A 137904-nucleotide genomic window follows, 5' to 3' on the forward strand; every position below is an offset into this window, starting at 1 on the left:
CCAATATGGGAGTAGAGGATGATAAAGATGGCATTTCTCTTTTGAATTAGGTCCAAGGTGACTACAGCAGTCTTAGCTGCCTCAAGCCCTTTCTAAGCCAAAAACTCTTAAGGCAACTACAAACTTAAAGAATCCCTTAGCTTCATCATTACCATTAACAGGTTAACATAAATATTGCTATACATAGTCACAATTCTCTCAATCTTATAACACAAAGCAAACTCTTAACAGAACCATTTGAATTAGCATATATGGTGCTAAATATAGTTAACAATTTTCTCCGCCTTACAACTTTAACTCAATCATTTGAATTTTCTTGCTAACAGAACATAGGAAAAACTTCGATGTATTCACATCAAACTTAAATATTTCCTTAACTCCACAAAACCAGGGTGCATTAATATCAATAAGTTTCTGCAAACATAATTCAATCTCATAACTCCTCCTTTTCTTTATAATTTTTTAAACAAAATCTCAAACCTAGTTAGAGGAACCCAAACATATATAATTCCTACAAACCCATATTGAAAAGCAATCTTCTCAATCTAACCATTAACACTTTGAAAACTTAGCAAAACATCCAAAAGCAGTTTCTTAATAAAACTCTTTACACTTTAAAAGTAGTCTCTTAATATACCCCATTTGCATTTCTTACTAACAACAACATGACATTAATCCACTCAAACAACTTTTGAAATTAGACTAAGGAATATTAACTCTCCCCCTTTTCTTTATAATAGAAAACCCAAACTTCTGTTTAAACAGTTCCGTTTGTAACACAAACCAGTTGCATAAGTAATTCCATTTTACATAAACAGTTCCACAAAACAATTCATGAATCACCAGTTAATAAAGCATATATGCATACACAAAACTGCATCTTGATTCTAGGTAGAAATAAATTTCTTCATTTAAACAGTTCCATTTTTAACCCAATTCCAGAAAACAGTTCCTAGGTCATTACTATAAGTAAACTCAATTGTCCCATTGCAATGAAATCTCTATTCATTTTATTTCTTAAGTCCCAAAATTCAAATGATAAATTCTGGTACTAGCCTTCCAAATATGAAGAAATCCATAACCAAAATCTTTCTGTAGTTTTATCTCATTTTAAGTTCAAAAAGTTCAAACAAGAAATAAATTCTGGTATCAGGCTTTCACTTCCAAATATGAAGAGACTTTTTCAACCAAAACTTTTTGCAGTTAACAATTTTTGTTCAAACAAGCGTCTCTGAACTTATTCTTTTTTAGGTACAGTAGTATTCTAAACCGCACCGTTTTTGATGTTAGCTCAGGTTTTTCTGTGTTGCGTTGATTTTCCATGAATCTCAGCTGCGGATGCTTTGCGCTAGTTCTGGCGTCCGCCATTCTTAGCGGCTTCTGGAGCTTTTGAAAAACTGCTCAGACTGCCTGCTTTGCAGTCTGCTAGGACACTAACTTCTGTATGTCTCAGGTTCTTTCACCATATACATTAAGAATAGACTCACACTTAACATTTACACTTTACAAACTCACATATAACCTTTTGCCTTGCAAAGCATTTAGACTCACATTCAACATCTACATTTTACAAACTCACATATAACGTATTAACATCTACTTATTTATACTCCTTAAGGAAACTATAGAACTACTTTAGCAAATATTTCTTATTACTTATATATTTCTTATATTCATTCCATCTTATTCTTATTTAAACTTACATTTACAGCTAACATCTTTACTTCTTACAAGCTTATCACTACATGTCTTAAGACTACCTTAGATACTTCTTGCAAGCTTATATTCTTAAAGGATCTATAGATCTATTTTACAAACTTATATAGGGCTACCATTAGCATATATTTAACTTAGCAAACACCTAAAGATTTTTTAACACAGATCTAACAAGAGAATTTTCATAAACTTACATATCTTACTTTCATCTTTTTCTATTTCTTACTCTTAATTATTATCACTATCTCTATTAGAAAGATTCTTAACTAGACAGGAAGTACGTACATCATTGCTAACGTTTAGAGTTTATAGTCAGCTTTGTTATAAAACACTGGGATTTAGTGAGTGTTGTTATAGAATTGTGATAGTTGTTGCTAGGGGACTGTAACCTTCCCAGGATGATGCCACACTCCAAAGTTGCCAGTTCTCTCAGCCGTTCCGGACCAGCAGAGATGCACTGTCAGCGGTAGACGGTTTTTAACTAGAGGCTGTCCCTTCACCCAAATTCATAATAGTTCCCCTAAGTGCTTCAATTCTAAGACAACGTTCAGTGTATAAACTGCTTTCCCTTGTTTTAAGGATTTTAAAGTGGCTTGTTTGCTCTTATAGGTAGCTTTCTGTCATCCAGCTACCGTAAAAACTTTGCACAGCTATTAGGGTAAATAAGGCATTTTACCAACCGAGCCCCAAACTGCGAAGCACCTAGTTCCGTATCCTTTCAATTTTTCATTGGAACTGACACTTAGACAATTTTCCTCCTTATTCTTTTAAAAGCTGTATTTTAAGTTTACCATGAACGTATTTTCGAGCTGACAAAAGTGTTTCAGGGCAATGTCGCCATCTTTAGCGAAAAACTACCTTTCCCAGAATGCATTTCCCTTATATCAGTCCATAATAGTATCAGTCCCTTAAATCAGTCCTTTATATCATTTCCCTTATATCAGTCATTTCCCATAGTTCTTTTTGGGTCTGAGAGTCAACTTTTAAGTTCTTTTTTACCAGACTTGCTTACAAATTCTTGCCCGGGAGGTTTGAACAAAGTTTTTTGCTTTTGCAACGGGAGATTTGAACAGGCATTTTACATTTTTAATTATGGGACATTGGGAGGTTTCTGGTCTCTCCTCAGCTGGCTTTAACAGGTGTCTCTCCTTTAATTGACACTGGCCCCCAAATCAGAACTGCACCTGCCTCGTTAGCGCGCATTGAGGTGGGCAATTTCTGATAGCAACTTTCCTCGGGGCTTGTGTTTGTCTTAGCCAGTCAGTGAAAAACATTCACAACAGAGTTTTTTCATAGCTCTTTCAGAGAGATTTTCTCCCACTGATCTATCTCATTTTGCTTGTTCCTTCCTTCCCCAGATGCAGAGCTTCAAGTATCTGCGGCTCTGTACCTCTGCTAGCTGCCCTTGGAAGTAGGGGCTTTTTTTTCTCTCCCCCCCCCCCCCCCCCCCCCGAATCTGCCTCAAATTCTAGCAGCTTTTTCAGGTCATATTTTTCTGGGGAGGAATCGGTCCCTTCTGTTTCTTTAGAGTCTTTCTCCCAGACAGTTCCCAGTTTGGTCTCAGTTTATCCCCTCTACCCCAGAAACAGTTTCCGACACTACAGTGGCGGCTTTCCCCGCTACTGAAGGTAGGGGCTTTTTGTCCGTTTGTTTTCTGGGTCTGTGTGGTTTGCGTACAGACTGAAAATCTAACAAGGGAGGTTTTTGCCATTTCTAAACTCCCATTAGGACAGGTGTTTTGCCTCATCAGGCCTTCACCTGGCCCAGTCCCCCAGTGGGTTGCATTTGCTTGTCTGGGTGCTCAAGGACAGAGCTTATTCCAGAGGCAATCACCCCTCAGGGCTGCACTCCCTCATCTCATGGGAGTCAGTTGAAACAAAGCTTTTCTCAAAGAGGTGTTTTCTCTGACAGAAAAGAAAGCTTTACTCCTGGATAGTTCTGTTCTGCCCTGGCTGGGCTCTTTCCCCAGACAGCATTCTGACTCAGCAGCACGACTGCTTCAGACACAGTTCAGCTTTACTGTTTTCCCAGAAAGGTCCTTTCTCTGATAGGAAAGCTTTTTTTCAGATGTCTTTTTGCAGCAGTGGACCTACCAACCCGGGACTTGTAGGAAAGCAGACAACTGTGCCGTTCTCACTGGCTTTAGTTTTGGTTGTTCATTAGCAACCTTCCCCTGGGTCCTGCACCTTCCTGCCTCAGCTCTGTGCTCCAGGAAGTTTGCAACTGCAGGAACCCTAGTATCCCTGAAATGCACTCCAACTCAGAGACGCTGGCCAGTTGCCTCCGGGTTTTTGCTCAGAAGCGAGGATACAATGCTTCAGGGGATCTTTGAGTTAGGACAATTAGGAGCACCTTTTCAAAGACGCTCACTCAGAAACAAAACCCTTGATGCCTCAGCTCGGTTGTAACTGAAAAGCTTGGCTTTTTTGCTTTTCTCAGTTAAAGTTTCTGGCCCTTTTGGGCTCTATGTAGCTCTTTACCCACACTCTCCCAAGCGTTTCCCTCAGGGTACTCTGACCCACTGTCTTTTACTAGCTTGAAGAGACAGAGCTTAGAAGAGGTTTTTAGGAACTTGTCCCTGCCTCCTGCATTGCAGGGACAATTTTTAAGGCTTGAAAAACAGAACTTAGAGGTTTTGCTGTCTTAAGAGGTTTGTTGTTTTTCCCTTAGAGCTAATCACAGGTGGTCCCCATACTAATATCTTCAGGTGATTCTAATTTTTGTCCTTCTGAGAGAAAGTTAAAGGCTTTAGTTTTTAAGTTTGAGAGCTTTTGAGAAAGATGAAGGCTTTTTAGAGTTTTTTCCCCCAAATTTTCCAAGAAAAGCTTTAAGAGAAAGGTTTTTTCCCCCCCAAGAGAAAGAGCAACTTTTCCCAAAACTTCCCAACTTTAAACTTTTTGGCTTTTTACACCCCCATTTTTGCCTCAGGGAGAAATCATTTTCTCCTGCCGCTTGGACTTAGCATTTCAGCTGTCCCCAGGTCAAAAGCTTCCATGGGAAACTTTTTCTTCCCCATAAGCTCAAAGAAGAGCTTTTTTACTACCCAAATAGCCCAAAGAAAGATTTTTTTTCCCAGTTTGCGTTCATAGCCCCCAAAGTTAGAAAATTGTAGAGTTTTTCCTATCTAGTTGTCTTATTTTTTTCTACACAATCTTACACTTCTAAGTTTTTCCTAAACTATATTACTACCCTATGCCTTATACTTATTTTTCACAGATAGAAATTAAGGGATAGAAGATAGAAAATTTTGACAGAAGAGAATTTTGCTGCAGCATCGGACATCCTTCCAGTCCGCTTTCCTTTTCTCTCGAGGATAAAACCCCTGCCTCTCAATATATATAAAAAATATATATTTTCCATAACACCGGCATGCCTCATCCACTGGCAGGGCTGAACTCAGCACTTTCGCCAAAAACTCTGTAATAAAACTATTATTTTCCTTTATCTTTAGTCCCTGTTACTTTGTTTTTAGTCCCTGTTCATTTGTCTTTAGTCCCCCCTTCTTTTTTAGTCCTCCTTTTTTTCTTTAGTCCCTTTTTTCTTTTTTCTTTAGTCCCTGTTCGGGCGCCATTCTGTGGGGCGTTTACCCAACCACCCCCACAGTTCCCCAGAGTTTTCTTGAGTGCGAGCAGCAGGAAATATTAGATAGAAGGATTTATTGCGGAGAATATCGCGGAGAGAAACAGATAGAAAATAAAGGATAGCCTCGAGAGGGCCTGGAACCTATTCCAACGGGCCCCGACTGTCTCTGCGCCAGGGTTTTTATAGAGACGCCAAGGGGTGGAGCAAAAGACCTCCTCCCCCAGCACAGCCAAGTGCAGACCATCCCAGACACCTGCACTCAGGCCCGTGGTCTAATCATCCTCTATGAGGACCTGCTGGGTAAAGCCACGAGGAACCCGAGAACGGGCTCCCACAAGAATCATGCTAAGATTAAAAGTATTTTGGTTTTGACTCTGTGTCTATTTTCATATGACATGTCTTAAAAAAAGAACAAAGAGCCGGGTGGTGGTGGCGCACGCCTTTAATCCCAGCACTCTGGAGGCAGAGCTAGGCGGATCTCTGTGAGTTCGAGGCCAGCCTGGGCTACCAAGTGAGTTCCAGGAAAGGCGCAAAGCTACACAGAGGAACTCTGTCTCGAAAAACCAAAAAAAAAAAAAAAAAATGGAATATCACTAGAGAGTATGCTAGGGAAGACTAGTTGATCACCTAACAGATGATTATGTAGGCAAAAGTAGGTGAAGGAAGTTAACTACTACTAAGAATATATTAAATGGAGGGTGTGGGAAGCCCTATGCTCAGAGAAAACAGAGGCTCAAGCAATGTTGAGAGCCTAGCTCTCAACAAAAGTTGGTGAGGGCGTTAACTGGTAAAAAGGAGAAATGGTGGACTCAATACAGCAAGGACTTATTGAGACTTCTTGTACACATGGCTCTATCTTAGACCAAGGCAGAGAGGGGTAAAAGTCTGTTCCTGGGCCCAGGGGCTTACCACTCAGGCATTGGAGGAGGACACTTCCCAACCAGAAGGCTGCAATTCAGGCAGACTGAGGGATACCATGAATGCTGGGGTGAATCCTGGTTTATTACTGAGGTTCCGTCAAAGAGATGATTTCTTTATTGGGAAGTTGGTGACAGAGGTAGAGACTGGCATTCTCCATGGCACCAGTTGGCAAGTCCACATTGCCCATCTTCATTTGCCCTGTCTAAAAAGGGAATATAATAATAACCTCCCTGCTCACATCACAGGGCTATTATAAGGATCAAATGAATTCAAGGGATGAGACAAAATGCTATTCAGGTGTCAAGGACTATTATTAAGACCAATTTAATCACATAAAAGTCTGGCAGGGCCAAGGAGGAACTGAACATAGGGCCGTGATGTCCGGAGGACAGAGCAAGATTATCTTATCCAGAGTGAAGTCTGTATGTGAGTTTTGGTACAAGATCATTCAGAACAATGGAACACATTGAAAAGAGAGGTTTTCTGTTCCTTGCAAGTCAAATTTGTAGCAAACAGAGAAAGCAAACCCCGTGTTACAGACAAGACTGCACATCACGATACAAACAGGGAGTATCCAGACCACAAGAAAGGCCCGCATTGCACTTTGTACGGGGAGTTGGTGACCTAGCGAGAGTGTGAGTGCCCGCGGTCCAAACTCAACACCAGGAAAGACTTTTGCCGTTGCTTCAAATCTGGCCTTTGGGGAGAGCTTGAACGTCTTGTCTAAATGGCCTTTTCTCTAGGGAGAGCTTGGCCCTGAGGGGAGCCTTGTTTTCAGAAACAAGAATGTGCTCTTGGCAGTGGTTCACATTTCCGATTACTTTCGATTTCCTGGAAATGATGCTCCAGCGGGGAGGGAGCCTGTTTGAAGGAGGAGTTCAAGTTCATCTAGGTTTACTGGGGACTTTGGAATTCTTTGTGCTAATGTGGTGTGTGTGTTATGAGCCAAGATGTCTCTTAAGAAAGTGGGAAGAGTTAATTAAATGCAATATAAGTTATAGTTGGCCTATTTTCAGACCAGGAATTTCCGTTAATGCACCTTAAACGTCAGGATTCATGATAACGTTGAAAACACATCTAGAGCCTTTACTTAGAAAGAAGCCCGCATTTTAGATGGTTTGCTCCTAAATTTTGATACCCGGAGAAGTCACAGAGGGAGGGTACTGATGTTAGCCAGATGGCATCATAGAATGCCCTTGTGTTGATGATCTGGCAAAAACATCAGTTTGGACAAAAGTCTGCCCTTGAAAAGACCTCCACAAAAGCTAAGGAAACCTAGTGTGCGTTTGCAGTAGCTGGACATAGCAAGATTGAAGAGAGGTACTGGAAAGAACAGGGCAATGTTTCCATATTATCTGTCTCCATTTCTCCAATACTGTGCTTTCAATGTGGGGAGAGACCTTCCTATTAGGGGAAGAAGGAAGTGAATAGTAGCGTTTTCCCTGAACCGCATACTGGATCCAGTCCAGTATCTCCATTTCAAGAACGCTTCTACAGCCCTGAACTCCAGGCTGTAACTTGTGGGTTAAACTTCCTGGCACAGTCAAAAACCAAGGGGGAGCCTAAAGTACCAGGTTGCATCATAGTACTTGGCCAGTCCCTGGAGACTAAGGTTGAAGGCTACACACTCACGCTCTCTCATCCTCTGTGGACTCAAGCTTTAGGCTGGCCCCTGTGGAAATAGGACCCAGGCCCACACTCACAGGTTCAGGCTTCAAGATTACCACTCCTGATCAAATCAGCACCTCTATCTATGCCATGGACTTGGGTGCCCAGCCCACGCACTTACTGGCCAAGGTATCAAGCTAGCTGATTCAAAGACATCGGCAGCAAGCTCACTCACAGTAAATGCTAGGCAGCTTGCCCCAAATCTCTTGATGAACTGCATTTAACATCACATTAAAAAATCATTTAGTATAGCATGAACTCGGGCCCTTATGCCTGCACAAGCCTGCTTTCCCACTGAGCTAGCTCCCCAACTCCATCCAATAGCACTCATTAAGGCAGACACATCTTTTTCTGAAAGAGTCATACAGAGCTTAGGAGCAAATATCAAGCTTTTGGCATTAAGACAGGTTAATGCATATGTGGTCTTTATTACTATATATGAGCTGGGCGATGGTGGCATATGCCTTTAATCCCAGCACTTGGGAAGCAGAGGCAGGTGAATCTCTGCGAGGCCAGGCTGGTCTACAGAGTGAGTTCTAGGACAGCCAGGGCTACACAAAGAAACACTGTCTTGAACACACACACACACACACACACACACACAGACACAAACACACACACATACACACACATACACACACACACACGCACACGCACACGCACACATGTGTATATTTTTTTTCACCAGACTTCAGGGAATTGTGCGACTGTAACAAAAACCTTTTCCTAGTTTTCTTTCCAGCCCTGACAGACTTTTGAGGGCAGTTCTGTGTTAAACATTAGGCAATCACAGGAGTGAATAAAATGAAATGACTTTGATTCAGTTCAGTTCTTGGCTCAGGACACAAGGCAACACTTGAGAAAAACAATCACATCAATTAACCCAGGAGTCAAATGTAAAATATATATGAATACAAAGTGCAGCATCTGTCTTTTTAAAGTGGATAGTAACCATTATTTCAAGGCTATACAAGAATTAGAAGAGCTAAAGTCTCCTAAAACCATTTCCGGTAGTTTCATTTCTCAGCTGAGAAGAACGCCTAGTGAGTCAGCAGTCATCTGGGTCGCTGGACAGCCCAAGCAGTCTCACCAGCAGCCTCTTGGGGACTGCTGTTTTCCTGAGTGGCAGGCCTGTTTTATATTAGTAACCTATGCCAAGGACTAATTTAAAGGGCATTTGTCTTACGAACACCATGGAAGAAGGTATACAAAGATGTTGGGGAGGAGACCTGTGTACATCCTCTGGACATGACATGCCTGTGGCACGCATGAACTCTCAGCAGCTGTGATTACCTGCATAGGACCTGCATAAGCTCAAGCTAGTTAAAAAGTCCAGAATGGAGTTGGGTGGCCTTCCTGAGGCCCTGTTCCCAGCTGAAGAGCAATTTGAAGTTGGTGGCTGTTTATGGGTGAGGGGGTCTCTTTTTGTTTGGTAGGGTGGTCACCAACAGGTTGCCCATGACCCTGTGGATGATCCTATAGCCTTGTGCATATAGGCAGTACTAAGTGTACTCAGTGGGTTATAAAAAAAAATGGGGGGAGGGAAGGCTTGAAGCCAGAAGGGAGATACATTAGAGATGGGGCCAGGGGGAGATATGATTAGGATGCACTGTACACACACACACACACACACACACACACACACACACACACACACACACACATTTATTGACAGGGTTTCTCTGTGTTAACAGTCCTGGCTGTCTTGGAACTTGCTTTGTAGACCAGGCTGGCCTCGAACTCACAGAGATCCACCTGCCTCTGCCTCCCGAGTGCTAGAATTAAAGGTGTGTGCCACCACTGAAAAACATTAGAAAGTAAATAAGGGAAACATCTTTGTATGAAAACCAAAGAAACTGAAACTATAAATATTTAAATGCTTCTGTTTTTTATTTATGTATATGTGTGTGTCTATGTCTGAGTATATGTCTGTCTGTGTGTGTGTGTAAGTGCTCACAGAGGCCAGAAAAAGTGTCGGATACCCTGGAGCTGGAGTTATAGGTGGTTGTGTGCTGCCCATTGTGGGGACTGGGAAGTGAACTGTTCTCTGGAAAAGCAGCCAGTGCTCTTAACCTCTGAGCTGTTTCCAGTTGCAGATTGCTTAAAAACAAAATCACACATAATCACAAGGCATCCAAATAGGCAAAGGAATATTGAAGAAACCCAACAATAGTAGGAAAAACAAAAGTTCATAAAGCTGCAGGCACCATACGACTTGACTTCAGAATATATTGTTTTACTGTGCTAATCAGACTGTCCATGCATGGAAAAAAAACCAACAAAACCCCAAAATCCAAACTGCCTAGCCCTATGGAACAGAGTGAAGCCCATGAAGGTATAGAAAATTCATTTTGGAGGGGGAGATTCTGAGATTCTGAGACTATGCAACAAGGAAATGGCAGGGTTTAAAATAAATGGTGTTGGAGAAACTGGATATCCACATTTAAATGAAATGATACCTCTATATCCCATCATATAAAAAAAATCAACTGAAAATGCATGCATGTCTAAAATGCAAGACAACAAAAACTATAAACCATTTCCACGTGACACAGAGTGAACTGTGATACTCTCATCAACATTGGCTTTTTATGTGAGTTCACAAGCACAGGCAGCATAAGCTAAAACAGAAAACTAAGACTGCAGGATACTAAAAAGCCACTGTAGGAGAGGGGAAACAGTGGATGCTTGGGAGGCTCCTATGGGAAACGACATAAGTGAGGCACATTTCTTCTGATACTTAGCACTGGGTCTCGCTTCTGTGTGGGAGACGAACAATTGATCTTATAGATGTAGAGAGCAGAATCATTACTTGAGGCTCAGAAGGGAGAGATAGAAGAGATGTTGGTAAAAGAACATACATATATAATTTTTTTTAAGTTGTGGAGGGGAGGAACGCATTCAGGAGATCTACAGAACCAAACAGTGGCTGTATTTAATAACAGTGCATTGCGTTTTGAAAATCATCAGAGGATGTGTTCAAACCATAAAAATGTTAGCAATGGGTTATTGCATAACTAGCTTAAGTGATCTGTTGTTACACAATACACCCCTATTTTGAAACATTATATATATGTGTGTGTGTGTGTGTGTGTGTGTGTATATACACACACACACACACACACACACAACTTCATCAATTAAAGAAATTCAAAGTCACAGAGAAAGTGGTTACTAATATTTTGCCAAATATGAATTAATCACAATTTTATTAATTAAAGAAATTCAAAGTCACAGAGAAAGTGGTTACTAATATTTTGCCAAATATGAATTAATCACAATTTTGTTAATTAAAGAAATTCAAAGTCACAGAGCAAGTGGTTGCAAATATTTCGCCAAATATGAATTAATCACATTAGTCAAAGTATTTGCCAAATGTTGGTATTGGAGCTTTCAATTAGTAATTATGGAAATAAAATCCCTGAATGACAACATAAATCCATAGTTAAAATGTACTTCCTTTTCACCCTCAGTACTCCACAGGTATAGAGTGGAGTTTTGCTTCCAGCTCAGAGAAGGAAGGGGTCTGTGTTGAACATCTACCATAAACAATGTATTTAAGTTATGTCTTATTTAACTTTCTTTTAAGGTAATTATTTCTTGAAAATAGCTTACAGCATAGCAAGTTTGATATGTACTTTGTTTTGATCGATTCTCCCACTCTGCTCCTCCTCCTCCTCCTCCTCCTCCTCCTCCTCCTCCTCCTCCCTTCTTGTCCCCAAAGTTCCCTTTCACCCCAAGTACCTTCCTTTTTACTTCAATAGCTCTTTTGTTCTATTATCTTTCCCGTGAGTGAGTTTCCTTCTGTCCCATAGTACTTTGTGTGGGCCTTGTGGTGCTTTGAATGAGAATGGCCCCAGAAGCTCATATGTTTGAATGCTTGTCCCCTAGTTAGTGGGACTGTTTGGGAAGAAATAGGAGATATGGCCTTGTTGGAGGAAGTGTGCTAGGCCCAGTCTCTCTCCTCGACTTCATTTACCCCCTCCCCCACTCTCTGCCTACCTTCTGGGGATTAGGATGTAAACTCTCAGCTACTGCTTCAGTGCCATGCCTGCCTGCCTAGCACCACGCTCCTTGCCAAGATGGTCACGGACTAACCCTCTGAAACAGTAAGGAAGCCCCTGATTAAATGCTTTCTTTTGTAAGTTGCCTTGGTCACAGTTTCATCGCAGCAACAGGCCAGTGACTTAGACACCACCTTTGCTCCTGCCTGGATACACATATTTAGTAACTAGAAGCTTAGCTCTGAATATGGGGGGAGGTGCATGGTATTTGTCTTTCTGAGCCCAGGTTTGCTGTGGAATATTATTTTAAGATGTGTTACATTTGTTTATGCTGTGGAACATTTGTTTTAATGATGCAAAGATATGTTGCCTTCTTTTATGTTGCATTTGTTTAACTCTGTGAAGCTGTGTTACTTTGTCTGCCTAAAACACCTGATGGTCTAATAAAGAGCTCGATGGCCAATAGCGAGGCAGGAGAAAGGATAGGTGGGGCTGGTAGGCAGAGAGGATAAATAGAAGGAGAAATCTGAGAGAAGGATCAAGAACAAGGAGAGGAGGATGCTAGGGGCCAGCCACCCAGCCACCCAGCCACCCAGCCACACATGCACACAGCCAGCCACAGAGTAAATGTGAAAGTAAGATTTGCAGAAGCAAGAAAATGAAAAAGCCCAGAGACAAAAGGTAGATGAGATAATTTAAGTTAAGGAAAGCTGGCTAGCAACAAGCCAAGTTAAGGCTGGGCATTTATAAGAAAGAATAAGACTCTGTGTGTGGTTTATTTGGGAGCTGAGTGGTGCCCTCCCAAAAACTCAAAAGAGTAAAGAGTAAGAGTAAAAACCCCCAACATTTTGATGTTCCAATTGTGAGGCTAGAGTAAAAGAATATCCAACAACACAGGTTACCTAGCAATATTTTTTTCCAGTTCCATCCATTTTCTTGAAATTTTCACATTTTAATTTTTCTTTATGGCTGAATAAAATTCAACTGTGTCTATGTACCATATTTTTCAACTTGTTTATCTATTGATGGATATCTAGGCCAATTCCCTGCTATTGTGAAAAGAGATGCAATAAACAGATGTACAAGTGTCTCTATGGTAGAATATAGAATCATTTGGGGGAATTGCTCAAGAATGAGATAGCTGGGTGGTATGGTAGATCTATTTTTAGTTTTTGGAGAAGTTTCCACACTGATTTTCATGGTTGGCTATGCCAGTTTACACCCACCAACAGTGGATAAGAATTCTCTTCCCATATTCTCCCCAGCTTTTGCTGTAATATGCTAATGACTGGAATTCCATGTCATTTTATTTTATTCAAAAACTTAAGGGCCACTGAAATGGTACAGGTACTTGCCGTCAAGTCTAATAACATGAGTTCTCTCCTCTTGACCAATATAGTAGAAGGAGAGAATTAACTCCTGCAAGTTGTCTTCTGACCTCTACATGTGCACTGGGGCAGGGGAACATACACACATACACACACACACACACACACACACACACACACACACACACACACACAAAACCACAGACTGTGTATAAAATATAAAATATGTGTGGTGCATTTGGGTGTGTGTTTTGTGCAGGTGTATATATATATATATATATATGTGTGTGTGTGTGTGTGTGTGTGTGTGTGCGTGTGTGTGTGTGTGTGTGTGTGTGTGTGTGTATGTGTGTGTATGTCAGAGGTTGACACTAGATGTCTTTCTTTATTGTCCTCTATCTTCTTTTCAAAATAGTTTCAATTTGCATTTTCTTGATGGCTGAGGATGTCGTACACTTGAAACAAATATTTATTGGCAATTTGTGTTTCTTCTTTTGAGAACTCTTCAGTTCATTGGCCCATTTGTTTATTTGCAGCTTTTGTGTTTACTTTTTTTCAGTTCTTTGTATATTCTAGCTATTAACCCCCTTTCTGAAGTATAGTTGACAAAGATTTTCTAAAATTCTGTGGATGGTTTACTCTACTGATAGTTTCATTGGCTGTGCAGAAGCTTTACAATTTTATATAATCCTATTTACCAATTCTTGGGGCTGTTTCTTGTACTATTGTGTTTACTGTGCTATTGTGAAACTCTGTTCAGAGACCTCTTGCCTACGCCTACATCCTGAAATGTTCTCCCTTGTTAATTTCAGCATTACTAGTTTCAAATGAAGATCTTTGATCCAGTTTGAGTTGTTTTTTGTGCAAGGTGAGAGATGTGGCTCTAATTTCTTTTGCAAGTAGAAAACTAGTTTTGCCAGCTTCATTTACTGAAAAGGCTATTGTTTTTCCAATGCATGCCTTTTTACACCTTTGTCAAAATTTAGGTGTTAACAGCTGAGTGAGTTTACCTGTGGGTCTTCCATCACATTCCATTGATCTACACGTATGCTTGGAGACAGTACCCCGTTGTCTTTGACACTACGGCTCTGTTGTATCGTTTGAAGTCAAGCGACTTGATAATTTGGGCTGTATTATTTCTGCTTAGAGTTGTGATGGCCATCATGTTCTTTGTGTTTCCATATACATTTTGGGACTGTTCTTTTCTAGTTCTGTCAAGAATGTCATTGAAATTTTGATGAGGGTGGCATGGAATCTGTAGATAGCTTAGGTAGTAAAGCCATCTTCACAATATTAATTCTGCTCATCTAGAGACATGGAAGTTCTTTCAGTTTCTTTCTTTTTTTTTTGTGGTGTTGTTGGGGATTTTTGCATCTGTGTTCATCAGGGAGAGTCTTCTGTGGTTTTCTATTTTTGTTTTGGTTTTATCTGGTTTTTGGTATTGGGGTTACACTGGCTTTGTAGAGTGTGTTCAGTAGTGTTCATTCCATTTTCATTTTATAGAACAGTTTGAGAAGGGTTGGTACTAGATCTTCCTTGAAAGTTTGATAGAATTCAGTGATAAATGGATCTAGACCTGGGACTTTCTTTGTGGGGAGACTTTTAATTTTTGCTGTAGTCTCCTTGTTTGTCATGGGTCTGTTCAGGTTATTTATATCTTCTGGCTTTAATTTTGGGAGGCCATATGAGCTTAGACATTTATCCATTTTTTTTCAGAATATAAATTTTCAAAATAGTCCTTGATGATGTGCTCTCATTAGTCTGTTTTAACAATACTCTTTTCATCTCTAATTTTATTAATCTGTGTCTCTCTTTGGTTAGTCTTTCTAGAAGTTGGTCAATTTTGTACTTTAATACTTTCAAAGAAGCATTTCTTTGACTAATTCTATATATCGTATTCTTAGTCGCAAAGTCATGAATCTGTGCCCTGGTCTTTATTACAACTTTCTGTCTGCTGTATTTGGAATAGGCTTCTTTTTGCTTTTTAGGAGTCCTGAAGTGTCTCATTGGGTTATTTGATTGATATTTCTCTGATTTTTTAATGTGAGTGCTTAAGCTCTTAGGACAGACTTGCCTGTATCCCAGGGATTCTGTTCATTAATGTTCTCATTTTTATTTGTTTCTAGGAATTTTTTGTTGTTATTTTTTTGAGACAGGGTTTCTCTGTGTAGCTTTGGAGCCTTTCCTCAAACTCACTCTGTAGCTTAGGCTGGCCTGAACTCACAGAGATCCACCTGCCTCTGTCTCCTGAGTGCTGGGGTTAAAGGCATGCGTCACCACCACCCGGCTTATTTCTAGAAATTTTTAAGTTCCCTCCTGGTTCTCTCAATGATGCATTTTCTATTCAAAAACATATTGTTCAGTCTCCAAATATTTGTATATTTTCTGAGGTTAGTCTTGATATTAGTTTCTTGTTTTAGTCCACTGTGATCTGATACAATGTGAGAGATAATTTTGTATTTATTAAGGCTTGTGTTGTGACCTATGATGTAGTTAATCTTAGAGATGGCTCCAAGTGTGTCTGAGAAGAATGTTCATTTCTGTCAGGTGGGTGGAATATTCTATAGACTTATTAGGTCCATTTGATCTATGATGTAGTTTAGCTCTGAGGTCCCTTTGCTGATAATTAGTTTGGAAGGCCTATCTAGATATTACCAGTGGGGTACCAAATCCTCCATTATTACTGAATCTGGACTCACATGGTCTTCTATGCCTTTTAGTGTTTTATGAAATTGGGGGCCTCAAGAGTCAGTGCATAAATATCTCTTGTGGTCATACTCCCTGGATGAATAGTTCCTTTTGTAAATGCTCAGTGGACCACTTCATTTCTTCTGACTGGTTTTCGTTTGAGATCTGCGTAATCAGATCAGGGAAGCTCTACCAGCTCATTCGTGGCTTCTATTTGCTTGGCAGTTTGCTATCCAACCTTTGACTCTTAGTTTCTCCCGAGCCGTGTGAGTTTCCTGGAGATCGCAGATAATTGGATCATGTTTTTCAATCCAGTCCATTCGTCTGTGTCCTTCCATTACTGTCTTAAGGCCATTTGCGTTCAAGGCTATAATTGAGAAGGGTTTGCTATTGTTTATGCTTTTGCTGTTTGCTCTGGTCGGTTGGCCGATTGACAGCTCTTTTCTTCCTTTCCTGGTAGTGTTGGACGTTTGCTGTGTTGGATGTGATTGATTCCTTCTCAGGTCTCCTTTGTTTATCTGTTGCTTCCATAGAAAATACTCTTTCCCGTGTTCTTATGTGTGAAACTGCCTTTCTTCTTCTTCTGTGAATAATAATCCTTGAAGATTTTTCTTAGTGCTGGCTTAGTGATTATGAATTATCTTAATTAATGTATTTAGTGTTATATATGTGCCTGTGTTCTTTTGAGATGTTCTTATTTCTCCATCTGCTTATAATAAATATTTGTTTCCAGAGTATAGCAACGTTGGTTGACAATAATTTCTTTTCAGGATTGATATGTATCATTCCATGCTTTTATGGCTTTTATGGTTGCTGACATCGGCTCTGATGTTATTGTGATGTTTGTGCCTCTGTAAGTAGGCATTTTCCTCTTATGGTTTCTTGGCTTTGTATATTTGATATTTTGACTAAGATATATCTTGGAGAGATTCTTTTTGGAAGACCTCCTCTATTTTCTAGATTCTAGCAATTCTTGGTTAACATTTCATTGACTAGGTTGTCTAAGACATTTGAATTTCTACCATCTCTTTCTTCTATACCGTGTAGGCTTGGGTTTATTCTTTTGAGTGTACATACATGCATTTGAGGTCCAGTGAGGCAGTGTTTTGCAATCAAACTCAGAACTCACCAGTAAGGCCGTTCAACTCTTTATTAGACCAATCAGGTGCCTCAGGTAGGCAAGATGAAACAGCAACACATCTTTACAAAATTAAACAAATGCAACACAAACAAATGTAACACACCTTTACACAGTTAGAGTAATATTCTGTTGCATCAACAAATGTAGCACATCTTTTTCTGGTTAAAATAATATTCCACAACAGACAAGTATGATGATTCAGCATAAGTCCTCATGTTGGCTGCTGGAGATACTATGTTGTTGACTTGTGTTTCCTAGAAAGTTTGCAGATGGGAGTACTAGGGTTCTTATTGGGGGGAAATGCCACATATTTTAGTAGTAAAGTGAAGGGGTGAGGGGGATGGAATAAGAGGGGACAGAGTAAGAATTAGATCAAGCATATGGGTTAGATATATGAAGAGCAGTAGAGAAACCATTATATTAGGTTTAGGAAAAAGGATAGACATAAGAGCTTCCCCCAGCAAGATACAAGCTACATCACATCACCTAAACCCAAAATACAAAATCAAATAAAATGCAAAAATATACATACTAAGAGAAGAAATTTAAAGAATTAAAAAAGTAAATAAGATATATAGAAAACAGAAAATAAAATAACAAATACATCAACACACAGGAGCAATAAACTGAAATAAATATGACCTCAGTCAGTGTTTCTTCCTGGTTAAGGAGAAAGCCCCAACCCTGTATCTACCAGTTCAACAGGGCATTGCACCAAGTCCCACCACAAGCTTCCTGTCATCCACGTAGCTTCTCTCTGCTGTGGCCAGGGTGGGGAGTGTTGAGAACCTCTCAGCTTCCGGTTTCCTCACCACATGGCAGCTATCTCCACAGTCCGTGTGTCTTGGGGTCTACTGCTCCCATCTAGATACCACAACCCATTCGCCACTCTGCCTGTTTACTTCTTGTGGTTCCCAGGGGTCTCTTAAGCAGCCATGGGGTTGGGGGTGGTTGGTGGTGTGAACTTCTCAACTTCAGAGTCCATTTTCCTTTCTCTGGAGCTGTGTCTGTGGGCAGCTGCCTCTTTCCCTTTGTGGAAGTTCCCAGGGGTGGAGGTTAGCTACAGTTGACCTGCCATCTCCCCTTTCGGTTTGCTCTGTTCTTGCAGTACCCTAATCAGGCTACTTTCTCCTTCTAACTATGGCAGGGGAGGGGGAGTGTAGGCATTAGGCACCTCCCCCCCCCCATTTCACATTCCTGAACCCCTCATACAGCACTTGCCCAACGTCTCCTGGGGACAGTTTGCCTTCTTTATTTAATTTTCAGCAGAATTGCTTTTGTAGGTATGGCAAGCCATCCATGTCTGTAAACGAGGGCATGGAATCCAAGGCAGTGAATTTTGGAAAGGTGATGGAGCCAATCCCAAATCCAGCCTACATAACTTTCCTTGGGACTGTGCAGGACAGCCCAGGCAGAAGGGCAGAGCTCATGAAGATGTAAGGACGGGTGAGTCAGTGAATAGAAGAGCCAGTCAGTCCTAGGAATATGAAGAACAGGGAGAGTTAGAAACACACGCCCTAGGTTCAGCCTTAATCCCTCTCCCCACCCTTCTCCTTTCAGATCAGGATTTCTCTGTCTCTTCTTGATTGACATTTTGGGCTGGACAAGTCTTTGTTGTGAAGGATTGTCATGGGCTTGGAATGTTTAGTCCCATTTCCTGGTCTCAGGAGCAGCAGCAGCAGCAGCAGCAGCAACAACAACCATCCAACCAATCATGTCACTAATGTGTCCCAGACAGCCACATGACCCACTTTGTAAGACTTCCACTCCAGCTAACAGCCACTGTTTTAGGGCCATCAGCATCCCCATTTGTCCTGGACTGAGAAACTTACAGGGATTTGGTGCACAAGACCCACCCAGAATAATCTGGGGGCACACTGGGATATCGATCAACTGAGAAATAAATTCATTTCTTGGTCCTGTCCCGACTGTGCTGGCTGAGGGGCGTTGTGTTGATGCTGTGGCTGTCGCAGTGATACTGTTTCTCAAGATGTTGCTGTGCCAGGCATATCTGACTCACGCTCTTTTCTCCCTTTTCTGTGGTCTTCCGGGAGCACTAGCGGTGTCCTCTTATAGGCTGGCTGAGTAGCTGCAGGGCTGGGGAAGGACAGAGTGGCTGCTGATGTGGAGGGGGGGTGGAATGGAGCAATGGGAGGGGTGGAGCCTATTGGTGTTGCTTGCAGGGGTGTAGACCTTTACACCAGGAGTTAGTGATGCTAGATGGGAGGAGGGGCTCAGCTCTATTACTAGACTGTGATTATATTGTATAAGCATTTTTATTTATTTAGTGTTTGTAATATTTTATTTGTTTGTTTATTTTTGTGAGTTCCTCTGATAATTTGACAACTTCTGTGAAAGTCTCAAGCATGTTTTGTTTCAGGATTGTTCCTACGATGAGGATACTTTTGCAACAGTGACAAATATTTTTTTTTTTTTTCTAAGTTTCTAAGGCACATCCAAGAGACACATTTGTCTCTCAGCTTTCTGATTTGGGCATCATTTTTATGTCCCTTTTCCGGGATGAAACAGCTGAGTTCTGCAGGCGGTCAATGACAGTCTCTATGTAGTCAAAGGTCAGGGTTTGAGTCTGGACACTAAGTTCCGTGTCTGGGACCTGCACAGTTCACCAGGCCACCAGAGCATGAGTTAAGTATGCCAGTGCTGAGTCTGTGTTTGTCGAAGCTGGACTGGTAACATAACAAGTGTAGACGGGAAGAGAGTGAATCAGCCCCCTTGGCGGCAGCTGACAAACGGCTCCTTCCCCTTCTCTTCCTGGTATGGCAAGTGGGAGGAGGATGAAGCAGGTTTCACAAGGGCAGGTGCCCAGAATTCACAGTCATCTGGTGCCAAGATGCAGTCCTCACTAATACATTCACACACTTTCCTCTGTGTACATGGACGTACGAGTAGAGAGTGTGTGACTCGCTGTGTGTTGGTTTGGTCCTTCCTGGATTATGTAAACCTGTGACTATTGCCAAGAGCTATCCATGCCTGGAGCTGGTTCTTTCCCATTGGCCGAACTTTGTTTCATTTTCCTGGGAGGCGTATCTTTCAAGTTGCGGGGCAGTGATAGCTACAAGTACCTCCTAGGAGTTCAGTGACTCCACCAGCCGAGATGACAGCAGACGAGCTGGTTTTCTTTGTGAATGGCAAAAAGGTAAGCAGGAGTTGCCTTTTGGTTTGGAGTTCCTGCTGTCTGGGAAGGGACGTGTGTCATCTCTCTTACCTGGTCCCTCTGATTTAATCTGGTTTCGTTTTATCCCTTAAAAGGCATTGCTGTAGTTTGGTAACTTTAGAGCAAGAAGAACACAGGCAAGACTCTCAGAGGGCAAAGGAGGCAGGGAGAGGGAGGAGAGAAGGGTGTCCACTCTGTGGTAGTGGTCACCCTGACTCAGAGGCAGGAAAGGAACAGAGTCTAGGTAAGGTGGGGAGTCATCAACACCCGTCCATTTCCGTGTTTAAGTAAATGCAGCCTAGTACTTTGATGGCTCTCTTTACCGAGAACAGCAGCAGGAATGTGTTTCCACGCTCATGCCGGGATATAAAACACATAGAGCTGTCAATTCTGATGTATCCTGTATTATAGCTTTAACAACTAGAACTGATTTACTGTGTGGGGACATATACTGACACCTTGTGGCAAGCCATTATTATTATTATTATTATTACTTTCCTAAAGGAATCCTCCCTCTGCCATCTCTCAGTTCTTTAAATAAATATTGCAAACCCCTTAAACGTCGCTGATGCATGAAGATGTAGGAAAAGTGGCATGGGGACCATAAATCCCTGGTAGCCTGAGAATCTTTGCTACTTCCGTGCAGTGCTGGCAGAGAAGGGGGCGATGAGTGTATTTTCTCCCGTTCTATTTACCTCCCTGCAAGATACTCACAGCACTCCAGCCCCTCCCCACTTGAGAATAAACAAGATCGGAAAAGAGGATCCCTCATGCTCCAATGTAACCGGACAGTTATAAATATGAGTGGGCCAAAGGGTCCCCAAAGAAGAACGACCTTACTTGTTTTGTTGATACCTTTGTGTTGATTGGGGGAAACTGAGGCACTGCTGAGGGAATTTTCAAGAATGAACATGTGCTTCTTGCTAGGGACTTAAACTGCCAGGAGTTCCAGGAGACATTTCAATACGAGTACTGTCAAGCCTCCTGGATTCAGATTGAGTGATCCCACCTCTGGGTCCCCGGGTCCAGGATCCTCTATCTGAAATGATTCTTTTTTTTTTTTTTTTTTTTTTTTTTGAGTTGAGCTGCTGGTACCAAAACAAAAGCTAAGAGCTAGGTCAAAATGTCTAAGCTGTTGGTAGTAAGGTCCTTGCATCCGATATTTTCTCTTGTACTCAGCAGTAACATCATGCAGGTGTAAGAAACAGCTGTTAAATTGGCTTTCTAGAAACACTGTGTACACAAAGACGTCTCCTTTGGGGCATTAATGTGTGTGTATGTATGTATGTATGTATGTATGTATGTATGTTTTCCAGTGAGTTAGTAGCAGGATCCAAGGACTCTTAAGGTCATGTCTTACTCTAAAGTTTTATTATATATTAAGCTGTTGATTTGCGTGTGACCCACCGCTTTTCTGAAGGGACAACTTGCAGTCAGGCTCTGTGTCTGTAAAGGAGTGTTTTTGAGGTGAACTGGCTTGGCTGAAATGACTTCTCTTTGTATTTTCTTTGCACTGTAGTGGAGTGATTTTTAGATTTTTTTTTTTAGAGAGTCGTATCCTACCAGTCCCTTCTATCTCTGGAAGGTTCTGATCCTGTCAGGTTCTCACGATGAACAGCCAACCATGTTCATCCTTTAAAAAGATGTGGGCTCTTGGGAAACTGCCAGAAGGATGAAGAGGCCATGCAGAGGGTAAAGACTGCTTTTGCAGTAGTAATAAGCAGAACAGAGGCAGATTGGGTAAGTCTGGATTAATTTCCTTTTTCAAGATGCTCTAGGCATTGGGCCATAGACATTGTGCAAAGACGTTACCAAAGAAGCTGAGGAAAGATGGTGGCTTGTGTTCATCTGGGAGCAGGCAGGTGACAGAGGACAACATGTAGGAGCCAGTTTCTTCTTCCCCTGTGTGGGTCCCAGTGATTAAACTCAAGTTGTCAAGCTTGGTGGCAAGTGCCTTTACCTCCGAGCCATCTTGCCTGCCCCTCTCTGTCTCTTCCTTCCAGGATAAATGTACTGAATCACGTGTGTGTGTGTGTGTGTGTGTGTGTGTGTGTGTGTGTGTGTGTGTGTATGTAAGCATACAAACAACTTTATATATTTAGCAAATATGTATAGCTATATGAAACATATACTCCTTCTGGATAATTGAGAGTGACAGACATCACATCTCTTCATTTTTATCCTAGGAATAAAGATGTTTTTAGAGATGGACAGTCCATTTATGGAACTCAGAAAATACAGCACTATGATATGAAAGCACTATGTGTCTCATGCACATTTATTATAATTTCCCCACTGATGTCATGTATCATCAACCAGCAGAGTCAGACCATGGATGCCATGGCTTTGTCATCTCATCTCATTGAACTTGCAACAGCTCCCATGTTTCCTTAGTCTCTAGTGACATTCTCATTTCTGAAGAGAACAGGCCAGATATTCCTTAGGGTGACACTAATTCTGAGTTTTTCTCACGCTGTCTTATAACTCGGTTCCCAGTCGGCTGTTTGGGCAGGACTACCCCCGGGAAGTAATGTGTCTATTTCTGCAGCATGTCCTATCAGGGGATATATCATATCAGCTTTGCCAAAAGTGACTTGAACTTTCAACTCTAGGCTAAGGCAGTGTCCATTAATTCTCTTCCCCAAAAAGCAACTCTTTTTTTCTTATTTATTTATTTATTTGTTTTTTTGAGACAAGGTTTCTCTGTGTAGCTTTGGTGCCTGTCCTAGATCTCGCTCTGTAGACCAGGCTGGCCTCGAACTCACAGAGATCCTCCTGGCTCTGCCACCCAAGTGCTGGGATTAAAGGCGTGCGCCGCCGCCGCCGCCGCCGCCGCCGCCGCCGCCGCCGCCGCCACCTGACCTTTAGTTTTTTATTACTACATTTTTATGCATTTATTCTGTGTGTGCACGTGCGTGTGTGTGTGTGTGTGTGTGTGTGTGTGTGTGTGTGTGTGTGTATGTGAGAGAGTGAGTGTGTGTGAGAGAGAGAAGATATGAATGGAACTCAGCTCACGTCATTAAGCCTGGTGGCAGGCACCTTTACCACCTGAACCATGCTGCTGGCCTATCAACCCAAATTTTTACAAACCTGCTTCCCCACAGTGTAAGTTACTTTAGTATCACTGTCATTACAATGCCTGGCTGGATCAATTCAAGGAAGGAAGGATGGATTTGTTTCGATTCATGATTTCAGAGGACTTAGTCCACAAATACACTTGAACAGACAGACCGTCCTGGTCATGAAAGAGTGTGGAGGACAGTTATCTACAACATGAGACGGAGAAAGAAGAGCCAAGGCTGGGTGTAGCCTTCAAAGCCTACCCGCCATGACCTACTTTCACCAGTTCCCCCAGCTCCCTCCCATCAGCTGGGTAACAAGTATTCTAAACAGGACCCTGTAGGGAACCTTTCAGATTCAATCTGAGTGATACCTGCCAAGTATTTTCCCCTCGGGCTTCTGTTGAGAGAGTATTCCATGCCACTCCTCAAAAATAGCATGACTGTTCCTTGCAGATATTCAAGGGAGGGTGGGCCTAAAGATGTGATGATGTATAGAAAGCCTTGAATAGGGGAGCAGATGACGTCTTCCGACAAGTCAAGATGTGTGCTCAAGGCGCGGGGCTGGGAGAGATGAATGGATTTTCCATCCAATCAGATCAGGTTGCCAGGGAAGTGGGAGGCAGGACAGCTAGAATTGAAGACTGATCGGATTTAAAAGGCTCTTGAGAGATACTAAGGAACTTACCTTGAATTTATATGGTCACAGCAGGTGTGTGTGTGTGTGTGTGTGTGTGTGTGTGTGTGTGTGTGTGTGTGTCTGTGTCTGTGTCTGTGTTGGGGCTAGTGTGACACTATGAAAGAGGAAGGAGCAACATGAGAAGTAGCATGCTTACGGTCACTGATGCCCACCAGAAGGGCGATAAAGGTCAATTTTATTTGCATTCATGATTTTTTTTCCTCCAAGAAAAGAAGCTTCAATAACCAGAATATTGAGCAAGCTGGACTCCTGGGGTGTTATCATAAAACAAAGCTAATTTTTTAAAAAAAATTAATTTTAAATTAAAATTTAAAAATTATACAAGTATGTATTGTATGCTGATCACATTACACATATAACCCTCCCTCCACTTCCTCCCCTCCTCCCTCCTGTTAGTTCTCCTTTTCCCTTACATAGTTTCACTTCTTTTGTCATATATATACACTTTATGTATAGACAAAATCTATGGATCCCAAATGAGAGACAACAGAATATTTGTCTAAGAATTCTAACTTGTATCTCCCACTTTCCTTTAAACTTCGTTGAAGGGGGGACATTCTGCAAGTTTCAGAAATGTACTATCTGGAGTCAGTCCAAAAATACTGTTATTGGGGCTGGGGTGATGGCTCGGGAGATAAGAACACTGGCTCTGTAAGCATGAGAACCTGAGTCTGAATCCCCAGCATCCATAAAGAAAGCCAGGGATGGCCACACGTGCCAGTGTTGGGGGTTGGAGACAGGCAGATCCCAAGAGGTCGTGGGCCAGTCAGTCTAGTCTCTATGGTGAGTTTCTCTCTCTCTCTCTCTCTCTCTCTCTCTCTCTCTCTCTCTCTCTCTCTCTCTCTCTCTCTCTCTCTCTCTGTATGTACATGCATCCACACACTCACCTGCATGAACTGCATACATACATATCACACACAACACAACACACATATATATATACACACAATTTTATTTTCTAGTAAAGTTCCCCCAGTCTAAACTTAGAATGAAGTCATGAGATAGTAAGAAAGATGTCACTTATAATTGGCTCTGTTTTAAGGTGGCCTTTCAACTGTTCAGAGCGAACTCTTTTGATGTCTTCAAGGGTTCTTCAGGGACCACTGCATGGAGCATTTGCTCACAGATCCCATGACCCAAGTGACATGCATTTCTTAGGCCCTGTGCTTTCTTTCAGCCTCCAACATGAAGGGTCTATTGTATAAAGAAGCAGTCTAGTAGAGGTCCCATCACTTCCTTTAGGCAATCCTCCTGAGAGTGACTTAAACACACTCAAACCAACCCTGTGTACATTATAGATGGTCTGTAGTATGTTCACTGCTAACAAAATTCTTGGACCTACTAAATTCTGGCAATTATGAACCAATACTTCCACTTCTTTCTTTTAAGTTTAAGTAGGAGTTTAAACACATCAGTTTTAGTTAGCAGCGTTATGTTAGGTCAAGCTTTAGCTGTGGTGTGGCAGATCACTATATGTCTGTTCTATGCTGAACCTGCAAGAATAAGGGTCCTGAATGGTGATGTGTCAAGTGGGAGGACCGGGGATAAGAAATAAAACAAGAAATAAAGAAGCCAAAAGCAATAGTTGGGACCAGGCGGTCTTGCATAAGCTGATGACTCACACCAAGCAAATTTATTAAGAAGTACAGCCTCATATATTTGATTTGCAGAGGGGAAAAAATGGCCAAGGTCAGCAGAGAGCTAAGTCAGGCAAGGCTGGCAAAGGGAACCTGGAATTCCCCCAGACACAGCTGTCTTAGGACTGATAACCCCAGCTCAGGGGATTAATTCAGGTCCCCAGAAGCCACAACCTTGACTCTTCTGAGAAGACACTGGCTCCAGCCCTAGACTGGCTTTGCCAAGTCCACACCTGGACAAGAACAGAACTAAAGTTCCCTTTGTTCTTCCATCAGGGCCTCTGAGAAAGTCCTGGTTGGTCTGGCTCCTGACACTACACTTGCAAAGGAAGAGTGGTGGATTGATGTATGGTGTGAAGGGTGTTCCTTCTCTTAGTTTGAGGTGTGAGGCAGATATTTCCTCCCCTTCAACTTGAAGAAACACTAGGACCCATAGCACAGTTCTCTTAAAGAATCTCTTACCATAATTTCTGTGCCTTTAAGTATGAGGAGTAGTGAAATGGGGTCTCAGATCTCTTTTGAAGGTTTACATCTGGGGAGAGCATCTCACATCATAGATGACTTTTCTACCTTACTGAACATGTGGATGGGTTTTTGGCTTGAGATTGCTCTTACATGCTGGCATATTCTTGTTGCTGCTGGGGTAGCTTGTTCACTGTGAGCATGGACTATACAACCAGCTTTCTATCATCACATACAGCATCTGAGCAGACACACTCAAGGAAACAAAGTTAGGGTCTGCGTGCTGACAGCTCCAGATACCCCTGGAATTTGTAGCTGGGATGAGGCAGGAGAAATGAGATGATATGCTTCAGTTAGAGGAGATTTTGCCATGCTCTTGCTGGCATAGAATCTTAACATTCTGTGGTGTGTCCAGGTGGAGTTCTAGGACTTGAAGGCATGATCATATCTCATAGTGCATGTGTTTGTTTTTTGGAATTATCGAGAAAAATACCTTGACTGCCATGGTCTGTTCAGAATGTGCCCATTAGCTCTACAAATTTTGGGGTGAGATGTGGAAGTAGGGAAAGCAATGGAAAAAGAATGGATAGGCAAATCTTTGATGCGCTTTCTTTTCTTTTCTTGGCAGGTGGTGGAGAAGAATGCAGACCCCGAAACAACTCTTCTGGTCTACCTGAGAAGAAAGTGTATCCTGACCCTGCAATGGGAGTGAGGATGAGGGGACAATGGGACTCTTCTCTGAAGCTTACATCGTTTCCCAGTGACCAGGGCGGGGCCTTGAAGGAGTCTGGACAGCTGCAGTAATCAATAGTTGGGAGACCTTGAACACTCCTTGGCTGTCTAGATCGTAGCTCTCGGGTCTCAGATGAGAGGACTGTTATGGTGTTCTTTCAGATTTTCTTCAGTGAAGAGTTTAGTAATTCAAGGATTTGATTCTGTGCCCAAGAAGACCCTTCCTCATCAGCCCCTGTGAGCTTCACGGTCATTCCCCTTGGGAGCAGTGGGCCCTTCTTTAATTGACATTTGCTTATATAGAAGACTACCCAGGAGCCTCTCTGGCTCCATAGAGGCCCAGAGAGACCAGGGAAGGGTTTCTATTCTTTTCCTTGCATTATTGGGCACTGAACCTAGGGCCTTCCATATACTAGGTAAGCTCTATTTTGCTGGGTATTCCCAGACAATGGTTGTGTACTGGAAAAGGATGATCACAGTGGGAACTGTATAAGGCACCAACTGCTTAATGGCCAGCTTTAGAGACATCAAGGGCAGGAGTCTCCTTAGGGCAGTGGTTCTTAACCTTCCTAACGCCGAGACCCTTTAATGCAGTTCCTCATTTTGTGGTTACCCCCAACCATGAAATTATTTTTATCACCACCTCATAACTGTAATTTTGCTACTGTTATGACTTGTAATGTAAATATCTAATGTGCAGGATATCTGATTTGCAATCGCTGTGAAAGGGTCATTTGGCGCCTTCCCCCCACAAAGTGGTCACGATGCCTTAGAGAGTCCTGGGTTGCTGCTCTTCATCCATTGTGGAGAGGGCTTCTGTAGGATCCCCTATACATTTTGTTCTTTCAGGTTATTGAAGTATTCTGGGACCCTGGATCAAAAACAACAGAAAATATTGATGCTGATATTTAATGAACACTTACTATGGACAGGCAATGTTCAAAGTTGTTTGTGTAGCTGATCTCACATAACCTTCACAGAAATTCCATGAAAGTGTAACATTGTTCCCTTTTGAGAGGCAGTAAGGTTGACTGATTAAGTAACCTGCTTTTCACTAAGTATATTCTGGGCAAGTTCTGGCAGACCCTGGATAGAAGCCTAGAGCCACGTGCTTTACTTCCCACCTGGGCTGGAAACACTCCAGGGGCCTGATGTCAGGACTATGCTCATTTTGACGTCTGTCTGTGGTGTACTCCTCCCCCTCTGAGAGGTATGCCTGTGGCTCCTTTGAGTGAACCATTTGCTCAGTACTCACAGAAGTGAGCCCAGAATCACAGCTTTACCGTTAGTTCACTCCCTTCCTATCAGGGAGTGATATGGCGGATGACTTGGTGTGACCCTGGTGGCCCTTCTGTGGCAGAGGGTTCAGTGGGTAGGCAAAGGGGGACACTATTTCCAGTCCAACTCCACCAGGAGGTTGCTGAGATGAATTTCAATGTTCTGAAAACAAAGCTAATTTTAGTTTCCTGCTAGTTTTTGTTTTTGTTCTGCAAGCCTAAGAACCCCAGAAACGCCTAATTGCATGCAGTGGACTGATTTGAAGATCAAAGCTCAAATGAAGTTTAAAATGGAAAGTTGCCATGCAAAGTCTAAAGTCCTTTTCATTATTGCAGTCTGAGAGCAGGAAAAACGTTCCTAGCCTTGCTTCAACTCTGGGGTTTCTACAAAGATGCCAAGATAAAGCCTACACGGCCACCATCTCTGTGCACATACTTTCTAGCTGTATCAACAGCAAATAACGTCACATACCTTGGTTAATGAGACCAAAGAAGCAAACCAAAGAACTTTAGGTCTTAGGAGGCCTCTTTGGCTTAAAGAAAAAATGTAGCAAGAAGAGGAGGGAATTACACAACTCTGAGAGTCAGGAGGCTTCTGAGTCAGAGGATTATAACATACAAGATGACACTCTGCATCTCATATGACCGCTGAGGCCTCAGCTTGTTTTTGCTTTGCATTTTAATCTGCAAAGAAACAGCAGCTCTTGTCTGCTACACAAATTGCTGTGGAAAAGCAAGAGCTTTTAAGTGTAAGATGCGATGTTGTTGTTCCTTGTTAATTTTATCTGGAAAATGGAGGACATGGCCAGCTGCTAATAGCTATCTGTGTCTCCCATCCTCAGAAGAGATATGAGTTCTTAGGGGACTGACAGAAACTCAGCAGTTTCTGATTCGAGGAAGGTGGCCACGTGGCTGCTGTGGGTTTGGAACAGCCTACTAGTTAGCAAGGTAGTTTTCTTTCCACAATATATGTAAGAGCTGGGTCCATTATTGGCTCCCAGTCTTTAAAGCTCTTTATTTTTAACTTGTATATATTTTGTGAGAGATTCAAAAGCCTACGCCCAGCTTTGGTTTTGGTTTCCAGCTTGAAAATTTCAGGGTAAAAATCCAGGACTTGGTAAGTCCCAGAACATATCATTGCCTGGCTGACACACCATATGCTCAGTCTTTGAGGTTCATGATTCTCTTGCTTAGACCCTGGGGGAACCTTGACCCTGGAACTCGTGTCCTGGATGGTGCTTCGTGGGTGCTGACTCATCTGTTCAGTGGAGGTGATCTGTTCTCACATCTGTAGGGCACAGCCCTGCCTCATGGAGTGAGGAGGTCATGGCTCTGCTGCCTCCTGGGTCAAGGGCTTGAGCCGTGTGTAAGCTCTGTCTGTGAGGCTCTGCCCAGCATTCCCATCCATGTGTAGAGTCCTTTCTCTGGATCTGTGTCCTTAACAAGTGGCTGCTCAGTGGGGCTGAGCGGGACCAAGCTTGGCTGTGGAGAAGGTGGCTGCGGGGCATGTACGGTGATGATCTCCAAGTATGACCGTCTTCAGAACAAGATCGTGTATCCTTTGCCTGCTGGTGGTGGTCCATAGGAGGGTAGGATGTGGGGTTACCTTTGTGAGTGAGTGTGTGAGTATGTGTGTTTCTGAGAAGACTCCAATCATGAACAAGGAGTGCAGAATGATGTCTTGTGGGGTATCTTTTCTGGCTGATGAATGGGGGCCGAACTCTGAACTATTGATAAAACAACCATTCTACAGTCCAGGCTAACATGCCATACCATAAAATCCCTCTCCAACTCCCCATAGTAAGTCCCTGATTTCCTCCCCAGTTTCCTTCACCACCAAGGAAGGGCCTGATACTCCTCAAATTGAACAATATGTAGAACTCATGAACTAGGCCTACTTGTTTCTTGATCTTGCTATAAACTTCTTCCTGTCCTGCATGTCCTCTCATCCAGCGCTTTCTGCCTGGAAATACTGGACCCAAATAGCATCTCCTCTAAGACGTGCTCCTTGATTCTCCCAAGGCTGAGTTAGGTCCTCCATGTCTACACAAGTTCCTTAGTGTCCTCTGGACAGTCCCCCTGAATCATTTACTGTCAGATTTTTACATTACATCTTCATACCCACTTCTGTTCTCCCATGCTGAGTGTAGCTATTGCAGGGTAGGGATTTCATCTTATTTACCCTTACTCCCTCTGGTATATTGATGGCATTAGAAACCGACGCTGCCTCAGTCTCAGATGGCATGGAGCCCCCTTTGTTCCTGTCTCAGGGTCTTAGCTAGAGAGGCAATGACACCAATAGCAGACACAAGAACATAGTGTTGAGCAAAGAGATGCGGAAAGGCTCCAGGCCTTATCAGGTCCTGCACTGCTCTGATGACCTCAGTAGCAAGGAAATGACCTTAATCTGTGCTTCTAGTCACTTTTCCGTCAATGCCTGCCTGGCCCCTATCTGCTCCTTGCATCATGTTGCTGTGACAACTGTGGAAGGCATAGGAAACACTCAGAAGCTGCATCCCGTACAGGTGAGTGGGGTGGTGAGTGGGGAGCCGGGACATTTCACGGGTTGGCCTCGGTTGGCCAAGTCTGCAGCTTTGCTCTGGGTTGTTGGAAGAAGCTTCACTGCTTGAGCAAAGGAGGTTGTTCCAGGGCTCTCTCCAAATCTCTTCTAGATACTACAAGGTAGAAAGAGTGGGCATCAAAACCCAAAGCTCCCTCATCCCTAGGGTCAGGATGGTATAACACTGAATGACCCCAAGGGAACAACAAAATCAGCTGAATCTAATGTCTAGGGGTATCCTTGCTCCAGACCTGGGAAGGCAGGGAAGGACACCTTATTCTTGAGTATGCTTTGACAACCCACCGTCTCCCAGATTCCAGATTTCCATGGCTCCCGATGATAAGCCCATGTGCTCCCTATCATGTGGAATGCTTATTCCTGTTGCACCACTCACCTCCCACTCTTGGACAATACAAATGTTGAATTAGTTACTTTATACATTGCTGGTGCAACATGCCCAATAGAAGTAAGTCGAGGAAGGAAGAACTTACTGGGGGTACTCATTAACGTGGTAGGGAAGTAGTGGTGGTAGGGGCTTGGGGCCACTGGACACATGGCATCATAGATAGGAAGCAGTGAGCAATGGAATGTGCATGTCCAGCTAGTTTTTCCCCTTCTATTTAGTCTTAGATTCAGCCATTTCCTTCCCTCAGCCTAATCTCGATAAGTCCCCGTAGCCTTGACCAGAGGCAAACCTAATCTAGATAATTCATCACAGGATTTACCCAAAGGCTTGTTTCCTAGTTGGTTATAGGTCCTATCAAGCTATAAATCAATATTAACCACCACAAATATGGACTACCAGACCTTCACTCTCTTGAGAAAGAAGGATAAGATAATAGAAAGGGCTGGGTATGTGACTCAGTTGGCAGAGTACTTGCCTACCATGCATGGAGCTCTGGATTGGATCCTCAGCACCATATAAGATAGATATGGCACATGGCCCACTTGTAATCCTAGCACTGGGAAGGTAGCAGGAAAATCAGAAGTTCAAGACTGTCCACAACTTTGCTATCCATAGCAATTTTATGGCCAGACACAGACTTAAAAATGCCTGACTTGGGTTTCCTCCCTTGTGGAGCTGGACCACTTGGAACAGTGAGGGATCTATGCACAAATCTAGGGGTTTGAAGAGAGAATCTGAGTGTTCTTAGGCCAAGTAGACACTGGTGGGAGCAGAGAACAGTGGGCAGTTTTTTCACTGGGGTAACTGAGGCAAGGGTTCTTAGGAAAATTGCATCCAGAAATGCCTCTGGTGTTAAAACTGGCCCATAGTCCTCTCTTGACAACTTGAGGAAACATCTTTCAGGAGGTCACACCTTCCTCGGTCTCCTTCCCTGACACCAGGCACTGGGGCCCCCAGATGAACAAACAGGTTCTATTCCACAGGAGGAGCATCCAATCCAGTCTGTGAGATCAGAGTAGGGTGAGGCTGTTTCTTAGACAGGAAAAGGGGACACCCCTAAACCTGCCCAACCTGTAGGAAGTGTGAGCTTAATTTGGGCCTGTCTTAGTCTACGTAGCTAAATAAAGAATGAGTAGTATGAATACAGAGATTTGTACCCTCCCCTCCAACAGTACAAACCCTTATTCTTGGTGTTATTTTATCTCTATATAAACAACAGGGCCAGAGTCTGCTCCTTGCCCATTTGTTTTTCTTGGTTTCTGGCTTTCCCATGTTTCCTCCTGTCTCCCATTGGTATCACGTGACTCAACGGCTCAGCCATAGACTGCTACAGAGTCTAGGCTGAGGCCGCAGCCCTACCCTTCTCTGTTCTCACACCCTCCCTAGGTAAGTTAGATACCCACTGCCTGCAAATGGTGCCCACATTTGTACTTTCAATTTGACCCCTCTTCAGAAGTCAGACTCATTTACAATTGCCTACTTGACACCACTGTTTAAATGTCTAATCTCAATCTTATTAAAAACCTATTTTCCCATAACGTCTTCCTTCTTGGGTATTGTTCTACCTGAGTCAATGGCAAAACGATCCACTCTATTTTCTCATGATAAGAATCTAGGAGTAACTTTGATTCTCTCATATACTACCCCCTATCCATCCAGAAGTGTGGTCCACTCTCCAACCCAAACCATCTATGACACTTCCCCTATCTGTTTTTACTCTTGCTATTTGGTCCATGCCATCACCTCTATTTGACTGGCTATACCATATCCCCGTGCCCCATTTCTGTGTGGCCCAGAATGGCTGTTTTTTTCCAAACCATGAATCACATCACTGCTGGCTGAAATCTCCCAAGGCTTCCCATCACACAGAGAAAGTTCTGTATCCTGTCCTGGCCTGTGAGGAGCTGCTTTTCCAGCCAAGGTGTTTAGCACCAGCAGGTTCCACCCATGTTCTCTCAGCCGCTCTGGCACACCAAGCTCATTCTGAGTCTTCTTGCTGACTGTTCTCATTCCCTGATCCAAACTGTGATATTGAAGCCAGACGCAAGATCCTTTCTGGAGTGGCCTTTTCTGACCAGGCTCAGGAGACACCAGTCTTTGTGGATCATGTCACCCTGTGCAAATTCTCTACACAGCACTGGGCACCACATGGAATTTTTCTTATTCCATTTTTTAAAATCAGTATTACCCTATTACAATGTGGACCTCCTGTAATCTCTCCCCTTTCTTGTCTCTGTTTATAGGACATTTCCATGCCTAGTGTGTACTGGGTTTATAGTCTGGGTACAAAATTAATGAATAGACTGTAGATAGAGAGGTTACAACAGCCTGTGAGTTTTACTTAAGTACCAAGAGAGATTCCCAAGAGGAAAAAGAAAAGAAAAGAAAAAGAAAGAAAGTCACGTGGATGAGGAAAGGGGCCTTGTGGTCAAAACCTACCAGTTTGGGGTGGGATTTTTTTGTGACATCCCATACATAGAGTAAACTCAGTTTAGCTTGGGCTCCAGTCTGCATGTCCTTCCTGTTCTCAGAGGGTGCCTTCACTCAACAATCCAGAATGCGGTACCAGGTTGGGATAAGACACACGCTGGTCCTTCAGAAGTGGTGCTTGAATTGCACTGTAGGTTTCTGTAGCCAGAGGAATACAGCAGAGTGCTTCTATTTAGGATTCATGAGCCTGGGCCAATTCCTGAGTCTCCTGAGTGAGAATAGTCACTGTTCCCCCAAGAGACTTGTCCACTAATAGCTAACACTGACGGATGCCTACAGAATGCCAAGTACAGTGCCAGGAGTTTAAGGTAGTCCCGGCACCTGCAATCCAGCTATTCAGGGGGCTAGGGAAGCAAAATCTCAAGTTCAAGGCCTACCTACACTACACAGTGAGACACCATCACAAACTAACAGTAGAAAAAGGGCTGTGGACATTGTTCAGGGATAGGACCTAGGGTCAATCATCAGTAAACAAACAGAAAGAAAGGGAGAATAAAGAAAAGGATGAAAAGAGTATTTCTTTAAATGAATTACATCTTTAAATCCTTGGCTGTAAGTAGGAGGATGGTTCTCATCATAAAGATGAGGAACCTGTGTCTCAGAGGAGCTTGGTAACCTAATGGTGACCCCCACAGCTTTAAGTGAACTGTAATGGAGCTGTGGTGAGCAGTTCCTGACAACATAAGCATGGGCTATCTGTCTTTTTATCTGTCTTTTTAAGGAAAGAATTGCCAGAAGCCATGGTTCCCAATGTGGTTTCTGTACCCCTGGTATTGTCATGAGCATGTACACGCTGCTCCGAAACCAACCAGAGCCCACCATCGAGGAGATTGAGAATGCCTTCCAAGGTGTGGACCTTCGGGCACAGCCCTGAGTGTGGGGTGGCACATGGGTCTTGAACAGGTCAACATGGTGGCAGTCAAGAACGGACTGGAAATGCCAGGTGTTGGTCTTTGGAAAGCTCTGGCCACCAAAACACGGTGGCCAAGATCTACTGGGAAGTTAGTCTTCTCCTAGTTGTTCATGTTAGACCTTGCTTCCTGGGATGTCTACATCCTGTCCTTCATGGCAGCCGTGTCCCAGGACAGCTAGTATGTAGGATCATTGATATTTGGGAAACTACCTAGATCAGTGGTTCTCAACCTCCCTAATGATGCAACCCTTTAGTATAGTTCCTCATGTTGTGGTGACCCCAAACCATACTTATTTTCATTGCTAATTCATAAGTGTAATTTTGCTACTGCTATGAATCATAATGTAAATATTTTTGGAGATAAAGGTTTACCAGAGGGGTCATGACCCACAGGTTGAGAACCACTGGTCTGGAGTTTCATAGAACGTGGTTTTGTTCACTTGACCTTCGTCAGAACAGCTTCATCAGGGTGATTGCCACTCAGGAGGAAGACAGACTAGATGCTGAGTTACAGCAGTTGTTGGCTTCCTGTCCAGTTTCCTGTGAGTGGATTGGATCTCTCTAGAGAATTTAATCCAGAAGGTTTCTCCATCCATTCAGCACTCCAGTCAATCGTCCATTCAACTCCATCTGAGTCCTGTGTTACACACTATCTGAAGTGTAAGGGACACAGGACAAAAGATGGGAGTCCTTCCTCCAGAGATTCCCACTCTAAAGAGAGGAAGCATATTGGTGATATAGTTTGAGAAGCTCACTGAGAAGGTTGATCAGATGCCCTGGGAAGGCCAGTATGTGCTTGGTCTGGGCATTCTGGGAGAGCATCAGGGTAGGTGTTTAGGCAGCAGACATAGAATGTCAAAGGTCAAGTGCATGCAGCAAAGCCCTCACCACTTGGGGAGAGCGATGACGTTGCAACTTTCCCCTTGGCCTACAGGAAACCTCTGCCGCTGTACAGGCTACAGACCCATCCTCCAGGGATTCCGGACCTTCGCCAGGGTAAGTGGGGCCCAGGAACAGAAGTGGCCTGCCCCTAAAGCAGGAACCTGCAGAGAGCACACTTGGGAAGGATGCCAAGGACGTCAGGTCTACAGGGAAGAAGGATGAGGCAAGCCAGGGAGTGAGTCCTCCCGCTGGGGACATGTGCTAAGGCAAGCAGATGCTGCCATCTTATTCAGAGTGTGGGATGTCCTGCTGGGAAAGCCTGCAGCTCAGATTCTTGGGAAGATGTGTACTGCCCAAATGCTACCTTCCCACAATGCCTCAAGGCTTGGCCGCTTTCCCTGGAGACTGGCAGGCTCCTCCGGCACAGGTGCTGAATGTGGCATTTAACAGCATCCCTGCCTGGCTCAGCCTCGCACCCCTCCTCCTTCCCTCTCTTAGCTGCTGTCACAGTTGGCACTCCGCTGGCCTCGTGAAGCTGATAATTAGATCTCCAGACAGTTTGTGAACCCCTGCCGAGTTCATAAACCTCTAGTCATGAAACCATGGCTCAGTGTGTGGCCACTGGTTGTGTAAACACAGACACATACCTGCCATATGGTAAGGACAGAATGTTGGCATCTCTGCTCTTGGCTTACCCGTCTCAGTTTTTACCTGACTCTGGGGTAAGAGAATCCTGACTTCTGTCAAACTTTCTCACTATGGTTTGATCAGGGGTCCAGGGGAAGTTAGACACTCAGAGCCTCTCACTCACTTTTAGGGCAGGCACATTGGGAGAAGGTGTTGGGTTCACATAACTCAGGAAAGTTGAGTGGCATTGGAGATGGAGCCTCATAAAGATAGGGAATGACATACTACACCCAGGACCCCGATCATGAAGTAGGAGCTCTGTAGTCAAGTAGAAATGATGGGAATGACAGATACGGAGTCCGAATTAAAGTGCCTGCTGCGCAGTGCTTATAAAAATTAAGTACTTCTTGCTGTTGCTGATGCTCTGGGTGAAAAATGGAAGGGTTATGCAGTTGGAATCAGTGGTGGCAATTACAAAGCTTTCCTATGAAGCAATGAGTCTTGATTCATGCCAGAGTACATTTTCTGTTGAGGAAGGGGAATTCTTGCTACAGACCAAGAAGAACTGGAGGGAGGAAGTGCAAGTCAGTTCAGGGATGCACTGTGGATGCCAACCTGTGTGGTCTCAACTTGGTTATTGAAGAAAAAAAAAGGAGAGAAGGATATTCCTGAACTGACAGATACTACTGTGACTTGGTAGTTGGGGCCCAAAAGAGTTAGCAGAGTCTTAAAGCTTTATAGTCTCTCTAAAGAAGATGCTATCCACCGGTATGTTGCTAGAAAGCCCTTAAACAAAGAAGGCAAGCCCAGAACTATAGTACCCAAGATTCAGCATCTTGCTATTTCACGCGTCCTGCAACACAAACACTGAGATATTGTATTGAAGAGATAATGCAGTAGACAAAATAAGGAGGCTGCAGAACGTGCTAAACTTTTGGTCAAGAGAATGAAGGAAGCCAAAGAAAAGCTCCAGGAACAGATTGCTGAACAACGGGGGCTGTCCTTGCTGAGAGTTTCCACTCTGTCTGAGTCCAGCCAAAAACAGGTCTTTCAGAGGAGCAAATAAGTGATCAGAGTTTGAAAAAAAAAATCAAGTGCTTCTTGCAGAGCTCTTAGGACAATACCTAGTACCTAGTACAACTTAGGCCTTCAACAAGTGGTGTTTTAAGTGACATTGCTAACACATGTCTTCCCTCATCTGCCATATGGTCTTCATTAACTGCCCTGGCTCCTCTGAGAAACAAGGATTGTTCATCTTGTCTCTGCACGCCCATCTTAGGAGCCTGCTCAGAGATGTGCAATCTAACTATCCCTGAGAGAGCTTCTAAAGAAAAGGATGTCAACAACTACACTCTTCCCCAGGGCTCGTTGAGTTGAGGTAGTGCACAACTCCACCGTGGAGTAGTACTCTACCCCTCCTAACCCAGTTTTTCCTGGGTTTAGCTGAGAGCTCTAAGCAGCCCCAAAGCCTGGCACTAAGCAAGCATGCAGAAGTACCTTCAAGTTCCTCCCTAGAGCCCCCACGCTCCAGGATTTTTACTCAGAGCCTGTTTACTTTTGTGCATGGCTGCATCAAGCTTGGATTTCCTATTTTCCCCCACACAGCACACCGCTGCTGAAGCATGAGCAGAGTCTGGCAGAGCTGGGCACGTGGTTGACAGCAAGAATGATTGCATCCATCTAGCAGAGAGGAAGGGAATGGACGAGCCATTAGAACAGGCAGAAGTGGGATTTGTGTTTCACAATCTGATGTGCTAGGAGTTTTGAATGTTTCACTCTGTGCTAAGCACAAAGGCAAAGCCAGACAATGGAAAGGTCATAGCTCTTCTCTGATCCTTTGGGGAAGGTAATTTAAAGTACCAGCTGTTGCTCCTCAAGTTGAAGACAGATAGGATGGTGCTGGCAATCACAAGCACAAGAAGAAACTTATGAAAGGGAAGAGGATATGTTGTAATTATATTACAATCTCAAAAAATTATTGAAAAAGAAGAAACATATAAAACTATTGTACCAGAGCCTCTCCTTCTCAGGCCTTGTTATACTGGAGCCTACCCTAGTGGGAAGAAGATAAATTCTCAACTTCAGACCACTCCAGCCACCTCCACCCACCTAAGGGAGGAACAGACTCCGGAAAGGTTCTTGTGAAATTCACAGTGTAGCGGCAGACTCATTAATCCTAGGGCTATAAAGTATTTCTCCTTGGCACTGATAGCTCATTAAAGGCATATTGACAGAGGTACTTTTTATTCAGTACAACTATCTGCTTTCCAGTTTTTAAAAAAAATCACAAGACATACACAAAGGCAAACACAATTGGAAGAGACTAAACATACAGCATAATTGGAATTGATACAACCGAGGTGTTAGAATGACCAAATCATGAGTTTAAAAAAATAATATAATTACTATGTGGAAGGTTTTAATGAGGAAAATAGATAAACAATAACGGATGAATAATGTAGACAGAGTGATAGGAATACCATAAAGGAATTATAAGGAAATGCTAGAGTCAAAGCCACTATAATGGAATGAAGAATATGCTTGGTGGGCTCATTTGTGAATGGAATGTGGCTCAGGAAAGCATTTCTGAGACTGAGGATATGAAAATGCAGACTTCCAGAGCCAATGAGCAAAGAGAAGAAATGAGGGAAATGAAAACCCAGAAGACCACGCACTATGGAACCATGGGAGTGTGGCATGCATGTAAGGGAGATTCCAGAAAGAGAAAGCAAGGGACAGGAATGATAGTTCAACAATCGTGCGTGAGAATTTCCCCAAATGAATGTTAGACTCCAAACCACACAACCAGGAATCTCAGAGAACACTGTGATCCATGTCAAACAACAACAGAAATAACAAAAAAAAAAAAAAAAAAACAAAACAAAAAACCCCACCAAAACACAGAACAAAATAAATCAAGAACCAAAACAAACCCCAAACCAGCTCGCTTCCCACATTATTCACTCTAAGATACATCAAAGTCAAGCTTCACAAAATGAGTTAAAGAAACAATCCTTCAAAGAATCCTCAGCTACACCTGATTTATAGAGACACACAGCTAAGGACCACGTTCACTTTGTAAGGAACCATGCAAGCAAGGAGGGAATGGAAGGATATACTAAAAGCACAGAGGGAAAAACAATCCCACTGATTAAAATTCTGTCCTTTGTGAAACTATTCTTCAAAACAAAGGCAGAAGAGGAAGGCACAGATGCTCACCTCTGTAATCACAGTGCTCAGGAGACAGAGGCAGGAGGATCACTTCAAGTTTGAAGCCAGTGACTTCAGGCTACATAGTGATTCCAGGCCACTCATTAGTAGATCAAAGGACTGATGCTTTAGAAGACATACAAATTATTTTTTAAAGCATGGGTGAGGGTTTATTAGGCAAATACCTCTTACCAGAGGCTACACCACTAAGAACTACTATGGCCCCCCTTCTCCCAGCAACCGTTAGCTGTCTACAGTTCCTCCAGGGAGGATGGGTCTTTGTGAGCCCCCTCTCACCAGGATGGATGTTGATGAGTCTAGTCTAGTGCAGGTCATGTCCAGGTCTCGAGCCACATTACAAAGACACAGAAATCCTTAACATGTATGCACCTAAGAGCAGAACACCGTAAGAAGAAATGCCAAGATAAATTTTAAAATTCTTTAAGCTGAATAAAATGGAAATTTATAGAACTGAAAAGACAGAGTATTCTAATGTTTTAAATGGGCGTTTCATCATTACTCTATCAGAAACGGCCATATCCTGCAGATAGAAAAAAATTAGAAAGGGCATAGGTGAATTTAACAGTACTATCAGTGAACTGCCTGTAACCAGAGTTTCTGTGTCACCACAACCAGAAATGACAGAAAAGACTTTTTCATGCTCTCATGGAAACTTCACCAAGTCATAGATCACATTCTGGACTACAAAACAAATTAAAAATTACGCAATTATGCAATGTCTGTTTGGGGATGAGAGTGAGATTAAACTAGAAACCACCAGCAGGAAGATAGCAGAGAAATTCCAAAAATACTTTCTATGAGACTAAGCAATAAGCTTCCAAATAACACACGAGGCAAAGAAAAAATCCCCAAATAAATTTTAAAAGGTTTTGAACGAAATGAAATTGAAAAGATACCTTGTCAAATTGCTTAGAGGGAAATTTAGAGCAGGGAATGGAAATTCGGTAGAGAAAAAAAGATCTACAAATCAATAATGTAGGCTTCCACCTTAGGAAAATAAAAAAGAGAAAATTAAATCCAAAAGAAGCAGAAGAAAAGAAACAATATTTAGAGCAGAAAATTGATGAAATTGAAATCAGAGATTCCATAGAGAGAAATCAACAAAACAAAATCTAGTTCTAAAAAAAAAAAAAAATCAATGAAAGCAGTACGCTCTGAGTCAGCCTAAGGAATAAAATGATACAGATTGCTAAAATCAAAATGAAAGAAAGGCGATGACTATGGAATAATAAACATTACATGGATAATAAAGGGGACTTAGGAAAATATTTAGATCATTTCCATCATGGCTGCTTCCTGGAAAGCAGGGTCATGTGTAACCTCTTGCCCTTAGCACCTGAAACTCAAGAAGGTTAATACTGCAAATCAGGTGGAATGTTATATATCATTTCCACGGGACCTTCAACCTTCAAGGCCTAAATATCATCATGACCTTCAACGATTTCTCTTCGTCTTTATTTCATAGCTTTGGTTCTGTCTGTTGTTGAAACGGTAGCAGATGGGGATGTAACTGCTCTCGTTATAGGCATTTATGCTTGCTTGGAGAGGTATGCACCAAAGAAAAATAAGTAGACATGACTTGGAAAGGCCCTTCTGAATCAGACTTCGTCCTGAATTTTAAACCTTTGTGACATTGAGTCTGAATCTGAGGTTTGATCTCTAAGTTCCCAACAAACAGTGAATAGGTTGGCTTTAGCAAAGGTTGTTGCCCATAAAATGAGAATAAATGCTTGTTCAATGGGGGAAAATGTTTTCTTTAGAACAAATAATGTACTAATGGTGCAGCCTATAATTAGTACTTGTCAAGGAAGTAGTATGACTTACCTTTGTACAGGTGTCATTTCAGTTTCAGAATTCTCAAAGTTACATGCAGCAGGAAGGTGATGTTGTGTTCAGCTACATTATACTGATTTCTCTGTCTGCAGGATTCATCCATTTCTGATGAAATAGTGTTGCAATCTCCGCTTAAAAACATTTGTTCTTGCACTTCTCTGTGTTTAATTCTATTCAGTTTAAAACACCTAAAACTTTATCTTGGAATTTTTGATGCCCTACATGCACATTAAAGCTTCTTTTATTTTGTTTTGTTGGGAGGTGGGTTTTTGAGACAATATTTCTCTATGGAGCCCTAACTATCCTGGTACTCCCTATTGAGACGAGGCTGGCCTTAAACTCACAGAGATTTTTCTGCCTCTGCCTCTGAGTGCTGGGATTAAAAGCATGCATCACCATAACCAACTTCCACATGAAGGTGTTTTATGTCTTCGTGACTTGGCTGTTGTAGCCATAACCTCCCTCTTGACTTCTGACTCGTAGTGACTCTCCTGCCTCTGCTTCCTAAGCACCGAGACCACACATGTATGTCATTGTGTTCTTTTATTCTGTTTAACTCTTTAAATACCAGTTTCAGAGAGTATAGAATTCTTCTCTTGGGATTTTTAGTATTTTAGTTAATTCTCTTCCTGCGTGCCTCATAAAGCAGAGAGCCTGGGAGGGTGTGGATGGAAAAGTCAGCTTACTCCACCCTCAGTAACCTTGAGTGATTCATTATTATACATCACAATAATTTATAGTGCAAACATACCAATGAGTTATCAAGGAAAGTGATCTAGTTGGTATTATGTTGGCACATTGTTTGTCTGGAACAAGCGGCTTGTATAATACATGTCTCTCCTCAAGGGGGCCAGGTGGGTACGGTGATGCTTTGCTCTATGCAAATTCATCTGGCTTCCAGAAAGTCTGAGCATGCAACTCCATTGCTCATTCTCCAAGAAGAAAGCTGAAAGAGACATTAAGGGATCTCACTTCCTGTCTAAGCATAGAGAAGGGCATGATGGAAGAGAGAGTGTGTGTGTGTGAAATAGTCAGAGCAAGTCTGGTGTGCAGTGACACTCCTGAGGTGCTGGAGGACTCTGCACACACAGCTTCACAGGGTACGAACTAGCAAAAGTTTCTCTTGGTCGCTTACATGTTCTCAAAGGCCGCACCTTCAACCTCCATGGCTTTCTGGGAGCTTTTTGGTTGCAGCTCCTCTTTGGGGAAAGGACAGAATGGGAAGTCATCCCCTGCCCCCCTTACTCACATATAGAAGGGCTGCCTGCCCCCAGCTTGCTCCTTCAGGACTCACTACATTAGAAGACCGAGTTCCCCCACATTGTCACTTAGCATCAGCTTCATGATTTGGAAACTCTCCTGCCTTCTTGAGTTGGGTTCACCAGGTGAACACACCCTTACCCCACCATGTGCAGCCTGCTCTATCTGTGATCGGTCCCATAAGCGCTGTCCCATAAGTGATGGGTGACCCATGCCCTTTCTCCAGAGCACAGCCACCACCATGAGGAGTGGAGTGTTTAGTTTTCTGGGGAAAATGCATCATAAGTAGCAGAGGCCATTGGGCATACTGGCTGGATGCATCTTTGAGACCAGTGCTGATGTAGAACATCTGGGACAGGGTCTGATGAAGACCCTAGCTGCAGAGACTCCCAGCAAAGAGTCCTACGTCTCAGCTGATCTAAAAGTAGACCTCTTGTGTCTTGTGAGAAGTGGTAAGATTTTTTTTTTCCTTAGGGGCTTCCTAAGGAGTCAACGCTGAGGAAGGACAGTGGGTATCCACATACAGTCTTATAAAGTAGAACCTAGCTTTTATGGAGACATTTTCTTGAAAATAGAATTTCTCTGTTGCTCCACTTCCTTAATCCACATTAATAAAGTGAGCATGAGGCAGGGACCCCAGCTCTCCAAATGGAGGCAGACTGGATGGGATAGATAATGCTCCTCCCGTTGTTACAGGCTGGGATTACCAGAGCTGGGCTTCAGTAGATAAGAATAATTGACCGTCCTTAGCTTCTGAGAAACTGAAAATATTCTGATGTGAATATGTGTCATCTTCTCAGGATGGTGGGTGCTGTGGAGGAAGGGGAAACAACCCAAACTGCTGCATGAACCAGATGAGAGACCAAACGGTAATGTGCCTTTCTGCTTCTGGAAGCCTAGTTGGGGGGGAGGCAGTCTCAGATCCAGGAGGTGTGGTGGAGAGGGGTTGCTATGCTCTTTCCAAGTCCCTGGCGGTGACGGCTGAAAGAAGGAACAATGAGAGGCTGTGTTTGTTCAGCTGTTGAAGATGCAATGGTGCTCAGGACTTCTGGGTTCTCTGGCAAGGAAGACCTCCTTCTTCCTTCTTCCAGGAGCTGACTGTCCTCTTCCTGGAAAGCAGCTCGCCTGGAGGAAGAGCTGGGTCAGTACGTCTGAGCACCCACCACTTCCTGTTCTCTTTCCTTGCAGGTTGCTCCCTCACCATCTTTATTCAAACCAGAGGATTTCAAACCCTTAGATCCCACCCAGGAGCCCATCTTTCCCCCGGAGTTGCTGGTAGGTGGTGCTGGGGAGAAGGTCTAGCCAAATGTCTGTTCTGTGAGCCCCTGAGTTCTACTTTGTTTACATGGCCGCTGAGAACTTTGTACCTTTCTGTCTTAGATTTCAGCTTAGTTCTCCTTCCGTTTTCTGCCATTTCTAGGAGGCAAAGAGCTTCTATGCCATGCTCCCATAGCATCCTTTGCTTCTCCTTACATGCGTCATACAGTTATAGATTCCATGTCTGTCTTTCTTGATGGACTTGGAGCCCCACAAGAATAGACTCTGGTTTCCGCAATACGCTATGTATCAATAGCAGGTACTGTTGTGGATTATATCTGTTGATTATATTGTCGTATCTGTAGCCACTCTGTATCAATTTGTGGACCTCCTGGCTATCTCTATGTGTGACCCCATCAAGCCGTCTGTTTCCCTCCCCATCTGTAATCAGCTTATGTCTTTAAAGGAAACACAAAACAGAGCTGCGTTAAAAGGACACGAACGTGGCTTGAGGCTCTATCTTAGAGACACATCCTCTGCCGACTTTCTCATGTTCATTTGTATTTATTGCAAGGAAAAAATCAATCCTTCTCCAGCGCTTCTTGGGGGATGTAGGCTCCTGAAGACTGCCTCAAAGGCTCAACAGGCCAGAGGATAGATTATTTAGTGCTACTGGCATATCCTTCTTTGGACTGTGAACCCTTGAAGACACCATCAGTTTGGTACCTAGGATTTCTTTTCCCACTAAGTGTCATCCATATCCAGTAGAGTCAGCCCCCTGCCCCCTGCCGCCTCTGCATGCTCTCTGCTCTCTGGACACCTGTCCTCCTGACCTCTAACCCTTCCCATTTCTTGTCCACCGTGCCTCCTGGACACAGTGTGGGACAGTGTCAGGAATCTGAGATTTCTGGTTTGGGCTCCTCATAGCGGGTGGCTTTGGGCCGGTATCATAACCTTGATCTTCAGGCTGTTCCTTCAGTTGTAACAGGGAGCTTCAGAGTGCCTCTCTCACCAAGCTCTTCCCAAGAGTGCTGTGATGTACTGAATAGGGCCAACAGATACAGCGTGAGATCCCCCTCACTTTTACCCTCGGCATGTGCTCTTTCCTCTCAAGTCCATATTAGACAAGTCAGGAAGCAGGCTGACCCCACTGCAGATTTAATACGATTCTTCGGGGGAATGGTGGTAGGAAGGAGACAGTAAGCTAACTCTGCTTCCCAGAGGCTGAAAGACACTCCCCAGAAGCAGCTGCGTTTTGAAGGGGAGCGTGTGACCTGGATCCAGGCTTCAACCATGGGGGAACTGCTCGACCTCAAAGCTCAGCACCCCGATGCCAAACTGGTGGTGGGGAACACGGAGATAGGTAAGGGTGCATGGGGGCCCTTGGGCATTGCTGGGCTCTTTCTGACCCTGTACTCTCTCCTAGAGCTTCCCCCCTGCTCTCTATATATTGCCTCACTGACTGCTCATTGGGAACCCACTGAGAAGCTCAGGGCACATAGACTCCCAAGACATTGGTGAGGCCTGGTTCAGTCCCTTCCTATGTGTCCCAGAAAAGGTTCTCATTCTGTGTACAGGGTGGTATAACCTCTCAGAAGGCTGCTTGAATATCAGGTGTGAACCTTACACTTGCTAATTTCCTCTATGAGTGCCAACTGTGACCCTTCCCATCTCTGGGAAAAGCTAGGGACAGAAAGATTTAAGAGGAAAAATTCCTTCCCTCACAGCTTTCCTGATCTAAGGGGAGTGGGGGAAAATGCCGGCCAAGTGTCCAGGCCAGTGGCTGATCAGTGCTAGAGGTCTATAAATGGTGTGTGTGTGTGTGTGTGTGTGTGTGTGTGTGTGTGTGTGTGTGTGTGTGTTGCACATGTGTACATGTAGTGACCAAAGGAAGATAGGGAAGAGTCCTGCTTGTTCATGTGGTACCTTATGCCCCTGAAACAGGATCCTCAATGAACCTGGAGCTAAGCTGAGTAAGCCCCACCCTGCACTAGGGTTATGGGTGCATGTAGTCACTCTTAGTCTTATACATGGGTGTTGGGGATTTGAACTCAGGGACTCAGGCTTGCAATCAAGTCCTCTTATCTGCTGACCCATCACCCCACGATCTATAAATGTCACTCTATTCTCTTCTCCTCTCCTTTTTCTGGGATGATGTGATAGGACAAAGAAGAGATGTTTAAGGGTGACTATGTTGGATGGACCATGCCACCATCTGGGTCTGGGGCCCACAATAGCTGAACAGGCCAGGGAGGCTCAGGTTGTGTACTTCTACTCCTGGTGTTCCATGAGACAGTTCCATAGCAGCAGTGTCATAGGGCCCAGGTCCTGCTGTCCTTTATCTATTTCTAAAGCTCACTTATCTGGCATCTGTTCTGCTGCATGCCAAACCTCGTGAGACCCAAGGAGAAGTTCAGCACGGTGAAGGTTAGCTCAGAGGATCTCTGAGTATAGTGTATCTGTATGTATGTATGTATGCGTAGTGTAGCGTATGTGTTGAGAGTGGTTGATAATCCATGCTTGAGAAATCAAAGAGGCTGCTTGGAGTCTGGCTCTGGTTTCTGAAGGAACTCAGCTCCTTAGATTCTGGTTGGATCCTCAGCCCAGAGAGGGGAGCCTTGCTTGGGTCAATGATGGAGCACAGTGCTGACCCTGTCTTTAGAAGCACAAATAGGGTACAGAGGCCCCACCTGTGGCTTTGTTTAGGGTATGAGACATGTCTCTGTGGGGTGATTTTTGAAAGCTGTGGCTCAGTAGCATTCATGGTGGCTGGTGCTCTTGCTGTCCATACGGTTGTGGTTTTCAGGCCCTTTGTCTATATAACTAGAGCTCCAGGGACCAAGGGTAGCATATTCAAAGTGGCTAGAAGGATCTTTGGGGATGTTTTGACTTTGGACATTGTCCTCTCCATGAGTTGGGCAGTGCTCTGGGTTATAATAAGATCGTATGAGCGCCACAATTAGAAATAATTTCTCAAGGTCACTTCCATCTACTCTGCTCCCTCCTCCTTATACACACACTGCACAAAGAAAACACCTACCTACAGCCAGTGCAGGGTGTGAGGGGAGTGAGTGTAGAAAAGTCCTTATTAAGATGGAGCTCACTGCGTCAGGCTGTGTCCTGTCTTCAAAGCTGGGTTGCCCTTTGAAGTCCTAAGCCACATCAAGATGGAGAGTGTGGTGTTTCTGTTTCCACTTTCCCCATCTGTGATCCTACTGTCAAGACCAAGAGAGGCAGTACATCATCTGGGCCCGAGGGAACAGAGGAGCATCATCAGCAGAGGCTTCTAATGATTTGTTGGGGGCAGAGACAGAAATTGGACAAAGACACAACCCTGCAAAACCACTCATCTTGAGGAACCCAGAGCTTAGAGCTTGGAGCTTGGAGGACAGATTTGAAGTTTTGTGTCTCATTTTCTTCTTTTCTTGTGATTAGAGGATTTGATGTTTTTGTTATTATACCTCACTCCTAAAAATGGCCCTAAGACCGAAATGTGCTTGTTCTTAGCTGTGGATTTGAGCAAAAACATTGGGGCTACTGAGATAGTTCAGTGGGGAAAAGACACTAGCTATATCAGTCTGATGGCCTGAGTTCTGTCCCCAGGACCCTTGCTGGAAGGAGAGAAGCAACTCCTGAAAGTTGTCCTCTGAGATTTACATGTACATCAAGGCATGCACATGCTTTCATTGTGTGTGTGTGTGTGTGTGTATACACATAAATAGCCATTTTTTAAAAGTTGGACATTTCTGCACCTCAGGTTCCCCATCTATAAACAGAAACCTACAGTCCCTCACAGGGCTATTAGGAGTATCAAGTAAGTTCAAATATAAAGTGCTTGGAAGAAGTTTGGACATTCCTTAATGTCCCGTGTTTTCAAATGCCACCGCATAACACAAATGCATCACGGTGAATCTGAGTTCATTTCTTTTATTTATTTTTGACAGGAAGGCAGAGATTATGGCTGACATAATCCCTCTCATCTGGTCTGTTTCCTAATTCCAAACCTCCTTCTGGTGCTAAATGTATTCTGTGTGTGATGTGGGGAAACTGCTGAGGTCTCTAACCCAGGTTCCTTGTTTCTCAAAGGCATTGAAATGAAGTTTAAGAACATGTTATTTCCTCTGATCATCTGCCCAGCCTGGATCCCTGAACTGAATTCAGTGACGCATGGGCCTGAGGGTAAGGCTGCTCTCTGCTTCTCCTGGAGTCCACCCGGTACAGGGGCAGGGGTGAGCTGGGAAGGAGGTAACCCTCATCACCTTTCCCCCACTGAGGATATGGGGTCAGTGTTAGCAAGAGGCTATAAGAATCTTGGTGTTGTCTTTGATCCTGATGACATATTGGATCACATGGAGAATGAACTAGAGGGAGTTGATAGTGTTTGTGTACTTTATTTTTTGTTATTACTTTAAGTCAGAACTTTTCCTCCAGAGGTCTTGACTTTGTTGAATTGAGAACCACTGGATTACAGGACAGTGTGTTGGTTATAGGATCCAGAGGTGTGAGCACAGCCCATTAGTTAAATGACTTCTCTGGGCCCCCATAAAGATGGAAGCCTTGCTTCAGCCTGGCTCCGGTGACACAGGAGCTGTATATGGTCGGTCTTTCCAGCTAGGACTGACTTTTACTTCTGGCATCTATACACAGGAATCTCCTTTGGAGCTGCTTGTCCCCTTAGTTTGGTAGAACATGTCCTGGTGGATGCAGTCGCTAATCTTCCAGAACAAAAGACCGAGGTATTCAGAGGTGTCCTGGAGCAGCTGCGTTGGTTTGCTGGCAAGCAGGTCAAGTCCGTAGCGGTGAGTCCTTTGACCAGAGGCGGAGAGGAGGGGTGGAAGCAAGATCGGGTTTTCTGTAAGGCCCCGTGTACTACTCATGAAGGTGGTCTGTGGCCGCTGGGAAACACTCGCAGTTCTCCCTCGAGATTGGAGAGACACAGTGTCCTGCCTCCCTCTTTCTCAAGTAGGCCAAGATTCTCAGCAAGTGAATGAGAGACACATTGGAGAGAAGCCAGATCTGGGTTTAGAGGTGACCCAGAGGCACAGAGCCCCCTCCAGATGTTTACCGATGTTGACCATTCTGTCAGCCTTCAGAGCAGCCCTGAAATTTCTAGTTTGTAGATAGTAACATTTATGTTCCTTGTTCTATTTGGGATTCACACAGTGTATGGTATAGGGAGATAATGTACATCCGTCCCACGCTATTCTTTGAAAAGCGCTTTTGCCCTACCCTGTTCTTTCCACCTCCCCTACCCTGTCCAAGAACGTGCCACTTCTGGTTTCCCAGGAAGGAACATAGGTGCAGAAAGCACCATTGTGTCCCCCAGTTCTCCTTGGCTGGCTTCTGAGGAGGTTCTGTTCTCAGTTCACACTGTTTTTCCTCCTTTGTTTTGGTAACAAGAACCTCTATCTGATTCTTGTTCCATTTACTTTTTTGTCAAATTGCCGGAAAGTTCAGATCCCCAAACAACTAGCTATTCACTTCTACGTCCGTCTCTTTTTCCTTGATCTCTATCTTGGATTTCATTTTACTGATTCCCTACAGCCTCTGTGATAACTCACCTCAATCCTTCCAGAATGAAAAGGTTGGGTGAGGGAAAACCATTCGAAAGAGCTTGCCTCTGTTTATCGATGCGTACATATGTTTCTGAGCCCCATCCCAAGTGTTCTGATTTCAGGCTTGTGTGTTTCCTTGAATGGCCGTGTCTCGCTGGGCTGCTCAGGGAGTCAGGTCCTCGGGTGCCCCCTGCCACGGCTGTCACCTCTTGCAGCATGCAGGAGACTGAGAAGCTCTCACTCACTCTTTGCTTGTCCTCACTAGTCCATCGGAGGGAACATCATCACCGCCAGCCCCATCTCTGACCTCAACCCTGTGTTCATGGCCAGTGGAGCCAAGCTGACCCTCGTGTCTAGAGGTGAGCGCCTGAAGAGTTTGACTACCTGGGTCATTTGCTAGAGAAACAAAACCCCAAATTCAGTGGTCCCCAATGCTTTAAGGTTTGGATTCATAAACGTTGAAGGGGGATCAATCCAGGTTGGGGGTTGAGAGAGTTAAGCATTTTCTTCCTTTTTGTTTCTTTTTTTTATTTTTTAAAATTAATCTTTTAATTAGTATACAAAGTAACAGATTTCCTTATGGCATTTTCATACATATTAGGTCTGGTTGGGCCTCCCTTCTATCTTCCTGTTCCCCACCTTGTCTTCATTGTTCCCTGTCACCCCAATATTTCCCTCTCTACTTTATATCCCATGTCTTCTCTCACTCTTCTTCCCCATGTCCCCTAAAGCATCAGACTATGATCTAATGTTATAAGAGCTTCAGATGAGAGAGAAATTGAAGTGTTTGTCTCTCTGAGCCTGGATTAACTTAATATGATATTTTTCCAATTCTATCCATTTTCCTGCAAATTTTACAGTTCCACTTTGGCCAATTAAAGCTCTATTTTCTCCGTGGATCACATTTTTGTTAAGCATTCATCCACTGATAAACATCAAGGCTGATTCCTTTTCCTTACTGTTATGAATAGAGCAGGAATAAACATGGATGGCGTGGGATGTAGGGCCCTTTGGAAATCTGTCCAGAAGGGTCATTGCTGGGTCATATGGTAGTTTCGGTTTCAGTCTCTTGGAACCTCCACAGTGATTCCCGTAGTCTTTGTAGGGGTTCACAGTTGGACTGGCCCCCTGGATGAGCATGTGCTGGGGCCAGAATATCTGCAACAATTCCCCCAGCAATGAATTGTGACAACATGGGAGAACTATTGTCTACCAGAAAAGCTTGTTAGAGGCTTTCCCCCCAAGATTCCTCAGGTTCCGGTGACATATGCCATACCACCCAAATGGTAGGAATCTTTCTGAGACCTAGTTCCCAGGTGCCAGCTACCCAAAGGCACTCCTTGTCAGCTATCTTGACTGAGGACAGTAAACAGGGAAGTGATCCAGCTCTTTTTTGCCTTTATTCTGTCTTCAGACTCAGTGACTTTGTACGGCTGCTTGAACTTGGGTTGGTGGATATAATTATACCATAAAATGACACATACCACAGACCAGGACTTTCTTCCCTCTCAAAAGATGGTTGTTAGACATTGACGAGAACACACTGTTTAAGGACCTTGGAAGGTGACTCGGTCCCAATTTTGCCAGCTGCTTCCTCTGACTGCGGCATCAGAGAGCACAGAGAGGAACTTGTCTCACTGATGACTGTCCTCTGCTCCCAGTGCATCCCCAGTCTCATCCACATGTGGCTGTCATCATCTTGTCTGCATATAGGTACCAAGAGAACTGTTCGGATGGACCACACCTTCTTCCCCGGCTACAGAAGGACTCTGCTCAGTCCAGAGGAGATACTGCTTTCCATTGAGATCCCTTACAGCAGGGAGGTAAGTCAGGGGGAGCCACTCCAGGCTCTGCCCAAACTGTTGGACTCCACATAAGGAGCCGAAAGAGTCTCAGAACCATAGTTAGCGCCTCTCCACTCTAACATTGATCCATTCTCGCTAACTTTGCCTTTGATGAACCAACCCTATCATTTCTGTTTTTTTTTGTTTGTTTGTTTGTTTTTGTTTTTTGAGACAGGGTTTCTCTGTGTAGCTTTGCGCCTCTCCTGGAACTCACTTGGCCCAGGCTGGCCTCGAACTCACAGAGATCCGCCTGGCTCTGCCTCCCGAGTGCTGGGATTAAAGGCGTGCGCCACCACCACCCGGCCCAACCCTATCATTTCTGGATGAGGAGAAATTGCAGGGCATGGACTATGGAACTCACCAGTCAGACATGCGACCTCAAGGGGCTTGTCTGACCTTCCTGAGCCCCTGTGTCCTCTCTGTAAAGTAGGCACAGTCTTGCCGACTATAGAGACTATAGGAAAGACTGAAGGACACAACTCATGAGGTTCTTGGTAGATGTCAGTGGTGGTCATCAGCCAGCAGTTCACAGCACAGTCCCAAGGACATCCCTGTTTGTTGGGTATTCCTGCCTTGTGCCAGAGACATTATTTTCCCAAGGTGAAGTGCACAGGTCCTGCTTGATGAGTGAAGAAGCTGCTCATGGCTGACCTTGGGCTTGCTAAGCTGTTGGCTCACTGACCTTACTCTGGCCAGGCACTGCTGGGTTTTGGCTTCATGAGCAGCTTTTTCTGATCTGTTTGGGCAGATGTGGCACCTTTGGGGGGAGGTGGGGGAGCTTGGCCTGCTCTGGTTCTCGCCTCTCAGCAGTTACCGATTGAGAATACAGCTACGATAGACACATTACAAGAATGTTCTGGGCGAGGCCAGCAAAACAGCTGTCAGGACAGCTAGGGGTTACAGGAAATGCTTAGCCAGTGTGAGAAGAGTTCGTCCTTGCAGATTTTGACCTCCTTAATGAGAATGCTAATTCAATTTGAGCAATTATGCCCCTGAGGTGGCCTCCTAATGATTTTCCAGCTTGTGTTTATAGACTATTTTGAGCAACGAGTCTCGGAATTTTGAATTTCACAGATCACTAATTTTTTTTTTTTTTAATTGAGGGGACAGGGGATAGAGTCAAGCTCCCTATGGCTCTGCTTTTATTTTTCACGTAGGGTCAAAAGCTATCATTTGATAAAAGAGAGGAGATTTTATGCTGTGAACAAGGAAGTTTTATCAAGAAAGGACACTGGTACCCTGACACCTGGTGGTACCAGTGTGGCCCTGAGCACCTAGAACCACTGCCTACTTTAGACCAGTTCAAGCTCTGGGCTAGGTGCTCCAAGCCATGGCAGCACCCAAGAATGATGCCTGGGAGAGTCTCTATGGCTCTTTCAGAATAAAAGACCTTTGGTGTTAATACCAACACGCAGACCCAGGGTGACCACAAACCTGAAGAGTGACACAACACAGAGGGCAGACGTCACATGATTCTTTCCTGGAAAGTGACTCATATTATCCTCCTCTCCATAGAAACAGACCCAGGTTCAGGCCCGGGAGAGAAGCATGCTTCTAGCATAAAGCAGTAGTTGCCTCACAGCAGGACCCAGGCTCACTGGAGCCAGGATGTCTCAATCCGCCGTCCACTGGTGGGAGGGACACGTTACAGACATCTGGGAGCCACAGGCGAATTGCTGTCACAGCCTGGACCCCATGTCCCTGTCCCAGCTAGAGAGGCAACATGCCAGGGAGTTCTTATTGAGGTCTCTGAAGAGGCCAGTGGATTCTGATACTGATACCAGGATGGTTTTCTGGGAGCTTTTGTGGGGTTTGCTCTGTAGATGACACCACCCCATCCCCAAGTCACATGATAGGCAGGGAAGTCCTGACCCTTTCCAGCTTCTGGGCATGTGACCTGGAACTTCTCAAAATGTAGTCTAAGAGTATGTCTTGTCTTCGCTCCCCACCGATTTACAAGGCACCATAACACCCTCCCCACTTCTTTTACCCAGCAGTACCTATATTTTATGCTGGCCATTCGCTAATGCTTGCAAACATGTGGGGAATGCCAATTCCTTTTTTTTTCTTTTCTGTTCCCTTTCTTTTTTTTTTTAGGGTGAGTTTTTCTCAGCCTTCAAACAGGCCTCCCGGAGAGAAGATGACATCGCCAAGGTGACCAGCGGCATGAGAGTCCTGTTCAAGCCAGGGACCACTGAGGTGCAGGAGCTGTCCCTTTGTTACGGAGGGATGGCCGACAGAACCATCTCAGCCCTCAAGACCACTCCGAGGCAGCTGTCCAGGTAAGCATGGGCTGCACCAGGAAGCTGCCCGCACTGCTGCACTGCCGAACTGCCACACTGGCTGCTGGGGGGTTACTATTGCTGCTCCTGCTTCTGCTGTAACTATTGCTCCTGGTGATGCTTCTAATGCCTCAGTCGCGACTACTGCTGCTGCTGGTCTCCCAGCTGATGTCATTCATTCTGATATGGCTGTACGGCCAGCAGCGCTGCAGGGGTAGGATCTCCTACTCTTACTGCTGCTCCTCCCGTTGGCTCTTCTCTTCTCAGTCTATTATTATGAACACAGCCGTCGGTAGCCCCACTTGTGGGGGCTATCTTATTAGCACTACTGCGGCGACTCCTCTTACTACTGCTAGTGCCGCCGGCACCATGGTAAGCTAGGAGCGCTGTTAATATGATGGCTGCTAGCAACACACTGATACTGTTACCATGGCTGCTTTCTGCCCTCACTGCTACACAGCTACACGGCTCTCCAAACGGCTGCTGCTGTTACTCCTGAAGGTAGCATCACTGTCCTCGCTACTCTACCAACTCTATAGTAGCAGCATTTTGGGTGCTATTCCTATTGACGCCACTGCTTCTACCATTGCTGCTTCTGTGCCGCGTGCTACCGCTACTATGGTTCCCACCATGCCTCTCACTGCCATTAGAAGTTATAACTAATAGTATTACTGCCGCTGTTGGTGGTGTCACCATTATTTCTGCTACCACTATTACTATTACTATTACTGTTGTTATTGCCACTATCAGGCCTATTCCTATTCCTATTATTAATCCTACTACCATAACTAGGGCAGCCACACAGTAGCCATTGTGCCAGGCGCTTCACTGGCATTGTCTTATGTAATCCTCACAATGGCCACACGGAAGAGGCAGAGATGGAATTTGATTCCTTGGCTCCACCACTAACCATGTGAGGAACAGAAGTCCTATTCATTAGTCCCTCTGTGCCAAAATTTCTCAGTGATAAAATGGGCACCAGACATTCCCTACCGTAATGTTTAATTAATGAAAACTAACAACTCATATTGCCTAGTACATTATAAGAACCTAGAGTAACTATTATTTAGGGCATTTAAAAAATATGTACAAAGTTATGTTTAAGAATAAGTAGGTATATATAATTCTGGATGTGCATGCAATAAAAATTAATGAAAAAAGGGGACATGAATTTGAAGGAGAGTGGGGAGGGCTATATGAGAGGGTTTGGAGAGAGGAAAGGGAAGAAAGAAATATAATTGTATTATAATCTCAAAAATGAAAAAAAGAAAAAATAATATCTTTCTGTTTATATAGGTATCTATACATCTAGATACATCTATCTACTTGTCATCTATCCATCCATCCATCCATCCATCTATCATCTATCTATCTATCTATCCATCTATTCATCTATTATCTATCTATCTATCTATCTATCTATCTATCCATCTATTCATCTATTATCTATCTATCTATCTATCTGTCTATTATCTATCTATCTATCTATCTATCTATCCATCCTTCTATCATCTATCTATCTATCCATCCATCCATCTATTCATCTATCTATCTATCTATCTATCTATCTATCTGTCTATCTATCTATCTATCCATCTATTCATCTATTATCTATCTATCTATCCATCCATCTATCTATCTATCTATCTATCTATCTATCTATCTATCTATCTATCTAAGACTGAGGGGGCTAAGGCACCAGAAGGTTGAGTAGTTTGCCTGTAGTTGTGTAATTCATGGCATGTGAGCCAAAGCCTGAACCCAGGCTATTCGACAGAGACCTTGGGTATTATACTCCACACTGAGTGATGGAGATGGGTGGGAGGAAGCAAGCCCACATTCTGCCTTCTTCCAGGTCCTGGAATGAAGAGTTGCTGCAGGATGTGTGTGCTGGCCTGGCAGAGGAGCTACATCTGGCCCCCAACGCCCCTGGTGGTATGGTGGAGTTCCGACGCACCCTCACCCTCAGCTTCTTCTTCAAGTTCTACCTGACAGTACTCCAGAAGCTGGGCAAAGTGAACCCCGAGAATGTGAGTGTGGAGCAGAGTCCCTTCAGCACCCTGTTTGGGGACTCAGCAGGCTGGGCTGGTTGGCAAAGTTGCTCCTCCCCTTTCAACATCTGGGAGCAGAAGAGCAGGGGTCAGGACAACCTGGGGACAGTGCCATCACCTCATCTGCTAATATCTGTCTTTGGGGATGGGGGAATGAGGGGATGAGGAAATGAGGGGATGAAGGATGAGAGGATGGGGGAATGAGGGGATGGGAGATGAGTGGATGGGGGAATGGGGGATGAGGGAATGGGGGAATGAGGTGATAGGGAATAATGGGATTGGGGGAGACTCACCTCTATTACTTGTGAATGGAAGGAGGAAAACAATATGACATAGTCCTAGCCTCCTCTGTTACCTCACTTCCACAGATGTGTGGTAAGCTGGACCCCACTTTTGCCAGTGCCACTCTACTGTTTCAGAAGGACCCTCCAGCTAACGTCCAGCTCTTCCAAGTGAGTACGCATGGCATGTTTAATATCAGGGCCCCTGCAGCCACATGTGATGACTCATGGCTGAGCTTTGGCATGACATGCTTAAAGTCCCTCCCCCTGTGTATGAATAACCAGGAAAGAACACCAGGGTCGTATTGTTGCAATGCAGCATCTTGTCCTTGTTAGCCTCTGTTTCTCTCTTAGGACTGGATGCTAAACTGCATCTGTTCTTTAGGGAAAAGAAAAATCTATTTTGTTCTTCTTGACCCCTAATGTGCCAATCCAATCTTGAGGATGCATGCATGCATGCATGCTGAGTGTATGCAAACAAATACGTCATTCTAACAAGGTTTTGGGATGTACTAGATAAAAGGTTAGCACATTTCCTATAAGCACGTCAAATTTTGCAAACCATATCGTCATGTCTAAGTTCAGTCACTGTAGCACAAAACAGCTGTAAACACATAAATGAATGAGGGCCTGTGGAGATGGCTCAGTTGGTAGAGGGCTTGCTTATGCACGAAGCCCTACATTCAGTCCCCAGAGCCACAGAAAAGAGCTGTGGAGGGACATCCCTGTCATTCCAGCATTTGGGAGGTAGGAGCCAGGAGATCAGGAGGAGTTTGAGGCTGTCTCCAGCTACATAGGAAATCTGAGTACCACCCAGGATACAGGGGACTCTGTCTCTAAAAACAAAACAAACCATCCAAATGAATACGTTCAGTAACGCTTTATAGAAATAAACACCGGCTGCAGTTTGTTGAGCCCTGGGTTGGTGGCCCACAGATGAACTCCAGGGCATGGCTGCCTGATTAGAATCCAAAGTTTGTCCTTTCTTTACTCTGTAACCTTGGGCAAACCACCTCTGTGCCTCTTAGGAAAGTCAGTTAGACCCACCTGCATATGTAGCTGATGATAGACTTGTTTCACAGAATGGGGGAGGACTGAAATGCATTTGCTGGGCATGAGGCTCAGTGCTAGAGCATTGACTTGGTAAGGGTAAGACCTTGAGTCCATCTCTAGTGCTGAAAAATAAAATCAAACCACTTAGAAGTCCGTGGTACATAAAAATGCTCAGTAAGAATTAGACACTTTACTACTTTGAAAAACAAAATAGAAATTGATTATAAAGTCAATAAAACATTCTGGGAACTGCAGTAAAGTATAAAAAGGGAAATAAAAGTCATCCAAAACTCTTACCTCCAGGAGAAAGTCATTGTATTTTGTTTATTTCCATTTTTCTTCTGCCTATATGGATATACATACATGATATTAGTAGCATGTGTTACTTTTGTATAAAATCAATCAGCATACACTCACATATAGAATGTTTTATGATTAATATAAGCATTCTTTCTTCTGCTTTGAATTCTTCAAAAGTATGTATTAATGGTTGCATACTATTCCACTGTATGAATACAACATTACCTAGTTTGCAGCTAATGCATACTTAGGTTCTTTTGTTGTTTCTTGATATATTTATGAGTATCTTGTCAGTGACTCCTTAAGTGCCCTCTGATTTCCCCAGTTCCCGGTGTGTCCCCTGAGACTATAGAGGAACAATGTCCTCAGAAGCTCAGTCTGACTGGTGGCCATATTGTTTCAGGAGGTGCCCAAGGATCAGTCTGAGGAGGACATGGTGGGCCGGCCCCTGCCTCACCTGGCCGCGGAAATGCAGGCATCGGGGCAGGCTGTGTACTGTGATGACATTCCCCGCTATGAGAATGAGCTGTCTCTCAGGCTGGTGACCAGCACCCGGGCCCACGCTAAAATCACGTGAGTATCGCTTCCCAGGGACTCAGTGAGAAGCATGCTCTGCAGGAACTGAAGATGGAGGAGGCCCCTTGAGGATTCCCCACCCTAGAGCCTAGGCAGGAAATCCTCTTAAACCCATCAGAGAGCAGCAGGAAGGCTTGGGCTCCATGCATAATACCTTAGCATCTAACTGAAGTTCTCCTGGAGGGAGGGTAAGAGGTCAAGGGGACAATTTGGGAGTTGAGCAGGGAGGTCACTCTTGGCCTGAAAAGCTGTGAGTGTAGGTGACAAGCTCCTAACAGGACCAGATAAGACTTACATTCAGAGCCTGGGCTGAACACATGCAGAATGTTAAAAAAAAAAAAAAAAAAAAAAAGCTAGATAATACTACAGGAAAGAATATCGCCTTCGCCCCACAAAGCTGGGATTAGATCCTCACAGAGCTACAGGGCAGGCGTAGCTGCTGAGACTTGCATCTGCTCTGGAGTTTTGTAACAGGGTGTTTGTGAGGGTCTCCAAATGTGTCCACACAGCACCTAGCAGAGACCAGCCACCCATACCTGTTTATTAGATGCCAAGAGCCGAACAGCAAGAATTACCACTATAGCAACAGTAGTGGCAAGCATAATGCTTCACACCCAACACGGCGCTTGGTGTTTCCCACCTAGGCAGGTGCAGCAGAGGACCTAAGGCGTAAGCAGGAGGAGGTGTTTGCCCCAGATAATATGATTGGCAGCTGGTAGAGGCTGTGTTTGAAGCCAAGAAGCATTAGGAAGTGGGGCATGACACCTCTGGATATTTACAGCCATAGACTGAGCTCCAGTCTCTGGTGGCACTGGACACAGAGCCTGTGGCTGAGCAGAACAGCCAGGAATCTCTCTCTCTCAGGCCTTGCCTCGGGGCAGACCCAGGCCTCCCTGTCAATCTTTCCTTCCTGGGGTTCCTAACCTAGAGACAGGCTCCAAGCATGGTGAGCTAGATACAAAATACCTAACGAGGTGATCAGCTTTTCCAGGCCTTGGGGAAACGTCTGTTAATTGCCAGCTAGGGCTGGAGGTGAGTCCCTTTGCTTGGTCCTTGCCTTGAGCCCATGTTAACAGTGTGATGACTCATGTTGTCTCCACTCCAGCAACCTCCATTCCATCAATGTATAAATGGATGGGTTGGAGGGGTGAATCTTCACTGCCTGGCATCCTCATCATCACCCTTGGCTCTAAACCCAGATATGTTGCTTTCTGGCTGGGTGACTTTGGACAAGCTACTTGACTCCCCAAAACTTTCATTTCCTTAATTGTAATATGGGGATAATGGTAATTATTTTTGTTTTTATTTTTTTCTTCTAAATGAGGAATAACTGTTTTGAAGATGATTCTTTCAAGGCAGTTTCTAGAACTTTCCCTGAGCTGCCTCTACTCTGTAGTCTGGTAGACTTGGTCAACTCTAGCACCCTCCTTCTAGGTCAGCATTGCCTAATTGTGTCTAGGATGCCCTTGTATAGGCACAGCACTATTAATGTATGAAGAGAAATTGGTCTGTGAGCAGATGTCCAGGGCCACTGTATCCATGGCATAGCAAAGGCCCCAAGTGCCTTGTTCTAGTGACATATATTTTAACCAGAGCCTTCCAGAGTTATTGCTGCTGTCTTGGATAAGGCTCCCTGTACTTGGAGTCCAGACTGCGGCTAGCATTTGATATGTGGTTGTCTTATCCATCCTATATCCCCAACAGCATTTGGCACAATGACCCCTCCAAGGAAGGTGGTCAGTCACCATTTTCAGAACAGGATAGAAATGAGTTAGGATCCAACAGCGAAGAAGACAGAGATGGGAAGAACGAGGGTAGAGGAATAGTTGAATGGGACGGGCTATCCAAGCCAGATGATGTGTCTCCTGCTTCAGTGTGCTGACATGGCCCCCCACTCTGCTCATTCTCCAGGTCCATAGACACTTCTGAAGCCAAGAAGGTGCCAGGGTTTGTTTGCTTCCTCACTGAAGAAGACATTCCTAGTAGTAATGTAACCGGCATTTTCAATGATGAGACTGTCTTTGCAAAGGATAAGGTATAGTTAGACTTGTCATTAGAAATAACTGGAATACATATCATGGTTTTAATTTGTGCTCATTGCTCCAAATTCCTAATCCTGCATATGTTGTGGCCATCATGTAATGGGTCAGTATTTGGGATAATCTACAAAGGGACAGAATGTGTTGTTTGGTTATTTAATCGATGACTGCTGTTCTGGTGTAATAGAAGACTGTGCCAAGATGACAGGGGAACAAGACTGGTGACCATATATGAGTTAACAACCAGGATTGTAATGTATAGCATCAAGCTCTTTTACTAAAGAAAATAAGGATACACTAAATAAGCTAACTAGGAATGAGACCATAATCCCACCACTAGGTGTAGACAATCCACTTCTGTGAGAGTTCATTTACTGATTCCAAGTGTGTAAAAATCTGCAATAACAGTGTCTCCAAGCCCTGAGAACAGTTGCTACAAAATTCCTTATGCTTCACACGCAGGATAGTTCTCAGATGGCCATTTTATAATTCTGATACTGATTAAAGTTTGCAAATTAGATTCGAGTAGGTGTTGCTGAAGGCTAATCACCTTTTAAAAAAATATTAATGTGAGGGTGAAGCCAAGAATGAAAACCTGTAAACACAAGGACTCCAAGGGTGTTTGTGGAGGAAATTTATAAAGTGTTTGATAGAAGAGCAAATTACTTTATCAATGCCTAGAGCCCCGGGAGTGTTGAAAGCATTTTAGTTAGAGTCAGCTAGGTACAAGCAGGTCAATACTGCAGACCCAGTTAAGTCCGTACCTATTGGTCCTTCGGAGAGAACGTCCAGAGGCTTGCATGTCAAGTGTTGCTTGTTAGAAAACCTCGCATCTTAATATGACAAGCTGTATAATCATTTCCTTCACTTATTTTCTGGTGGATATTTGATTAAAATTATTCCTGAAGGGGATCCATTACTAGTTCTATAGGAGATGGATTAGTTTTTTTTATGTGGTTGGGCAAACACGAAGATCTGAGTTTACATCCCCAGCACTCATGTAAAATACCAGCTGTTGTGGCACACACACACACACACACACACTATATATATAAAATCTAGACAGGCAGATCCCCAAAGCTCACTGGCTGGTCAGTCTGGCCAATCTCTGAGCTCCAGATTCAGTGAGAGACCCTCTCTTAAAAATAAGGTGTAGAGCAACAGAGGAAGATATCTGATGCTGACCTATGACCTCCACAAGCGTGTACACATACGTTCACATGAACATATATAAGCACATATAACACACACAGTTTTAAGGGACTGGGTCATTAAAAGGAAGCAATAAATGGAAAAATAGGTGCCATTATGTCTAAATCAGTGTTTGTGACCTGCAGCTTAGGAGAATCTAGAACAGTGGTTCTTAACCTTCCTCATGCTGTGACGCTTTAATACAGTTCCTGCTACGTCATAACAGTAATTCTGCTACTGTTATGAATCATAATGTAGATATCTGAAAGCAGGATATTAGATATATGACCCCTAAGGGGGTCAAGACCTACCAGTTGAGAACTGCTGATCTAGATGAAATTATAAGACACAAGTGTGGACTTTGAAGGGATTTGACATTTGAAGTGTTCTAGTAGAAAGATACTGAAGCTGAGAGACAAGACCAATGTTTAGTTAGCTGAGATCTAGCCACCATCCTGTTGTCTCCTGAGTCTGTCTTTATCTTTAAAATTTGTTTTCTAATTTACTTATTTTTATTTTATGTGTCTGAGTGTTTTGCCTGCATATATATCTGTGCACCACATGCATGCCTGGTGCCCGCAGAGGCCAGGAGATCCCCTGGAACTGGATTTATTGGTTGAGTGTGAGCCTCCACGTGGGTGCTGGGACTAGAACCCAGGTCCTCTGCAAGAGCAATAAGTGCTCTTAATAACCGAACCATCTCTCCGGCTCCCATCTTCTTTTTTTATAGGAAGATCAAGGTTGTTGGAACAGATTGGCATTGACAAACAGTTGCTGGTACCATACCTCCCGTTTGGCTCATGGCAGACAAGGGGAGCCATTGTCCACATTTTCTCCTATGCAGCCTCTCAATAAGCTACCAGAGTGAAACTATAAGAATTGGGCATTGAGCTGAAATCTCTTCCTATAGTGGTGCCAGTGAACTTGTGAAGAGGCTCATGGCCTCAGTTAGGAGGGTCAGGAAATGGAAAGGCACGAGAGCATTCTTAAAATGTGCTCTGACTGAAGGGTGGGGACCGCCTTTGTCTTTTTAGAGTATCCATAAAGATTTGCTTCTTGAGGAACTTCATGGTCTTTAACAGCTCATCTCTGCCCCCTAGGTTACTTGTGTTGGGCACATCATTGGTGCTGTGGTTGCTGACACCCCAGAACATGCCCAGAGAGCTGCTCGTGGGGTGAAAATCAGCTATGAAGACCTACCAGCCATTATCACAATTGAGGTAACTGAGAACATGGGCTGTTCCTGTAGAGGAGTCAGCTCTCATCCCAAGGCATTCCTTTGGGGGATCCTCTAGAGAAGGAGCCTTCCATATGAGCAGCACATGGATGTTTGGCTACAGCCGACACCCAGCTTCCCTGGGTTCTGTTTGAATTATATCAGTTCTTCAGATTTCCACAGGTGCGCTAGCACAGCCCACAAACACACAACTTCTCACGGTCAGTATGATATTCAAATCACATCTGATATCCAACATCGCCAGGCTTGTGTTAGATGATTTTTTCCCCCAACTTTAAGCTCATATAGGTTTTGGGGGGTTGTTTAAGGTCAGCTAGTTGAAGCTATGTTTTTCACCCAGCGTGTTAGGTACATTGAATCATTAGCATATGGTATTTTCAATCTGATAGATTTACTGGGAAGTAATCCTACTGTAAGTTAAAGGGCATCTGTAAATGGATTTTAGAATTCCAAACAGCACTAGAGTTTATGCTCCAGGGAAACCTTACCTTTCACCATCCCTGGTTCAGTCCTCTAATGGCCAAATTGAGCTCCCCTTGCCCCACATTTCAGCTACAACTGGCTCCCTTTGGGATTCTTTGCTCCTCTAGAAGACTCAGCGCTGTCCATCTCCCACTGAGGAGACAGACAGAACACGATTCCCTGAGCTCCAGTAGAGCGTGCTTTAAGAGTATGACTGAACACATAGAGATGCGTTTGTGAGGAGAGAGGGGCAGCAATTCAGAAAGCCCCTCTCTTCCTGGTCAGAATCACTTTCCCATCACCTCCTGCCTGGAAAGCTATGTCACGGAAGTTTCTCTTGACCCTCAGGATGCCATAAAGAACAACTCCTTCTATGGCCCCGAGATAAAAATCGAGAAAGGCGATCTCAAGAAAGGCTTTTCTGAAGCTGACAATGTGGTCTCAGGTATAGCAGCACCATGCGGCAGAAGGGATGGGGACCTTGGTTTAACAGTTAAATTCTAGGGATACACAGGGAGCCCCGGAGAAGGGAAGTGATTGATAGCACTTTCTAACGTTAAGATCCCTCTGATGTTTGGAATGAAACTCAGTTAGCAGGGACGGAGCCTCCCTCATTTTTATCTCCATTCTCCATCTCTGGGCTGGATGTACCTAAGTGACCCTACATTGTGTCTTTGGAAGGCTGTGTAGAGAGGACAATGGCCACAGAGATGTCCAGCTTTGAGACAAATTTCACACGCTCCCCAGATGTCTGAAGATGCTTCTTACCCATCCTCTGTGAGCTTCTGCCCCTCTCCTTTCTCTCTGAACTCTGACTCTAAGAATTAGGTCCACAGATCCCAGCAAGGCAAGAATACCCATCGGAATACCTTTCTGCTTCAACCCATGGGCCTTGCTAAGTTACTAGCAGGGTAACTAATTCTGCAACAGGACTAGCTGCTTCCATTCTGAAAGACACTCATGTTTTCAATCATATCTGCCAATTTCCTCCTTACTTTTTCCAAAACTTTACAACGATCATTTTAGAAATCCCAGATGCCCCGGGGCTGTGGTGAGAAGACTGTGCCTGATGTATTTAGTGCTATTCTGGCTTCTTTGATGAGAGGATGATTGGAGAAGCAGATGTAACTCCCAGACTGCTAGGACTTTAAGACCCTTTCTTACCCCAGTTGGGAAACCCAGCGGTCACCTGCCAGTAGGTGGTTCCTTGGTGGACTATTTCCTTTAGCAAATGTCCTGGTCTGCTTCTCAGCTGCTGTGATAAAACACTGATTAGAAACACTTTGGGAGGAAAAGGTTTATTTGGATCACAGGTCCATTATTGAGGGAAGCCAAGGAGAGCCTGGAGGCAGGAACTGAAGCAGCAGCCATGGGAATGATGCTCACTGGCATGCTTTCTGCGGCTTGCTCAGCTGCCATCTTTATATAACCCATGCCACCCATGTAGCATGAATCTCTAAAAGATCTTATTAATAAAATCAAACCTGAAGCCAGGTATTGGGGTGAATGCTGGAAGATCAGAGAAGCAGAACAAACCACAGCTACCTCACCTTGCCAATTCCTCAGCTGATTCTGCTTCCTCAGACTGGAAGCCTCTGAGTCCTCATCCAGAATAAATCTCAGCTGAACTGTTGCTCAAAAGCCTAAAAGCTTAACCAGCCTAGTTCCTGGTCCTCATGCCTTATATACCTTTCTGCTTTCTGTCACCACCTCCTGGGATTAAAGGCATGAGTCATCATGCCTGGCTGTTTCCAGTGTGGCTTTGAACTCATAGAGATCTGGAATGCTAGGATTAAAGGTGTGAGTGCCACCATTTTCTGGCCTCTGTGTCTAGTGGCTGTTCTGTTCTCTGACCCCAGATAAGTTTATTAGGGTGCACAATATTTGGGGAACACAATATCACCACACACCTGCTTAGGAGTGGCACTGTCCACAGTGGGGGTTGGTCCTCCTTTGTCAGTTACCAATGAAGAAAATGTCCCACAGAATTGTCCACAAGACAATTTGATGGAGACAGTTCTTCTACTGAAGTTCCCTCTTCTCAGCTGAGTCAAGTTGACAACCAAGACTAACCACCACAGCAGGCACACCCCTCTACAGCACCAGGCTCATCAGGGCTCTGCCATTGCTGTTCCAGGAGAACTGTATATTGGTGGCCAGGAGCACTTCTACCTGGAGACCAACTGCACCATCGCTGTCCCAAAGGGCGAGGCGGGTGAGATGGAGCTCTTCGTGGGGACGCAGAACACCATGAAAACCCAGGTCAGCTCAGAGTAATTAGGGCAGTGACAAGAGAGTCTCTAGCAGACCAGGAAGAGGGGGTAGGGAATGGGAAGAAGCAGATACAGGTCCTCAAAGGGACATGAGTCTTAGTCTTGGAACCAGACCTTGTCATTTAACTTTTTCTGCTTCACTATTCTCGTGAATAAGATGGTGCTTTCGAGGGTCATTGCATCAGTTAGATGCATTTTAGTACTTGAACTAGAGTTTATTAAGTCTTCATGTGACCTTGGTCAAGGCATGTCCTGCTCACATTTCTCATCTCTAAAAATCAAGTGTGAGGTTAAGTGATAGCCGTAGGGACCGCTAACTTAGCAGCCAAAGCTGGGATTTTTCTTGACCACCTGTAACATGATAGTGGTTGCCAGGATTTTTGATGTCTGCTCCTACCTTTCTGACCTAAAAGCCCTTGCCAGATGAGATGATGATTTGCTTGGAGAGTATGCTGCTCTTTTGCCCTTCTGGTTAAATGCAAGTATGTGAGTTGCCTGAATTCAGTCTGCGGTGACCAGTGACTGCTGGACCCTGGCACCAGACAGCATTGGGAGGTGAAGAGGATTTTCATCCCAGGAATACTAGAATTTATAGTAGTGCTTAGGTCCAGGCTTGTTGGGCAGGTTGAGGTCAGGCCTGGAAAAAGTCCAGAGGATGCATTAATATATATATATATATATATATATATATATTTTTTTTCTTTTGCATAGAGCTTTGTTGCAAAAATGTTGGGCGTTCCAGATAACCGGATTGTAGTCCGAGTGAAGAGAATGGGCGGAGGCTTCGGAGGGAAGGAGACCCGGAGCACGGTGGTGTCCACGGCAGTGGCCTTGGCTGCATACAAGTGAGTTTCTAGGCCACCTTCTTCCACCGCGGTTAGATTCTCTGGGAAGTAGAATAAGGCCAGCTGGGTAAGGAAGGCCTTTTAGCTTCTTCCCCTGTTGAAAGCAATTGTCCCTGCTTTGAGTTCCCAGTTTTCTGTCTTTCGAACTCTCGGGCATAAGGGCAAGGGTAACCTAGCTAGTCTCTTTGCACATCGACCCGTGTATCCATGTCTTATTTTCCTTAATTGGCTGTAATCTCCCTAGGAGTAAGGTGAGGACTCTGCCTGGCATTCCTTGTGTTATTCAGCACAGTGCCTTCATGGCAAAGCTCAGTGTACAAATGAAAAGGAAGTCCTTCTTCCTGTTTAGCGTTTCTGAGACTCACAGGACTGGGCTGCTGGCGGCTCACAGGTTTCCAACCCTCTTGGTCTCTCCCCGCCCCAGGACGGGCCGCCCTGTACGCTGCATGCTGGACCGTGATGAGGACATGCTGATTACTGGTGGCCGACATCCCTTCCTGGCCAAATACAAGGTGTTTTGGTCTTTTCTGTTTCCTCCGGTAGCGTAAGCAGGCGGGATGGATCAGGGATGACAGACAGACACGGATTAGAGGCAGACAGACGTGGGTTCTGTTGAGGATGACTGTCTTTCCGTCAGGTTGGCTTCATGAAGACTGGGAATATAGTGGCTCTGGAGGTGGCTCACTTCAGCAACGGTGGGAACACGGAGGATCTCTCTCGGAGTGTAAGTAGGATCAGTGTGCCCCTAGGGGTGACTGGGAGGCATTGTTGTTTACTTGGACTATGCATATATCCTACCTTATCTTACCTATAGATCTATGTAATATCTAAGTGATGCCTGTGGGGCTGGGGGAAGTGCTCATACTGTATATTAATCCTGAGTTTCTGTCTCCCAGGATAGAACCTTGAGTAATGCCAAACATGGTCCTTGGGTATTTCCGTATTTTGCTTCTGCTGAGGCTCCTTCAGTCATATAAATGGCAAGGATAAGACCAGCAGAAGCTTGCATTCCTTACCTCTGCCATAGTTTTGGCAGATGAGCTTGGAATACTTGGGTATTAAAATAAAATAAACAGTAGGGCCAGCCAGGTGGTGCTCAGTGGGCAAAGGTGTTTGGCACCAAGCCTGGTGATCCGGGTCTAACCCTGGAACCCACACTGTGGAGACTTTCACAAGTTGTCCTTTGACTTGTACATGCATGCTGTGGCACACCCCCTCAAGGAAAACAATAAGTGTAATTTAAAAGGAAAAAAAAAAAAAGAAATAAAAAGGAAAGTAAGTCGAGGTAGTGGGTGAAATGAACTCAATTGTGAGAATTATCAAATTTACCTTGCTGGTAGTACTTTCTAAAAGTTATTATCCTAATTTTATGACCAGACTAGTTATGCCTGTATAGATTCTTATTTTTTAAAATAACATTTTAGGACAGGCAGGTTTCGCCTTATGCCCTTGGGGTCTCCTTCTATGCTAGGGGCTAATTAGTTCAGTTAGAAAACGTTACACTCCCTAGCTAGCATTACAACTGTTCGTTTCCAGTGTTCTCACCATGTGTAACATGTTTTAGTGTTTTAGAGTAAATCAGGCTGACAAGCATGCAGTAGTTATCCCCAAAGGTCGTAAAAACCTGTAATTCAATCCCATAAACATGCTTGGAGTACCTAGCTCTAGGTGGCAACGTAAAGAGACTGTGGCATTGTTTCTGCCCCGAAGGAACACAATAGATTGGGGAAACAGAGAAAAGGAAGAAGGAAGGAAGAAAGGAAGAAAAGAAAGAAGGGAGGAAGGAAGGGAGAAAGGAAGGAAGGAAAAAAGGAAGGGAAAAAGAAAGGAAGGAAAAAAGAAGGAAGGAAAGGAGTTGGTCAGATTGTAAAAGGAAGCAAAAGTGGACTTGAGACAGAGGACCACAGAAAGCAATTTATTTATGGGAAAATGCAAGTACACTTGGGAAGGAAACTTGAATCGAAATGAAGCAAACAAGCAAAATCAATGAAAGGCAGCATCTGTCTCCTCGGGAAGAGTGGGCACTGCCCCGTAAAGAGAGAGCAGCGTGCTGTAACACTAGACTGGTCCAAGAATGAAAATGAGCTCTTGGGAATGAAAACTGTAAGAGAGGTTGAAAGAAACCTGATAGCTCTTCCTCGAAGAGAAAACACTGAGGGGTAAGAAAGAAAATACAAGGAAAATTGAAGACCAGTCCAGGAGGGCCCAATAATTGACATTTCAGAAAACAAAGAAAGGGAACAAGCAGTTGAAGAGGCTAACAAGAAACAGTTTAAAAATATACCCCCAAACTAATAGACACAGGCTTTAAGATTAAAAAAGAGGATCTATAATGAGTGTCACAGAGGAAAATGGGCTCACCGTGAAATTTAGTAATCTAGACTGAGTTTTAGAGATGTTTAGGGAGGTAAAAACACAGCTCTTTCCAGAGTTGAAAAATTTATTGTTCCTCAGTATTGGGGAACTATGATATATCAGTAAAATGCTTTCAAAATACAGACGAAAATTAGTAAATTTACAACGCAGAATCCTATTTAGAGCCGGTAAAGAGTGAGAACACAGTAAATATGTACAGCCACTCTTTTTTTAAAAAAAATTAAAATACAGTTACATCATTTCCTTTCTTCCTTCCAACCCCTCCCTTGTTCTCTCTCAAATTCATGGCCCCCTTTAAAAAATTATTGTTTCTCTCTCTCTCTCTCTCTCTCTCTCTCTCTCTCTCTCTCTCTCTCTCTCTCTCTCTCAAATATAAATACAACTTACTCAGTCTGCGTAGCCAATGGGGAGCACTTCCCTGGGGAAGACTATTTCTCCTGCGCTCAGCGTTCCTTAGTTGACTGTAGTACTTGGCCTAGGGTTGAGGCTCCGTGAGATTTCCATCTTCCACATTAACGTGTCTGTTAGTGCTGTCATTGTATAGGTCTTGTTTAGGCAGCCATGCTGGTGAGACTTCATGGGTGTAGCGTCTCAGATGTTTCTAGGAGATACAGTCCCACAGCCAACTTCCTGTTCCTCTGGCACTTACAGTCTTTCCACCCCTTCTTTTTTTGATGTTTTCTGAGCCTTTGACATACCCCCCCCCCCCTTGAGAAGATGTTGACAAATGTACTCCAAGAGGGTGTAAAACTAAAGGGGAAAGACATGACTTCCAGGAACAGAAAAATAAAGAGACAAAGGGAGCCAGGCATGCTGTGAAGGATACTCTAAAGACAGCCCCTGAATTGTAGGTTTAAGCTGGTTTAAACTAGAGTAGGCCAGTCAGCCCCAGAAATAGTTTCTTGTTTGTCTATGAAACAAATAGAAAAATCTGACACCATTGAACAGATTAAGAGAAACTTTACAAGGGCTAGTACTACATACATAGAAAATAAAACCAATGAGAAACTAAAGTTAATGATTATCTTTGGGCTGAAAATGAGGGTGGGAGAGATCACAGTGTAACTTCCTGATTGAGTTGTAAATGTGTACAGATTTACAATATCAAAGTGAGTATTGATTTGACCAAAATACAACTATATTGAGAGATAGGAAGCAGGTACATCTGTGGGGAAAGGGGACAAGACAGGGACAAAGCCTCCCTTTTCCAAATTGGGAAGGCACTATGAAAGTCTAGGCCAGGCAGTGGTGGTGCACAAGCCTTTAATCTCAGCACTCAGGAGACAGAGGCAGGCAGATCTCTGTGAGTTCGAGACCAGCCTGGTCTGCAGAGCAAGTTCTAGGACAGCCAGGGCAACACAGAGAAACCCTGTCTTGAAAAACCAAAAATAGAGAAAGTCTAAAACTGGAAAAGCAAGACACTGAAATATAAAAGCCCTTAGAGATGTGGAAAGTGTTAACGGGAGAAAGGGGCCTGGGGACATGATGCATAGCATGAGGACCTGAGTTTGATCCGCAGCACCTACATAAAAGCCAGGCATAATAGCACCTGCCTGTAATCCTATGGCTGAGGAACAGGAAGTGAGCAGAGACCAGTGGGTCCCTGGAGCTCACTGATGACCCATTCTAGACAAATCTGTGAGCTCCTTCTGGTTCAGTGGGAAACCCTATCTCAGAATACAAAGTGAAGAGTGATTGAGGAAGACCTCCAACATTGACCTCTGACCTCCACATGCAGATGTGCACATTTACAAACATGTATACACACAGACATGTAAAAGTGCTAAACCAACCAACCAGCCAACCAACCAACCAACCAACCAACCAACCATCTGGTAGAAGAAGCAGCTTTATAAATCATAGGCGGCTGCTTCAGGAGAGTAGGGGAAGGAACATGGAGGAGGTGGCTGGTTCACAGAACATGACCTAGCCAGGGATTGACTCTAAACTATAGTATAATTTGGATGGAAATAAAGCAATTTGACAGGACTCGAGAGATGGCTCAGTGGTTAAGAGCCCTTGTTCTTCCAGAGGACCAATGTTCAGTTCCTAGACCTGTGTCAGATGACTTCCAACCACCCGTAACTCCAGTTTTAGGGGCTTTGGCAACATCTTCTGGCCTCCACAGGCACCTGCACACATGCGTGTGTGCCCTCACGTGGGTACACACAGTCCTGGGAAGGATTCCCATGAAGGAGGCTAGGTTGGGGATCTTCATAGGAGGATAAGTTATCCTAGGAGAGAAATAACACAGGCCTGAAATAGAGCCATTGACAGCTGGCCTTGGGAAGACCAGCATGAGTACATTTCCTGTGCAGACACGTAAAGGAAGTCAGTGGATTTCCATGTCCCTTGCTTTTTGGTTTCCTCTGCCTCAGATAATGGAACGAGCCCTATTCCACATGGACAACGCCTATAAGATACCCAACATTCGGGGCACCGGGAGGATTTGTAAGACCAATCTGCCCTCCAACACAGCCTTCCGAGGCTTCGGGGGTCCTCAGGGGATGCTAATTGCAGAACACTGGATGAGCGAGGTTGCCGTGACTTGTGGACTGCCTGCAGAGGAGGTGAGCTGGACTAACAGTGGGTGAGCCTGTTGGGGGGAAGAGTGACTCTTACCTAGGGCATCTCCTGGGGCAGGGAGTATAAACAGTTACTGTGGAGGGACCCAGAAGCTACAAGACCCAAGTGTTTTTCTTCTTGGGAAGGTACGGAGGAAGAACATGTACAAAGAAGGGGACCTGACCCACTTCAACCAGAAGCTGGAGATGTTCACCTTGCCCAGGTGCTGGGATGAATGCATAGCAAGCTCTCAGTATTTTGCTCGCAAAATGGAAGTGGAGAAGTTCAACAAGTAAGCAAAGAGTGGGGACTGTACTGTTCTGATGTGCTCTTGCTTGGCTATGGTCCAGCCTTTCTACTGATCCCCAAATAACAAGCTGATGGTTTAATGGACAACTTCTGAGGCTACTGAACCTGCCAGCTCATTGATAGTGTCCTCTTTAATATCAGGTGAAGATCTTTAGCTCAGGAACAAGGGACCTTCAGCCTTCACTCAGCATCAGAATGCATCAATTGAGGTTCATCTGTATAGATTTGTGTACTTCCTGAGAGTACCACGTTATTGAGAGCCTTGGTTGGGCACCAACATCACCACAGCCATGTGTCTGCCTTTGAAATTAGCAAATGCATTTGACGCTGGCAGTCATTCTGTGTCTCTGAAGTGGGCCTCAGTTCATTCATCTCTAAAGTGGGGATAATTATATTGGATCTCTCTTTTTCACAGAGTGACTTATTTGAACAAATATATAGAAAAAGTGTCATTATCTTCCTCCTTGGGACAAGGGCAGTTGAAGGTCATTAGGGCACACTGTCTAAATGCAAATCCACTTAGGGAGGAAATTCTATAGTACTTGGAAGTTTGTGCCACCTGCACCGGAGGACCCAGAACCTAGATTTCTACCTCTCATTTTCGTCTACTCCGCCGGAGCACAATTCAGTTATGACAGTAACTGGGCAAATGGCTTCAAGGGTGTCGTGTTCTGATTTAATACAAAGATGTTAACTGAAACGTACCCAACTAGACGTAATTATGTATTCTATAAGAAGGTTCTTTTCAGGTCTGGTGGCATGCACTTTTTAATCCCAGCACATGGGAGGCAGAGGCAGGCAGATCTCTGTGAGTTCCAGGCCAGACAGGTCCACAGAGTGAGATTTTGAATTTTCTTTTCTCCCCAGGGAGAACTGTTGGAAAAAGAGAGGATTGTGTATCATCCCGACTAAGTTTGGAATAAGTTTCACACTCCCTTTTCTGAACCAGGTAATTGCTTTATAGGACTTGGCCATAACCTCTGGACTGGGACACCATTCCACCCTGCTTTTGGTGTGACCAGAGGAATCCCTCTTCTCTGGTAGCAGACCTGACCAGGGCTCTTTCTGCTGCTGAAATGAAATGAAATTTGCATATCCTATTGGTGTAGTATGTGAAGGAGAAGTGAGACAGGATCCAGGGTCAACCTTTAGTTCTTCATGATTGCAAGACTATACGCAGATACGTGGCTTCTTCATTCTTCAGGTATAACACTGAGACAGAGAGAAATGGCCTACTTTCTTCACGCATGCACGCGCATGCACGTGTGCACACACACACACAGTTAAATAGATAGATAGATAGATAGATAGATAGATAGATAGATAGATAGATAAACAGACAGAGATAGAGAAGAATTTCTTAAACTCCTGAAGGGTTACTTAATTAAATAACAAGGTTTATACTGTGTAGTTTTTGCCTAGGTTTCTATCTAAAACATGGCCGATGGTTTTCTCTTTCCTCTGTACCTTTGGTTTCAAAGCTTGAGCTGAGTCAGGATTAACCAAACGTTGTATCTGGCCTCCTCCTCCTTCCTTAGGGAGGTGCCCTGGTCCACGTGTACACCGATGGTTCTGTGCTGCTGACGCATGGGGGTACTGAGATGGGTCAAGGTCTTCACACCAAGATGGTTCAGGTGAGAAGCCTGAGGACCCTGTCTGGGATGTCTGGTGTGGGGAAGATGCTGGGGGAAGATAAGCAATGTGAAGTTCCAGGAAAAGCAACTGAGAGCACATTTACACATGGCCTTGGGCAAGTCTTCCTCTCTCTTGATTTGTTTCCTTATCTGTGCTGAAGGACTGACTGTGCAGTCTCCGAGGACATGTCCATTACTGCCATCCTGGGCTCTGAGCTCATTGTATGCATGAAAACAGCTCATTTCCCACACTCCACGAGACCTCTCAGGGGAGTTGGGCTAAAGGTGCTGGATTGTAGTCAGAATATCTGCTTGGCTATTGAGGTTTATCCAGACTTTAAAAAACCCAGTATTTGCTCACGATGATGGGGTTATGAACGTCTAAGCCAACCAGACCCCACTAAAAATTTCTCCTTCAAACTCAGCCAGGTGTGACAACATTCCAGAGTCAATAGAGTAGAGCTTACAAGATTGTTTCTTGCCTCTGGCAGTAAAACTGAACTTTGCCCTAGGAAGAAGGTAGCCAAGCTGTATACTAACCTCCTTCTCTGAGAGTGATGTCTCGTTTGTTGTAGGTGGCCAGCAGAGCTCTGAAGATCCCCACCTCCAAGATTCACATCAGCGAGACGAGCACTAACACTGTCCCCAACACCTCTCCCACGGCTGCCTCTGCGAGTGCCGACATCAATGGCCAGGCTGTTTATGTAAGCGAGGCGCCTTGGGGAGCCTGCATGGCTGAGGATGGGCTCTGGATTTGGGGGTCTCAAGAGGTCCCCTTGATGGTCTGGAGGAGTCTCTTTGGCTGTCGTAATGACTTCACTCTGATACCCACGAGGATGCTATTCCTCCACATGCCCAGCTAACAGAGAAAACTCCAGCAGCACCATTTCCATCAAAGCCAGGGAGGGTTAAGTTCAGAGTGGGCAGGGGATTGGAAGGAAAGCAGGGGCTTCTGGGAAATAATACTAACTCATGTTGGAACTGGTCTCAAGAGAATGGGCTGAAATTGATATTTGACTATGGGGTCAGCTGGTTCCCAGATATTTGCTTCTTTGTCACATGATATACTCAAACAAGAAGCATGATGGGAGATGGTGCCTCCTTGCGCGTCCCTCAGAAGTTCCTCTCGGTCAGCTTAGGCATAGTGTCAGGAGGGCTTTCTAGACAAAGGCCAATGGTGGCCTACTATCGGGGCCACCCAGGTTGCCTGGAGATAGCACTGCCAGGTATTGGGTTTTACAGGTAGCCTAAGGTGTCACTTGGGCTACAGAGAGCAGAACACTGACACATCTGGTGTATGATGGGTTCCTCCAGGAAGCTTGCCAGACCATACTGAAAAGGCTGGAACCCTTCAAGAAAAAGAAACCCCAAGGCTCCTGGGAGGACTGGGTAAGTCTGAACTGGTTCAAGCTGCTTTTTGCAAAGGAGAAGCATATCAATAACAGCAGGGCCTCTGTCCCTACCCAACACATGTAGATGATGACTTGTCACACACAAGTAGAAGGAGTTATCCCTGAGTCACAGGGCAAGGACAAGCTCATGCATCATGAGCCACTTGATGGGAGTCACTTGAGGAAAGTTTTTGACCCAAGATCTTAATGATTGTTTGGATTAGGGTTCAGCCCCTGCCCAAGCCTGGAAGGGTGGAGTGTCTGCCTTAAGCACCTCCTCATGATATCTTGGCTCATTCAGGCATGGATCCACACAAATGTCTAACAGGCCCAAATGAGGTGTGTCTTCTCAAAACGCCATGTCTCTGAGGGCCTCCCTGGCAGCGTCTCCCCTCACCCACCTTCTGAGTCTGGGGGCCACTGAAATGTCATCTGTGAGAGAGCTAGGAGATGTCCCGTTAGATGCCAGGAGTGATAAAACAGAAACTTCCAATAAGAATGAGCCTAGTTGTCTGAATTCCAGACTAGACTAGACTAGCATGCTAAGAATTCTCAGAAGTGTTACATGCCTGTAATCCTTGGTGGAGGCCGGGGGATTATGAATTAGTGGCCAGCCTGAGCCATATAGAAAGATAATTTCTCGAAAAGCCAAGGACTGGGGATATAGCTCAGTGGTAGAACACTTAACTATCATATGCAAAGCCTTAGGTTCAGTTCTAGTGGCACCCCCCCACACACACACACACAGGAGGGGACAAGGAGAGAGAAGTAATAAAGTGGGACCACACATGAACCATGTGATAGTACAGCCCCATCTCAACAGATTTAGAGAAAACAAGCTAGGGTTTTGTCAATCTGCTCTCGTTCCCTGTCTCACGTAACCTTAACTTCCCTTTTCCACACTCATTTCGTTAAGGACCACATGCGTGAAGCCTGCTCAACTCTAACTTAATTCTGGTAGCTTGCACATAGGTTTGTCAGGCAATTATAATATTTCCATAACAGCCTTAATGATAATTGTCTTTCACTCAGTGTGTTGCTCTGAGATCTGTCCTCTGCTACCAGCCATGTAGTCCAGTGTAGCTAGAGTTTTCCTGCCTGGCCCACAGTTAGGACAAATCTCTGTCACCTGCCAGTCCCACAGCTGTTCAGATCCAACCAAGTAAACACAGAGACTTATATTGCTTACAAACTGTATGGCTGTGGCAGGCTTCTTGCTAACTGTTCTTATATCTTAAATTAATCCATTTCTATAAATCTATACCTTGCCACGTGGCTCGTGGCTTACCGGCATCTTCACATGCTGCTTGTTATGTCGGCGGCTGGCAGTGTCTCCCTCCACTTTCCTGTTTATTCTTTTCTCTTCTCTGTTAGTCCCACCTATACTTCCTGCCTAGCCACTGGCCAATCAGTGTATTATTTATTGACCAATCAGAGCAATTTGACATACAGACTATCCCACAGTAGTCTAGTATCTACTATGAGCAGATATAAGTTACCCACACTCACCAGTACATGCATTATGTTATATGCCTAGTAAGATCCTAGGTCAAGAATTATTTTCTCTAAGCATTAGCTCTCTCATCTGAAATATGGGAATAATGATAGCTTGGTGGTGGGTTGGGTCTTTAGAAACCATGATTGTCTCTTCTTGATGGTCATTGTCTTCCTCAAGGTCATGGACGCCTACACGAGTGCAGTGAGTTTGTCTGCTACCGGATTTTATAAGTAAGTGTGATCCTCTTCCTGCCCATTCCCATGTGCTGACAGCTCTGAGTGCTGGTTAGCCCACAGCCAGAAAAAAAGCAGTGCCCCTAAACCTCGCACGATGCCAATGGGACTCATGTTGATTTCATTCAGTCTAAAGATGCTTTGTTATATTCAATTACCAACTATATATGAAGGACCAAAGCAGGAGCCACTGTATTAGAAGACCCGAGTTCTAGTCCTGGCCTTTGAGTGTGCTGTCTCCTAGGAGAAGGATGATGATGTTGTTCGAATCTTAAAAGGTCTTTTAATAAAAAACCTGGTTCCAGATATTGGGGTGAATGCTGAAATATCAGAGAGACAAAGGAACAAGCCATAGATACCTCTTACCTCTAGACTCCTCAGCCTGAAAAAGCTCAGCCGATAGGCCTCTAGCCGAATGAGGTTCCTCAGCCGAAAAGGCTTCTAGATCCTGTCTCCTCACACCTTATATACCTTTTCCCACTGAGCCATTAAAGGCGTGTGTGCTTCCCAAGTGCTGGGATTAAAGGTGTGTGCCACCAGTGTCTGGCTCTGTTTCTCTCCTAGACTGAGTCAATCCCATAAAGTCCAGGGTAGCTTTGAACTCTCTGTATCCTGAGTGCTAGGATTAAAAGTGTGTGCCACCACTGTCCAGCCTCTATGTTTAATCTAGCGGTTTGTTCTGTTCTCTGACATTCAGGCAAATTTTATTACGGTACACAATATATCACCACATGATTCCATCCTGAATTCTGCAGGATTGGATGCTCAGGCATGCCATGCCAGATGTTTGGGCAGCCTGTGCTAGCCATTGGATTTCTTCATAGTGACTTGCCCTCGGGAGAACAGGAGGACTTAGTGGTCTCTTACAACATACAGAGTATGGTGGGACTTTATCAGTGAGGTGAGACAAAGAAGGAAGCACATGCCTTCTACAGTCTCAAAATTGTGTCACAGTGTGATTAGCTAGAGACCTCTCCCATCTGAATTTGGAGTTATTAAAAAAAAAAAAGATATGATTAAATGTACCGTTCTGTTGCTATGGTAAAACGCCCTGACAAGAGCAATGGGTGGAGGTAAGGGTTCAGCTTATAATTCTAGGTATAAATATAATCATAATAATCCATCATTGTAGTAGCTGGAGCTTGAGCTATTGGGTCACATCACATCCACAGTCGAGAGCAGAGAAGAAATGCATGCATGCATGCTTGCACTCAGCTCATCTCCTTCCCTCAGATAAAGTCCAGGGCCCAGCCCATTGCATGAAGACACACACATTCAGGATGGGTTTCCCCATTCCAAATAACTCAACCAAGAAAAATCCCTCCATAGGTATGTCCACAGGCCAGACCAATCTAAACAGTTCCTCACTGAGACTCTAGCCAGGTGCTTCCAGATTGTATCAAGTTGACAATTAAAATTAAATGTCACAAGTGTCCATCATAATGTTTCTGGGAGATTTAACTGAAAGCTTTTCATGTTTGTTTTAAAATGCCTTGAATGAATCTGTGGTTATTATGAGCACTATATATTCATGTATGAATAGCATGGTCTGCTCATAACCTAGGCTATATAATTGCATTGGTTACTTTTTCTCCTTGTTGTAGGGAAGGCATGTTGAGGAGGCAAGGGTTGATTTTGGCTCACAGTCTGAGGCTTTACAGCAAGGATGTGGGAGGCCGCTGGTCACATTGCAGCCTGAGTGAGGAGGCAGAGAGCTACACACTGGTGTTCTACTCACCTTTTCTGTTTTCCCTTTTATTTAGTCCTGGATCCCAGTCCATGGTCTAGTGCTTCCATATTCAGGGAGGGCTCTCTGCCTCAGTTGACCCTCTCTGTTTCCTGGGTGACTCTAACTCCGTTTAGGTTGATAATAATGAAGGTCATCCATCCCAGTAACCCTACACAAATACAGACTGATGCAGATTTTCTCCTGCTTCTCTGACTGTTTGGAGTACGCACAGGTAGGGTTTCTAAATGACCACCTAGATACACAAGATGAAGTCAGAGGTCAGAGACAGTGAAGTTTCTCTGGGGAAAAACTTGTCCCTCAGCCCTGGGTTGGTTTGGTTTGAGGGTGAGTTCTGGTTATATCAGTTCACATTATTTCTATGTAGTCTATTTTACATGTATGTAAGTGAGTAATATGCGTACATTATATATACTTGTATGTGGATTTTTCTGGTCCCTCCTGCTAGCTCCCAAATAACCACATGGAGACTTTTTACTAATTTTGAAAGCTCCACCGATAGCTTAGGCTTGTTACTAACTAGCTCTTACAATTTAACACATTTTTATCCATCTACTTTTTGTCTCCTGGCTTTGTTACTGTTACTCTGTTCTGCCCATGCTGCTTCCTCTCTGTCTAGCTGGAGATTCCCCGAATCTCTGCCCTTTTTTCTTCCCAGCATCCTCTTTGTCCTGAAAATCCTGCCTAGCTGTTGGCCATTCAGCTTTTTATTAAACCAATCTGAGTGACAAATCTTCACAGTGTACAAAAAGATTATTCCACAACATATAATCACATAAATAAATGTACATTATATAGTAAATATATGTGTAATATATAATGCCATAGGGACAGCATACTTTAAGCTCTGGGCTTGTGAATACACATGTATGTGGTTCATATACTATGGCAATTGTACAGGGCACTTAGGCTCTGAAATGGAAACACAGAACAGAATGCAACATCTGTTTCTCTTAACATTTTTTCAAATCCCTTTATGATGTTCCAAACGGGCCAGGAGATGGGGAATAGCTGTTTAGGGATGCACCTAGGCTGCTCTGAGGCCCCGATCTTGTGACTTTTCACCTGGAGAGAGATGAGCAGGTGAACTTGCGAGAACAGTTCAGTACCTTCCCAGGCAGAGCCGCAGTGCTGAGGACCTTGGATTCTGGCTCACTCACTCACTCTTTTAGGAAGTGATTTTCACATCCTTCATGAGCCTAGGCACATCTGTCACTGTTGTCCCTACCACGTAGAAACCAACCTGCTTCTGCTGAATGCTGCCAGGTTGTACAGAATGCTTATGATGTGGTTTTTGGAAAAATGAAACATGAGCCAAAATGCTCTAGAATATCTGGGTTTCATTAAAAGTCTGGAGTATTTGAAATGCATGGGCTTTGGGGGATGATGGCTGAATGGGAAAAAGAAAAAAGAAAAGACCTTTAGGATTTACAGATTTCTGGAGCAAGAAGTATGTATGGAAGGGGGCAGGTCTGCCAAACACACATAAGCCTTTTTCTGGTTTCTCTTGCAGGACACCCAACCTTGGTTATAGCTTTGAGACCAACTCCGGGAACCCCTTCCACTATTTCAGTTATGGGGTGGCTTGCTCCGAAGTGGAAATTGACTGCTTAACAGGGGATCACAAGGTAAGACATTTGCACAGAGAGAAGAGAAGAAAAACAGCTGGACTGCAGTCTGAATTGCAGGTCGGGGCATGTTCTCTGGTGAGGAAGTAGGCCTTGCATCAGAGGCAGGTGGACGCGCCATGAAGGCCAGAGAGCACATACCTTAGGCCGTGAGCCACACAGCTTCTGCCTCAGCCCTTTGTGGCTGCAGTGGAAGCAGCAATAATGAGTGGGGTGTGCTCCATGAGCTGCTACTTCTGGACACTGACATCTAAGTGGAAGATCATCCCCTCCCCCACCTCCGTGGCACTACATCTTCTTCCTGTATTTTTTTTTCAATCATTTGTTTATTTTTAATTTTTTCTCTTATTTGGGAGAGTAAACCTTATGCATAGAAGGCCAGAACTCTACCAACTAAGCTACACCTGAAGCCCCTCAGCTATTCAATAATGTAGGTGGCACCTTACAGGCTCTACAAAATCAGAATGCTTTGGATTCAGCCACAGTATGGTTTGTTGACTGCTTTCTCACACGATCTGGCCAGACTCCGGTTCAAAGTCTCAGTCCCTGGAGACCCCCTCTTACCACCCATGGGTGGGTGTGAGATCAGGGCTCCAGCCCACCCCTTACTTAGCTGCTAAGATCTCAAGCATCAGCTTTGACAGTGTCAGTCAAGGTGAAGTGGGAACCCCTGTCTCAGCATGCTCTGTGCACAGCTTGAGAAAGCGCTGTTTGGATTGGGACTTACAATCTAAGTGCCATCAAGACACACCTGTGTAAATTCAGACATTCCTTTCTTCTCGAACTATTTTCCATCCACAGAATCTCCGTACAGATATCGTCATGGATGTCGGTTCCAGCTTGAATCCTGCTATTGATATTGGACAGGTAAGGGGGGACCAGCGTGGTGACAGACTACGTCAGCCATGTGTGCCCACCCCCACCCTGCTTCCTGAAGGTCCCCAGCGACACAGCATGTCGTCATTTTTAAGCAGGCCAGCGCATGGTACTTAGAGAACCTCATTCTGAGTAAGGGTTAGATTGATGATCATCCACGGAACTCTCAAAGCAGAATACAAATAACTATAGATTAACTTGGGAAGGGCACACACCCCAGAGACCAGTGTGGTGCATGAGGAGACATTCGATGCTCACATGTGACACAGACACACAGGCATACACACACACACACACACACACACACACACACACACACACACACACACTCACTCACTCGTACTTTGGACTGCTTGGGAATGCCCTCTGGAGGCAGGCATTGTATCGACTACAATGGATGCAAAGATTATTGACAGCGCCCTCTTGTGTTCAGCCTTGGCAGTGCCACATACCACTCTTCTGAGTAGGGGTCAGGGAGCAGATGGGGACCAGCATATACTGTAGAGGGTGCGCTAGATCTGTAAGCCATGGAGGGGATACTTCCTCCCAGAAGAAAGGCAGGATGAGAGCCCAACGAGGCTAGAGGCAAATTTCAAAGAATTTACTCCTCAAGAAATCCCTCCTATGAGCTTGTTTATCCGTGTTGAATCACCAGGGATGACGTGGAGACAGCGTCTCCATCTACACAGTGGCAGGTTTTGGTGAGAAATGTTACTTGCCACTGTGCTGACATGTTCTGAGCCTCTATTCTGCTTAAGACCAAGTTCAGTGATATGCCATCAGAGATGCCTCGGGACCAAGGCAAGAGCCAGACAGGCAGTTAAAGGCTGTTTTTAGCCTCTTTCCAGATCCCACTATAGATCAGGTTTTGCATCCATTGGAGCTATCAGTATCTGTCCTGGGGCAGGGGCTAGAGGGGAGGTGCTAACCATGATCACCTTTTGTCCTGTAGGTGGAAGGGGCATTTGTCCAGGGCCTTGGTCTCTTCACTATGGAGGAGCTGCACTACTCCCCCGAGGGGAGCTTGCATACTCGTGGCCCCAGCACCTACAAGATCCCTGCATTTGGCAGCATCCCCGTTGAGTTCAGAGTATCCCTGCTCCGCGACTGCCCCAACAAGAAGGCCATCTATGCATCCAAGGTACTGTGGCTATGGAGCTGTGCTAACCTGCGGGATGGGAGATCACAGTGGTTGGTAAGGGGTTTCAGTCAGCCACCTGGTGGGTCTGCAAGGGATTCCTCCTAAAGAAGGAAGAGGATTCACCCTTTGGGATGAAGCAGAGACGGGAGTGTGCTGAGGACACATCTTGAACATATTAATTGAAGCTGTCTCCTTCTGGGAGCCTCGGGGAAATTCCTTAGCCAAATCCTGTCGGTCAAATTCTGACCTTTGCTCAGGCCCCAGTCATACATCATGGTCCTTGATCCTCAGAGATGATTTTATAGATATAGCATCTCCATGTTCTTGTAAGAATCAGCAAATTCACTGGAGAGGAGGGGGACGCCTTCCAATATATTCTGTAATCCCTTCTAGTTGTTGAGATCTAACCTTAAAACCTTACTAAGAAGCCTGGGAAATGATGCAGAGAGCTTCCTTTATTCCTGTCCTCAGGAAGTGCAGAACATGGTTGAAAATCAACTTAGCTTATTCATGTGGCCCGGTGTCTCTGAAGGAAGGAAAATCATGACGTAGCCGATGAAATACTTGCTCATGTCATGGTTTGCTATGCTGTCGTGGGTGGGTAGGGTCTGGAATACATTGTGACCTTGGCCATTGGTTCTTACAAAGTACAATATATTAGGGTCACTTGTGGGGCGTTTACCCACCACCCTCACAGTTCCCCAGAGTTTTCTTGAGTGTGAGCAGCAGGAAATATTAGATAGAAAAATTTATTGCGGAGAATATCGCGGAGATAAACAGATAGAAAATAAAGGATAGCCTCGAGAGGGCCTGGAACCTATTCCAACAGGCCCCCGACTGTCTGTGCCCCAGGGTTTTTATAGAGACACCAAGGGGTGGAGCAAAAGACCTCCTCCCCCAGCACAGCCAAGTGCAGACCATCCCAGACACCTGCAATCAGGCCCGTGGTCTAATCATCCTCTATGAGGACCTGCTGGGTAAAGCCACGAGGAACCCGAGAACGGGCTCCCACAGTCACTAGACTCATGAGAAAAATGTATCTCTGGGGTTCATAACCCCAGAAATTGGGGCTGAAGAGATGACTCAGTGGTTAAGAGCACTGACTGCTCTTCCAGAAGGACCCAGGTTCAATTCCCAGGACCACATGGAAGCTTACAATTGTCTGTAACTCCAGTTCTATGGGATCTGATATCCTCACACAGACATACATGCAGGCAGAACACCAATGTAAATAAAAAATAAATTATTACAATAAATAACCTCAGAAAATTTGCACCTGTAGTTCCAGGAGGTAGAACCTCAACACATACATTTTAATCAGTAACCTTGGTGATTCTGATGTAGGTTCTACCTAAGCCCCATGGGGAAGGAAACCCAACCTCCATTAGGAGGTGCCTGTAATCCTAGCAGATTCATATACGTTATTACAGTGTATGTTAAACATCGCTGTCAGAGCTCCAGGTAGACTATTCTCCTGGGCCAGTATCTGAGGAAAGGGCTAAAACACATGCCAAGTTTTTGATCCATAAAACAGTGGCCAGGCATGGTGGTACACACCTGTAATCCTGGTATTTTAGAGTCTGAGCTAGAAAGATTGTTACAAATTCAAGGAAACTTAGGTTACGTAGTGAGTACCAGGCCAGGCAGGGCTTCATAGCCCTGTCTCAATAACAAAAATAATTATTTAATAGTTTAACTTTCAAAGGTATGTTATATAATTAACGTGTATTTTGTTATCGTTAGAGAAAATGACATAGTATGAGCTGAAAAAAAAAAACCCTATGAAGTTCGGTCATTTAAGAAATGGTTTCTCAGGTCTTTATTAGTTTTGGCTGCCTCTTCTTGCCTTATTTGGTGTGGTTCCATAAGTACTGGGTGGGGTTGTTCGTGGGCATCACTGGTCGTCCTGGTGCGGGACTCACAGCCTGGCGTCCTGGGTCTATGGGATGACACGGAGTCTGGAACCATTGTGGTTGATTCCTCTTCTACATTCTGTCCATTCAGGCTGTTGGGGAGCCACCTCTTTTCCTGGCTTCGTCTATCTTCTTTGCCATCAAGGACGCCATCCGTGCAGCCCGAGCGCAGCACGGAGGTGATAACGCAAAACAACTTTTCAAGCTAGACAGCCCCGCCACTCCGGAGAAGATCCGAAATGCTTGTGTGGACCAGTTCACCACCCTGGTAAGATGCTTCTCAAATTCCCGTTTCACCCCCGGGGAGGACAGGCACCCGCCGACTGGCCGACTTGAGGGGAAGGTTTTGCAGAGAGGAGAAACGTCAGGGTCTGTTTCACCGGGGCAGCCTTGGGTCAAGGACTGCCCTCACTGAGCCATGTGCGACACTGAGTTGAACTCACAAGAGAAGATGAGCGCCCGCTTTGAAGCTGCAGCTTGCAGACGGGCTTCTCTCGAGGTGGGAGGGGTGCGTGCGTGCGTGCGTGCGTGCGTGCGTGCGTGCGTGCGTGCTGTCCAGCTGCTACCCACAGATTTCATCATTTCCCAGCTGGCTACAGGTGATGGATAAATCTTCAGAAGAGCCCACTCTTTGCTGCTAATCCCTGTCATCTGGGGACTCCTCTGTTAAAAACACCGTGTGAGGTGCTGCGGAGAGGGAACAGGAAGGAAACAATAGGATTAATGGCGTTTCTTTTAACATTACCATTTGCCTTTCTGACGCCGGGGCCATAAGTACCCTCAAGGACTTTTTGCAGCCTTCTGGGAAGCCAGATGACTACATTATGTGGTGACTGACTTCCATCCTGGAGGGGCATGTAGTAGAACAGTGGTTCTCGACCTTCCTCATGCTGTGACCCTTTAATACAGCTCCTCGTGTTGTGGTGACTCCCCGACCATAAAAATAATTTCATTGCTACTTCATAACTGTAATTTTGCTGTTGTTATAAATCATAATGTATGAATTATAATCAGATATGCAGGATCAGGATATCTGATAGGTGACCCCCAAAGGGGTCATCACCCACTGCAGAAGAGGAATTCTGTGGTCCTCGGAATCCCTTGGGGAAGTCCCCGTGTTTCATGTTAGGTAGATGATGCCAGGCTAAAGGAGACCATGCTTGGAGCATGCTTTTCCTCCATGGACTCTGAGAGCCAGCCCAGTCTGAGTTGTGCAATACAGTAGCTACACACAGAGATCTCTAATAGTACTCAAAACCTCTGTTGGATTAGCAGACAGGTAGGGTTTTGAAATTTCACAGCCTTTGGGTTTAGAGGTAAAGTCAATACTTCCTGCTCCCAAATATGCCAGGCATGAGGAATGGATGGGTGTGTGGGGGTCCTAAAGGGAGGAATATGAGCCACCTAGACCTCAATAAGGAGAATGAAGGAGACAGGTGGATTCCCATCGGGTCACTCTCGTGCCTGCTGCTCATGGCTTTAGCTAGGAGGTGAGGGCCGCAGAGCTTGTGTGAGGTCTTAGGCCGTGCAGTTCCCACAGTTACGCGGCTTCATTCTGGTTACCCAGAACCCACCATGATCCCCACTGCTGATGGTTACCCAAGCCCCTGTATCTCTAACCAGAGTGGTACCTATGGGCGGGTTGCCAAGTTAGCAGGTTGCAAGGAATGAGATGCAAAACTCAATCATTTAAACGGGTCCACAGAGGCCGCCAACCCAGAGCAATAACTCTTTTCCTCCACAACACACCAGTGACTATAAACCCCTGTCGTGGATTTGCATGAACAACGAATTCCATGTATCAATTGTGTTTTCTGTGAGTGCCGTGTGTAAAGGGACCGCTTCTGTGTTGTTTAATCACCACCTCTCTCGAGCCCACTGGAATGGTTGCTGCATGGCAAGTGTTCAGTAAAAATAAGCGAAGGACTAGGAAATTAAGGGGTCCTGGGCTGGGGGTATTCCCTGTGGCTGAGACTGTAAAATGGGATTTGGTCTTAGCATGGTATTGGCTGCGCTAGGAGGAAGTGACATGTATTGGGACAGAGAGGGAAGGACACCATGAAAAAAAAAAAACATGGCGATGAGAATTCTCTTATTTCTTCCTAGTGCATCACTGGAACATCGGAAAACTGTAAGCCCTGGTCTGTGAGGGTCTGAAGAGCAAGTCCCCAGCAGTGTTTTGTACTGCAGTGGGGGCTTCTGTGGAGCTGGAAGCGCATACTGTAGTATCTGGATTCCTACTTGCTGCCCAGGAGAGCTGTGATTCAGCGGGATGGCATTTTTAAGAAAATGGAATGCATTAAGACAATTTTGTTCCAGATAAATGTTGCAAACAAAATGATAAGCAAATGGAGAGATGTTGGGCATAAGTGGCAAATAAGCAGCTTGAGTCATCTTGAGTCCATTTTGATGATGTGTTTGAAATGGGCTTAGGAAGCATTTGTGTTATGTCCCTACTCATGGAATGGCCTGTGTAGTCAGGATTCTCACACAGCTCCAGAAGCTTCTCTGGATCCAAATGCCTTCTTCAGAAAGCCTTTTCCCCAAACCACTGAATGCCACATTGTAACCTCAGATCCACAATCATATTTTGCAGCAAGACAGTGGAGGGAGATTAAAACCTCCAACTACTTTGGGTCATGGAAGACAATAAAGAATGAAATGAATTTGAGGTTAGTTCCGGTATTACTGACTATTAAAGTAAGATTATTCTCTGATGTAAAACTCTGAGCAATCCAGTTATGGAGTACGTACAGTGTGATGGGTCTCTACCATACCTCCATGTATGTATAGAAGATTTGGCTTAAGAACTTTCCTTGGAGTAATTTCCACCTAGAAATGACGATACTGAAATCAGTATCAGCCATAGAGAAAAGCCCAAGTTTGACAGTTGCCCACCCTTCAAATGTTCTCTCTCTTCCTGTGCTTCATTTTATTGGGAAACGAAAGGGTTAGTTAGACTCCAGTAATCGCTGAGATCTCCCCCTGCTCTAAGTCTATAAATATATGACCCGAAAACTCCAGTTACATAAGGAAGCTGCAGCTCTCAAAGCCTTGGCTTCCTTCACTCTTATGCAATGTCTGAGCCTAATGAACCCTGTGTGGATTCCCTCATGTGCTTGCCGTCGGCGAGGAGAACAGGAGAAAGATAAACATCCCCTTCCATTGCCCCGGCAGGAGGCTCCAGCACCACACAGCCCTGGAGTGGACAGTATGATGGGTCGGGTGCTTGCTCTGAAACTGCCAGCCTGCCAGACAGAGCCTGCATTTCTGGCCGTGGAAGGACAGGCAGAGACGATGCTGTCCAGTTTTGTTGGATGCTACTAATGAATGCAACTAGTAGCTGATTGGCATGTGAGAAATGTTCATGAGTTACCACATCAGATGCTTGCACCTTCCATATTGCAGCCAGTCATTGGTTCTAAAATGTGAAATCTCTCTCTCTCTCTCTCTCTCTCTCTCTCTCTCTCTCTCTCTCTCTCTCTCTCTCTCACACACACACACACACACACACACACACACACACACACACACACCATATTCTTTTTCCTTCTCTTTCCATTTTGCCATCTCCCTCCCTCCCTCTTTCCCTCCCTCTCCCTCCCTCCCTCCTGCTTTCCCTCCCTCCCTCCCTCTCTCCCCCATTCTTTCCCTTCCTTTCTTTCTCAGTCCCGTAGAGACAAGGTCTCATGTGTCCCAGGCTGGCCTCAGACTTGTGTAGCTGAGCATAACCTTGAACTTCTGATCCTCCTGCCCCTACCTCCCAATTGTTAGGATCACAGGCACCTGCCACCTTGTTCCATTTGTGGAATACTGGGATGGGACCTGGGGCTTTGTGCATGCTAGGTAAACACTTTACCAAGGGGGCCACCCTCCTCCGACTTTACAAACACCTTTTAGTGTATTCTAGGTCTGCTGTTGTTTACATGGGTAAGATTGACAATATTTTAATCACCAAGCTTGCATTTAGAGTGAACTATACAGGTCTGTTTCAGATGATTTTCTGGAATGTTATAAGGTAGGAACCCCTCATTAGTGAGGTTTTACCAAGTGAGCAATGAACGACTGGGAATTCCCTTGTGTGCTTAGGTTGAGGGCAAGAACACAGTGTTCGTGGAAGCTCACCAAGCAAGTGCTTTGTGAACTAGAAATCTCCAGGATACTCTGAAATGTTGGCTTCTGCAGACACCCTGCCTTGCCTGCTGTTTTATCTTAATCCATAGGGTGCTTCAAGTCCCTTGTTCTTTCTGGGGCTAGCCAGCGTTGCCTGCAGTGTGGCACTGCAGCCTGTAGAGGGCGGTAGAAGATTGACTATAAGCCAGGAGTCTCCAGATGGCCCAGCAGCATGGCATCTGTGATTATTACTAGGAGACTGATTTAGGATCTCCGAGTAGATCAGATATCCTCAAGGGCCTCCCCAGGAGCTGGATTTGAACCTGACAGGCTGACAAAAATCTTCTCAAAGGAGCTTTTTCAAGACGTGGGTCAACCGTGGGAGGATGAGCGCCAGATGGAAGGCTAGCTGGGGAAGGCAATTCTTGTTTTTTGAACATCTGCAACATGCCATGTGCCAAATTGAACGCTTTATCTACAGGGCCTCATTTAATCCTCCAAGTGGCCCTAAGGGGTAGGTACTCTGATCCCCGTAAGCACAGGAAGGAGGAGCCTTACTCTAGCCACGCTGTGGGGGAGGGGGCTAAGTCAAGATTACTTACTCCTAGAATCAACCGAGGAGCAGCTCCTCTGCCTTGAAGGCTGAGAGATCTGGCATGCCTTGGGGGAGTCAATCTGCCCGCCAGAAGGGCCCTCTGCTGTGCAGAATGATGGAGGCTATTGGAAGCATCAGAATCCCTCACTTGTAGGTGGGGTAGGGACTCCCATATTGGAACGGACAAGATGGTGACCTGTGGTAAGGGAAGCTGGTAAACCTCATCCTACTCCGGGGTAAGGCGGCTGGGGGCAGAGTGGAGAGGACAGGATGGAGGTCATAAGGAGGGGAACCCTAGGCAAAGGATAAGAACAGAAATAGTTCTGGCTGATTGATTTATGACTGGGAACATCCCCGAGCCCGAGATATTTTTATCTTTAGCTGAGGGAGCACTTGGAAAGCAGTCCCTTTTGCTGCCTATTTTGGGTCCCCGGATGAGCCTATTCATATCTTACAGCTTCCTTCAGTGGCTGAGGCCTGAGATAGGCCTGATGCCCCCAGACCCGGGAAGTTGTCCTTTTGTTTTATCTCTGTCCTGAATCAGAGAAGGACATGTCCCTAAGTCAGAAGACAGGCCCGTGACAATCTTGTCACCCGAAACAAAACAGCCATTGGCACTGGTGGAAATGACAGCCTCTGCCCAAAGGGATTCTGATGTCATCTCTGCCCTTGAACTACCAAGGCCTTGGCCTTGCAGAATCCCCCAGACCAATTCAGCATCCTAAAGTTATAAGAATCTTGGGGACCATCAAGTTCAACTCATTTGCTGTGGAGATGAGAAATGGGAGCTCACAGAGGGTGACTGGCTTTGTCTAGATCCCCAGAGTGACTTAGTGGCAGAGCCAGGATTACAATACAGCCTCTCAGCTCCAAGTCCACGCTGTTGCAACAAAACAACCGTGTATCTGCTAGTCAGATGGGCCCTCTCTTCTGCCGCCTTCACTCAGAGAGCTGCTGGGTGGCAGAAATCTGGTTTACCCTGCTTCGGGAGGAGGTGAAGGACCAAGCTGAATACTGTTTTCTGTGCCTCTCTGCCTGTGCTCCCCGGATAAGATGCCCAAATAGGACTCTTCCGTAAGCCACAAGGGGAGAGTAAAACATGTAAGTGTAGAAATAGTATCTCTTTCCAAAAGCGGTGCCAAACTGTCATAAAGGACTTACGGGAGGATTGGCGGGAAACCGATGTTTGTCTCCTGGAGCTCATTGCCCACATCAGAGGAATAAAGCATAACACTTCAGAGGCTGGACAGAGGTTTCTTTTAGAGCTAGAAGATTGTATATTATCCTTGACAAAGAGAGGAGAGAATGTGTAGGTGTGTATGCATGTGGGGTGTGTGTGTGCGCGCTCAATCACACGCCCGCGTTTGTGTATTGGGGGGCATATTTCTCCAACCAGGGAGGGAAGGAGGAGAGTCACGTGGACCATTTGGAGATCCAGACCAAAAGATCTGCTTGGGAAGTGGTGGTCAAGTCAGCTTGAGTCATCAGGACAGTGAGACGTACAAGACTAGGGTGAGGAACACTCCTGTAGTGGCGTACAAGGGCACCAGTGGGCCATGGTAGAGTGCAGCCACCCAGGAAGACCATCTGGAGACTCAATGTCACTCCAGGGGGGAAAAAGGAACACTGTATGAGGCCACTTGCTCCAGGGTGGCCCGTGAGGAATGTCCTGTGTCTTCTGCTGCAGGTTGATGTCTTCCCGTCCTATCTCAGCCCCTTTTAAGTGTGGAGGAAGGTAGCAGTCCTTTCTCTCCTGGTACTCCGTGAACAGGACTAAGACCAAGGGTTCTCGCCTTGGAACACAGTTGTTCTTGTTCTGACATGCTCCTGCATCAGTCCAGGATCCTGGAATGCCTTTTTTATTTCTTGTTTCTACATCCTAACCAAAGCTCCCCTCCCTCCCCCCTTCGCAGTCCCCCACCTTCCCTCTCCCCGCTGGAGTGCTTTTTTGAGAGTCTGAGTGGCATGTCTCTGTTTGGCTAAGTGCTGAACTGGCCCACATGTGTGTTCCTGAGGTCCCACTAGGTAGCCTATTTCCAGGTGTCCTTATAGCTGGTTAAAGCCTTATGAGCACTTGTTGTGAGATATTTCTACACTGTGTGAAGGTGTATTGCTGTGATTGGTATAATAAAAAGCTGAACAGCCAATAGCTAGGCAGGAAGTGTAGGAAGGACTTCAGGACAGAGAGGACTCTGGGAAGAAGAGAGACTGAGAAGCCAGCCAGATGAAGAACGAGTCAGACACACGGGATGAGATAGAGGTAAAGGCCAAGTGGTAGAATGTAGATTAATAAAAATAGGGGCTAATTTAAGTTATAGGAGCTAGTTAGGTACAAACCTAAGCTATAGGCTGAACTTCCGTAATTAATAAGAAGTCTCCATGTTGTTATTTGGGAGCTGGTTGGTGGGACAGAGAAAGACTCGTTAAAGGCACTTCCTGGTCTCCCTTTCCACCTGGGCTAGACTGAGCCCTTGTCTCTGGACTGCTGGCTCTCAGGTGTCGGGACCTTGGTATAACACCCATGGCCTGCCCCAGCCCTTCTCCTTCCCCCCTGTTCTCTCTCAGGCAAGTTTGATTGTTCCTCTGAATCTCAATCTATTCCCATGTAAAAGAGTAACATGAAATCAATGAACTTGCCTGGCTGTTGTGAGGAGTGAATGAGGTCAAAGGGCATTCTGGGGGCTGGGGATATAGCTCAGTGGTAGAGTACTTGCCTAGCATGCATAAGACTGTAAGTATAATCTCCACAACAATCCCATACCCACCGGCCAATCATACTTTGTAGGGAGCAGAATTCTCATGGTTTTCAGGCCTTTGGTCATGGTTTGCAAAGAGATGACCACTAGGTAAGCATGTATAAGCTTTCCAAAACTCAGGTGGGAAGGAAGATGTCAGAGCAGGCATACTGCTGAGCATCAGGAGGTGTGCAGTAAGGGGGAAGAGGCAAGCATGGATAATTGGGGCCTCAAACCAGGTGAGATCGGTTCCTAGCATTACACTTTGCTGTAAACAACACAGTGATCGATGACCACATATCAGCTTCAGTGATTTCCTCAGCACACTGGGCTGAGGGGCAGGGGGGGCGGGAGACTCCCCCTCAAATTCCCACAGCTAAGTGGCACAGATGAGACCGGACCAAGGAGCTCATGAGCCTCACCCATCTGGTTTCACAATCTGTTATTCCAACATGTAGTCCTATTTGTTTTATATATTAATTTACATCTTAGAACCAGGTACCTAAGCATTGTGAAATTCCAAGTACCATTAGATTTCTTTAGGACATTCAGAGTTTTTTTCTTCCTGTTCTATTTTTTTTTTTGTACGCTCTCAGTATTTATCACAAATTAGCTATTCTTTCCTACATCTGTAATATCCTTAGGCCCACATTTTCATTCCTAACTGCTATAGAGATTCATTTTATTAAACAATAACCATCCATCCAGATAGTGAGCTATCCTCCTGACAAAAATCTAGCATTGACTATATACTAGCTGTTATGATCTGCTCTGGCAGGAAAATGAACCAGCTTCATATATCACTCAGAGTATCACAGAAACCAGGAGAATTATGACCTATGCGGAAATAATAGTAAGTTCAGGTAGACTATAGCAATGACTGGAGATACTCAGGAGCTGAGTAATTGAAAAATTCAGAGAAAAGCTGGATGGTGGTGGTGCACGCCTTTCATCCTAGGCAGGTGGATCCCTTCAGTTTGAGGCCAGCCTGGTCTACAGCCTGGTTAGATAGAGAAATCCTTTCTCAACAAACAAACAAAAATTCAGAAGAAGGAAAATTCACCTGTAGATGAAGGAATAAGGATGTTTCATGGAGGTGGCATTTGTACTGATGCTAAATGATATTCTGTGTTTCAATCAACTTCAGGTTACTATGATAAAATACCCGAGGCAGTTTATCTAATTAACAGTTTGAGAGAGTCAAGTCCAAGACTGGGCAGTGTTATTGTTTCAGGCCTCTGGCAGGGGATGTGGATGGAGCACGTGTTGGAAAAAATGTCAACATTCAAGCTACAGGAATGAGGGTGGGAATCTCATCATCGTAGCTCCAATGATAAAGGACCTCGTACAGAGACCTACTTTTTTTAAAAATATTTTAAAAACTGTGTTTGCTTACTTTGTATATGTGTCTGGGGCAGGGGGTTGGTGCAGGCCTAGGAGCCCAGGCAGAGGCCAGAAAAGGACACTGACTGGCCTTCTTTATCACTCTTCATCTATTCCTTTGAGGCAGCATCTCTCCCAGAACCTGTAGCTCATGTTTTTACAGCTAGGCTGGAAGCCAGCAAGCCGTGGTGACCCTCCTGTCTCCACACACCTTGGAGCTGAGGTTACAAGTGTTCAAGAGATACTCAGCTTGTTATGTGGGTGTTCAGGTCCAATCTTGGATCTTCATAATTGTGCACTGAGGGCCCTTAACTGCCAAACTATCTCCCCAGCCTCCAGGACACACCTTTTAAAGGTCCATGGAACTTCTAATACCATTACCCCAGGACGCAAGCTTTCACGGACCTTTAGGGCAGTGGTTCTCAACCTTTCTGATGCTGCAACCCTTTAATATAGTTCCTCATGTTGTGGTGACTGTGAATGAATTTTATCGCACGTGGAGAACCCCCAGCTGGCTGGGCCAGGGTATCCCATGCGTGCAGGGAACCATGCTGGCATGCTGGGGCAGATGCAATGTAAATTTACATTGTAAATATTTACAATGTAAATATCTGTGTTTTCTGATGGTCTTAGGTGACCCCCCTGTGAAAGGACCGTTTGACCCCCAGGTTGAGAACCGTTGCTTTAGGGGATGCTGATTTAAAATATCACAGCACATTAGGTTCTTTTTCCCCTTAATTGTTAGCATAACATATTACTACAGATGAACACAATACCTACTTTTTATCTGCAGTGGGAACGCAGTGGGGCTCCAGCTGGTCCTCCTCCTAGGACTTCACAGGGTTGAAATCAAGGTGCTGTGGGATGAGCTCCTTTGTGGAGAGATTGCAGTTACTCCGGAGCCCATTCAAGATCCTGTTAGCCGGATCTTGGTGGCTTTAGGACTAAAGGCCTCACTTCTTGCAGCCTATCATCTAAGGCTTACCCACAATCCTCTTGTGTTCCCTGTGCCCCTGCAGTGGGAGACAGCCTCTCTCATGCTTCCTGACTACTGCTGCTGCGTCTTTTCTGACCCTAGCTGGACTAAGTTCTGTGCTTTCATGTGCTCATGTGACTAGATCTCGTGGACCCATCAGCATAACCCTAGATCCTCAAGTAGTTGAGGTTCAGTCACCTTAATCCCATTTGCAAAAACACTTTTGTGACACTGTGTAATCTAGTTACCACACCCAGAGGACTGGGGCCCGAACATCTCTGGGGAGCTTTTGCCTTGCCTACTACGGATGGACGGATTACATCTGCTGAGTTATGAAGAAGAGCTCTTCGAGAGAGGGAGGGGACCAAATACAACCATGGAGCGAGAAGCCCTTCCTGAGAAGCAAAGAGAACAATCAACCTTCCTCTGGATGCAAACCCAGTCAGTTCCTGCAAACAATGAGCTGTGCATGCAAGCCCTTGACCAGAGAAAGACCTGAAGGAGATGCAGACAACCGCAGACCACAGGGACACGGGGATCGCTGTCATAACATTTCATACACCCTTGCCCTTCCCTCAAGCTGTTACAGTGTCAAGCTGGGCACCGTCAGCAAACGACTTTTATTTGATACTAGTCACGCCTTGCATAAAGCACTAGCCTATCCTATGAGTGAGATGATGACCCTCACCTTCAGAGAGGAAACCTGTCAACACTTGGTTGTTTTGTGAGATGCCTTTAAAACCTGGCAGTGTATCTCCCTGGCTTACCATGTCTATTTATGTGCTTCCTCGGTGTTATTTTTAATGGGTATGTAATTTTCCGTTGTATAGTTTCCATTGTATAGTTGAAGCATAGTTTATTTAATGAGCTTTCCCAGTGTTGACATTTGGCTTGCTCCCAAGTTGTTTTATTATCATCAACAAGCCTGAGATGACCATAACAACGTTGTTTTTTACAGACCTGTGAAGCAGGAATGTCCTCAGACCCTCAGCAGGAATGTGAAGAGGTGCCTGGATGTAGTCACAGCTGAGGGATGTTTTGCCTTGTGCCTCCACAGGGCAGTGGGTTTTTGATAGATCCGCTGTGTACTCTTCTGTTGTTAACTTGACCCAGCGGTTCCTGCAGGCTGCAGGTGGGACCCTTGGCATACAAAGAGAAGGAGAAGATGCCGAGGCTGTGGTACCAGGGGAGGGCTTCTTGGAGGAAGAAGTGCCAGATGGAGTGCACAGTGGTCTTAGGTTGGGAATGGCCCGGGGTGTGAGATTGGCAGGCTGTTGAGCTGTAGAGGCAGTGGCCAAGAAAGCATCTCTGGAAGGCTGTTTCCTTTGGGATGAAAGAAAGTAGCAATAGGCATGTTTGCAGGGCGGGGGTGTAGCTCAGTGTTGAAACACTTATTTGATCTTCAGACCCCCAAAATAAATACTAAAGGTTTCTTACTTCGGCGTCGCAGCAGAGGTGGAGATGGTTATCTCTCCTGTTTCCACTTTATTCCACCTCCTGCCTCTGATCCCTTCTACATCCAGAGAAACCTCAACCAGGTCGGTGGGTTGTAACTGTCCAGTGTGGAGCCTGAGAGCAGAGTTCATAGAGTGCCCCATGTATGAAAGCCCACTGTGGTACCTGACTAGGGACAGGGAGTCCACCCACGGCAGCTATTTGGGATCTGAAGGAACTTTCCAGAAGCTTTGCAGGCAGTGGTTGGCTGCCACTGTGCTCTGTGGTTTCCCCGGGATGGATGCAATGAGTCAGCCGGCCCCTAGCAAGAAGGGAAAGGAGATCGGGGCTGGGGATGTTAGTAACTGCTTATTTCTGAGGACCAGAGAAACCCCAACCAGTTCAGTGGGCTGTGTCTGTCCAGCGTGGCGCCTGCAGGGAGAGTTGATGTAACACTCAGACAGGACAGGGCTGAGGAGTTGGCAATCCTCAAGGAGGAGGCTTGGCCTAAGGTACAAGGGAAGGTGTTTTTTTTCCCCCCTCCCCCAGGGCAATGAAAGAAAGGAGTGACAATAATTATACTCAGAACCTGACTGAGGGCTACTTAAAAGTCTTTATCTACTTCCTCCATTCCCCCACTTCAGAGTTCCCTGTGGAAAGTGGGCCGATTCCTATAAGGAGCTATGCATATAAAACTCAATTTGGAATGATTGTGTACACACTCGTTTGCTCTAGCATTGGTATTTAAGCAGTGTGCTGGATAGTCTTACGTCAACTTGACACAAGCTGGAGTCGCTGGAAAGGAGGGAACCTTAATTGAGAAAATGCCCCCATCTGGCTGTAACGCATTTTCTTAATTAGTGATCGATGGGGGGAGGACCCAGCCCACTGTGGGTGGTGCCATCCCTGGGCTGGTGGTCCTGGGTTCTATATGAAAGCAGGCTGAGCAAGCCATGGGAACAAGCCAGTAAGCAGCACTCCTCTATGGACTCTGCATTAGTTCCTGCCTCCAGGTTCCAGCCCTGCTGGAGTCCCAGCCCTGCCTGAGTTCGGGTCCTGACTCCCTTCAATGATGAACTATGATGTGGAAGTGTAAGTCAAATAAACCTCGTCTTCTCCGACCTTGCTTTTGGTCATGGTGTTTCATCACAGCAATAATAACCCTCAGTAAGACAAGTCGGTACAAGGATAGTAAGGTATTGCTGTGACAGACGCGGCCATGTTATTATGTTATCTGGGGTGGGGGGAGGGGATTGTGGAAGGACTTTGGAACTTTGGGTAAGAAAAGCCATTGAGTGTTCAATGCTTGGCGAGCTGTTCTGGAGTAGTTTGGAAGATGAGAATGTGGAAGGCAAGGCAGACGATGAAGGCCTGACTTGGGAAGTTCCAGAGGGAAGTTTTGAGAGTTCCTTAAAGACTACGAGTGTCATTTACTATTTTGAGTTGAGAATCTGTAGTTTCTGGTCAGCTGGGGCTGAAGAGTCAGCTGTGATTAATAAGAGACACAACCACTGAAGTGAAACCTTTGCTTTACTGGGAGAATAGATGCTGATTAGTTGGAGCTGAGAAATGAGTGGTGATTCAGAAGAGACCAGCATCGCCGAGGTGAAATCGTCTGGGAAGTGTTTCCTCAGGGTCAGCACTCAGAAGCTGTTCCAGAGGAGGCCAAGGTGGTACCTCATGCCGGCAGCTGAACTTTGTCATGGGTAGGAGTCACCCAGGTGGTACTACTTTTGAAGTCATGAGATCATAGAGGGCAGGCTTGGCATTGTGTGGCAGGGCTGGAGTCCCCGCAGAGAGCCCAGGAGAAGCTTATTGGTGAAAGTGCAGCCCAGTTACAGCAGAAGACTCCAACATTTTGGAGATGCCAGTACCATGGGATGACCACCAAGAACAGCGGCAGGTATGGAGTGGAGCCAGACTGAGCCTAGAAGACAAGCTGTGTTTGCAGAGGCAGGGAAGTGACCCAGGCCCCTCGGAGGAGCCCAGAAGATTGTGAGTAAACCCTAGATAGTTGGGCATTGAGTTATTTACACCTTTGGGGTTTGGTTTGGTTTTGTTCAGATTGTGACTGTGCCCTGATTCTTCCCTCTTGAAGTAAGAAAGTATTTCATTTATGTTTCATTTGATAAGAGCCCACAGTTGAGAGATTTTGAATTTTAAAAGACTTTCGGATTTTTAAAGACTGGAACTTTAAAAATTTGGGATATTTTATATTGTAATGTTCACATTAATGGGGTATCTTGTGGGATGAATAAGAAAGGAAAAGTTGTGGATTAATAGTGATGTGTTTGTATGTCAAGTTGACAAGGGGTCAGTTGTGCTGGCTAGTTTTATGTCAACTTGACACAAGCTAGAGTCACCGAAAAGGAGGGACACTCAATTGAGAAACTGCCTCCATAAGATCAGGTTGTAGGCAAGCCTGTAGGGCATTTTCTTAATTAGTGATTGATGGGGGAGGATGCCATCCCTGGGCTGGTTGTGGGTGGGGCCATCCCTGGGCTGGTTGTGGGTGGGGCCATCCCTGAGCTGGTTGCCCTGGGTTCTATAAGAAAGCAGACTGAGCAAACCATGAGGAGCAAACCAGTAAACAGCAACCCTCCATGGTCTCTGCATCAGCTCCTGCCTCCAGGTTCCTGCCCTACTTGAGTTCCTGTCCTGACTTCTTTTAGTGATGGACTATGATGTGGAAGTGTAAGTGGAAGAAACCCTCTCTTCCCCAGCTTGCTTTTGATCATGTTATTTCATCACAGCAAGAGAAACCTTGACTAACACAAGGGGGAAGCTGTCTTTCTTCAAGTCCACTTACTGTGTTTGTGTTAATGTTAAGTGTTACCTCTCCACTTTGAATCCATAGTGAGGAACCGGCCATAGGTTATCAGAACCCATAAAGAGGAGCAGCAATGTGAAGGAATGAGGGTCCAAGACAATAGCGAGGGCCCTCTCATTACAATGGGACCTTTCAATGCAAACGGGGACTTGTAGTAAATTTTGTGGACATGTGCTTCCATGGAGGTTCACAGAAGGGCCTGGTACTGCACAGCTGCCTTTTTTTTTTTAGCTGTAAGCTGGAGTCCGCTGCAAACCTGGCTAAATTCCTCATGGAGTAGTGTTGTCTGTGTCCATTGTTGGGTCAAAACATCTGAGATCCTTAACTTACAGGGTGAAGGGCTAATTTTGGCTTATAGTTACAGCACATAGTGGCTGGGCCTGTGGCTACCAAGTATGCATGTGTGTGTTGCGGTCATGTGGTAGAGGAAGTCTCCTCATCAGGATCACAACATCCCCTTCCAGGATACACCACTGAGGAATAACCCTCTTCAACTAGGCCCCACCCCTTAAAAGGGTTCCACCATCTTCCCATAATGCTGCAGCTTTGGGGTCAAACCTTTGGAGGATGTTTGAGATGAGACTATCTACAGCCTGTGAGCGTGTGAGTTCTGAATAATAAAAACAAACTTGAAAACCCACTAGAGAGGTATTTTGCAAATGATCTTTTAATGAAAATTAAGGAAGGATCAGTGGTTTATTAAAGGAATCTTCACAGTGTTCTATGGGGCTAAATATATTCTGAGAGGCTTTGAGAGTAATGGAATCATCTGAGCTTATGGTTGAAAACACTGCTCCTGGGTCCTGTTACAGAGATTCTGATCCAATGAGTCCACAGGGTCCTGAGAGGCTGCATTTTAAGGAAGCATTGATGGGGCTGCTGATGCAGGGAGTTCCCAAATACAAACTGGTGAAACTGCCTATGGAGAATGGGCCAGATGCTGTGGGCACAGGCTATTCTGAGAACAAGCCCGGGGATGAAGTTTGCCTCTGCCCGTTCTGAGTGAGAAAATGGGTTAGGCTGGTTCCTATAGCGACAGGGAGGACACAGAAGGAATGCAGTCTAGACAGAATGAGTGGGCTGTCTGTATTGGGGAAATTTTTGGTTTGATCTTTCAGTTGTGGCAACTTAAAAAGGAAATAAAGGGCTTTAGATGTAGGCGGGCATGGAGAACGAGGCTTAGTAGCCAGGGTCAGTGAAGCAGAGAGGATGGAAGGGACCTTTGGGGGAAGGATGGAGGGGTATATGAAGCATGATCAGGGTGTGGGGGTGGGCAGGTGCACATACTCTGGCATTGATTCCATGCCCTGGGCTATATATATGTCATCCCATTCACTCCCACACAGCACTCTGGGATAGGTAAGAACATTCTCTCTCCACAGAAGGAGGTGCTGCCTTCCAAAGGCTAACTCAAGCATGGAGGTCAGGGTTACAGTCCAAGAGCATGTGGTCCCCAAGCGTTTGCTTCTTACCAGGCACTTCTTAATCAAGACACTGATGTGTAATCACTCATCCATATGTACAAGTATTCATTATTCCACTTACCCATAGGAACAGCTTTTACTAAATGCACTGAGGCAGGGGCTGGGACTGATGTAGTCCCTGGGAGGAGTATGTTCTGGATGCAGATAGGAAATTATCAGAGGCTCAACCATCACTTGGCAAACAGTTGTAAGATCTCAACAGGAAAATTGCTGGCTGTATGAGAAAGCAAGCAGGGGAACTTAATTTAGACTGGAGGGTCAGAGAAGGACTCTGTGGGAATGTGATATTTAAGCTGAGACTTGAAGGATGGATAAGAAATCAGGGGAAGAATGTTCCAGAACTTTGCTGTCCAAAAGAATTTTGTGTGATGATGGAAACATTGTGTATCGTGCCATCTAATCTGATGGTCACAGCACACGTGGCTACTGAGCAGTCGAACTATGTCTAATGTGACCAAGGAGCTGAATTTTCAGTCTTAATGGATGGCAATTAACTTTAATATATGTGTATACATACATATGTATTGTGTGTGTGTGTGTGATTCTCATGGGGTGCACATGTGCAAAGTGCAATGTGTGAAGGGCAGAGGACAACCTTAAGTCTTGGTGCACGAGGATTTCTACCTTTTGTTTAAAGCAGTGTCTCTCATTGGCTTGGACTGTTGCCATGGAAGCCGGGCTACCTGGCCTGCAAGCTTCTATGGACCTTCCTGTTGTCTCCCCCCATCCAACCATCCCCATGGTTACAGGTGTGCCTGGTTTCCCACACACATGAGCTTCAGTTATGGGGCGTGGCTTTATTTCAAGTGAGTAAATGGTATAAGAGTAGGAGAGGCATCCCTGGGAAGAGATGAACATACGGTGGAAGGAAGGAGTGTGCTTAGGGGTACACCAGCACTCTTGTCTCGCTAACAGGCCTCACTGAGTGACACTGGGTTTGTTTCTACCTCCCCTCCTTAGGTCAGGCTGCTCAGGACTGAATGATTCAGTTAGGCTTGTAGGAGACACTGGAGTCTACCTTATGGGGAATCATGGTACCATGACCATCTTACAGCATTTCTTCTTGGAGTATGGACAGATGAGTTGTGACTATAATATCCCATATATTACACCCCCTAGTCAATACTCAGGTTTATTGTTCTCACATTTAAGTTGTCACTATACTTAATAAGATAACTAGGAAGGCTACCCATACCCGAAGGCTCTTCAACTGCAAATACGATACTCTTCACCTTCATGCCATTATTTCCACACCGCCCCCTGGCATCTTTCAAATCTCATAAATACTTTTGTTTTTAAATGAGAAACTTGATCTCACAGTAATTTCATGATCTGAGCATCAATCCTCTCTGCTGGGCAAAGGCACAGGCAAAGAGATGTGTATGTAGCATGCATTGAGTGGGTAGTAGCTGAGTAAGACAGAAATCCGGGTAAACTGGCTCAGATCTCCACATTCTTCTCAGATCTAGAAACTCAGCTGACCTGGATCACGTGGAGTTGGTCCCTCACATGTACTACCTGTAGCTAGATGGCATAGCTTTGTGACCTTCGTTGGACCTTTAGTCATTTCCACAGCTGCTGACAGGGGGTGGAGCCTGTGGCAGCTAGTTTTACTGGTCAGTTTGACACAATCTAGAATCTAGTGAGAAGGAAGTGATGGATTGTCTGGATCAGATTGGCCTGTGGGCATGTCTGTGGGGGATTGCGTCGATTCCTAAGTTAAGTAATGTAGGGAGACTCAGTCTATTGTGGCCAGGACCTTTCCCTAGGCATATGATCATGGACTGTACAAATGCAGAGCACAAATATGCATTCATGTATTGGTGAAATTAAGGCCACTCCATGTAGTTAAAAGGGAGGTTTATTTTGTGGGGTAACTTACAAGTGAAGGGATAGTTTACAGGGTCTGGGGAAGGTGTGGCGCCGTCCCGCAGTGTTCTCTGGAGAACTCTGCTTAGTCTATCTCCAGCGTCCAGGGTCCAGGAACCAAGAGAGCCAGTGTGTCCAGATCTTGGGTCTTCAGGGTCCTCACTTGGCCCTGCCTTGTAGGCGTGACAGTTACCGAAGCCTCAATGGGGGTTGGAACTTCCAGATCAAAGCTGGAATGGCTACCCACTACACTCATGCATTCATTATCAGGTCAGTTGTAACTAGCTGCTTCCAGGTCATCATAGCAAGGAAGTCAAGGCAGGAATTATGAGCTAAAACAAGCCCTTTTGGGGACCCTGTTGCATTTTGTCAGGGTATTTTATTACAGGAATAGAGATGAAGCCAGAACAGAGCCACGTGTACTGTAGGGCTTGGTGGTATCCCCACCCTGCTTCCTACAGGGAAAACAGCTTTGTATTTTGTGTCCACTCAGAATCCAGGCTGCCTAAGAACTAGGCACTGTGTTAAGTGCTCCACACACATTATATAAGTCAACTTCAAATCTATCTTGTATGATTATTACTGTTCCTGAAAATGGAGGTCAGGAAAATTATAGTAAACATAATAGAGAAATTGGGTTGTTTGTTGTTCAACTGACTGAGGAGAAGTCTTATGACCACACAGAAGCCTGTATGGGGATATTTGCCGAAACATCAGCACTTGACATAACTTGGCAGCGAATCGAGTTGCCTTTGAGTAAGTGAATGGATAAAGAAACCATGATAGGTCTAGACAATGGAATGTCATCCAGCCCTGTAAAGAAGGGGGCTGTGAGTCCATTAAAGACCCAGAGAAACTTTCTGCATGTCACTGAATGAACAAAACTCATCTGAAAGGGCTATCTGTGGCACGAATCCAGCTCTGCGGTCTTTGGGAAAAGGCAAAGTTGTGAGACAACACGAAGATCAGCGATCACTAGAGGCCTGGAGGCAGCAGAGGAAAACAAGTGAAGTTGGGGGACAGATTTTCAGGGCAGCAAAACTCTATATAATACTACAATGCTGTGGAATAATGCTTTTGTGCATTGGTTTAGTAAAACACTGATTGGCCAGTAGCTAGGCAGGAAGTATAGGCAGGATAAGCAGACAAGGAGAATTCTGGGAAGAGGAAGGCTAAGTCAGGAGATGCCATCCCACTATCCAGGCAGCAGCATGTAATGGCACACAGTTAAAGCCATGGGAACATGTGGCGACATATAGATTAACAGAAATGGGCTGAGTTTAAGTGTAAGAGCTAGTCAGTAGCAAGCCTGAGCTAATGGCCAAGCAGTTTTAATTAATATAAGCCTCTGTGTGTTTAGTTGGGTCTGAACGGCTGTGGACCAGGTGGGATACAGGAAAACTTGCAGCTACACTATGATGTTGGATGTGTGTTATTAGATACAACTATACAACAACTCCAAGCGTGAGCTCTACTGTAAACTATGGACTTTGGCCAATAATGATGTATAGCTTTAAGCTCATCCATTGTAAAAACAAACAACTGAGTCAGACTCGTTGGAAATATTGAAGCTGGGCTGCTGCATGTGCCTCAGTTCAGAGTACAGGGTGTAGGGTTTTCCCTCCCTGCCGCCCGTCATGACAGGGAGGTTGCCCAGGAAGGGGCTGTGACCTTAGGGGAGGCAACTCTCCCCTATCAAAGCCACGCTGAAGGGGCCATCATTAGCAGAAGTCTTGAGAGAGTGAGTCCTTCAGCACTAGGGGTTGGGGCAGCTCACCATCGCATCTCTAGTGGTCCATCTTCTGTGCCGGTTCTTCCTTTCTGGCTCTGTGGCACAAGAGCCCAAACATATCCAAGTGGCAGTCATAGTTCGGTTCAATGAAATCTTCCGTGATCCCCAGGAGGCGCTTCCCTTTTGAAAAATGAGGATTTGTAACCTGTAGATCCCAGAGATACAGAGGTAGGAAAAAAACTGCCCAGGAGGACACAGACAGTATGGTAGTGGGACATATTCCTAGACCCACACATTTTACCTAGGAGATACAGATCCTTAGAGGGCCACCTTAGGAGAGAACGACCAGACAGAACTCAAATCTGAAATGGTGACCACTTCAATGTCGGGCCATGTTTACATTGATGTTTTGGCAGAGGCCACTCTGGGAGAAGAAAGGCTTGTTTGAACTAACACTCGCAAGTCATTTTGTACTCGAGAGGAGCCCAGAGGTGTCCTTTCTGCTTAGCGGACAAGTAGCTTTAACCTTGTCCCTGGGAAACTTTTTTTCACCCCTTCTCCACCCGCTTTGCACAGCTTTCACCTTAGGTCTGAAAGTCTCCTTCAGCTCCAGCTTTACTCCAGAGGCCTCTACCCTGAGCTAGCCCAAACCATCCATTCCTTGGGATGCTGAAAGTTTGTGGAGGCACCTCTGCTTTCAGAATTTTCTACTAAGACTGTGGCAGGGCCTTTGGGGCTGATAATGACCTCAGTAAAACTTCTCTCACCTGTCTCGGACTGGGGAGCTCCGGAGAGTGAGTTGCCCTCAAGGGCATTGTTGTTTATAGGACCCGAAACACAGTAGGGATCATGAGGGTCTCTGGCTGTTTTTTTTTCTTTTCCTGACAGCCAGCTGGACAGGAATTCCAGGCTGTATGTATTTATGGAAGGCTGTGGGGGGTCTTAAGAAAGGAACGTGACATATTGACCTCTAGTCTGAGGAGCCTGGGATCAGAGAGCGTCTTCCTGCCTCTTCCAGCCTGGTGCCTAAGCCAGGATGCTGAAGAGTTAGCCAAGCTGCACCACAAAGAGAGGATCTCAGCAGCAGAGCCTCTCACAAACTCTGGGAAGTCATCCCCACTTTTACAAGACTTCCAGAATGTCATTGTGCTGTCTTCAACCTAGGGGAACGTTTCAAGTTCCAGGTATGTTCAACTCAATGCACAAACCTTGTCTATCCCCGGATAGCTATGAATGCAACCCAACACAAAATCATAAGCTGGCTTAAAACATTATTGGAGGTATGATGTCAGCTGGACAGATGGCTTAGCAGTTAAGAGCACTTGGTACTCTTGCAGAGGACCTAAGTTCAGTTCCCAGCACCCACATCAGGTCACTCACACGTGCCTGTAACTCTACTTTCAGGGGATCCAGTGCCCTCTTCTGGCCCCCTTATGTACTGAAAGCCCTGTGGTTACACAGACAGACAAACAGCTACATACATAAATACAAAAAATTAAAAAAGAAACCCTTATGAGAGGTTCATTTTTTTTGAGAATTATTTTTTGTAACTTGGTCTCATGGTTCTTGGGTGAACATTTTGCACATGACAACATTGTGTCCCATTATCAAAAGGTTGGACATGCTACCCGCATGAGAAAGGACTGAGCCAAGGACGTGGGTAACAAGTGCTAAGTAAGTGCTATTCAGAGCTATTTATAGTCTGTTACTGACCATATGTGCACCGCCTTGCTCTGCAGCCTAACCACATCCCAATGCCTCCCCATCTTAAGTACTCACTCCCTGGCCACACAGCAGCCCCGAAGAAATGTCAGCAAGCTGCTGTGTGGTTCTTCGAAGGAGGACCACATGTGGCTGACCACTCTCTCCCTCCCCACCGGCCCCAGACCTGGATATTTTTGCAGGATGCTTCCCAGTCCTGGCACAGACAAGAGCTCCTCTTTCTACAGCAATTCTGCTCTTGGCAGGCAGGTGTGAAAAGAGCTGAATGCAGGCCTCATGGTCTGCTGACTTAATTACTGCTCTGTGGAGCAGCTGGTGTGGGTCTGGAACGCTCCTAATGGAGGGTCTGTCTGTGGAACAAGAGCAGGCACTTTGAGCTTTAAATAGGGAGATGACAGACCAAAGCCAACAGTAGCCAGTCAAGGCAGTGTGTTTTTGCTCTGGCTCTATGCTCCCTTCTGTCTCAGGGATGGGGCGTGGTACTCAGATGAACTCTGTGGCTGACCAGGAGGAATCTGAGGTCAGGATGGGGTAGGACAAGTCAGGGATACCCCTCAGAGGAAGTGAAGCCATGTATGGGTTTGTCCATAAGATATGTGTCTTTTTGTATTTACTTCACTCAACAAATGTTGATCAAGGATCAGTATTGTTCACCAAACATTTTTCTTTCTTGAAGGCATAAGGGTGAGTTAGTCAAATACTCTGTCTTTTGTGGATCTTTTCTGTTTCTCTTAGTTGGTACTTGGGCCTGGCCTTGAGTTTATGGAGTCTATACAGGCTCCACAGATGCTGTCATTTCGTGAGCATCACATTAAATTTGAACCCAGGCCTAAGACAGTCTTACGGATGATCCTGGAGCCTCCAGAGAAGATGTGTGTCTTCTGGCAGTGTCCTCTTTAGATCATCTTGGCTGCCCAAGATGGCTTTTCTTGGTACCATGGACAGTTGTTTTTGTCTCAGGGGCATGGAGGGGGGAATCCCAGGCAGCCAGTCACTCTGAGAGTTTGGATGAGCAAGAACCAACAAGAGAATTGACCTCTCCAGCTATATTAGAGATGGTGAGCTATGGAGGATCAAGCCCAAGTTCTTTGTGGAGGCTGGCTTTACCCACCATATTCCACTCCAAGTGGCTGACCCCTCTAAATCTTGTATTGAAACGTGATTGTCACTGGGTCAGTATTGGGAGGTGGGGCTTTTTAAGAGCTAATGAAGTTTTCAGTGGGGGAGGGAGGGTCCATGCATTTCTCTTTGAAATTCTCACTTTTTCAAGACTGGGCTAATCACCAAAGAGTGAATTGTGTAGGGCCAGGACTCCTTTATATTTTCTGTCTTCTACACATATTTACCTACCTTTCCATATCCTGCCCTGAGTTAGGGTAACATAAAGCTTTTGCTAGAATCTAAGCAAATATAGGTGCCATGTTTTTTGATTTCCCAGCCTCCAGAAGATGAGTCAAAACCAAACCTCTTCTGTACAAGTTCCCAGTTTTCAGTATTCTGTTACAGCAACAGAGAGTAGATGAAGATGCCCTCTGCCCACCCCCATGAAACAGTCCCTACTCCCGTGGCCTGTGTTGGCTACACCTGACTTTCTTCACTCACATCATATCTCCTAAAACCACCTGTCTAGTGTGCTCAAGTGCTGAAGAACTGTAAAACCCAGGCTCAGGTGGTAAGGAGCTTGCTGTGCAAGAATGACAACCTGAGTTTGGATCCCCAGTAACCATGCAAGAGGTAAAATAGTATATGTCTATAATCTCAGGTGGAGGGAGGCAGAGAGAGGAAGTCCTTAGGGCTTGCTCATCAGCCAGATTAGTGGAAATGAGTGGATTCCAGGTTCAGCGGCAGACCTTGTCTCAAAATAGATAGATTGATTGATTGATTGATAGATTGATTGATAGATTGATAGATAGATTGATTGATGATTGATAGGTGATAGAGAGATGATAGATGGATAGATGATAGATGATGGATAGATGATAGATGGACAGATGATGATAGATGGACAGACGATGATAGATGGACAGACGATGATAGATGGACAGACGATGATAGATGGACAGACGATGATAGATGGACAGATGATGATGATAGATGGACAGATGATGATGATAGATGGACAGATGATGATGATAGATGGACAGATGATGATTATAGATGGACAGATGATGATTGATAGATGGACAGATGATGATTGATAGATGGACAGATGATGATTGATAGATGGACAGATGATGATTGATTGATAGATGGACAGATGATGATTGATTGATAGATGGACAGATGATGATTGATTGATAGATGGACAGATGATGATTGATTGATAGATGGACAGATGATGATTGATTGATAGATGAACAGATGATGATTGATTGATAGATGGACAGATGATGATTGATAGATGGACAGATGATGATAGATGATGGACAGCAGATGATGATAGATGATGGACAACAGATGATGATAGATGATGGACAACAGATGATGATAGATGATGGACAGATGATGATAGATGATGGACAGATGATGATAGATGATGGACAGATGATGATAGATGATGGACAGATGATGATAGATGATGGACAGATGATGATAGATGATGGACAGATGATGATAGATGATGGACAGATGATGATAGATGATGGACAGATGATGGACAGATGATAGACAGATGATGGACAGATGATAGATGGATAGATATACAGATAGATAGATGTGGAGAGCTATTGAGGAAGCAACCTAATATCTACCTCTAGATGATACACACTTACACCTACATCCATACCCATCTCCCTTTTCCAACACAGCAAAAACAAATCAAGAATTTCAAAAGCAGGGTGTATTTGCCAGCAGATTCAGATTGGGCACAAGAACCCTGGACGATATGACTGCTAGTCTTTCTCTGGGCTTGCCTCTGCTGTCTGTTTTCTTCAGTGGCATGGTTTCCTTGAGAGCTGACACAGCTGGGCTCACTCTGCGCCAGGCTCTAAACTTACCTGAGCTTCCTTTAGTTTTCAAAATGGTCTTATGGAGAAGTGCCAGCAAACTTCCTTCCTCAGAAGGACTTGAAGCTTGGCCAGAGGTCCATTTGTGCAGAACACCCCAACTTGTTACAGGGTTGGGTCCTCACTGGCCGAGCTCAATTCTTAACAGGTGAGCTGGTTCGACCCTTCATTCAGGGCAGGCTTCATGCTTGTGCCTTTCACAGGGAAGTCTGAGCTTGGTCCTTACACCTGTCATTTAGTTCACTCAAAAAGGTGGTTGGCTTTTTTCCCCCTCTTCTTGAAAGACCTGCAACTCGGCTTTCCTGGATCTTAGGCTAAAATCTCCCCAGTCCAAAAGCCCAGAAATATTACGGGGTCACTTACCACACATCATCCTAACGCCCTCAGGGGGAACCACCGAGATGAGGGAAGGTTGATGTGTGTGTGGAGTCTTGCTCCAATGCTCATGTTGATACAGTCTCAGGCAAGTCATAAACCTGTTAAACTATGTTTTCATCACCAGTGAGGTGGAAGTAAAATGAGGCTCTCATCGTGTTGGTGGTGGGTTAGTAGAGGTAAGTCACGGTAGGCATGGAGTGGGGCACCTGACATCACATGAGCACTTCATAGTTACTGTCTGTTATGGATCAGGAAAAGCTCTGAAATCCTGTGCTTGTCAAAACCATTTGGAAGTAAAATCCTGTCCTCGCACATGGCTGTAGTGAGATTTTACTTATCCTAGGCAATATGAATGTACACAAGTTTAGCTGTGGAAATGTTAATGCAGTGGTCATACTATGGATGTTGCTGGGGTCATTATGGGATATATTGAACATATACCATATCTGTCATCTAAAATATGCATATTTTGGAATTCCCAGTCTCAGGAGGGAGTTGAGGGTGAGGAGAAAGAATATGATGAAAATATATGGTATATAAAAAATTGAATTAAAAAAAAAGCATAGTGGCATGTCCCCCAGGTGAGTTCCAAGGGAGTATCTATCAACTCAAGAGCTCTGAGAGCCCCAAACTGTCAAAGAATGGATTCTGCCTTATCTTCTTAAGGAATTATTGCTGCTCCTTAAGGGCAGTAAGAGTTGGACAGAATGAAGTCCACTGAAATAGTCATACCTTGTTCCTTGCCTCTTCTAATCATTGGGGTGATTTCTATAGGTGGCTTGGTTCTGAGTGAGAAAACCTTTAAGAACCATTTCAATTCCCCAGTTGCAGCAATGGGTTACACCCTTGCTAGTTCCTTTTTGTCCAGCGTTTCGTGAGGCCAGGCCTGGGACAAAGGGAACAGAACAAGTGTGCACCCCCAAGAAATCTGTGTTGTCTTTGAAGATTCAAGAAATGGAAACTTGAAAGTAGCAACATGTTAGAAGGTCAGACTAACTAAGGATAGCACATATTAGAAGAACATGAAGTTAATTTTCAAGAGAGTAACCAAGACAGTGGCTCCATAGGCATTCAGAAAAGGGATCCCAAGTGTCATGGAGGTAGTGTAAGGCCAGATAACTCCTAGAAGAGCCCCCAGGAATGAATGAATGAGAAAGGAGAGAAGACGGATCTTGGGGAGATGGCTCACCCAGTGAAGCTTGCCTTACAAGCAGGAGGACCTGAGTTGGATTCCCAGATTCCATGTAAGTAAAAAGCTGGACATAGTGGTGTGCTTCTGAAATTCCAGTGCTGGGAAGGCAGAGACAGGAGGAACCTTGGGGCACAATGACGGGCATCCAGTCCAGCCTGCTTAGCAAGGGCCCTGCTAATGAGAGACCCTAATTCACAAAGAGAACAATGTGAATAACACCCAAAGTTATTCTCTGGCCTCCACATGCATGCACACACATGTTTTTCCCTACACTCGTGTGCATTTACACACACACACACACACACACACACACACACGAAGAATAAAAGGAGAGAAGAGAAACTAAGGATGGAGTAGGACTTTGAATTTTCATTCCCCATCTATTTACTAGGTGACTTGGACAACTTTGCTGACTCTGTTTTTATTTTCTCACTTCAAATACATTTATTTTTATTTTCTGTGTGTGAATGTTTTGCCCACTAGTATGTATGTGCACCACGTGTGTTTCTGGTGCTGGCAAAAGTCAGAAAATCCCCTGGAACTGGAGTTACAGATGATGGGTGTGAACTGCTGTATGGGTGCTGAGAACTGAACCTGTGTCCTCTGCAAGAACAACACATGCTTTTTACCCCTGAGCCATTTCTCCAGCCTCTATTTCCTCATTTGTATCATGGAGATGGTTATTTATCTAACCAACCATGATTATTATAAGTACTAGAATGTTTGTTTATTTATTTATTTTTAGTAGCCATAGTCCTTGGAAATTAGGCTATAGAATCTCAATTCTTCTTACTGAGTCCACACTGCAGTGAACCACAGTTGGGCACTTTGCAGACTGGCTTAAAGCTATATGCTCAAAAACAGTGTATAAGTCAGGGAGACTAAACAGCCATTTAAGCATCAAAAAAAAAGCATACAAATAACTCAAGTCATGGCAACACATGAAATGCTTTCCTTCTCAGACCCTTCCATAACTCTACTAAGGCATGTCCTTGGGCCAGCAAAGGAGAGTGGAAGCTGGTCCACTCCTGGGACCTTTATTTTCAAGTCAGAAAGGTTTGTTATGGAGAGAACTCACTTCGTCTGTTTTTAGAACACTTGGCTTCCATGTAGCACAGCGCCATCCCTGGCTAGGTTCTTGTGGTGGGTGATTGTCCTGGTATCTTGGTTTCTATGTCATTGCCCAGTCTTAGAAGGTCACACAGACAACCAAACTACATGATTCCTGTATTTCTATGAGGGGAGAGGTGAAAGGGGATAAGAGTCAAAAGGCTATCCTCGGCAGACGTGTAGGGCGAGAGAGACCTAACCCAGAAGGGAAAAGCAGAAGAAGTTTCCAGAATGGAATTAGTACTAGAGCCTGCCCCACCAGTGGCGAGTTCAGAACTGCTCGATTCCCATAGCTCTTAAAGAAAAGGAGGAGATGTTCACAGGAAGAAGGACTCTAACACTGCCATGTCTTACCTGGTCCAGAGGGCTCCCCCAGACTCTTCATCTCAGTCACACATGATCAGGTTCATGCACTGAGAAATACATATCACCATTAGTTAGAACAAATAGTCTTGACCCCTCCTCCTAGCCCATCTCCATCCCCTAGGCACTTGGCTTCTTGGTGTGGGCCTGGGGTCCCCTTAGTTCCCCTTAGCCCACCTCTATTCCTCTGTGTGGTAGTTTGAATGTAATTGTCCCCCCCCCCCCAATAAGTCTATAGGGATTGGCACTATTAGGAGATGTGGCTTTGTTTGAGTAGGTGTGGCCTTGTTGGAGGAAGTGTGTCACTGTGGGGGTGGGCTTTGAGGTCTCCTTTGCTTGAGCTTTGTTCAGTGTGACACCAAATCTACTTCCTGTTGCCTGCAAGACATGGGACTCTCAGCTCTTTCTCCAGCACCATATCTGCCTGCATGCCACCATGTTCCCTGACATGATGATATTGGACTGAACCTCTGAAATGTAAACTACCACCTCAATGAAATGTTTTCCTTTATAAGAGTTACCATGGTCTTGGTGTCTCTTCACAGCAAAGGAAACCTTCATTAAGATACTCTATGACTACCAGTGAGCTGCAGAATAGCTCTCTCTTAGTGACCTCACAGCTATGACACTTGGCTGGGACTCAAGAACCCCACACTGGCTACACTTGGCTAAAACCTAAGTGAGCAACAACCACCAAAGAATGGAACAGTCACCCAACAAAGATGAGACCAGGAATTTACACCAAGAAGTATGGGAGCCCGTTTTCCGGTTCCTCATGGCTTTACTCAGCATGTCCGCATAGAGGATGGTTAGGACCACCGGCCTGAGTGCAGGTGTCTGAGATGGTCTGCACTTGGCTGTGCTGGGGGAGGAGGTCTTTTGCTCCACCCTTTGGCATCTCTATAAATACCCTGGGGCAGAGACAGTCGGGGCCCATTGGAAAAGGTTCCAGGCCTCCTCGAGGCTATCCTTTATTTTCTGTTTATCTCCACAATATTCTCCACAATAATTCCTTCTATCTAATATTTCCTGCTGCTCACACTCAAGAAAACTCTGGGGAACTGTGGGGTTGGTGAGTAAATGCCCCACAAAGAAGCACTTCAAATGTCATCACTACAAATGCCTAGATCCCAGGGCAAAACCACGATATGAAGAGCCAAGATAAAATGCCTCCTCCAGAAGCCAGCAACCCTATTGCAATAGGCTCTGAAATAAGCAATTTAGTTAAAGCATGAGACAAAGACTGCAAAATAGCAATCATGAATATGTCCAAAGACCTTCAAGAGGATATGAATGAATGTCTTAATGAAGACCATGAAAAGACAAATAGTTGAATGAAATAATGAAAACTATTCAAGACATGAAAATTGTACTTGGCATTTTCTTTGGCTGCCAATCAGCTCCCAAATAAAGACACAGAAACTTCTTACTATGAATGCTCAGCCTTAGCTTAGGCTTGTCCCACCAGGTCTTTTAACTTAATTTAACCTGTTTGTGCTCATTTATGTTTTGTTTCTGGGTTTTTTACCTTGTTTTCATTCTACATGTCCTACTTTCCTGCTTCCTTCCGTGTCTAGTTTGCTAGCTCCTTCTTGGCGTCTCTTTTTCTTTCTTCTCTTGGCCTAAATTCCTCCTTAAACTTACTCTCCCTGTCTGGAAGTCCCACCCTTACCTCCTCCCTCGCTATTGGCCACTCAGCTTTTTATAAGATCAATCAGGTGCCTTAGGCAGGCAAGGTAAAACAGCAGCACATCTTTACATAATTAAACAAATGTTCTGCAACATAAACAAATACAACATATCTTTGCTTAGTTAAGTTAATATTCCACAATGGAAAATAGTATTTAACAGAGAAAAAGATTCACTAAAGGAAACCCAAATTGAAAAATAAACCTGGAAATGAAAAAACTCATTATGTTTAACAAAAACCTCAGCGGTAAGACTCACCAATTGATTAAAAGACATAGAAGAAAGAATTTCAGGGGTTGAAGACAAGGTAGAAGAAATGGATAGCTCAGTTAAAGAAAATTGTAAATCTAAAAAAAAAAAATCCAGGAAATACGGGACACTATGAAAAGACAGAACATAAGAACAATATGTATAAAGGAAGGAGAAGAATCCCATATCAAAGGCATAGAAAGTATTTTTAAGAAAATCATAGAAGAAAAATTCCCCAATCTAAGTAAAGAGATGCCTATCAAGGTACAAGAAGCATACAGAACACCAAGTAGACAGGACCAGAAAAAAAATTCCCTACGGCACACAATAGTCAAAACACTAAATATATAAAACAAAGACAGAATATATTAAAAGCAAGGGAAAAAGACCAACTCACCTACAAAGGCAGGCCCATTAGAATACTGATCAACAGAGATCCCAAAAGCCACAAAGGGCCTGGATAGATGTTCTGTATACTCTAAGAGAAAGACCTTGATGACATCTTTTTGTTTGTTTTTAGTTGGTCTTATGATTTATTGACTTAAATTTCACACACAATTTCAAGTGAAATTCACATAACATAAAGTCAATCATTTTGAAATGAGCAGTTCAATGGCATTCAGTATTTCCACAGTATCGGGCAACCATCACCACCTTCTAGCTCCCAAACATTACCAGACAGTAAAACTTCTGTCATTACGTACTTTCTCTCTAATCATACCTCCCTCCAGGCTCTGGGAGCTGCCAATTTATCTTTGATCTCTATGCTCTCTTATGAACATTACATACAAATGGGCTTGTACAATATGTGCAGCTTTTTGTCTTTGGCTTCTTTGGCACGGCACGGCATTATTGAGAATGAGTTTATAGTATGCACCAGTACTCCATTCCCCTTCACGGCTGAAAACTGCTCTGTTGTGTGGATATACCACATTTTGGTTATTTCACTGACCTCTTAATGGAAATTTGAACTATTTCTATGTTTGAATACTTAAATAGGATGAATATACATGTTTATGTACACTCTCCTGGTATCATCTTAAAGATAAATATAAATGTTTCCACATGTCCTCGAATGTTCTTTCCTTGGATGCTGTGGCTAGTCAAACGTTCTGAAACCTACATAAGCAGTCAGGATCCTACTTGCAGATAGTGGTGAGCCATGAGTCTCCATAAGCAGCATAGGCTAAAGACTACATAGCCCTCAAGTCAGGGAACCCACTCCAGCTTTGTTCCAAGCTCTAGTAGTCTGAGAGGCAGTGTGGTCTGATCGAGAGCCTTCTGGGTTGGAGCAGTACATATTCTGAAGTTTAAGGAACTGTGCTATAGCTCTCAGGCTGCAGATTAGGTCTCTAGACCTCAGCTTCCTCCTCCTTCTCAAATGGCTGGATGCTTGCTTTTCTCACAGAGCTGTAAAAGGGCCCAATAACAGTCACATGTGTGGGTGTTTCTCAAGAGGCCACAAGATCACACATTTGTGCTGTGACTGTTAATCTCATTAAGAGTCACACAGGTGGCAGTTCTGACTCATGGCAGCAGTCTTTGCTGCTAGTCACCTGGTGTCAATGCATATTTTTGTGGGTGTTGATAAGTGGAGATCTGCCAGAAGGCCACTGAGGAGCCCACGGAAGTTGATGGGGATATGAATAATTGGTCCAGAAGGGTAGGGACCAAACAAGGCCTAGGGTCCAGGGGCAGGACTGATTGCTGTAGTGGATAAGCTGTGATTCTTTCTCTGTCTTTGCATCACTCCACCAAAGCTTAAAATTCCAGGAGAAGGGCTGACTGATGGGCAGGCTTAACTAGGGAGAGGCAGAGAAGCCTTGGCTGACAGTTCCATCAAGTTACATATCGAGGAAGAGGTGATTGCCTTAACTGAAATCAGGGGGTTGTTTCTCAGAAAGAAACAGATGCTAGATGCTCCCAATGCCTCAGTGGTCCACTGAAGATGTGCTTGTTGAATTTCCCTCTACAAAAACAAATGCAGACTGGTACCCTGAGTCTAAGGCACCGGGACCCAATCAGAAGAGAAGAGCCCAAGTTTGAGGACCCATACCTGTGTGTCCCTGTAAGATGTTCTCATCCTACACTGCCTACCATACTTTAGATCTAAAAGCTAAGGCCCCAGAAGTCTGAGACTAACTGCATCTAGCAACTAAAAATATCCAGGCCCCAGGGAACCATCGGAGTGAGCTTTTCCGAAGGCAGCCCAAGTTCTTAGTGTAATGCATGTAGGAAATTATTCATCACACCCTGTGTTCAAGCTGTCTTTGCACATCAAAAATAAATAGATGTGAACCAGGGCCCACCCGGCCTCTGCTTTCTTTAACTCTTCATCTCGGAAATAGTTGGTAACCCCCACTGTCCATGCCCGCCAACAGGGGTTGCCCTGCTCTCTGGAAAAACAGGAATTTCTTATCTGATCAACAGGAAATTCTATTTTTACTTGATGTTCATATTAAAAATATCACAGAGAGAGAGGAGAAGGAGAGGAGAGAGAGGGGAGAGGAGGGGTGGGGAGAGGGGGGAGGAGGGGAGGAGGGGGGAGGAGAGGGGGAGAGAGGAGAGAGATTGATCTTCTCTTTTGAAGTCATGTGCTGAATTTGTCCCTTACTGGAGAAGCTCTGCCCCCAAACTATTGCTATGAGGGTTTCCTCCCTCAGAGCCTGGCCACTGGTGGCAGGAGAGGCAACGCACTTGGATACATCACCTTTGTTTCTTCCTGACTCTGGGTAGCCATGCTGCTGAGCTCGTGAAGGGAACGTAAGATGATGCCCCTTGGGCGGCAGGGTTGGGCTCGGGAAGTGGCTCCAGAGCTGCCCTTGAGGAAAACGAGACATCGCAAACGGCAACACTTAATGCTCACAACTTCCCTGGCCGAACTGGGCCCTCATGCCCAGCCACCAGGAGAAAACGCAGGCGGAGATGATTGAGTCCCGACAGCGTGCCTAACACGGGCTCACACGGGCTAAGCCACTATGTCTTTACGGTGGACACCCTGCAGGAGTGACCACTGATGACGTCAGCATCCTCCTTCATTGGCAGAATTAGATGTGGAGGTTCCTCATCAAGGTTGGAAGCCAAGTTGACCTTGAACTTCTGATCCTCTGGCTTTTACCTTCTGAGTGCTCAGATGATATCACTCTCTACAGGGCTGGATGTTGAACCCATATGCTAGGCAAGCTTTCTACCAGCTGAGCCACATCCCTACCCCTTACCCTGGCCTCAGTTCATCTTGATTATAGATTCTCCGTCCCTCCATCCCTCCGTCCCTCCCTCCGTCCTTCCCTCCATCCTTCCCTCCGTCCCTCCCTCCATCCTTCCCTCCCTCCCTCCCTCCCTCCCTTCCTTCCTTCCTTCCTTCCTTCCTTCCCCTCTCTCTCCTTCCTTCCTTTCCATCCCTTCCTCCTTCCTCCCTCTCCCTCCCCCACTCTCTGTCTCTCCTGCATCTTGTTCTAGGTCAAAAGCAAAGCTGACAGGTCCAGAGTCTTCTAGGGTGGGCACTACCTGTTCAAAGACTGGCAGTCTGCTACAGATCCTGTCTCTTGCAAAGAGCACCTATGTGTTTACAAGTTCAGCAGTTTTTCCGCAAGACTTGACCCGCAGCACAAATCACCACTGCCTTTAGACTGCGGTTAAGAAAATTCCCTCACTGCCCAGCTGGCTACAACCTGCCAGTCACGTGACGACTTCTTGCAAACCTGCTAATATATCCTTAAGCTTTGCAAAGTCCGAGATTTGGGTAAACCAACGCCTTATTTGCTGAGTGTTTTCGGCCTGTTTGTTTGTGTGTTGTGGTGAAACAGCAAAACAAAACAAAACCCCACCATCGGGGCTGGAGAGACGGCTGTTGGGGACAGTTAGGAGGACGTAGGTGGACAAAGAGAGTGAAAGTGGACTCTCTGAGACCATGGCTTCTTGTGTTCAGGAGACATCGCAAGGAGAAATGGTAGGAAGGCGTGGGAGTGGGTTTCTAAATGGGACCAGGACGGGGAAGGGGTGGACCTGTGAAATACCCAGGTGGGGTCTGTTTTAGCAGACTCCCAGCCTTAATGCCTGCTCTTTCTGCCCAGTGTCTCCAAGCCTGTTTTGTTTTGTGTTTGTTTTTAATCTGTTCTTCCCCCTTATGTTTCTGCTCCCCTCATGCCCTGGGTACCTGCTTTTGGGTTTTTTTTTTTTTCTTCACTTTTTTAGCTTCTGTGACAAAATCAAGCAAAGGACAAAGAGCATCCGTATTCTCTAAATTATGGGTAAATGACCCACTGTGAAGGCACTTTTTTTCAAAAGGGTCAAAGATAGTGTTTACTCTGGAGGATTCTTTTTGAATGCTGGATCTTACACAGGCAAGATATGATTAGGGATTCATTAAAGTCACAGTGTATTAAAGAGTCTTATGATAAGAATAGGCTCCACTTCTTTCATGGTCACTAGTGAGGAAGGAGGGCACCCATGCCCATGTCAGTAAATCTCCGGAGGATGCTCTGGAGAGGGAGATGAAGAAAGTCTGGAAAACATCTCCAAATATGTAATTTTGTCTTACAGAGGAGTAGTCATTAAGCCAAGGGTCCCTCAGACTGTGACCTCACCCATTGGAATCTCTTTAATCCATGGGCCTTAAGAAGCACCCGGTATTTTTTTCTATATACTGGCCTGGCCTAAAAAGTGGCCTTTAGCGGAAAATGCCCACCAGACTCTATGGAAACTGACAACGTAGAACATCTCCACAGCTGTGAGCAGGCATGGTTGGGGTTGAGAGCTAGATGGGCCAGTTTCTCACTGGGTGAAGGTTAATGGGCTGTTACAGGTTCGAGTCTCTCCTAAGTGTAAAGGAAGTGCCTCCAGGAAAGCCCCCAGAGGCGTTGGAGGGAAGTGTTAGGTACAGAGGAAACTGCTCCCCCCACCCCCTCCTAAAGGGTCAGGAGGACAAGAAGGAGCTGAGCTCTGGGGCTCTGGAGTCAGACTGACCTGTTCTGAGCACCCCGGGTGAGTCTTTTAGGTTCTGGCTTCCCATGGTTAAGAGGGTTTTACCACCACGCCCAATCACCTGAGTTTGATTTCCAAGGCCCACATAAGTGGAAGGAGAAACCACAGTTTGCTGTTGACCTATGTTTTCCACTAAGTTTCAGTATTACGGGGAAAAATATGTAACACTGTCTAACAATGAGCTTTGCATATGCTTCCTAATAAAAACACACTATTGTCTTTCTCTTGATAAAAGTAAGTTGTCTAGTTTCACTGTTCTTGGTGGTACATTTCCACCTTGGCCTGACCCTGGGCCTGGATGCTATAGCCAGGGGCTTTCCAAAGGTCAGGGGATGCTATTCTCCTATTAGCCAAGAGAATCCATTGTGATGCCCACTAGTTGTTCCATAGACCCTTTCTATTCTGATGATCCCTGGGACTATGGCCACTTTTGCTCTTAGACAGCCCCTGCCCCATGGAATGGCTTTTGACCTCTTCTCATTGAGGAAACACTCTCTTTTTGACTGCTTTATATGATACAGGTTTGTACTGGCTAATTTTATGCCAGCTTGACACAAGCTAGAGTCATCTGAAAGGAGGAAACTTCAGCTGAGAAAATGCCTCCATAAGATCTGGTTCTTAATTAGCAACTGATGGGGGAGGGCCCAGCCCACTGTGGGTGGTTTCATCCCTTGGCTGGTGGTCCTGGGTGTTATAAGAAAGCAGGCTGATCAGGCCATGAGGAGCAAGCCAGTAAGCAGCACTTCTCCATGGCCTCTGTATCAGCTCCTGCCTCCAGGTTCCTGCCCTGCTTGAGTTCCTGCCCTGATTTCTTCAGTGATGAACTGTTACCTGGAAGTGTAAGCTGAAATAAACCCATTCTTCCTCAAGTTGCTTTTGGTCATGGTGTTTCATCACAGTAGTGGAAACCCTAACTAGGACAGGATTCTACTTGTTGTGACCTCAAAGTTTTGGTCTCATGGTTGTTGAATGAGACGTAATAGGTAATGTGGGTGTGAATAGCCAGTTTCTCTAACAGTTTAAGGTATCACGCTCCCTAGATATTAGACTCAGTACCATATGAGACATTACTTAGACAACTTTTTCTCACTAATATTTTCCTTGATAAGTGAACTATTGCCCAGATAAATGAAGTCATGACTTTGGCTAAATTCAATGCTGTAGGGCCTAATATACCCAGCCAAGAGAGACAGGCCCACTACTGTTTTAACCTAAAAATCAAATTATGGCAGAACTTCTTCTTTCTGTAGAAGCCATCCAGGAGCGATCTCACACTGGGATGCTAGCCACTATAATAGCCATCGAAGTGGCTCAAAGCAGATCCTGGGTTCATTACTCATAAGATTGGTCTTGCTGGGTGGTGGTGGCGGTGGCGGTGGCGGCGGCGGTGGCGGCGGCGGTGGCGCACGCCTTTAATCCCAGCACTCGGGAGGCAGAGCCAGGCAGATCTCTGTGAGTTTGAGGCCAGCCTGGGCTACCAAGTGAGTTCCAGGAAAGGCGCAAAGCTACACAGAGAAACCCTGTCTCGAAAAAAGATTGGTCTTGTGTTGATTGCTACTATCTGGGATTTTCCGAGAAATGGAGACCCTCCTCAGGGCAATGCTGTGGTGGCTTCTGACATTCTCTTCTCCATTCCTTCAGCCCCTCTGCTTCTACAGATGGTTCTGCAGACAGAGCACTAAATTCACTGCCCACCAGGATTTCACCACAGATCCTCTGAACTGGTCTGGCGAGACAACCTGCCTCCTAAAGATCCCCTCTCTCTTGGACTAACATCTCCAAGACGCCTCCACCTTTCCCAGTGTTAGGCACCTAGAGTGGCCATGGCTCCTCTCCCGCAAAGCAGCTGGTGTCAATCTCTGGAAGGGGGGAAGTGAAGGAGAGTTAGAGAGACATAGGTAGACAAGGAAAGTGATATTGGGCTCTCTGAGATAGCGGCTGCTTGTTCCAGGTACACATTGTGAAGAAGGAGAAACGGCGGGAAGACATGGGTGTGAGTTTCTGAACAGGGCCCATAGGGGACAATGGGAGGATGCAGGGGTGCGATAAATACCAAAGCCAGTATCCAGTTAGTAGACTCCAAGCCTTAGGCCTCTCCTGTCCCAAAGGGATAAAGCTATTACTTTTCCTTTCTCCCTGGCTGGTCCTTTGTCTTTCCTGGACATTCAGTTCCCATGACTGTGCCAGGCAATGAACTTGGCCATCCCCTAGACAATCACCAGCACTTCATTACATTTTAGCAAGTCGAGGCCTTGGCCACCCAAGCCTGGTGACCTTGGTTCAATGCCCGGGACAGTTGGGAGGGGAGAATCAACACCTGCAAACTTAACTATGACTTTCACGTGCACACCATAGTGTGGGTGTGACACAAATAAACATAACTTTATTTTTTTTAATATTTAAAATATATCTTAAAAAAAGAAAATAAGCGATTGCAGAAAACCTGGGCTTGGACCTTGGTTCTGAAATGGGGATCTTTACAAAATTTACTGTATATATTAGGTTTCTTCATCTGTATTATTAACAGCCTGTTAATAATGTTCTCACATGGTGGGGCAGAGAGCTAAGGAGCCCTTTGTGACCTTTTAATGAAGATCATCTCCTCATGATCCAGTCACCTTTGGAAGGTCCCTTCTTTGCCTTAGGATTTTAATAAATGAATTTTGCTGCAACATGAACAAGCAGTCCATGACAATCCCATCTCTAAATATCATACATAGGCTCCCATCTTCTCTGTTACCAATATAAAGAGGGGATCATTTGTGATCTGAGAGTATCCCTGCAGTGGGGATGACCACCCCTAAAGGGAGCTGGGCCTTTGGCCACCTGTAGACTGGAATTTTCGACTTGGAGTACCCGGTCTAGGATTGAGAGATCGTCTGCCACATTTTACAACCTTGATAAATAAATTTCTTAACTTCAAAGAATTGATTTCATTTGCACAAAAGCAGACCGAGGAAAGGAGATCAAAGGAAAATAATTAGACATAATTGTCCTGGGTAGAAACTCAGTTACAAGTCAAAAGTCTGGCAGCTCTTAAAATACTGAAGAATTAGGGCACGGCACAAAACCTGGCTCACACCTCTCATTGTGAGGGTGTGCGTCATTACCAAAGGCAGGCTACTCAAGGAATCAGCCAGGGACTCTGTAGACTAATTGAACAGGTGACAATTAATCCAGGCCTGGATGGACAAGAGGCAGACTAAAATTCAGACGCTTGTGGGCAAAAAGCGGTGGAATTTAGAGGGTTAAAAGTTGGTTCAAGATAAGTCAGTCTGGACTTTGTCTCATTTTGGAAACATAGGATTGTTTATTCCCATAGTAAAATGAAACATCCATTAGACTGCTAGAGGACCTTAAGTTCCTGCTGTGTGCCAAGCATCATGACAGTTACTGTGGAGAGGAAGAGGCGTGGAAGGGTACACAGCAAGATCTTGTCTAGGACCGGCTTTTCCCTGTATTCTCATTTCAGAATTGGGAAACAGAGATAAGAGCAGGAGTGAGTTACCCACATAACCAAGAAGTCAAGGAAAGAGGTTAAGATCTGAGAGCCCTGTTAGACTCTTATCTCCCAGTAACCTACAGGATGCTATCATGGAAGACACATCGGACTGGTGATTGGGAGAAGTTGGTTGTGTTAGTGTCTAACCAGGTGAGACTGGGCAAGACATTTTATCTCCTCTAAGGCTCAATTTTCCCACTGGCAAAATGCAGTAGGACTGGGTGACCTTTTAGTTCCCATGCTATTAGAGTCAGGATCAGCTGGATTTAGTACTGATAACAAACAGCCCCTCAATCCTAGTGGCTTATTTCTCATACATCGAGTTCCCGGGAGTTTAACAGCGACACAGCCTGATCATGGCCAAGTGACATTGGCTTTTAGGCAGTCTGGCAAAAAATGACATGTGTTCACTTCCACTTACAATTTGTTGGCCAAAGCTAATCACAAGTCATCCACCATGCGCCCAGAAGGAGAGAAGAATGGAGATAATAGATGACAGTCCCATTACCTTCATGGTGCCTAGTATGAGAGGAACATCACTGAGAGCTGTGTGGGTCAGTGGGACGGGACTCCTGCCCTGAGTAGACATCATAGAAAGACTGTGTCAGGCTGCACTCAGAGGCAGATATTAGCAGGCTCTGAACATAGAACGAATAGAAGGAGCATGAGCAGGGTATGGGAAAGGTCAGGACATGATGATTTAATGGGCACCACCTGTTTGGATGGATGCATAGGAAAACAGGATTAAGAAGAGAGAAACTAGAGGCCAGACCCCGTAGGGCCTTAAAGATGAGCTGCACCAGGGTCTTGAGGAGGTACATGTCTTATTCTCTTGGCCCTGGAGTTTCCAGGCCAGTTTGAGGGCTTATCGATCATTGTTGGGGCATCATTTAGAAGCTCTATAGAAGGTTCCTGTCTGCCAAAAGGAGGTCAGAGAAGCAGACATAGTAGAAGAATTTGGGCAAATGCAGAGGTTTCCTGAGAGACCTAGCAAGGCTTTGGCACCTTAGCCATAGCTTGAATTGGGCGATAGATGGAAGCCCTGTGAGGAAGGAGAACTGAAGATGAGCAGGATGAGTGGAGTTCGGATGCCCAAACAAAAAGTGTGCCATCCACAGGAAGATGGATTTAAAGAAAGGCTGGTCTTGAGGGATGAGGTGAGGGGGAGTCTCTGTTCCGGAAGCCAGAAGTTAGTCTCTTAGCCGTCTTCACTGGGCATGGGAATGCAGGGAGAGGGGATCCCATTGCTAGAATGTTCAGTGGGGCTGAAGTAGGTGTACAGTTTCAAGCCAGCAATTCCCTAGGAAGGCTAGGAGGAAACATTCAGCCAGTGTTTTCCAAAATTGGACCTTGTATCCAGTGACCGTGGTATCCCCAAAGGGTGTTTCCTGGGCTGCCCTGACAGGTGCATTTTCCAGGGCCATAGAATGGAGCGGGGATAGCTCTACTCATAGTCTGTGGGAGCTCCTTCCTGAATCCCCAGTACAAACCAGGATGAGATACATAGAGGACAGTCTAGCCAGTCCAGAGTCATGGGCAAAGGCACAGGCAACCTTCAGTGCCAAACCAAGATGGGGACCAGAAATGTCAGTCATCCATCTCTCTAAATTATTTGTGGGCATTCTACTCTCCATGCTGAGGCACCAAACGCTCCTCAGAGACAAAGAGGGGAGGCAAAAGAAGTCTGTGAATTCATCTTCCAAGCCCCCACCATGGATGGCTGGCAGAGCATCTGTCCCCATTTGTTAAAATGAGAATCCTCTAAAACCATGTGCTCAGAGCTCAAAGCTCACAGGACTGCTGCGCTGGTACCAGACTGTCCCTCCAACAAGGGCCCATGTCCCAGCTGGTCATTGTGTGCATTTTGATCATTCCTAAAGCTACTGCTATCGCTCTGAATTAATCTAGAAAAGATGCTGATATGCCTCTTAGCCCCCGCTGCTTATGATTCTCCCTCAAGACTCAGAATATGATTATTTAAAGTAATAAATGAAAAACAAAACAGGAAATTCTTATCCGTTCTGGCCGGAAATTCTTCAGCTGCATGGAAGGTACTGCCCTAAGGGTTTGCACCCTCCAGGAACTGTTTAGAAGTGATTTATGGTCCAAGATGGCGCCAGTCCTTCCTCAACCCACTGGCACAGGAGAGGGAGAGGGACAGAGCAGATCCTGGGAAAGCTTGCCTCTGCATTATCTTGGAATGTACATTTCTGTTGATAACGTGGTCCACAAGTAACATATGAACCTGTTTTTGTCTTGCTCTGGGGTAGGAAGTACTAAATCCAGAAGCAAAGATGTTCCGTTTGAGACTGCAGAGTTTCACTCTTTAATATCTACTTTCGTGTATGAGGGGAGATAGACATTTTTTTCCAGGATAGGAATTCTGTCTTTGGTGACCCTACATTTATATTGAGTTCTCTCATTACAGGTATTATTTTCTTCATCTTACAGGTAGGGAAACTGAGGCTCACTGAGGTTGAGCACACCGGTCAAAGTCACATGAATAGCAAGGGGTGGAACCAGGAAAAATAGGACTTCAGTAGGCTCTGAGGTCTGTGACATTGGCAGGTGGCCCTTGCCCGTTGCTAGACCCTCCAGACCCAACCAGCCGCTTGCACTGTGGGAGGGACTTGAGAAATGGTTCTTAATTAAAAAATTTAAATTGTGAGAGTGGAGAACAGGTTGCTATTCTGCTATCCATCGAGACATCCCTAGATCAGGTCCATGAAGACTTTCAGTCTGGAAAGGAACACGAAATACTAGAAATGTATTAGGAAGCCAAAGACGACAGATCTAAGGAAAGCATGGACGGATGGTTAGATGTCACCAGACTCTTCCTGGCTGGCTATTTCTCTCCCTCTCTCATTATCTTTTGGGTGTAATATCCTTATATTGGCTCTTAGGCTATTACCTCAAATTCCTATAGGATTCTCTGTCTCAGGTCTTGCGTTAGGACAAGGCCGTTCGTGCCAAGTGAGGATCTGTGTTTATGTCTGCCTTGTTCACACCACTTTCTCTCTTTTCCTCTGTCCTGATCATGTGCTTTAGAGTGTGTGTCTGTTGGGGGTGGGTTGGGGCTGGGGCGTACCAGGACTGTCATTAACTGGCAGAAGCTTCTGGTCACTTAGCCAGTTTCCCACAGGTATCTTGTTTTGCTGGCAGAAGATCTTGTTCATAACTAATTTTAAAATGTCTTTATCTAAAAGGACACATGAGCTCCATTTGATCACAAGTCCAGCCCTTGGGAACGGCTTAAATTTGCCTGGTTGACTCGTTTACGTTTGGATGTAAATCTTCAGACAGGACAGCTCTTCCAGTACTAACAGTCCTTGAGTATGTGGTTTTAACACAGCGTATCATGTCCACTCACCTGGGCCAGCATCCTTATTGAAGAGGTTTCTAGCCAACAGTGTACTTTCCTTCGTTGTGAGGCCCCCATCTCCTGAGATCTAGCACCTTGCCTGTCTTCATGCCTTAAGACTTTTCAAGTTTTTACATCCAGGGGCTCCCAAACTAGTATCTGGTGGGTCTGGTTTTCAGACCTGAAATAGTTAGTATTGATCGGTTTTCAGGTTGATCATAGGCCTGACCAACCTGAGCAACTTTTCCTTCTTTCATTCATTGATCCTAATTTTCACGCAGTCAACAAATATTTATTGTTCATGTTCTGTTACATCTTTTCAACTCACTGTGATCTTTGGTGTGCCTGAGAATTCATGAACTTTCTTTGTTTTCCCTTCTAACCCAACCTCGGGCTAATGTTTGCAGTAGGCATTATATGGTTGTCTTAGTATGGTGGGTTGCTATAACAAAATACCAAAGATTGTCTGGCTTATATCCAATGCAAATTTATTTCTTACTGTTCTGAAGGCAGGTGCCTGGCGAAGACCTGTTTCCAATTCATAGTCCTTACTTTGTACAAATGGGAAGGCAGATCTCTGAAGTCCCTTTTACAGGGGCACAAACTCCATTCATGTGGGCTCTGCCCTCATGACTTATTTTCCCAAAAGCCACACCTCCTAATACTATAGCTTTGGGGGTTAGGTTTCAACGTGTGACTTTTCGGGGGGACACTAACTCTGTGATCACTGCAGTGGGACGAAGCTTAAAGGACTTCAGTTCTCTGCCCAGAGTCACATGGTGACCGGCAAACACAGCAGCAGCTCTACCCTGCTCATCTGGTTCCTACTTTCTGACCTTCTGTTTGCTTCTGACTCTTGGTAGAATTCTTTTGGTAGCTTTGTGGAATTCCTAAACTCGAAGAAAAGGAACTGTCTGCCATGAAACATCAGTGATAGTGGACTCAGGATGAAAGAGGCTAGTAGAGATGAAATATCAGAGAGGTTTGAGGGTGTGGCTCCAAGGGGATGTAGATGGTAGCGGGAGGTAAAGGATGAGGGGTATTTGAGAAGCTGATGTGTAAGTCTCAGATCTGGGGACTTCCTCCTGTGAGGCTTGTGGTCACCAGGGAAGACTCAAGGTTTTTAGAAAAGGGCTCTGTGAAGCCATGAATACTGTTACCTGCTTGGGAGGGCAAGAAATGCATTTAGAAGAGGAGGCTCCAGAAGACCTCCATGAAGAGGCAGAATCTGAAAATTGAGGGCATAAGCTTCGGGGACCTGCAGTATTTAGGAGCCAGGCTTTGATATGAAGAAGGGGACCAGTCAATGACTCGGGTTTTAGGAGCATGCATTTTTTTTTTTTTTGTAAATTTGTGGGACAGCACAGTGAGAGCTTGACATTTGGTTGAAGGACAGAGAGCTGAAAGTCAGTGACCAGAAGGCTCTAGACAACTCGAATAAGCTGACCATGAACATGAAATATGCACTGGTAGAGACTGGTCCCTGAGCCAAGCTAATGGAGCAACTGAGATTGTTTCTATAATTTATCAACCCATCTGTCATTCTCAGTGTAATGAAAAATGGTGCATGAAAATCTATCTTTCTTTCCAGGGTTAACCTTCCTACCTCCTTCCAGGACTCAGTCATTTATCTTGTTCTATTCCTGCCTTGTCCCCTTTGTGTTTGGTAGGATGTCCCACTCATTCCTGTTTGCCTGGGACTTTACTGGTTTTAGCACTGAAAGTCCTATGTCCCAAGACATTCCTAGGTCACACATAAACAAGGACAGTAGGTCGTCCCAAAGGTCTTTTCCTTTCTTAGCCCTCAACCATGCCCTTGTCTGTGAATTGTTTATTAAACAATGCTGCTTCCCCTGAGCTCCTATCCACGTGTTTAAACATATGGATCACTAAACTTCTGGTCATAGGCCATGCTGTCAATGTGTCCCCTTGCCTTGCTGATGGCCCCTGACCCTCTCCCTATCACACACACTCTTGGAAACTCCCCAATCACATTTAGCACCACTTGTTTTGGATATCACATTCTTTACTCCTAGCTTAAGTCTGGAGACTGAGCTGTCCCTTTACTTGTACTGACCATTTAGGACACAATTCAAGACTCAGATCTTCATCCCATGTTCTGGTGTCCACAAAAGCCTTCAAGAGTTGGGTAGAAAATACAGTCTGTTGGGCAGTGACGGTGCTTCATCTAACAAGCTTTTTATGTCCACAGGGCTTTCAAAAGAGTTGGCCCCACTTGGTTTGAATGTACTTCTGAATTGTAATAGTTTGTAAACTTGAAGAAAGCCACATGATCCTTCTAGAGAATGATGTATTTCCACCCAAAGGTGTGGTGGTAAATTTGGATCTATTTTAAACAAGAAACCACTTCTCAGAGCTTTGGGGAACATCTCGTCTTTGACTTGGGAGAAGAGTTCTTGGGCTCACATTGGGTTAAGAAGGCTCTTTTTGTCTTATTATTTTGTTTGTATCATTCCTCACTTTTTAGTAAATAACTAGCAAGTTTCTGTTCACACAGGTCATCTTTGAGCAGTCATAACCTTGATAGAAGCACATGAGGATCAGCTGGTCAAGTCCTGGGAGCATTTTAATGTAAAAAAGAAAATCCTCCTAGCCAATGAAGGTTACATCACTCAACACAGATTCATTCATCTTTCCATTGCAATTAAAGGGCAGAGTATAGCCACCAGCGAGCCCAGGCTCAATGGCTAATGAATAGATAGATAACAAGTAGTTTAAGCCGTGAACAAAGTGAACAACTTGGACCTCTTAGCTATTTTTAGTATTAACTATCACAAGTCTAAAAAGGAGTTATGAAGAATAATTTATTCTTCTGGCTTTGCATATGTAAATAACATCATATTCTCCATTCAATTTTTATTATTTCTCTAACGACTTGCCCTTGGGTAAAGAAGTCCTCATTTCTTCTTTGCACCTTGTGTGATTTTGTGTGTGTGTGTGTGTGTGTGTGTGTGTGTGTGTGTGTGTGTGTTTTCTCAAGCTTATGTTGCTAGGTATAAAGGCAGTAGCAGTGTGTGTCTTTGATAAGTCTTTGTTAGAGCTGGGAAGACAAGATATACCTATGAACAATGGGAATGTCTTCCTGTTGTTAACCCCAAGTCTATGTTTAGTGGATGATAACCTCAGGCAAACAATTTATTTCTCATATCTCATCGAAGGCTGTCTCTTCAAGGTTTCATTTGCACCATGGGGACATAATGACAACACTTGCCTTAGAGGATTATTCAAAGGTTTGAATAAAAAGCACATCAGGAACTTAGCCAAGTGTATGGTATGCACTTAACAAATACTTTTGAGAGTTATTTTTTATTTGTGTGTGGGGGGTGCACACTCACTCACGTGCATGCACGCCTGTGTGTATGTGAGTGTTCACACTTGTGCAGGTACCTGTGGAGGCTGGAAGAGGGTTTCAGAGCCTCTGGAGCTGGGGATATAGACTGTTGTGAGCTTCTTGACATGAGTGTTGAGAACTGAACTCAGATACTTTGCAAGAGCGGTACGTGCTCTTAATGACAGCCACTTCTCTCATGTGATTATTAATAACTTAATAGTAAATAATAAAATATTTATAATAAACTTATTTAAAATAAAATAAATAAAAATAATACTAACTAATTTTAGCATGAATCTTAAACCATCCAAATGCTTAACCAGCCAAATGCTTCTAGTTTCTGGTCCTCACGCCTTACATACCTTTCTGCTTTCTACCACCACTCCCTGGGATTAAAGGCTCACTTTCTGGGATTAAAGGCGTGATGAGTCACCGTGCCTGTCTATATCCTTGAACACATGGATTTCTGCCTCTGGAATGCTAGGATTAAAGGCATGTGCTACCACTGCCTATCCTTTATGTTTAATATTGTGGCTGCTCTGTCTCTGACCCCAGATAAGTTTATTAGCATGCACAATATTTGGGGGAATACAATACCACAACTAATAAACTTAATCCTCAACCAAAGTCTCTGATGACATTACCTTCATCTTCCAGATTGAGAAAATGGATGTTTAGTTACTCAAGACATGGCAAATAGGGGCTTTCAACTTGGGCCTGCAGATACCAAAGACAAAGCATTTTCTTCTTGATGATTCTGCCTTGTTCCATCACACACACACACACACACACACACACACACACACATACACACGGAAGCAGCTTGCACAATAGTTTGGAAGCAAGGGATGACTGGCTACAGAAGCTGAGGCTACATGATATCTTGGGCATAGAGGAGCCCTAGTAGGAAAAGAAGTTGAAGGTGAACGGCTCACACTAGAGACACTTTTGCCTTCTGCTTGCCTGTCTCACTGTCGGAGGGCAGATGCTTAGGAGTGGGAAGTTGAGAGACACTGCTTCCGTTGTGAGGCCCAGTTCACCAGCTCTCAGCAATAGCTACACAGCCACACGAGGCTGGGAGTGTCTCTACCTGCTGCCTTATGAGCTGTCACTTATGGGGCCTGTGCGAGTTTATCCAGCACCAAACACCTGTAGATCACTGCCGATTAGTCTAAATGGCCGGCAGGAAACATCGGCAAAAGGAAACACTAGCCTGCCTTCCCTGGCTTACACCTGATTGGCAGACAAAGTAGACACTTGGAACCCTTAGCAAGTGAGTTAGTCATGTGCCATCAGGTGTTAAATTTGTAGGTGCTACCGAGTTCAGAAAACCAGTTGCTCACTGTGGACTTTGGAGTGGGACTGAAAGAGTTAAAGGGTGATAACCACAGTAAGTTCATTCCCTGCCTTCCCTGGGAGGCTGTTGGCAGATGACATTAGGAGGAAATGAGGTAAAGATCTGGGACCTCAAAAAGGGGAGGGAGGAGAGATGTTATTCACCTGCTCTGAGTCCATCACAGGCATTGTCTCATGGCATTCTCATCAGAACCTGGTGGGCTTAATGACCTGCCTATTACAGACATGGTTCAAAGAGGGGCCCAGCACCATGTTCAGGTAACAGCCTGCAGATGCTCTAGTGATGGGCTTTGTGACCTTGAGAGAAAGTTGCTCAATGACACTCGAACAGTACAAGATTCTGAATCTTCAAATTATTCATTGCCCTTTTTGACGTCCTCCTCCAAAGCTGGAGTAGGTACTAGACACAGGGTGGGAAGGTTCTGGTGAGATTCTTTCCAAAGTTGTTCACAGGTACTGTCCAAAAACTGGTACATCACTGAAGAAATCAACACACACACATGCACACATCAATGAGTATGTTCAAAGTACACACATAAATATAAAGGCAAACATGCAGGTATACACCTATGTAGAACCTTGGCAAAATATACTCTTTCATGCACACACACACACACACACACACACACACCAGAAGTTCTGCAGACACTGTGGTGTTCTCAATATTATTTTTTAAGAAGTTGGAGGAAGGCCAGAAACTATCATAACAGAACAGCTCTGTGTGAAGCCACTGCACGCAGCAGGAAGGCAGAGGAAGGGCACGGGAAGATTTATTTCATTTTTTAACTAATCCATGTTTAATTAATGTTCACAGAGAAGGGGGGAGGGGACTGAAACCGACCATCTTTCTCCCATTGCAAAGCAGCCCTTTTCTTTTCTTTCTTCTAATTTTAGTCTGGAGAAAGCAATGAGCTGTGGCTTGGAATACGTGAATGATGTGTTGAATTTCAAGGAAAATTTTAGTTTTGCATTGGAAGAAAGTTGAAGAGTTTGCTTTTTAAAAACTTATCTAGACAGTTGCATTTCCTGAACTGCAGGGAAAAAAAATTCTCTTTCCCCTTCTCGTGACTTATCTCCTTTCCCTCCAACAATAAGTTAGCCTGGGTTATTATTTTTTTTTCCACACATGGGTCGAAGGAGACCAACAGCAAAAGGAGATGCTGGGACATAATGATCTCAGAGCTTGGTCATGGTAGAAGGAAGGCTCTCAACAGGAGCTGAAGTGGGGTGTGTGTGGGGCGTTTAGAAATCAAGTACTCTCCAGATGAGCTACAGTTGTGCGGATGAATCCATTTACAGGTAATTAATGAACTGTTCAGGCCTCGAAGCCCCAGCTCACAATGGAAACAACCCCTTACAGTATTTAGTGGTGACTTGTTCCTTTTTTTTTCTGAGATGGAGAAGAGGCACCAATGGCCCCAATACCACTGGCTTCTAAGCTCACACAGGCCACCATTTCCTCTACTTACACAGAGAAGGCTCCAATGTTTGTTTTAATTAGTGAAATTAATTTTTTCAGAGTAGCTTTAGGTTCACAGAGAATTCCCATATAACCCCTCTTTCTGCATACCCACAGCCTCTCCTATGGTCAACTTTCAACCTGGGAGGGGCTGTTTATTACAGTCAGGGAGCTCACATAGACTGATGGTTATTGTAAAGTCCATAGTTTACACCAGGACGTGTGGGTCTTGCAGTTGTCCAAAGACCCTGATTCCTATAGACGTGTATGTTTAAAGGGCAACGTGTTCTAATTATTAGAGAGTCGCTGGTCGTGGGTAGCCAGCAACAGCCCCAAAAGAAGGATGTGATGATTTCCAAGGTGCCGTCCAACCTCAACACCCCAGGATTCTATAGTCCAATGGTGTCAGTCATAAGCAGACTTAAAAGGCATAGTCCAGAAAGGATGATTCCTGCTCACTCTGCCAGCAGGGTCTTTGTGACAAAGAGCAATTGGGATTCACTGTAGCCAGATGGCTGTTTGTTTAAAAGGAGTGAAGAGAATTCTTTCAAGGCTTTGGCCAGAGATTGAGGCTATGGGATAAGCTCTGCATGAGTCACTAACCTGTTAGCTGTGTGCTGCAGCTGCTTGTTTGTGGAATACACAACACAGGACCTGTCACATGGCTCTGGCATTAAACGTGATTCCTCTTCATTGAGGAGCTGGTGAAACTCTAGGAGGAACATGCTAAGGTTATGAACCAGGAAAGACAGGACTGACCATGGGAGCTACGGTGGATCTCAGAGTCACACCATAGCTGTCTTCTGTGCATTTGTTACCAATCCACAGTCATCTGGATTTTGAAAGCAGCTGTAAATGTTCCAGTGCTCATCCATCCAGTCTTGTTTGTTTGCCCTAGTTAGGCAAAAAGACCCCCTGATCTTACATATTCCCTAAGTCAGCATTTAAAAAAAAAATCTCTGTCCTTCATCATCAGTCCTTTTCTGTTGAATGTCAAGAAATCTGTCTCTATATGAAATGTTTCTAGGCATCTGCTTAAGAACAATATTGTTACAGTGTCAATTTCACTTCCAGGGAAGTCTCCCATGGTATAATGCTTTTTTGTAAAGCTGAGCCTAGAGTTGTACCTCAGGAATGCAAACTCTCTCTCGCCTACTGGCCTTTCCCTCTCTGTTCATGTTTCAAAAGTGGGGGTCTTGCTTTCCTAGGAAAAGAAACTAGACACCGAGATAGCTGAAAAGAAAAGATTCTCATTTTACGCAGAATATGAGTCCTGTGGCTCTTTGTATCAGTCAGTGATAGCCACCCAGGGTTGTCAGGAGCTGCCCAAAGCAAAACTCTCGGACTCTTCATTTTCTCTCCCATGTGTTCCACGACTCAAGACTCTCCTGCTAGTTCACAGCAACCTTCCAAGACGAATCTGATGTCATGTAGCACTTACGTTCTGGCAAAGTCCTTGTACCAATTTGCATAGTCAGCTAACTAATTCCCACGAGGTCGTCTTAGAGTGGCTTCATTACCAAGCAGTTGGCTTTTCAATTATGCAAACATGCATTTATCGAGCATCTCCTATTTGCCAGACGCTTTAGACAGGCTGGGCTGCCTGGAAGTAGATTCTGAGCTGGAGTCTTGGGAATTTTCCTAGAAAGTGTGTCTGGGTCTTGCCCTTGGAAAACAAAGAGGGAGAGGGGGCAGTTAGGTTGCAATGTAGTCACAATGCCTCAGCTCGGCCCCATGGGAAGTTATGAGGCTTGGTAGAGCCTTCCATGATGAGGCAAGGGGGCTGGGTCTTCTGTGCTTCCAGTGACTATTCACGGACTATAACTGCCCCGGACAATGAGCCCAGGAGGTAGGTCTCTGTCTCTGCAGGAAGTTTCTGGAGACAGTTTGAAGCCCAGGGCTAACAGCTGTCAATACAGGCACCATCTGGGGAATGAAGTTCTTGAGCCTCAAGTAAGACACAGCAAGATGTCTGCTGCTCTGAGCAGAGAGAATTCTGTGCTCACGGGCATTGGTGAAGAGCACAGGGAGCATGGGTAGAATTAAACAAGCATGCAAGTGATAAGATTTGGAGGGGTACTTGGCAGGTGGAGGGATCTCCTGATGCTTTAGGCATTTGCCAAGGATAGCGGCGGTGAAGAAATCACAGTTGAGGCACATTTGCATTGGGCCTTAAAAGATGCTTAGCTTAAGAATCTTTGTCATTCTTAAGTGAAAGGATAAAAGTTTAAATCCATAGTGGGCAAAGCAGGGCTTCTTTCACACACGACTCCATGGTTAGGACATTGGACTGGAAGCAGAATGAGTCCGTGTGGCTAAGGAATGACATCTGGCCAAGTGTTGAAGGTCAGAATCCGTTTGCTCGTTTTTTCTTCATCCCCAGAAGTTCCAGGAAGCGCTGTGGAAGAGGTCATGGCCGTCGTTCTCTCTGGCCGCAGTTCCGGTGGCTCTGGACGTACTGGGGTATCAAGAGGACAAGCTGCAGCTGCTCCGGGGCTAGAACGGTCACTGGGCTCAGGGCATGGAGTACCCGCTGGCTTCCCTGCAGCGGGTTGTGCCTTTTTGTTCCATTACACGTTGCTGAAGACGTTTTTGGAATGAGAGGAATTGCTTTCTCCAGCCAAAAAAAGCTGAGGAGGCATTTAGCAAGTAGGTGAAGACCTAAAGGGAATTCTGCATGTAAGCGCTGCTCTGGGAGGGGTGTTCCTAAAATGCCTGTTTGAACCTACATCTCTCAGCTTCTCTGCCTGCGCGCTTGACAGGGGCCCTTTAGCCTGGCTCATAAAGTTCCGGAATTATGGCAGCAGTGACTGTCCTTGTGGTTTACCTGCAATCTCCTAGTTCCTCAAATCAACCAGCATGCTTATAGCAGTACCTTTCAGCTGCAGATGGAGCAGACATGGAGGACAGGAATGGATTAATAGATTACTGACCTGGTAAGGACAAAAGGTCCAGATAGTAGAGGACTGGTGCATCCTGGGACAGCATAGGCAGTCAATGGGGGTAAGGAAAGGGAGTGTCTTTATGATCAAGGACACCTAGATCAAAGTTAGATTTCACTAGCATCCTCATGAGGCCAGTAAGTTTTTTAATTCATTCAATGTTGAGCCAAAGCCTAGTCCCCTCCTGTGATAGGATCAGAAGGCAAGGAAGGTCACCTCCTCCCTACAATGACCTATTTGTCACTGTTAAAATTTTGCAGGTCTCAGTTAGGCAGCCCTGGCTGGCCTGGAACTCATTATGTAGACCAGTCTTGTCTCTGCCTCCCTAGTGCTGGGATTGGAGTTGTGTGAGATTTTATGCTCAGCTTGACTGTCTTAAACAAGGTTTTAGAAACAGACACAAAAGTAGAAACTCAGGTGCTTTCATGAGGGTGGATGCTTGCCACGGGAGTCCCGGCTTCAGCATCGGAGGCTCTGCCATGGCCTCTGAAGTTCTCAGGTGGTCTACCTTGCAGCCACTACCCCTACAAACCTATCTAATGAGTGTGTCCACTGTTCATAGACTGCTCGGTACCAGATCATAGTGGCTGTGTGTTTTCCTGAGTGGCAGTGGACTCAAGAGTCTAAGGTCACAGGTACCACCCAGGTAGTGGACAGGCTCCTGAACACTTCAGGTATCAATACTCGGGTACTGCTCTGTCCATCACCTCCTGAACTCTTGTCTCCTTCCATGCCTTTCCTGGGGTGGGTTGGTTTCCTTCCTTTGACATGGATAGAATTCTCCCGTTCTCCAATGCCAGCCTCCTCCTAGTAAATACCAACAAAACTAACCCACATAGAATGCTGATATTAGTGGTGAGTTTTCCCACTTTTGGTCTCTGCGTCCTCCTAATGGTCCCAAAAGACTAAAATAAGCTCTCCTTAGGGGAACAATGGATGGAGGCACAGAGAGCCACATGGCTGGTCCCATACTGGAACTCGGGTCACCTGAGATTCCAGCACCTGCTCTTCCCAGCCTCTGCCTCTGCAGCTACATGTTTAGGTGCTGACCCATCCTCCAGTGGTGGCTGCTACCACAATGCTTCAGTGGTATTTCCTGGCTTAGGAAAAGGGACTTAGCTCATGAAATCCTAAGGCAAGCAAATAGAGCCACTGTTTCTAACATGTCTTATTTTATAGTATTGAGTATAAGTATACCCTGTCTCAGTCAATTCTTAGAAAAGGACTACTATTATCTGTTCATGTTGTGCACATGTGTGTGAGGGTGCACATGCATGTATGTGCACATGTATGTGGAGGTCAGAGGTCAATGTCAGGTATCTTCCTCAGTTGCTTTCTGCCTTATTTGGACAAGTTCTCTCACTGAACCTGGAGCTTACCAGTTAGCTAAACTGGCTAGTGAGCCCCAGGGAGCTATCTGTCTCTTTCCCTTAGCTCCCCAGTACTATGGGTCATGGTGCACACCACTGTACCCTCATTTTTTACATGGGTGCTGGGGATCCAAACTCAGGTCATTATGCCTGTGCAGCCAGCACTTCAGCCAATGAACCATCTCCCCAACTCTTTGAGCAAGATTATTGCTTTGAACATTCCTGTGCCATTCTCTCTGGAAAGCTTTGCCATGCCTGATCCTCTTCGCCTATCCAGTAAGCGCCACTTCAGAGTACCCTCTGATGCTGATTCCAACACACAGACAGATAGGCACACAGAGACATATACACACATACACAGACAGACACAGACACACACACAGAGACAGACATACACATAGACACACACAAACACACACACAGATACACAGACACACACACACAGACCACACATAAGACAGACATATACACAGACACACACACAGACAGCCATATACATAGCCACACACATAGACACACACAGAGACATATACACAGATACAGAAACACACAAACACATACATAGACACACACACAGACACACACAGACATACAGACATATACACAGACACACTGACACAGACACACACAGAGACGGACACAGACACACACAGATACACAGACACACACACCATCCTATCCACACCGCCTCCAGGCTCCCCAAGGGTTAGATGGGCAAACACAATGTGGCTGGTGGGCTTTCACAGCACCATCTACTAGCATGTTGCCCATCAGGCTTTTTTTTTTTTTTTTTTTTTTTTTTTTTTTTTTTTGGTTTTTCGAGACAGGGTTTCTCTGTGTAGCTTTGCGCCTTTCCTGGGACTCACTTGGTAGCCCAGGCTGGCCTCGAACTCACAGAGATCCACCTGGCTCTGCCTCCTGAGTGCTGGGATTAAAGGCATGCGCCACCACCGCCCGGCCCCATCAGGCTTTTTAACCGTGCAAAAACCTCAGCTCACTTCTTCATGGAAAAAAGCTAGCACGGTCCCCAGAGGCAAAATTCTAATCATGCTTCGCAGTCTTTCTAAGTCTGCTATGATTTGGTGGCCTGGAAACACTGTCTAGGTTTGTATAAAAATTCTGTCTATCATCCTTGGATTAGGAGGGAAGGAGAGGCTGGCCAAGACGCTGGCCCCAAAACTCCTTCTGGGTTCTTGGTAAGCATTTCCAAAGAAGGACAGAGGTCCTGGGTTCCACTGCAATACTGGGTGAGCAGGACCTAAAAATCATCTCCTGAAACCTGGCTGTAAGGAAACCTGGGAATCATGATTTTTCTTTCCAAATGACACACCTGCCCCTGCGTAACTCTAGGGACTAATGCCCGGTCCCCAATACCTATACTCCTTAGGTGTCTGCCCTCATCCCAGGCTTTCTGTGACTTTTTACTCTGTCTTGAAGGCATTTCTGACTCCTTTGAGTCCCCCATGTTGCCCCTCTCTCTCCCTACACTCTCTCTTTGTATTACCAGTGTTTTTTTTAAATATCCATTTCTCCACCAGGATGTGAGCTTTCAGACACTCTAGATGTTGGTTTGATTCATCTAAAATAGACCTGATGACACGTGTAGACTTCATTAAGTTTTTCTGAATGGTTCGAAGAATAAATGTCTATGGTTTTCCTAAGAGTCTTTCTGTGGGAAGTGCTGAGGGTCTCTCAAGAGAAAGACGGCACACAGATGGATGGACAGAATGGTTTGAATACATACAGAGGCCAGCTGGCATGTCATAGGGAGAATGAACAAGCTATTTCTCCCCCAGAGAGTTCTTGACGAACAAATGTGCACATACTAGTTCTTGGAACAGAGGGACTCAAATGGGGCAGGGGGTGACTCAGAGAAAACACTCGCCAGTCTGTGAAGAGAGGCCACACCCTACTGTGGTGGGCCGCTCACCTAGCTGCACAAGTATATAACTGTGTTTTGGTCAGGATTTAACTCTTTGGTACAGAGGCAAGCTTCACTGGGCCAGGATTGTGGGATGTTTCTGCTTCACTGATGACCTTCATGGTCTAGACTGACTGTACGGGGGGAAAGGAGATATAGAAGATTTTGTAAATGCCATGGCCACTATGTGTCTTTGTTTCTCATGTGAAATGTCCCCTTGGATGAGGCATGGGATCACTGCAAATCCTCAGGTCCTGCAAGGGATCAGCAAGCCATAACAGCTCAAGCCGGAAGGGTACTGCCCAAGAGAGAATCAATCTCTCTCTCTCTCTCTCTCTCTCTCTCTCTCTCTCTCTCTCTCTCTCTCTCTCTCTCTCTCTCACACACACACACACACACACACACATACACACACACCACATTGAGAGGAGACCTGAGCACCACCTCCTTCCAGATGGCAGAAAGAGAATGTGGAATTCTTGTACCCTCCGGATCCTCCTGGGTGGTCTTAAAGACAAGATGGAGAGACAGGGATATAGAGAAAGGCAGGAATGTGGTATGAGCATCATAAGCTATGGCATGAGACTCACACACATCCGCTATCATAAGAAGTAAAACAGACTTCATCTGCTAATTTCTTAAATAACCTGCAGCTCAACATAAGGAACAGGGGAATGGCTTTTCTGTTGGGTACTTGGGGCTGTCTTCTGAGTTGAGACTTCTCTGTCTTGGCCATCCTCTTCTATTGACACAAGAGAAACGTAAGTTTGCTGAAGCAAACATCTCCACTCCAGAAGAGCAAGAATGAGTGACTCTGGTAGCTTCATATAAGCTGGCCACTAGATAAGAACACGAGCCCAAGAGAAGGCATTGTTCGTGATCTTTGAGTGGATGAGCCACTTTCTTCCAAAGTTCCCACTAGGCATCCCGTGTCAGAATCTACTGCTAGGCAATGATGCTCGGTTGCCAAAAGGGGTACCAAAGGATAAATGTTTTGTATTAACATGAATCCTAATGACAGACACACTGCAGTTATAAGCACATGGTAGATACACAGAACAGTCTCTATATAGTCTGAACATCGATACAAAATAAGTTACAGTTGCTTTGTTTTCTATCACAGTAGGGGTGTAGCAGACAGTCACTGGACCAGTGGCTGGGGAGCAAGGCAAGGGAAAGGCCACAGAGAAGGATGCAGGGCACTGAGCACAGTGGGGGATTGTTGCCAAGGACACCAGAGTCCCTGAAACTCTACAGAGAACAAGGTCCCAGTCCTCTCAAGGTGGCCTTCTGAGAACTAGCACAAAGTCCTGCTTGGTGACATCCAGTGGCTGAATTTGAGCTGGGATGCTCCAGGTGAACGGACGGGAGGCTCAGTGGGAACAGGAACAAACAGCATCCAGCAGGCCAGCCCACTCTCCTGATGGCTTGGTTGGACTTCTGTGATGTTGGGAACACGAGGCACAGAGCCAGAAGGCACAGTTTGCTTCTAGGAGGTGACAGATGGCCAGATGGGTGGCCCACCAAATGCTGGTGAGCCCTCTTGCCTTGCCGGGATGCTCTGGGAGGCTGTGTGAGGGGCTGTGTGCTCAGACGGTTCTGTGCTTTATCACCACGTGGCAGCGCTGGGACCTTTCATCCATCACAGAACAGGGACAGACGGAGGATTGGCATCCTCCCTCCTTGTGACCTCAGAAGTTCGGGAAGGTTCCCTAAACTGCTCTGGGCCTCTGGCTCCTCACCTGGAAAACGCATGACGGGGGTGGTGCATACTTTCCAAGGGCATTAGTGAAGGCCTCAGGAACCAACATGTATAAAGTGCCTAACACTGCTCCTACCACACAGGAGGGGCTTGGTATATGTAAAGAAACAGAACATCCAGACAGCCTAGGCTTGATAAACCCGTGAACTACAAATGCCCTGTTCAAGAAGAACCCAGGGCAGCTTCCT

The 137904-nt window shown here is 45.0% G+C and overlaps 1 protein-coding gene across 1 annotated transcript; it reads left to right on the forward strand.

Annotated features, from left to right (window-relative positions):
* The first annotated feature begins 19913 nt into the window (after positions 1–19913).
* On the forward strand, positions 19914–85573 carry Xdh (xanthine dehydrogenase). The gene is made up of 36 exons (XM_059248464.1): positions 19914–20205; positions 26710–26767; positions 29548–29644; positions 30510–30615; positions 34268–34394; positions 35394–35455; positions 43093–43161; positions 43481–43567; positions 44771–44912; positions 47636–47728; positions 48197–48348; positions 49370–49463; positions 50818–50927; positions 53046–53230; positions 55086–55260; positions 55650–55733; positions 57319–57488; positions 59403–59526; positions 61822–61941; positions 62769–62865; positions 64558–64682; positions 65405–65538; positions 65963–66050; positions 66176–66262; positions 70293–70484; positions 70626–70771; positions 71656–71737; positions 72327–72422; positions 72998–73126; positions 73737–73811; positions 75489–75541; positions 78805–78919; positions 79721–79786; positions 80748–80936; positions 82941–83117; positions 84956–85573. The coding sequence occupies exons 1-36, from the start codon at positions 20164–20166 to the stop codon at positions 85004–85006; spliced, it is 3999 nt and encodes a 1332-aa protein (XP_059104447.1). The 5' UTR covers positions 19914–20163; the 3' UTR covers positions 85007–85573.
* The last annotated feature ends 52331 nt before the right edge of the window (positions 85574–137904 follow it).

The sequence above is a fragment of the Peromyscus eremicus genome, chromosome 22 (genome assembly GCF_949786415.1).
Source record: "Peromyscus eremicus chromosome 22, PerEre_H2_v1, whole genome shotgun sequence".
NCBI classification, from domain to species: domain Eukaryota; kingdom Metazoa; phylum Chordata; class Mammalia; order Rodentia; family Cricetidae; genus Peromyscus; species Peromyscus eremicus.

Excerpts from the sequence above, each read along its gene's own strand:
- Xdh (XM_059248464.1), top strand. The coding sequence starts at position 20,164 with ATGACAGCAGACGAGCTGGTTTTCTTTGTGAATGGCAAAAAG. Across the intron at positions 29,645-30,509 it reads CGTCTTCAGAACAAGATCGT|TCACTTTTCCGTCAATGCCT; the intron begins GTATCCTTTGCC and ends CTGTGCTTCTAG. Across the intron at positions 66,263-70,292 it reads CGGAGGATCTCTCTCGGAGT|ATAATGGAACGAGCCCTATT; the intron begins GTAAGTAGGATC and ends CCTCTGCCTCAG.